General features: G+C 41.5%; 2 protein-coding genes across 12 annotated transcripts in view; both read right to left on the reverse strand.

Moving 5' to 3' along the window:
* The window catches only part of LOC112267294 (potassium voltage-gated channel subfamily KQT member 2-like), a 149,415-nt gene extending 128,978 nt beyond the window's left edge, over nt 1-20,437 (reverse strand). For 3 of the 4 annotated variants that reach the window (XM_042300700.1, XM_024445576.2, XM_024445585.2), the window contains exon 1: nt 19,958-20,437. In XM_042300700.1, coding sequence (XP_042156634.1) covers nt 19,958-20,259 — 302 coding nt within the window. In that variant the 5' untranslated portion in view covers nt 20,260-20,437. The remainder of the gene's footprint in view (nt 1-19,957) is intronic. The other variant, XM_024445567.2, reaches the window with a different exon arrangement.
* Nucleotides 20,438-45,671: 25,234 nt separating this feature from the next.
* On the reverse strand, nt 45,672-114,926 carry LOC112267286 (ral GTPase-activating protein subunit beta-like). 8 transcript variants are annotated; one of them, XM_024445554.2, is made up of 30 exons: nt 114,770-114,926; nt 111,227-111,440; nt 106,284-106,486; nt 92,620-92,789; nt 92,190-92,376; nt 90,257-90,388; nt 89,656-89,837; nt 85,470-85,615; nt 84,988-85,204; nt 78,892-79,093; nt 74,759-74,926; nt 72,405-72,519; nt 71,931-72,078; nt 71,675-71,739; nt 71,141-71,279; nt 69,538-69,659; nt 68,836-69,018; nt 68,263-68,414; nt 63,402-63,589; nt 62,946-63,052; nt 62,325-62,477; nt 61,142-61,351; nt 60,424-60,582; nt 58,151-58,319; nt 57,092-57,214; nt 55,806-55,942; nt 50,064-50,169; nt 49,741-49,819; nt 48,385-48,533; nt 45,672-47,422 (listed from the first exon to the last, which is right to left on the reverse strand). In XM_024445554.2, the coding sequence occupies exons 2-30, from the start codon at nt 111,401-111,403 to the stop codon at nt 47,208-47,210; spliced, it is 4,503 nt and encodes a 1,500-aa protein (XP_024301322.2). In that variant the 5' UTR covers nt 111,404-111,440; nt 114,770-114,926; the 3' UTR covers nt 45,672-47,207. The 8 variants fall into 8 exon arrangements, 6 of the variants coding, with proteins under 6 accessions (XP_024301322.2, XP_042156640.1, XP_042156639.1 ...); XM_042300706.1 differs by having other exon boundaries at nt 62,325-62,480; XM_042300705.1 differs by having other exon boundaries at nt 62,946-63,049; nt 69,538-69,671.
* Between the last annotated feature and the right edge of the window lie 29,253 nt (nt 114,927-144,179).

Genomic DNA, 144,179 nt, shown 5'->3' on the forward strand with positions numbered 1-144,179 from the left:
TTGGGTTCCAAGGCGCTAATATGTCTTTAACTGACAATGAATGGGCGACATAAACCAAATAGAAACTGATATGTGTTCCCGACTTCAAAATTTAATTTCAATTCACTGAAGAAGGTGATTGAATTTAGAACAATAGTGTAAGAATTGCTATCTGTCCTGCACACGCACACCCTGAAAAATACACTTGTTTTTTTGTTACTACTCGTCAGTATTACTTACTAAAACTGTTGTTACACTAAGGTTTTTATTCTAAGAGAAACAAAAATGTTCAATAATATTCAATTATGTGTTGACTGAATATAATTAAGTGATGTCTGCTAAATAATCAAGTCGATGGCGCAGTCATATAGCCTCGGCACCTACATAAAGCTGAGTGACTCACTCATTCACTCTTTGGATCAAAATAAATAAGTACCAACATTCTTTCTGATAGTCTTTAAAAAATAAATGTTTTGGTTATCCTGACCTGGACACCATGTATTATAATATCCCATTATGGGCTATTAGCAGGACAATAGACTCTTGCACAAAGTATCAAAATACAGAGAGGTGTTGGCAAGGCAATTGATCAGCATTAAAAACTTTGTGCACTTTGTGCCTCCTGAGTGGTGCAGTGGTCCAAGACACTTTCGCTCACTTTAGGTCATTTGTAAACAAAATAATCTCCAAAATATAATTATTTTTTAAACAAGCCATAGAAAGTTGGTTGCAATTTCAGTTTAATCCTCAAACTCAAATATACTAATTGATTTAAAAAAAACTTTATTGGCTGTACTAGATTTTCCGTTCCTCCTGAAAGCACTAATCTACTCACTTAAATTGAGATCCTGGCCATGGTGCATGGTGTTGTTACAGCATAATCAAAGTGAGGACAATAGGTGATCTTCTGTATACTTATGGCCTATAGTTAGCTGAAAGTCACACCTTTCCAGTACTCCTCACCCTGCCCCTAACTCCACCCTTAACACAGTTACCATTCAAAAAAGAGCTGTTTATCCAAATAAAAATGACATTGTGACCAAAGAGAACAGACAAAATGGACATTACTTTCATCAACCAGCTTCTTTCTATGCTGCCACCCATTCCAGGGTTAGGACAGTAACCACCAGAGGACTTGAAAATGAGCCGGAGCTGAGAGGATCATCAAAACTAGAGGTATTTTGGTTTCAGTGCATTTTCTTAAACAAATATGTATATACCCTATCAATGTGTAGTCATACTGTGTAATAAAATTAATAATTTAAATAAAGGTGAAAAAAAAAAATCAAAATAATTGTGTACAAAAAACAGGAATGTGTTTTTGCAGAGCGTACAACCATGCCGACAACCATGTGTGGAGATCAGTGGACAAAGGGCTGGATAACGGGCCGCACCAAAAAAAACGCATGGTTGCCAAGAAAGGTGTTCGTTTTGCTAGATTCTTAAAATGTGTACACAGGTTTTGTGTGTTGGAGTCACTTTTAATTCTTAATTGATCTACCGTTTCTATCATAGGCCACTGTAATCGATGGGGGCTCAGGGCTGTACCATTCTGCTCATCTGATGAAGGTGCACATGGATCAGATTCAAACTTTGAAGACTGAGACGAGACTGAATCGAGTCATTGAAGGCAGACCAGCAGAAAGAGAAACATTATCTGAGGGTAGAGATACAGGCGGCAGCTGATGCATTGGTCCAGAGCCAGGCGGTATTGGCAGAGAGTCACTCGTCATTGGCAGAGAATCAGGCGGCATTGGCGGAGAGTCAGGCGGAGAATAATGTTTTGAAGAGGGTGAGGAATGAGATGGAGTCACAATCCATGCCAGGCACACCTGTGAGCTCTGGAACTCCACCTCCAACAGGCAGAGTCAACATACCTGGAGGGTTCGTCAGGTCGTCGGTTCACACTGACATTTCCATTCCTCTTCTGACAAAATAACTTGACAAACTGCTTACCAGGCACAGCAAGGTCTGTCTGTACCGTTATGCTGTTCTGCTATTCCAAGGATGTGTAACCGAAGCGAGATACCACGAGTGGACACAGAATACCAACGGGGATGGATCCCGAGGCAAATGTGGCTTACCAGTGAACGTCCAGGTGTTCATCATTAATACTGTGTCTCAGAAGTTTCTGCCCAAGACTGGTGCAACCCGAAAAAGCATTAAAGACAGAGTTAATGAGTACTTGAGGTCACCGAGAAAGTCTGGACATGGCTTTCTTATGTAAGAAATTAGGCACTATACCATGTTTACTACAGTATGTACTGTAGGCTGTTTACTTGTCAGACTGCACAGTAGCCTAATAAACAAATGCAAAAACTATCTTCAATATGCCTTAAATGCTTTATTATCCAAATGTTTAAAGTGTGTGTGTGACCTCATGCAACCGCAAAATGTCGGATAAAGCATATACTGTACAGTACTGTCTCTTCATCAGCATCTGTATTCTTTCGTTAATAAAATAATTATAAAAATACTCATACTTAAGTAATCAAAATGCAGATGTTTATTTTGTTATGGATCCATAATGAATTCCTATGGGAATAAATATCACTGAATGACAGAAATATTGGAACAAAGTAGGCTAATGAAGGTAAACAAATAGTTGCTTACTGGAAAATACTCTTTCTAAATTAATGAAAGAGACAGCATTCAGAGGTCAAGACAGCGCTGCTCTCAGACAAGCATGGGGACTGGTCTTGATAAATCAAGATTTGTATTTTCCCTGAATCTCAGTTAGACTACAATTAGGGTGTGAAAATGTTAGGACTATTTTGCTCTTACTATAGTACTGTAGCCTACTCCCGACCAGACACGTTGTTCAGCGCCATGATTGGCTATTAGCAGGACAATAGACTCTTGCCAAGAAGGAGGATATGGGGAGAATTGTATCGTCAAATGTATTTCTTAGTTAGGTTGGCTGTATCACAACCGGGCTGATTGGGAGTCCATTAGGGCGGCACACAATTGGCGCAGTGTCATCCAGATTTGGCCAGTGTAGGCAGTCATTGTTCGTAACTGATTTGCCTAGTTAAATAAAGGTCATGTTGTACAGCGCCATATTTTTATTTATTTTTAATTTTTATAGAAACACCATAATATTAATCATACTAATAAAGCTAGATTTCTTCAAATGAATCCCATATACTATGTTCTTACAAAAAAAGCTTTTATGAGGTCGCTGACGTAGGATTTTGGTTTCTCTCCCTCTAAAAACAGAAATAAATCATTCTAAATAAACTGGCTTTATTTACAAATTAGTAAGAATGTCTTGAGGGTCATGTGACTTACAAACGCTATGGTCCGAAGACTCTGAAGCTCCGGCCGATAATTCCTCATTCTATATTTTGTTGAGGTTATCTACTTCAAGGTTTTATACTTTCTAGTTTAAATGTTGGTGGAAATGTCTGGGGCCAAGAAACATACGGGTTCACCCACCAAAATGGCAAATAAACGCCAGAAAACTGAGCTTACTAATGATGCTTTAGCAATGCCATCTCATTAGCTGAACAACAAGAGAGGATGAGGTGGTTAAACGTGCTGTTGGTGGAGCAATTCAAGGAGTGAAGGAACAAGTTGCTACCTTGCAAGATAAACTGGACACCCACGTGGGATCAGTTCGAGCACTAATAGAAAAAGTGGATCACATTCAAACTGAGGCAAAGGGCCTAAAAAAGGAGATGAACATCTGCATTTCTGAACTTGAGAAGATGCGTTTCATGGGATTACTACAAAACCGGGAGGGAGGTGATGCAATTGCTTTCCTGCAAGAAATGGATTGCGTCACGTGGTACTACTCCGATTCAAATGGAAAGGTCCCACAGGATCTACAACCAAAATGCAAAGAAGGTCAAGCCCCAGACCATCGTCTTCAAGGTTCTCAGAGACCAAGACCGCAATGCTATTCTACAAGGAGTGCGGGAAGCAAGAAAGAATGCGCCCATCCAAGATGCCGGGAGAACCATACGTTTTATGCAGACTACAGTGCCTTCACAAATGAGCGAAGGAAAGCATTTGAAGATGTCCAGAGGGTGTTGTACACGCAGGGCATACCCTCTTTTCTGATCTATCCCGTTACCCTGCGACTTACTTTCAACAGACAGCAGGTTGATAAGGAGGCGGAGAATGAAACGGGAGCAACTGGGCGCTAAAGATGCAGTTAACCGGGTCGCTAACGTTTAGTTGACTACTCAACTCTTATATACAGTGGGGAGAACAAGTCTTTGATAACCTGCAAAATTGGCAGTGTTTCCTACTTACAAAGCATGTAGAAGTCTGTCATTTTTATCATAGGTACACTTCATCTGTGAGAGACGGAATCAAAAATCCAGAAAATCACATAGTATGATTTTTAAGTAATTAATTAGCATTTTATTGCATGACATAAGTATTTGATACATCAGAAAAGCAGAACTTAATATTTGGTACAGAAAACTGTGTTTGCAATTACAGAGATCATACATTTCCTGTAGTTCTTGACCAGGTTTGCACACGCTGCAGCGGGGATTTTGGCCCACTCCTCCATACAGACCTTCTCCAGATCCTTCAGGTTTCGGGGCTGTCGCAATACGGACTTTCAGCTCCCTCCAAAGATTTTCTATTGGGTTCAGGTCTGGAGACTGGCTAGGCCATTCCAAGACCTTGAGATGCTTCTTACGGAGCCACTCCTTAGTTGCCCTGGCTGTGTGTTTCAGGTCGTTGTCATGCTGGAAGACCCATTCACGACCCATCTTCAATGCTCTTACTGAGGGAAGAGATCTTGTGATACATGGCCCCATCTATCCTCCCCTCAATACGGTGCAGTCATCCTGTCCCCTTTGCAGAAAAGCATCCCTAAAGAATGATGTTTCCACCTCCATGCTTCACAGTTGGGGTGGTGTTCTTGGGGTTGTACTCATCCTTCTTCTTCCTCCAAACACGGCAAGTGGAGTTTAGAACAAAAAGCTCTATTTTTGTCTCATCAGACCACATGACCTTTTCCCATTCCTCCTCTGGATCATCCAGATGGTTATTGGCAAACTTCAGATGGGCCTGGACATGTGCTGGCTTGAGCTGCAGGATTTTAATCCATGACGGCGTAGTGTGTTACTAATGGTTTTCTTTGAGACTGTGGTCCCAGCCCATCTTCAGGTCATTGACCAGGTCCTGCTGTGTAGTTGTGGGCTGATCCCTCACCTTCCTCATGATCATTGATGCCCCACGAGGTGAGATCTTGCATGGAGCCCCAGACTGAGGGTGATTGACCGTCATCTTGAACCTCTTCCATTTTCTAATAATTGCGCCAAAACTTGTTGCCTTCTCACCAAGCTGCTTGCCTATTGTCCTGTAGCCCATCCCAGCCTTGTGCAGGTCTACAATTGTATCCCTGATGTCCTTACACAGCTGTCTGGTCTTGGCCATTGTGGAGAGGTTGGAGTCTGTTTGATTGAGTGTGTGGACAGGTGTCTTTTATACAGGTAATGAGTTCAAACAGGTGCAGTTAATACTTCTTAAAGAAAAACTAACAGGTCTGTGAGAGCCGGAATTCTTACAGGTTGGTAGGTGATCAAATACTTAAGCCAGGTTTTGTTTTCATGTTTGGCTACACAGATTCACAAGTGTCATTTCATTTGGTTATATCACCCTGAACTATTTTTTTGATATTTTGGATAAACTGATTGGAATATATTTTATTTAGGAGGAATAGGCCAGAGTTCTAGAGAACTACATATTGCAGAGGATACACCGTGCACCTGGCAACCTTGGTTGGCACGCACTGTGCCCGGCTGCCACAGGAGTCACTGGTGCGCGATGAGACATGGACATCCCTACCGACCAAGCCCTCCCTAACCCAGACGACGCTAGGCCAATTGTGCGTCGCCCCACGGACCTCCCGGTCGCGGCCAGTTACGACAGAGCCTGGGCGCGAACCCAGGGACTCTGGTGGCACAGCTGGCGCTGCAGTACAGCACCCTTAACCACTGCGCCACCCGGGAGGCCCTCATCCAGGAATCTCATTTGCTTACAGGATAAGGTGTATAAAGTTGCTGCTTCGACTAGTGGAGCCTCTAAGTCCAAAGGCGTGGTTATTTTGATGAAAAGGAATTTAAACTTTAGTTATCGAAAAGACTAGCAAAGATACTTCAGGCTGCTTAGCTTACATTTTACAACTCTATATATGGCAAGAAAGTAGCATTTGTGTCTATCTATGCACCCGCTGTTTTTGAGGACAGCATTTTCCCTGGGCTTACATGAGAATTGTTATCACTTTCAGAGTACGAATTGGTCATAGGGGCAGATGTGAATGCAGTTTTCAATCTCAAGCTTGATAGATCCACGCAAACGTTTTCACATGCCCAACAATCAGCATCATTAGCGATGAACGCAATGACGGAACACCTCAATAATCTCTGATGTGTGGCGAGTTCAGAATCCGGGCATCAAAGATTATACCTGCTTTTCTGCACATCACAAATCATACTCTAGAATTTATTGTTTTCTATTCTCGCGTACTCTAAGTATGTGCGTCGCGCCAATACAAATAGTGCCTGTGACGCTTTCAGATCATAATCCCAAGGTTACTCAAGTGGATGTGAGCTTTAAGGTAAATAAAACATACGACCCTTCTTCAAAACGAATTGTTCGTGGCTGAATTTCCAGCCAAAGTAGTTGAATTCTTAGCAAAAGAATTCTGCCCTTGAACAAGGCAGTTAAGCCACTGTTCCTAGGCCGTCATTGAAAATAAGAATTTGTTCTTAACTGACTTGCCTAGTTAAATAAAGGTAAAATTAAAAAATGTTTTTTAAAAAGGACTCTGTAGAGGACCCAAGGTTTACATGGATGGCTACTGAAGGGTTTATCAGAGACTTTACATCTTCTTGTGCATCTCACCTCAATAAAGCCAGGAATCACAGAATCAAGTTGTTGGAAAAAAAAATTGAATCACTTGAACAGAACCTGAAACGGAATTACTCAAATCATGTCAGCAATGATTTTAGGGTGGTTAAACTGGAACTGAATGATTTAATAAGGAGGAGAGCTGAGTTCATCATGCGTAGAGTGAGGCAGAACTATTATTTTAATGGGAGAAAACCAAGCAGGCTTCTAGCCTTAAAATTGAAACAAAGTGAATCTTGTACTTCTCGAAAATCTATTCAATCACCAATTAAAAGGTTTACTTTCTCATCCACAGGAAATGAATGCAACATTTCAGTCTTTTTACCAGGAGTTATATAAACCTTCTATCCAGTTTGAACCAGACAACTGCAAGCAGTTTTTAGATAATCTTGATTTGCCCGTATTGGAGGAGATGCCATCTGCGGATCGGGGCCGACCCATCTCATTAGAGGAACTGGAGTCAGCACTGAAAGGTGCTAAAAGGGTAAATCACCTGGCCCGGATGGCATTCCACCTGAGCTGTTACAACATTTTTGGGACATTTTAGGACCAGTATTTTTGGAGTTAATTCATTCGGCCATCGACAAGGGTTAAAAAAAAAAAAAATATATATATATATATATATATATATATATATATATATATATATATATATATATATATATATATATATATATATATATATATATATATATATATATATATATATATAAACCTCTCTACTGCCAAAGAAAGGGAAAGATAACACAGACTGTGCAAATTATTGTCCGATATCTTTAATTCATTCGGACCAAAAATGTTGTTTAAAAGTATTGGGGTTACGGATAGAAAAGTATTTGGATCAAAGTCGATTCGCATGGACCAGTCAGGTTTTATGAAAGGTCGCCTTGCAGCTGACAATTAATGCACGATTAATGCATGTAATACATGAACCACAACAGCTGGACACCGTGTGCTATGTTGTCTCTAGATGCTGAGAAGGCTTTTGACAGGCTTGAATGGCAGTACTTGTGAGCTGTTTTGGAAAAATTTGGTTTGGGAAATAATTTTATCGATATGGTTCGTGTGTTATATGCTAACCCTGTTGCTATGGTTTCTACTAATGGCATACACTCAAGTTCATCCCCTATTTTTCGGGGATGTAGACAAGGAGATGTCCTATTCCCAACGTTATTCATTTTGTCGCTAGAGCCTTTAGCAAAACATTTAAGGCAGAATGTAGTTACTACTCCTATTCTGATTAAATACTCCTCTCATACCATTTCACTATATATTCTATCTTCATTATCCACATTTCCCTGCGGTGAACAGAGGCAATGGGATTCCGGTCGGACCTCCTTTACTAGACAGAACACAGCGGCATACATGCTGCAGGCATGGTGCCGGTAACTCTGCTGAAACACAGAGGTAAACAAGACATAACATAGAACTCTGTTTGTTTGAGAATAATAATGGTTAAATTATAAAGTTAGATGCGTTAAATTACACCAGTGACTGTTACCACGTAAACTATGAAGCATACACTCAACATAGAGAAACAATGATAACAAATGTCATGACTTGTCATGCTGCAATAAAGTTATGTATGGGGAAAGCGTTATAAGAAACAAAAACGGGACCATACAGATAATTGTATGCATTCATATATGTGTTTTATATGTTATGTGTATCGCCATGTGTATAGTGCAAAGTGAGTGTTAACGTGCATGAAATTAAAATGGCCTGGGTTTTACCACGCGGTCCAAATTGTGGCCATCACACACATGAACACACACATTAACACACGAATGTCAGTATGTTTGCACACTCAGAGGTATAGCCTCGCACATAGACTGTACATGCTCTCAAACATACACACAAACACACAACTACGTATAGTAAAACTACCACTAACACTTACTTAAAGCCTTCAGCTATCATTGTTTAGAACTTGTTATAATAAAGCTTATACTGTATGGTTTGGTCTGTGTATGTATCAGCACTTCAACTGATTCAAGATGTCCGACATTTAGTTATTATGAGAAGACACTATGTCATTATAAAACGGTCATGCATGTTAACAACAAGTCCACCAATGAAAGTGGTCCTCTGTAGCTCAGTTGGTAGAGCATGGTGCTTGTAACACCAGGGTAGTGGATTTGATTCCCGGGACAACCCATTTGTAAAATGTATGACTGTAAATCACTTTGGATAAAATCGTCTGCTAAATTATTCAAAATGACCGGCATTTAGTCATTATGAAAAGATACTAAGTCATTATAAAAGGGTCATATATGCTAAGGACAAGTCTTACAATACATAACCACATCATAATGCATTATAACCTACCTGTTGGCTTTAAGTAAAGTGTTGTCACACTACAAAACCTTGTCCCCAGGCTATTGGGGAAAGCATTTGGCAGAAGTGTCTGGGAACGGGATTGCCACACTACCACCTGCAACATACTGCACACATCTTCCTTGTTAGCAGTGAGAGTGCCTGGAGTCTGGGCTCGGCAAGCACACCAGTCCAACTGGGAGACTGGAGCTGGTAGCACCCTTACCCAATGGCAGTCACTGTTTTTCAGCCTCATTAGGCACTTGGCCCATAGCCTTTTGCCAGACAGATGTTGCCTCTCAGCTGCTATTACGCCTTCTCAATGCTACATCCTGGTTCCCAGGAAGATTTTTGTTGTACATTTTGGTAATTTAGTTGAAATGACTCACACTTCGGCTACATTATAATGAGACTTCCCAATGGTACTAAATCAAAGTAAGACCAATGTGGGCCCGTCCAATACTTTTCTTTGGCCCCAGCCTCCGTCATGGAAACACAAAAGGCTGAATCTTTAGGCCAAGCACCGATGTAAATCCCAAAGGTGGAAAAAGGACATGAAACCTGAATGTTCTTTTGAGCTCCTTTTTTTTTTTTTAGCTTAAGACAGAATGGGGCAAAATGTTTATTTTGGGATGAGTGAGTGTGCATTAAAACGTTTTAAAATACTTATCAGTATTGGGTGATTAGGAAACAAAAACAGAAATACATCTAATCTGATCGAGTGCCTGGACTAATTTGACAGGAGTACCTGGACACAGAGATTTATATCACTCAAAGCTTTAATTGTGGATGCAGTCCCCCTCTAGATACAATCTGTTGCATGCTGGCAATAGTCTCCTGTATCGAGACTGCTGTGAAACTCTCCTCTCATCCCTCAACAATCTTGTCAGACAATTGCTTATCTCTCTCTTTCTCCTCTTGCTTTATCACTGCAAACGCCAATCAGGCTTTCAGGCACGGTTCTCATGTTGAAGGGGGAATCAATGTGTCCCGTCGTTATCTCCTAGGCGGTGTGTTAGTGTTCCAGGCAGCCAGATGTAATAGTCAGGCTGGCAGGCAGTGCCTTGGTCTTATCAGTTCTACTCAGGTGAGCTCACTCCCGAATGACTCATTAATCAGTAGAGTGCTGAGGCGCCACTAGCTCAGACCCAGCACAGCCCAGGATAGACCTCAAGGCCCCATGGGACCATAACTGTGCCAGCACTGTAAAATAAACCATGCCGCGACATTGGGTTGGTCACAGCAAGCACCCAATACAAATTCATGCATGTACAGTATGCGCACACGCCTAGCTATACATAGGTGTTTGTTTGGTCAATGCAAAGGGTCCATGTTGCCGCTTGTACATGAGTGTAAGCGGCAACACAGAGTTCTAGCACAAAAAAACTAAAACAAAACAGCATTCACAGTTATGTTATTGTCAGCTTGGAATCGATAGCAGTTTTATGCTAGATAAAGGAATGTTGTTTGTTTTTTATTTATTTAACTAGGCAAGTCAGTTAAGAACAAATTCTTATTTACAATGACGGCCTACACATGCCAAACCCAGCCGACGCTGGGCCAATTGAGTGCCGCCCAATGGGACTCCCAAACGCGGGCGGTTGTGATACAGCCTGTAATCTTGTCATTAGATTTTCTGTTTGATAAGCATTTCCACATGGACCATTTCACCCCTGGGCAGATTAACCTGGGTTCAAAGCGAAAATGCCAAGGAGTCTGAACCAATGACATATATAAACCATGGATTGCTGATGCCATGTATTGGACATTGAGAGGCCACATTGGCACTCTCAAGTAGAAGCAGTCCTGCATAGGATTGAATGGAATTCTACCAGTTGAGGCTGCTAAGGGGAGAACAGCTCTTAATAATGGCTGGAAAGGAGCGAATGGAATGGCATCAAAACACATGGAATCCATGTGTTTGAGGTTGTTGATACCTTTCCACTTATTCCACTCGAGCCATTACCACATGCCTGTCTTCCCCAATTAAGGTGCCACCAACCAACAAATTTTATAGTATTTCAATGAAATTCTTCAATGACAAAATGACATGTTTTTAAGCATTTTCCTGTTGTAGTGGGGACAATAACATTAGCAATCTCTGAAAATTATACTTTAAGGAAAATGTTATGTATATATTTTTTATCTATGTTTAGCTGACATAATATAATTTAAAAGTATGAATTAAGCTGTCTGCAATATAATACATGTGGCAAAAACAAATATAGACATTAATAAATGCATTTCTAGAGCTTCCAAAATGTTTTTTTATAATGGTGGGCGAGTGCCAAGATGGAGGCACGGTGGCTTTAACACAGCGTCAGTCTAGTGCAGTGGTTCTCAAACCTCTCCTCGGGGACCCCCAGCCATTCCATGTCTTTGAACTATTCCAGAGGTAGCACACCTGATTAAACTTGTCTACAAATCATTATAAGCCCTTGATTAGTGAATCAGGTGTGCTAGTTCAGGGCTACACTAGAACCACGGATCGAGTGTATATATAAATCATTGGTCTGAACTTACTAGCCTGTTCACCACAGGGTGAACTCTGTGCCAGTGTGAAAACGCCCATATCATTTGCAAGACTTTTAATTTGTCTCTAATCAATGTTTTATTCATCCCCAGACTGACTCTAATGCATTGGCTGTACACTCCATTTGCTAGGACCAAGATTGCAAATGAGTAGACGTAGTGCTTTTGCAGGAAATAATGTTGATAAAAGCCTGTTACTGTGATTGTCTATGGGAAGGAGGAAGAGAGAGACTAACTGCATATGACTTGATAAAAGTATACTATGTTCAATCTATAGGAAAGAGGAAGAGAGATAAACAGCATAGGTGTATTATTGGATATCAGTACTTGACAAAAGCCTACTGTATTCATTGTTAAAGAGAAAGAGAAAAACTGCCTAAGGATGTGAATCTCATGTTTCTGACTTAGGCCACAACAGTATTTATAGAGGAAATAGGATGTGAGCGATGGCAAGACAGAGAGACAAAATGTATAAATGCTCATTGATCAGAAGCTCTACTCTGTTACAAAAAATATCCACACTGCATTGAAAAACAAATGAAAACAGCCAGACAGAAAAAAAGCCTCATATCATGATTCAATCATTTGGTTCCTAACATAGGAACCATTTGCCTCTAGGCGCAAATGCAATAGTGTTCGAGCCATGTGCTTTGCTTTACAGGAACACAAAGTAGGGGCTAGTGGAGCTGTCCAGTTGCTTTTGGTGCTGAATTAGGAAAAGCCCTGGAAGGGTTACAGCAGTACACTCAATTAGCTCAGTTAGAATCACATTAAATCAACAGGCTATTAACTATAGTTGGAGGGGAAATTCTGGCGTGACTGCCACTGGTAAAGCGTTGACAATTCAACATATCTGTGTAATTTAAGGAATTCACACTGACACAGCAGTAGTGTCACACCCTGACCATAATTTGCTTTGTATGTTTCTATGTTTTGTTTGGTCAGGGTGTGATCTGAGTGGGCATTCTGTTACATGTCTAGTTTGTCTATTTCTATGTTTGGCCTGATATGGTTCTCAATCAGAGGCAGGTGTTAGTCATTGTCTCTGATTGGGAACCATATTTAGGTAGCCTGTTTGGTGTTGGGTTTTGTGGGTGATTGTTCCTGTCTTTGTATTTGCACCAGATAGGGCAGTTTTTAAAAAATATATATATTTCTTGGTTTTGTTAGTCTATTCATGTGTAGTTTCTTTATTAAAGAACCATGAGTAATAACCATGCTGTGTTTTGGTCCGCCTCTCCTTCAACTCAAGAAAACCGTTACAAGTAGCCTATGATCTGATGTAAAAATGCATAATCCACGTTCCTAAAAGCATAATCACATGGATCACCTAGATTGCCATTTAAATGGATAAAGTACTATCAAGAGGCTGTGTCAACAACATTAACAAAAATGTAAAGGAATGACAGATTTCAAAGTGATGCCAAGTAGCCCAGATTAGATTGTGATAACAAACTAATAACAATGTAGCCCATACCACCATTTACACCCGTATAAAGGATATGTATGGAATAGGCTACATACATGCCTAATTAAAGTATGATGATATTGAAATGATTTCGTGCCAACCCACTGGGCACAAACTGGTTGGATCAATGTTGTTTCAATGTCATTTGTCAATGTATTGTGACGTGGAATCTAAGTGGAAAATACATTTGATTTGAAAAAAAGTAATCCAAAGTCAAATCCGTTGTTTTGAGTGTGACATTTTAACCACAGGATTATGTCATCATTGTAACTACATTTCAACAGAGACAATCCTTGTATAAAATATGTTGAATTTGTACCTTTGAAACAACGTCAGATCTTCAACGTTATATCCAGTATATATATTTTTTAAACTATAACTTGGGCAGTACCTCCTACTGGATCTATAGCTACCCTTTGGTCTCCCATCCAGGGTCATTGTCTCATGGCCATCTGCACTGATCTGTCTGATAACTCGCAAATACTCACGGGGTAGCGCATAAGGAGGGTGGCTACAATGTGCTGTTCTAACACTAAAAAATATCACCAAGGCAACATCATCCTCTGAAACCCTTTCATCATCAAAAAAGTCAGAGTTAATCTTCCCCAAAAAATGTTTTTGCCATGAGCAAATTCACTACTTAATCCTACATTTTGCTAAGGTGTTTGGTGGTTGTAGAATCAGTATTTATGTGCTACCTAGCTAACGTTAGCATCTGTTGGGTAGGTTACTTTCTAAATGTAAACTATACTAGTTCGTTACCTGTCCAAAATTGTAATCATTAAGGTAATTTTTGGATTACCCAAATTCAGTAATGTAATCAGATTAGTTTGTTACTTTTTGATTACTTTCCCCTTAAGGTGCATTAGAAGAAGACAAAAAGGATTTACTCAGGTGGAACAAACTTAAACTTGCACCTTTTTTCAAAGCTGAATTCAAAGTCATTGAGAAAACAGAAAGGTGTGATAATGTATGTTTTTTTCACAAACATTTAAAAGTGATCCAAGAAGTAATCATCTAGTTTTTCAAAAGTATCTGTAATTTGATTGCAATATTTTTGCTGGTAACGTAACTGATTACAGTTTTTTTTTTGTAATCAGATTACATGTAAACAGTTACTCCCCAACCCTGCATCTGCTTGCTGGCTGAACCAGTCTCATATCAATCCATAATAAAAAAATTAAAGGGATGCTAAACAAATGCCAGTTCACACACAATGCTGAATACTCCCTCTAGCTAGCTAGTGTAGTGACATGCTAGCTAATAGCACAAATGAGTTTTCATGATCAGGCAGTTTCTGTTCTGCCGTGATAAGTGTGCCGAGTGCTGCATCACACAACTAGCTACTGTACGCGCACTGTCTGTGACGTTATCGCGTTGGCCAAATGTTATAAAGAAGTGAGGCACAGTGCCAGCTGTCAGAGTCAGATACATGCTGATTTTTGAGAACATTCCCATAACTTGGGTACCATACAAACTTCATCAGCAAGCAGACAAATTAACTACCGTAAAGGATATTAAAACAAGCTCACACTAGGCTGCTTGATGGTGAAAGTTTTCTCAGGTGATCGAGCATGATTTGCCATAGTAGCCATTAGCCATAGCTACAGAGAGCGGAGTGATTTTCAGAATAAGGAACTAGTGTTAGGCTGAGCTAAATCTAGATTTTTGGGGGATGGGTTACACATTAATACTTGACATGTTGAATCTCAACCAAAAATCGAAGTCATAAAGAACAGGACTAAATCAAATCTAACTTTATTTAAATGTTAAATGTTTGATTTGGTCCTACTCTTCAGCTTAGATTTTTGGTTGAGATGAAGGCGTGAATTCAACATATCAATGATGCATTTGTAGATAAAGTGGAAATAAAGCCAGACCAAGTTCCACAGATGGAAATATCCAAGCAGAAGATGAATCGCCTTTAAATGTTGATATTTGGTTGCACTGACAACCAAACAGAATTCAATATCACATTTCAAATACAATGAGTAGCCTATTAACTTGTTGACAAGTTAACAAATGATATGTTGGATTCACGTCTCCAACTCAACCAAAAATACAATTAATATTAAGCCGGTGGCCCAGATGGAACTATCCAAGCAGTAGATTCAGTGCATTCGGGAAAGTATTCAGACCCCTTGACTTTTTCCACATTTTGTTACGTTACAGCTTTATTTTAAAATGGATGAAATAGTTTTTTCCCCCCTCAATCTACACACAACACCTCATAATGACAAAGCATTTTAGAAATGTTTGCAAATGTATAAAAAAAATATTTAAAAAAATGAAATAAGACATTTTCATAAGTATTCAGACCCTTTACTCAGTACTTTGTTGAAGCACCTTTGGCAGTCTTCTTGGGTATGACTCTACATGCTTGGCACACCTGTATTTGGGGAGTTTCTCCCATTCTTCTCTGCAACTCTTCTCAAGCTCTGTCAGGTTGGATGGGGAGCGTTGCTGCCAAGCTAGTTTTAGGTCTCTCCAAAGATGTTCGATCAGGCTCAAGTCCGGACTCTGGCTGGGTCACTCAAGGACACTAAGAGACTTGTCCTAAAGCCACTCGTGCATTGTATTGGCTGTGTGCTTAGGGTCGTTGTCCTGTTGGAAGGTGAACCTTTTCACCCAGACCTGAGGTCCTGAGTGCTCTGCAGCAGATTTTCATCAAGGATCTCTCTGTACTTTTCTCTGTTCATATTTCCCTGGATCCTGACTAGTCTCACAGTCCCTGCTGCTGAAAAACATCTCCACCGCATGATCCTGCCACTACCATGCTTCATCGTAGGGATAATGCCAGGTTTCATCCAGACATGGCGCTTGGCATTCAGGCCAAAGAGTTTTTGATTTCATCAGACCAGAGAATCTTGTTTCTCATGGTCTGAGAGTCCTTTAGGTGCCTCCAAGCAGGATTTCATGTGCCTTTTACTGAGGAGTGGCTTCCGTCTGGCCACTACCATAAAGGCCTGATTGGCGGAGTGCTACAGAGATAGTTGTCCTTCTGGAAGGTTCTCCCATCTCCACAGAGGAACTCTGGAGCTCTGTCAGAGTGACCATCGGGTTCTTGGTCCCCACCCTGACCAAGGCTCTTCTCCCCTGATTGCTCAGTTCCACTCGGCAGCCAGCTCTAGGAAGAGTCTTGGTGGTTCCAAACATCTTTCATTTAACCTTTTCATATGTGAGTTCCAAATATTTCTAACGGTTGCCCCAGCATGAGTTGTTTTAAGCATGTGATGTGAGAACGCACTCACTATTCCAAAACGTGATTGTTACGCAACATGTTAGTTAACAAGCGCTACATGCTCATTATCTATAGGCTATGTTTCAACTTGTTCATTTCTAATTATTTTCTAACAAGTTGTATTTTCTAACAACAGTTTGAATTGAGGTGTGTTCCGCCTCCTCATTAATTCACATAGAAGTAGCCCATTTCAGTGTTCACGGACAATTTATGTTTGAGGCTTTACTGAGCCGGACAAACTTCCCTTTTTGAGGAGGGCTCTTCCCCATTTCTTCCGCACATCAAGTATGCAGACATTTGCGCAGTCTTTCATGAACTGGCACATTTTCTTGCTGGTGCTCACATTGATCCATTGAAGTTTTCCTTACAAATAATAACTTTGGACATCTGTGCGTTGCTATCAAAGTAAGTGCCTTATTTCCTGTATATCGTGTTTTCGTTTCAACTGTAGTACACAGTGTCTGTATGTATGTATGTATGTATGTATGTATGTATGTATGTATGTATGTATGTATGTATGTATGTATGTATGTATGTATGTATGTATGTATGTATGTATGTATGTATGGAGCATAATTGTCACGCCCTGGTCTTAGTATTTTGTGTTTATATATTTATTTGGTCAGGCCAGGGTGTGACATGGGGTTATTTTGTGTTGTGTTGTGGTATTGGGGGTTTTAGTAGGTATTGGGATTGTGGCTGAGTAGGGGTGTCTAGCATAGTCTATGGCTGCCTGAGGTTCTCAATCAAAGTCAGGTGATTCTTGTTGTCTCTGATTGGGAACCATATTTAGGTAGCCTGGGTTTCACTGTGTCCTATGTGTCGTTGTTCCTGTCTCAGTGTTAGTTTACACAAGTATAGGCTGTTTCAGTTTTCGTTAAGTTCTTTGTTTTGTAGTGTTTGTTATTGATTCGTGTTTTACGTTCGTTCATTAAACATGGATCGCAATCTACACGCTGCATTTTGGTCCGACTCTCCTTCACACCTAGAAAACCGTAACAATAATGCACAGTACCAGTCAAAAGTTTGGACACACCTACTCATTCAAGGTTTTTTTTAAATGTAAAAAAATATTATCTGTAGACTGTAGAATAATATTGAAGACATTAAAACTGTGAAATAACACATTTGGAATCATGTAGTATCCAAGAAATTGTTAAACAAATCAACATATATTTTCTATTTAAGATTCTTCAAAGTAGCCACCCTTTGCCTTGATGACAGTTTTGCACACTCTTGGCATTATTTCAATCAGCTTCATGATTTCAATCAACAGGTGTGCTTTGTTAAAAGTTAATTTGTGGAATTTCTTTCTTTCCTTGAGCCAATCAATTGTGTTGTGACAAGGTAGGGGTGTTATACAGAAGATAGTCCTATTTGGTAAAATACCAGGTCCATATTATGGCAAGAACAGCTCAAATAAGCAAAGAGATACGACAGTTCATCATTACTTGAAGACACGAAGGTCAGTCAATCGGGTACATTTCTAGAATTTTGAAAGTTTCTTCAAGTGCAGTCGCAAAAACCATCAAACGCTATGATGAAACTGGCTCTCATGAGGACCGCCACAGAGGATTGCAAAGGATAAGTTCATTAGAATTACCAGCCTCAGAAATTGGAACCAAAATAAATGCTTCAAAGAGTTCAAGTAACAGACACGTCTCAACATCAACTTCAGAGGAGACTGCGTGAATCAGGCATTCATGGTCGAATTGCTGCAAAAAAACACATGACTGAAGTACACCAATAATAAGAAGAGACTTGCTTGGGCCAAGAAACACGAGTAATGGACATTAGACCAGTGGAAATCTGTCTCTGCATGTGTGGTTCCCACCGTGAAGCATGGTGGAGGTGGTGTGATTATTGAATCAATTTTAGAATAAGGCTGTAATGTAAAACAATGTGGAAAAGGTCAAGGGGTCTGAATACTTTCCGAATGCACTGAATCTACTGCTTCTCCTTTAAAATGTTGATATTTGGTTGCGTTGTCAACCAAACACAATTTCAATATTACTTTTGTAATACTGTGAATTAGTCTTACAAACTAATGTAACATTCAACCTTAAAATGAGTAACACATTCATGGCCACATTTAGGTTACTGTAACTACACATTTCTTCTGTAATCATATTCAAGATAAGTTCAAGATCGCATGCATAGGTCGTCGCAGGTCTGTGGGGACCTTCAGAATTGCTGCAATAATAATAATGTGCAGAATCTTAAACGGCATTGATCCCTTGCACCCAGGGAACCTCAACTACAATCCAGGTAATTGGATCTGCTATTAGATGCAGCACTGTTATAACATCTGTTGTATAAATAAACAAACTATCTGACTTTGTATTCCCATTTAAACTTTGCTGTGCTTTTAAATGGTTGAAAGTGCAGTGAGACTAAACCTAAAATCAGACATTGTTTTTCCATTGGAATTTGGTTGAGCTTTTAGATGGTTGAAAACATAGTGATAACTCATTGGCAATTCAACTAACTTTTAGCTGTCTTTTTGATTGGGTGAATATACAAATAACTGCTAAAATAAAGGAAACACAAACAAAGTGTCTTAATAGGACATTTGGCCACTATGAGCTACCAGAACAGCTTCAATGCTCCTTGGCATAGATTCTACAAGTGTCTGGAACTCTACTGGGGGGATGCGACACCATTCTTCCACAAGAAATTCTATAATTTGGTGTTTTGTTTATGGTGGTGGAAAACACCATCTCAGTTGCTGCACCAGAAATCTCCCATAGGTGTTCAGTTGGGTTGAGATCTGGTGGCACACACACACACACACACACACACACACAACACACACACACACACCCGTTAAACCCCCTAAATCATCTGGCCTTTGCCCGGAAGGCCACTCAGCCTCTGGAAGAGAGTGATTAAATGTAAAAGGTTGATATAAATTATATTGGTTGAAAAAAAAGGTTTAGTACTGTACACACACACACACACACACACACACACACACACACACACACACACACACACACACACACACACACACACACACACACCCACACACACAACACCCTTTAAACCCCCTAAATTTCCTTAAGACCCCCCTTTCAATGTCACTGAGATCTCTTCTTCTAGCCATGGTAACACAAATAATGGGCAATTGGACATTTTTATACACGACCCTATTCACGAAGGGATGTTAATTGCTTAATTAACTCAGGAAGCACCTGCTTTCAAAATACTTTGTGTCCCTCATTAACTGGAATGTTTCCTTTATTTTGGCAGTTACCTGTAAATTGTAATCTCATTGCTCAATGTCTTAACCAGATATTACCCAAAATACACGTAGAAATGACCGTGGTATGCCCAGTTGGGAAACTATACATGAATGACTGCACGCCTAACAACCCTCACGCTACACTTCCCGGTGAGTCCGTCGTTTGAATGTCTTCACCGCCTATATAAAGAAGACAATAATGAAACAATGTTTCAGACGCCTCCCGAGACCGTGTTGGTGGCTGGGGGCTTTTTTTTAATCACCCTGGTCTTGCTTTTAACCCATTTAAACAAATACTTACACGTATGCGTGGTAAATGAATGCCCATCCTCTTGGTCTCTCCAAAACATTGTAAAGAAAATTCTGCAGTCTTCTGTAGAATACAGTTCTCTTTGGAGGCTTGGGTTTGCCGGAGAGGCTGGATCTCGGTTTGCTAAGGATGCTGCCCCGTGTTGTTGCCTTGGCGTCCGCACCTGCTATGAGCAGCGCCGCATCTTTGTTTGAGTCCGTAGCCCCAGGTTCTATCCCGACAAAGCCTACTTTGAGTTTTTTCTCCGCAGCTGGACCCGGGTAAACACCGCCGTTGCCGGATTTCTTGACCATTCTGCCGAAATACTGTCATGTGGAGCTTGGAGATTTTTTCCGCCCTTTACCAGGTAACATCATCGCAGTGCTGGGCGTATATAATGATTCGTAGAGCGCCGGAGACCCTGACTGTGCACGTTGCTGAGGCTACCCTGCCTCTCTGAGAAGCCAATTGAAATGCAGAGAAGAATCTGCAATGAACACAATTCTCCTACCTCAGCGTCTTCCGGCCACCTGACAACAAAAAGGAAATTAGGTGAAAACAAATGTTTTTCTTATAGCCTATATATAAACAATGTAAACACTGATTTGATTTGCAGTGTAGCCTAAAGGCTATAAACAAAACGTGTACATATGATTTCCTCCACGTTTGGCAATCAATCTTTAAAAATTATATTACCGAATGAAATAGTCTTTTTCAAGCAATAATAGCAAAGTACTTCATAAGTTAGTGTTCATGTGGTAGGTTACTGTCCCAATTTGCCTAAAGCTCCAAACTAATGCCATAAGCAAATAATACAACTATTCTATAGTGCTTGAATTACATCCTAGATAAGCACTTTTAGTCAGACGCTTTATGAGATGCATTGGATTGCTACAGTATTCAGATTCTTCATGTGTTTGATCCAAAATCCCCCCCCATCTTCCCTGAGGGACACAGACCTAATTACACCTAATGACAGGCCCTTAAAGAGATGTTTGGGAACTTTGGCTACTATGTAAGTATACTTTTTTTTTAACACCAGAAGAAATCCAATTTTTTTCGAGCTGAAAGACGATGTCCAGAGCTTACCCATGATGTTGCACAATGATTTGTCAATAAGTCATCGGTTTAGTCAAAGTACCAGGTATTTGGGCTTGAAGTGACAAATTCGAACTGCCCACTTCGTGCAAATCCATGTCAATGTTGTGTCTTTTCCAATGAGATGATGTGGAAATTATTTTTAGCCTATGTTTTCTTTCAGGGCTGGGTTTTATTTGAATGTTATCACCCACCAGCATGGTATTGTTTATTTATCAGAAACACCTGCAAAGTTGTTGATCTTCGCGAGTCGCAAATGAGCCTAAGGCGATGGTCAAGTCATGCATCATCCAAAACATGATCCACCAAACCGCACTTCTTAACACCCGCCCGCTTAACCCGGAAGCCAGCTGCACCAATGTGTCAGAGGAAACACCGTTCAACTGACAACTGAGGTCAGCCTGCAGGCGCCCGACCCGCCACAAGAAGTCGATAGAGCGCAATGAGCCAAGTAAAGCCCCCCGGCCAAACCCTCCTCCTACCTGGACGACTCTGGGCCAATTGTGCGCCGCCCTATGGGATTCCCGATCACGGCCGGTTGTGATACAGCCAGGAATCAAACCCGGGTTTATAGTGACACCTCTAACACTGCAATGCAGTGCCTTAGACCGCTGCAACACTCAGGAGGCCCACACCTCCACTTTTTTACCTAAAAATGAACAATCCATTTTAAAATGTGTAAATGTTCACAAAATGACAATTTTACAAAAGGTATAATTGCATGATATTATTGTATTGTGCAACCCTGACCAGGCACCCACTAAAGAATATTCAAGGAACATGTTTATTTATTTTGTTGTACTATTGTTACATTTGCAATGGTGTTTTGTGTCCAATGCGCTCAAGATGTTGTCACATGTCATTAGTAAAAATAGTCTAAATAAAGAAAAACCCTGGAATGAGTAGAGTTTGTCCAAACTTTTGACTGGTACTGTATAAGGAGCCTGGAGGTGAAACCTAAACAAGTATTTACACTCTAGGGCAGGAAATGCTTCAAAATAGGGGCGGCATTACAGTTTCATCTAGCAACAAAATCCCTAGTTTGAAAGCGACTGTTTACTGGAAGCTGTGCAGCGCCATTTTGAGTACTGCAAGCGTAGCCCACGTGGTCCAGACCCCTATCAATTCAAGTTCCAGCCAATGAGCTTCAGTCACTTGCCATTTGAGTGACAGCTAGCATGATGCACATTGACAGTTGCACAGTGAAAGAAGGCTGGCCCAGGCCTACCCCGCATTATCCAATGATGTTCCAGGTCGGGCCCAACGGCTCAGTAACACAGCAGAGAGAAAGAGAGACAGAAAAATGTCATACTGCTCATATGTAATATTTGCAGATATGTATGCAATTTTCGGGGACCCGTTTCAGCTCGAGCGCTACTTTCAGAACTACTGGCTAAAAGTTTGCAAACCTTCTGGAAAGTCTCTTTAAGAACCCATTCCCCCAGAGGTATAAGCTGGAGTAGGGTGATCTTGGATTCATTTAGCATTTTCACCAATTATGGTTAAAGCTGAGATCCCCAAAAGGTGAAACAGCAACACAGTTCGCCCAAGACTAAAAAAGAAATAATCATATACAGTGGGGCAAAAAAGTATTTAGTCAGCCACAAATTGTGCAAGTTCTCCCACTTAAAAAGATGAGAGAGGCATGTACTTTTCATCATAGGTACACTTCAACTATGACAGACAAAAGGAGAAAAATATTCCAGAAAATCACATTGTAGGATTTTTAATGAATTTATTAGCAAATTATGGTGGAAAATAAGTATTTGGTCACCTACAAACAAGCAAGATTTCTGGCTCTGACAGAACTGTAACTTCTTCTTTAGGAGGCTCCTCTGTCCTCCACTCGTTACCTGTATTAATGGCACCTGTTTGAACTTGTTATCAGTATAAAAGACACCTGTCCACAACCTCAAACAGTCACACTCCAAACTCCACTATGGCCAAGACCAAAGACCTGTCAAAGGACACCAGAAACAAAATTGTAGACCTGCACCAGGCTGGGAAGACTGAATCTGCAATAGGTAAGCAGCTTGGTTTGAAGAAATCAACTGTGGGAGCAATTATTAGGAAATGGAAGACATACAAGACCACTGATAATCTCCGTCGATCTGGGGCTCCACGCACGGTCTCACCCCGTGGGGTCAAAATGATCACAAGAACGGTGAGCAGAAATCCCAGAACCACACGGGGAACCTAGTGAATGACCTGCAGAGAGCTGGGACCAAAGTAACAAAGCCTACCACCGGTAACACACTACGCCGCCAGGGACTCAAATCCTGCAGTGCCAGACGTGTCCCCCTGCTTAAGCCAGTACATGTCCAGGCCCGTCTGAAGTTTGCTAAAGAGCATTTGGATGATCCAGAAGAAGATTGGGAGAATGTCAGATGAAACCAAAATATAACTTTTTGGTAAAAACTCAACTCGTTGTGTTTGGAGGACAAAGAATGCTGAGTTGCATCCAAAGAACACCATAACTACTGTGAAGCATGGGGGTGGAAACATCATGCTTTGGGGCTGTTTTTCTGCAAAGGGACCAGGACAACTGAGCCGTGTAAAGGAAAGAATGAATGGGGCCATGTATCATGAGATTTTGAGTGAAAACCTCCTTCCATCAGCAAGGGCATTGAAGACGAAACGTGGCCGGGTCTTTCAGCATGACAATGATCTCAAACACACCGCCCGGGCAACGAAGGAGTGGCTTTGTAAAAAGCATTTCAAGGTCCTGGAGTGACCTAGCCAGTCTCCAGATCTCAACCCCATAGAAAATATTTGGAGGGAGTTGAAAGTCCGTGTTGCTCAGCAACAGCCCCAAAACATCACTGCTCTAGAGGAGATCTGCATGGAGGAATGGGCCAAAATACCAGCAACAATGTGTGAACCTTGTGAAGACTTACAGAAAACGTTTGACCTCTGTCATTGCCAACAAAGGGTATGTAACAAAGTATTGAGATAAACTTTTGTTATTGACCAAATACTTTTTTTCCACCATAATTTGCAAATAAATTCATTAAAAATCCTACAATGTGATTTTCTGGATTTTTTTTTCTCATTTTGTCTGTCATAGTTGAAGTGTACCTATGATGAAAATTACAGGCCTCTCTCAACTTTTTAAGTGGGAGAACTTGCACAATTGGTGGCTGACTAAATACTTTTTTGCCCCACTGTAGTACATACTCTCATGTTGTGTCGCGCCTGCAATGATGTCCAATAATGTCAGAGGAATTAAAATTGTTTTAGTAACATCTTTGTTGTTGTCATGTCACAAAAACGGCAGTGGCAGGGGGGTTGATGGCTTTGAATTTAAACACCAGGCTCTAGGACAGCCAAAAACAGTGTTCATCTAGGAATCTCCTCCACGCACTCATAATTTGTTAACACTAATACACTGTAGAATGGAGGTTAAAGCTAAGAGTAAGCTAGTTGAAGCATTTTATTCAATTTATTCTACCGAGTCTTCTACTATAGGTTGATACAGTGTCTCTCAGGGGTGTAATTCACAGGTGTGTGTGTGTGTGTGTACAGTACTAAACCTTTTTTGTCAACCAATATAATTTATATCAACCTTTTACATTTAATCACTCTCTTCCAGAGGCTGAGTGGCCTTCCAGGCAAAGGCCAGATGAGCATAATGATATTTGGCTAATGATGGAGGCCTGGAGGAAAAAAGTAAGACCAGTATATTAAAAATGCCTGTGCCAATTTCTGGTCCCAGTCCGTCCCTGACCTCTTCTCTAAAAGAAACCACAACCAAAGACCCAGGGCTTCAATCTATATTCATTATGTTTGTTTTGTGGTGGGCACATAAACCGAGGACTGAAAACCAACAATTGAACAAGACTTTTACATGCATATATTCTGCATAAATATGGATTTATGGTCTCTGTGGCCAAACTTTACAACTTGAAATGGAATAAGTATAGTTATAGATATATTGGAATACTGTACTTCCAACCATGTCATATGGCAATAATACCACAATAAAAAGGGAAGTTAGTTATAAAAAATATTTGCTAGTAATAACATTTTTTTTTTTACATTGAGCCATTTATTTAACTAGGCAAGTCAGTTAAGAACTTTTTTTTTTTCAATGACAGCAAACCGGGAGTGGGTTAACTGCCTTGATCAGGGGCAGAATGACATATTTTTACCTTGTCAGCTCAGGGATTTGATCCAGCTACCTTTCAGTTACTGGCCTAAATCGCTAACCACTAGGCTACCTGCCACCCCAACATTGTTGTTTATCTTTAAGACCTTAAAGAGGCAATCTGTGATTGGTACATATATATGCATTTTTAATTAATGATATAGTCCTTATTGTTTTGTTGAACCAAATGTTTTTAAATCATTTGTGATTATCTCCAAAGGGTAAAGGACGGAATCAGCTCACATGCGGTAAATACTGACTTATGATTTGGTAATCCTTTAGTAAAACTATATGGAGCATGATATATCGTAACATACATAAAACCTGTCTTACAGAAATATGAATATTTATTACAAGCAAATGTAGATCATATTTGGAGTAAAGTCATTCAGAACTTTGAATATACACTACCGGTCAGAAGTTTTAGAACCCGTATTCATTAAAGGGTTTTTCTTTATTTTTACTATTTTCTACAGTGTAGAATAATAGTGAAGACATCAAAACTATGAAATAACACATGGAATCATGTAGTAACCAAAAAAGTTTTAAACAAAATATAAATTTGAAGTCAGAAGTTTACATACACCTTAGCCAAATACATTTAAACTCCGTTTTTCACAATTCCTGACATTTAATCCTAGTAAGAATGCCCTGTCTTAGGTCAGGATCACCACTTTATTTTAAGAATGTGAAATGTCAGAATAATAGTAGAGAGAATTATTTATTTCAGCTTTTATTTCATTCATCACATTCCCAGTGGGTCAGAAGTTTACATACACTCAATTAGTATTTGGTAGCAGTGCCTATAAATTGTTTAACTTGGGTCAAACATTTTGGATAGCCTTCCACAAGTTTCCCACAATAAGTTTGGTGAATTGTGGCCCATTCCTCCTGACAAAGCTGGTGTAACAGGCAGGTTTGTAGGCTTCCTTGCTGGCACATGCTTTTTCAGTTCTGAGCACAAATGTTCTATATGATTGAGGTCAGGGCTTCGTGATGGCCACTCCAATACCTTGACTTTGTTGTCCTTAAGCCATTTTGCCACAACAATTCTCTTGGGGTCATTGTCCATTTGGAAGACCCATTTGCGACCATGCTTTAACTTCCTTACTGATGTCTTAAGATGTTGCTTCAATATATCCACATAATTTTTCTGCCTCATGATGCCATCTATTTTGTGAAGTGCACCAGTACCTCCTGCAGCAAAGCACCCCCACAACATGATGTCGCCACCCCCATGCTTCACGGTTGGGATGGTGTTCTTCGGCTTGCAAGCCTCCCCCTTTTCCTCCAAACATAACGATGGTCATTATGGCCAAACAGTCTTATTTGTATTTCATCAAACCAGAGGACATTTCTCCAAAAAGTATGATCTTTGTCCACATGTGCAGTTGCAAACTGTAGTCTGGCTTTTTTTATGGCGGTTTTGGAGCAGTGGCTTCTTCCTTGCTGAACGGCCTTTCAGGTTATGTCGATATAGGACTTATTTTACTGTAGATATAGATACTTTTGTACCTGTTTCCTCCAGCATCTTCACAAGGTCCTTTGCTGTTGTTCTGGGATTGATTTGCACATTTCACACCAAGTACGTCTCTAGGAGAGACGAGCGTGTCTCCTTCCTGAGTGGTATGACGGCTGCATGGTCCCATGGTGTTTATAGTTGCGTACTATTGTTTGTACAAACTCCTTCGGGAGGATGGAAATTTCTCCAAAGGATGAAATTTAGAGGTCTACATTTTTTTCTGAGGTCTTGGCTGATTTCTTTTTATTTTCCCATGATGTCAAGCACAGAGGCCCTGAGATTGAAGGTAGGCCTTGAAATACATCCACATGTACACCTCCAATTGACTCAAATTATGTAAATTAGCTTATCAGAGGTTTCTAAAGCCATGACAACATTTTATGGTATTTTCCAAGCTGTTTAAAAGCATAGCCAACTTCGTGTATGGAAACTTCTGACCCACTGGAATTGTGATAGTGAATTACAATTGTTGGAAAAATTACTTGTCATGCACAAAGTAGATGTCCTAACCAACTTGCCAAAACTATAGTTTGTTAACAAGAAATTTGTTGAGTGGCTGAAAAATGAGTTTTAATGACTCCAACCTAAGTATATGTAAACTTCCGACTTCAACTGTATTTTATATTTGAGGTTCTTCAAACAGCCACCATTTGCCTTTTGACAGCTTTGCACACTCTTCGCATTCTCTCAAACATCTTTACCTGAAATGCTTTTCCAACAGCCTTGAAGGAGTTCCCACATATGCTGAGCACTTCGTTGGCTGCTTTTCTTTCACTCTGCGATCCGACTCATCCCAAACCATCTCAATTTGATTGAGGTCGGGGGATTGTGGAGGCCAGGTCATCTGATGCAGCACTCCATCGCTCTCCTTCTTAGTAAAATAGCCCTAACACAGCCTGGAGCTGTGTTTGGTCATTGTCCATCCTAAATCAGATGAGATGGCATATCGTTGCAGAATGCTGTCTTAGCCATGCTGGTGAAGTGTGCCTTGAATTCTAAATAAATCACAGTGTCACCAGCAAAGCATCACCACACCATAACACCTCCTCCTCCATGCTTTACAGTGGGAAATACACATGCGGAGATCATCCGTTCACCCACACCTCTCACAAAGATACGCCGGTTGGAACCAAAAATCTCCAATTTGGACTCCAGACCAAAGGACAAATTTCCTCCGGTCTAATGTCCATTGCTAGTGTTTCTTGGCCCAAGCAAGTCTCTTCTTATTATTGATGTTCTTTAGTAGTGGTTTGTTTGCGGCAATTTGACCATGAAGGCCTGATTCACGCAGTCTCCTCTGAACAGTTGATGTTGAGATGTGACTGTTACATGAACTCTGTGAGGCATTTATTTAGGCTGCAATTTCTGAGGCTTGGAACTCTCCAGTTTCATCATAGCGCTTGATGGTTTTTGCGACTGGTTTTGAAAGTTCTTGACATTTTCCGGATTGACTGACAATTATGTCTTAATGTAATGATGTACTTTAATTTCTCTTTGCTTATTTGAGCCGTTCTTGCCAATATATTTAACTTGGTCTTTTACCAAATAGGGCTATCTTCTGTATACCCCCCTACCTTGTCACAACACAGCTGATTGGCTCAAACACATTAAGGAAAGTAATTCCACAAATGAACTTTTAACACGGCACACCTGTTAATTGAAATGCATTCCAGGTGACTGCCTCATGAAGCTGGTTGAGAGAATGCCAAGAATGTGCAAAGCTGTCATCAAGCCAAAGGGTGGCTATTTGAAGAATCTCAAATCTAACATTTTATAACACCTTTTTAGTTACTACATGACTCCATTTGGGTTAATTAATAGTTTTGATGTCTTCACTATTATTCTACAATGTAGAAAATAGTACAAAAAAAGAAAAGCCCTTGATTGAGTAGGTGTTCTAAAATTTTTGACCGGTAGTGTATGCAAATGTAGATGCAGTACTAATGCATTATTCAGCAATTAATGGTAGTAGTAGGCCTCCTACTGTAGCTACACACATGTATCTTATCACATAGAGAGAGCGAAAGAGAGAGAGACCGAGTAGGAGAAAGAAAAGACAAGACCAGGTTTCCATCCAACTTTATTCTGCGAGTAAAGTACGTTGGATAAAAAGGATGGAAACAGCTAATTAGTCAGTAAACTTTCCAAATGTCGACAAAACAAAATGCAATAGACAAGGTGTGATTTTTTAAAAATTTTATTTTATTTTTCTGTAAAATGTATTTTGCGAAAAATGGCAGTGGAAACGCCTTTATGCACAAATGTTGATATAATAACCATCATATCGAAGTGAATTTGAAGTCCCGTGATGACATGCTGTGTGGTCCTCCCACTTCGACTCGGGGAAAGCATGCAGTTTATTAGGCTACAGATTAAATAAATGATGATGAACTTCACAGGGTGGTGAAAGTGCACAGTGATGTGCTTGATGCTTCTTTCCAATAAATATAGAGGGTCTTATTCTGGTGACATGATGATCGATCTCATCATGTAAGCTATATCTGCAGTGTATCTGCGAGCTGTTAGAGTGCACCTGCCAAGACCAGAGTGGGCACATTCGCTATATAACACATTTGTACCGACAAAACCATCAGTAGAGTTGAAAATGCGATGCAAAACCATTTTTTATTCATTACATGGAAATTTAAATGTTTACGTGCACTACGTCATCACTCACAGGCTTTTATCTGCAACAAGTCAGTTTGATGGAAACACCCCTCTGGTGGGAAAATGCGCATATTACTTTTATGCAGATTTTAGAATATTCACAATCTGTCGCCTATTAGATAAAAATTTAACTAGTGAAGAGAAAGAAAAGGAAAGAAAGATGGCGATTTGAGATATTTGAGCCACCCTGGTTTTAAGGTGCTGGGTTTGGTTTTCATCTAGTAAGGCTGTGTTTCCATGACAACTAACCCAGTGAACAATAAGGCCTCTTCCTCTCTGTGCCTCTTGTCCCTGACAGCCAGATGTGACGAGGTGAGACTCCACTCCAACCCACACTGGTGTCCATCTTGTCAATACACAGGCCACAGATGCACCACCTGCTTTCCACAGACTGTCTTTCTAACAGGACTGACAATAACGTCTATACCTGTAATAGTCAATTACGCTGTTCCCAGAAACATTTTTAAATTATATAACTACTAAGTAGACACCTCTTTTCACAGCCTGGTGAAAAGAGGTGTCTGCTCACATAGTCTCTTTTGCGAGAGAACGTTGGTTGTGATGATTCACAGTCGAGTTGAGAAGAGCCTCTGTATGTACTGAGCCACTGATAGAGAATGATCGAATAGAATATGATGTTCGTTTTTTTCTTCCAGATTGGATACAAAGCTGGTTGGGGATGGTAACCATGGAAACTATGTATGCCTCATTCGCCATCACCACTTCAGCTTCAGGTAATGATTAAACTATATTGAAAAAAGTATAAACACAACATGGAACAATTTCAATGATTTTACTGAGTTATACAGTTCAAATAAGGAAATCAGTCAATTGAAATGAATTCATTAGGCCCTAATCGATGGCTTTCACATGACTGGGCAGGGGCATAGCCATGGCTGGGCATAGGCCCACCCACTGGGGAGCCAGGCACAGCCAATCAGAATTTGTTTTTCCCCACAAAAGGGCTTTACAACAGACAGAAATACTCCTCAGTTTCATAAGCTGTTTGGGTGGCTGGTCTCAGACAATCCTGCAGGTGAAGAAGCCGAATGTGGAGGTCCTGGGCTGGTGTGGGTACATGTGGTCTGCGGTTGTGAGGCCAGTTGGACGTACTGCCAAATGATCTAAAATGACGTTGGAGGTGGCTTATGGGAGATAAATGAACATAATATTCTCTGGCAACTGTTCTGATGGATATTCCTGCAGTCAGCATGCCAATTGAACTCTCTCTCAAAACTTGAGACATCTGTGACAAAACTGCAGTATGGCCTTTTATTTTCCCCAGCACAAGGTGCACCTTTGTAATGATCATGCTGTTTAATCGGCTTCTTGATATGCCACACCTGTCAGGTGGATGGATTATCTTCGCAAAGAGAAATGCTCACTAACAGGGATGTAAACAAATTTGTGCACAAAATTGGAGAAATAAGCTTTTTGTGCGTATGAACACCAAAGTCGGGAAGAAGAAACAACCAAACCTATTCCCCCTCAGGAGACTGAAAATATTTGTCATGGGTCCTCAGATCCTCAAAAGGTTTTACAGCTGCACCATCGAGAGCATCCTGACAGGTTGCATTACTGCCTGGTATGGCAACTGCTCGGCCTCCAACAGCATGGCCAAGTACATCACCGGGGGCAAGCTTCCTGCCATCCAGAACCTCTATACCAGGCGGTGTCAGAGGAAGGCCCTAAATATTGTCAAAGACTCCTGCCACCCTAGTCATAGACTGTTTTCTCTACCACAGTACTGCATGGCAAGATACCGGAGCGCCAAGTCTAGGTCCAAGAGGCTTCCAAACAGCTTCTACCCCCAAGCCTAGTGGTTAGTGTTGGGCCAGTAACCGAAAGGTTGCTGGATCAAATCCCAGAGCTGACAAGGTAAAAATCTGTCATTCTGCCCCTGAGAAAGGCAGTTAACCCACTGTTCCCCAGGCTCTGAAGACATGGATGTTGATTATGGCAGCCCCCTGCACCTCTCTAATTCATACGGGTTGGGTTAAATGACACATTTCAGTTGAATGCATTCAGTTGTACAACTGACTAGGGATCCCCCATAAGACTACTGAACATCTAAACATCTAATACCCAGACTAATTGCATTGCTCCCCCCTTCTACAATGCTGCTACTCTGTTATTATTTATACGTAGTCACTTTAAAAACTCTACCTACATGTACATATTACCTCGACACCGGTGCCCCCGCACATTGACTCTGTACCAGTACCCCCTAGATATAGCCTTGCTATTGTTAATTTACTGCTGCTCTTTAATTATTTGTTACTTTTGTCTCTCTTTTTTGTATTTTCTTAACTGCATTGTTGGTTAAGGGCTTAAGCATTTCACTGTAACCTGTTGTATTCAGCGCCTGTGACAAATAAAATTTGATTTGAACATTTCTGGGATCTTTTATTTCAGCTCATGAAATATGGGACTAACACTTTAAAATGTTGGGGATACATTTTTGTTCAGTATAGATTTGTGACCTTGGAGCTCGCACAGGTCTCTGAAAAATTGTTCAATCATTATATGTGGATTAATCGCATTTCTCAATAGACCCTCTATATGTCAAGTGTTCCCGAACAGTCCAAGTAGGCCTATATATACATGCATCATTTACGTATTTTGTGATTGCGATGATATTGAGTGGATAGTCTGTCATATTATTACAGAGATAACGGAGTACCAGGGTTCAATCTGATTGTCAGGATATTGTACAGTAGGAAAACATGTTTGAATGTATGTAGCTGTATGTCACACAATAAGCATGATTTTGTTGCGTAGGCAACATGGATCCAAACAATCATTTTTGCAGCTCAAGAGGAATATTGTTGTTGACTTCTCCCTGAAACCCAGTACTGTAAATGTATTTATTGTAGATGGGTTTCAGAGTGTTTGATTGAATAGGGGCCTTAGGAAATAACGTCCATAAGACATATGAATAATACCAATGTTCACATTGTATACTTTTGTTTCAGTGGCAGGCTGGGTCTGGCTGGTGCCTCTGACCTTCCTGCTTTCCCAGAATCCTTTGCCAGGATACTGTTCTGCTCCGCAGGAACGTAGCCAGAGTGCACATAAAGGAGGAGAATAGACAGGCTGTTTACAGGGTGTAAAAAACAAAATGTTCTCACATTTGGAATGGAAGCCATGATGGGGAAGAGTGGTCATATTTGGGCTTACAGTAGGTGAGACTGGACTTGTGGATGTGTGTGTGTAGTTAGAATAAATAGTACAACATGCATGCATTCAATGGCTTTGTTTTGAACAGGCCTAAAACACTCAGGCCTAGATTCAATCAGTTCAGCTTTAACCCGCGATAACCAATACCTGCAGATCATTGCTTTTATTTAGGCGAGATGACCGAGGTGTAACTACGTTGGAGCTGTCAAATCAGTGAGCGGCTGCTCTATGGTCATTGTCACGAAGCCACAGCCGTCTACCAGAAGTTCAGAATGAGAAAGTGTGGGCTTCTACTAAATAATGACACTCACATTGAAAATTATTGAACTAAATAACGAGGTATTTCTATCAGCCTAGTAGAGGTTTAGATTACACCAGACATTCCAGTGTTCATGCGAGTCCATGCAGCCAATTGTCTGTGACGCGTATAACGCCGGGAGCCGTGCGAATATGAATGAATCTAGACCTCACATATGTTATTTACTCAAATGTTGTTAGATATTGTAAACTTCTAGTAATGGTGCAAGAATTGCTCTAATGAACACATTGGGAAGCATATATTGCAGTAATGAATCCAAATAAGTAATTCAATAAAATATCAGTGGACCTCTTTCAGTGTCAGAAAAATACTAGGTCAGGCAAAAAAAATCCATAGAACTTCTGTTTTCAAATGTAATAAAATAGAGATGTATGAAGAAAATAGGAGGGTTTGGCCTCACGAATAGAAGCTGCGCTTTAATTAACCATACTGGCACAAAAATAGAAAGTGAACGGTAACACTTCACTCATATGGCCCCTTTAATGTAGGCAGGTGTACTGCGTTATAATGCATTACGAGACTTGTCATAAGCACCTATGACCCACCTTTGAGCCCATATACTGTCTTATCTATAAAAAAAATGCAAAAAGTTAAAGTGAAACTGACAGCGGTTTAACTACTTTGCAGATATGAAACAAACACTCAAAAAACAATCAAAAATATCAAATTCCCAGTTTATGCTACAAAACCAACTACATAAGAGGTTTTAAAAAATAAGTTCTATTTGACTCAACATTCCATGACGTACACCAAGGCATTGTTGGAAGAATAGATGGATGCAGTTCAATGCATGATTTAATATAATTCACCAATACATTTCTTGGTAGTCCAAAAAATATTGCTATCAGGTTGTAAATCACAGCTGGCCTGAAATTGTTTGCTGCCTCCATTCGGGATGCACTGTTTCATTTTCAATGACTCAATATTTTGGACAAAAACAGACAAATGTAACTAAGACTGGGAATGTCAATATAATCAAACTAGTAAGGGCATTGATCACAAGTCCATCATAATGTGGCTAATAGACTAGAGTATCTATTTATGTAGCAAGCTAAAAACACAGAGCCTAACGTTAGCTAGCTAGCTGCTAGGAGGATGTCATGTCATTGGAGGAGTGGGTGAGTGACTTTTTTCCTCCCAATATCTCTTTTTGGTGGGTATACACAGCTAGAGATGCAGGTGTCATTTGGTTAATAACTAGCACGAACTTGAAAGACTGTTATCCAGTTAGCATATCTCCTGCATTCGTAAATTCACTCTGGCTATCTACTCCGATTTCAGAGAACTCGTCTGAGTGGCTGCTTATAACATGTAATATTGCAGTCCTTTCCCTCCATCCTCTCTGTCCTCCTGGTTTTATCAACACTGTGGTCCCAGGGACCGTAGCGTACCTCCACTTTTCAGCTATGCCCATAAAACTGAAAAGAGGGCATTTTTCCACCCCCTTCTTAATTTTAAAATCCGCTAAAACATTGCTGACATTGCGAAGAAAAGGGGTGATTTGGGGGTAGAAAAGTGTAGCATAACGGGTTGCAGCAGTGCTTCGGAGGGCTAAGATGATGTGGCATGGAACTGGCCCAGGCCTTTGCAGACCTTGCCAAGATGCTGACCCATCCCCACACTAGGAGAGAGAAAGCAAGGCACCGCCACTGCAGCTATACCACTGCTGTGGTTGCCAGGTATTGTGGGAGTCAACTGCGGGTTGCCAGTTAATATGGGGTTTTGACATTGACGAAGGGGCCGCATCAAGCCACAGAGGTTGACCGGGTCAGGAAAGACTAAGGGGGGTCGTGGACGGGGTGAGGGGTGTGCACATTCAGCAGGAGCGTACAGTGGGTGGTAGGGAGGTGGAGGACGAACGTAAATAACGATAAACTACTCCCCAAGAGGCAGACCATGACTCAGCAGCTTTGCCTGAATGTCCCTTGGGATAGATACTGTAGGTAGGTGTACTGTACACAGCCTAATAAGGAGTATAACAGACACATTCTGGATTTCAATCTGGATTTGGAGGTAAAGACTACTGTGGAATAGTGAAGTCCCCAGGTGGATTGTTGAATACCTAAATTGAAAAAGCAAATGATACAGCATCTTCTTACCCAATTAGGGGGAGTTGTTGTCTCTGACAATGTTTACCTTGGTTACCAGTATTCATGTAGAATATGTGAATAAAAATTCCTCCGGCATCAGTTTTGCTGGAGATTGACTGTGCAAAAAAAACAGTCAGTTATTTAGCTAACTATTCCCTGTATAGTGCACTTGCTCTGGTCAAAAGTAGTGCACTATATAGGGGATAGAGACGGTATATTTGAGACACAGACTGTATATCTTCTAGTATTTCTCGCCAAACTCCGCTACAGAAAGCATTGCCATGCTTTTAAGTACAGCTAGAGAGTATGTTATGCATTATAAACTGGGTGGTTCGGTCCCTGCTGATTGGCTGAAAGCTGTGGTATATCAGACCATGTACCATGTGACAAAACATTTGGTAACCAGTTTATAATAGCAATAAGGCACCTTGGGGGTTTGTGATATATGGCTAATATTCCATGGCTAAGGGCTGTGTCCTAGCACTCTGTGTTGCATCGTGCCTAAGAACAGCCATTAGACTTGGTATATTGGCCATTTACCAGACCCCCTCGGGCCTTATTGCTTAAATATAAGCCACTAAAATTGCAGCTAAAGATGAAAATATTTAAATCATACCAATTTAGCTTTGTTCAAATCTTACCTTTGACAGTACCTGCTCAATGTCATTTTGTGCAGCCTCTCTGTCTCTCATCATCTATATTAATCTACAAACACTGTCACATTCTGTCTGTCACATTCCTACCAGCTATGTTGTATGGCCTTAATGGTAACACTTTACTTTGAGCATACAGTATTAATGCATTGAGCACGAGGCCTTATAATGCTTTATAAATAACTGTGTGGTAAAATATGCTACGTCTTTCTATTTGGCGATATTCCAACTGGCTCAGAATTAATGATAAAAAAAGGAATGTAGTTATTTGAAGGTTACCTGCATAGTTAGCCACCCCCCGCTCACACCAATTCTAGGCGTTATGAGCTGCTGTGAGTGTGAATTAACACTCTTGAGCTGCATAGGGCTGTGTGTGAAGGCCGCGGGGACCACTTAAAAACCATAGAGAAGAGAAACATGCGTTAGGGGCGTTGTTTGGAGGACAAAGTCGTGTTGTTTAGATACATTGCAGTTATGGTGTCAGCTCACATTTCACTTTACATTATGGTCCTAAAGACAAGGTAAAGTGCCATCAGAAAATATTCACACAAGGGTTGAATGGAGGGAACCCGGTTTCCGAGATCCCCCGGGATTTACCGCTCAAAAACAAACCCTTTTAGCCGGATAAATAACTGTGAAAAACTGGTTAATTATAATAAATTATTTATATGAACAGCATTGCGTGAAATGTAACTGTTAAATTACATGCAATGTCTAAATCTGGCTTCTCTACGGCCTATGCATGATGAATCAATGTGCAAGGGTGGGGACATCCATCTCTGTATGGAGCACTGTTCACAATGCATGTAGACCTACAGTATCATCTCATCATGTTAACTTTTTTTCTTGTGATAGCCTATGCTACAGTAATATAAAGACCACATTTGAGTGTAATTTATCCATCTCCATCTGGCTTTCAGGGGTCACCTTGTTTTTTTAATTGCAAAGATTATATATATTTTTTATAATAGCTGCAGAGTTTTAAAACAGCCTATCGTTGCTTTAAATCAGTAAATCTGTCAACTCCATTCAAATTGCATCCAAAATAGATACTCCTGTTCAAGATTGATTATATATAGATGTTCTAGCCTACCTACATTCAATGCAGTATTAGCCTTATATTTGTCTAATTCATGATGGGTTTATGCATAATAGGCTTCTAACTTATTGCCTTTGACTCTCCGCTGGCCTAACCTTAAAAAATGCTCCTTAGCTCTTGGAGTTCCAGGCAGAAAAAGATAGACTAGAATAACTTGCTGGACATAATTGTTTTAAGCATGTCTTATACCAATAGACCAGTGGTTCCCTAACTTTGTATAATCTGCGTACCCCCCTCTAGCACCAGGGTCCGTGCACTCTCAAATGTTGTTTTTTGTCATCATTGTAAGCCTGCCAAACACACACTATACGATATATTTATTAAACTTAAGAATGAGTGTGAGTTTTTGTCACAACCCGGCTCGTGGGAAGTGACAAAGAGGTCTTATAGGACCAGGGCACAAATAATTATTTAACCATCTTACATATAACACCTTATTTGTTCATCTAAAATTGTGAATAACTCACCACAGGTTAATGAGAAGGGTGTTTTGGAAAGGATGCACATATCTCTGCAATGTTGGGTTGTATTGGAGTGAGTCTTAAATCATTTTCCACACACAGTCTGTGCCTGTATTTAGTTTTCATGCTAGTGAGGGCCGAGACTCCACTCTCACATAAACTCAGCCAAAAAATAAATTGACCTTTTTTCAGGACCCTGTCTTTCAAAGATCATTCATAAAAACTTCACAGATCTTCAATTAATGAACATGCACCTGTGGAATGGTCATTAAGACACTAACAGCTTACAGACGGGTGGCAATTAAGGTCACAGTTATGAAAACGTAGGACACTAAAGAGGCCTTTCTACTGATTCTGATAAACACCCCCAAAAAAAGATGGAGATTTGCGTGAACGTGCCTTAGGCATGCTGCAAGGAGGCATGAGAACTGCAGATGTGGCCAGGGCAATAAATTGCAATGTCCATACTGTGAGACACCTAAGACAGTGCTACAGGGAGACAGGACAGACAGCTGATCATCCTCACAGTGGCAGACCACGTGTAACACCACCTGCACAGGATCGGTACATCCGAACCTCACACCTGCGTGACATCAGTGCTCATCAGTGCTCAGAATGTCCGCAATAGGCAGAGAGGGGCAGGACTGAGGGCCTTTAGGCCTGTTGTAAGGCTGGTCCTCACCAGACATCACCGGCAACAACGTCGCCTATGGGCACAAACTCACCGTCACTGGGCCAGACAGGAATGGCAAAAAGTGCTCTTCACTGACGAGTCGCGGGTTTTGTCTCACCAGGGGTGATGGTTGGATTTGCATTTATTGTCGAAGGAATGAGCGTTACACCGAGGCCTGTACTCTGGAGCAGGATCGATTGGAGGTGGAGGGTCAGTCATGGTCTGGGGAAGTGTGTCACAGCATCATTGGACTGAGCTTGTTGTCATTGCAGGCAATCTCAATGATGTGCGTTACAGGGAAGACATCCTCCTCCCTCATTGTGGTACCCTTCCTGCAGGCTCATCCTGACATGACCCTCCAGCATGACAATGCCACCAGCCATAATGCTCGTTCTGTGTGTGATTTCCTGAAAGGCAGGAATGTCAGTGTTCTGCCATGGCCGCGAAGAGCCCGGATCTCAATCCCATTGAGCACGTCTGGGACATGTTGGATCGGCGAGTGAGGGCTAGGGCCATTCACCCCTGGAAATGTCCAATAACTTGCAGGTGCCTTGGTGGAAGAGTGGGGTAACATCTCACAGGAAGACCTGGCAAAGCTGGTGCAGTCCATGAGGAGGAGATGCACTGCAGTACTTAATCCAGTTGATGGCCACACCAGATACTGACTTTTACTTTTGACCCCGCCCCCCCCTTTGTTCGGGGACACATTATTCAATTTCTGTGAGTCACATGTCTGTGGAACTTGTTCAGTTTGTCTCAGTTGACAAATCTTGTTATGTTCATACAAATGTTTACACGTGAAGTTTTCTGAAAATAAACGCAGTTGACAGTGTGAGGACGTTTCTTTTTTTGCTTAGTTTAGGTACGTGGTTGCAAAGGGCTTCAGTGTCTTAACACCCCGATTTGCCAAGGCAAGAAACTCTGAGCACAGCCCTGTCCAAAATCTGCAGTGGCTTCTGATTAAATACAATTTTCACCGAACCACAGGTTGCAATTTTGATGAGGCTCTCTTGTTCAGATATCGGTAAGTGGACTGAAGGCAGGGCATGAAACGGATAGCGAATCCAGTTGTTCGTGTCGTCCCTTTTTGGAAAGTACCTGTGTAATTGCGCACCCAGCTCACTCAGTTGCTTCGCTATATCACATTTGACATTGTCCATAAGCTTGAGTTCATTTGCGCACAAAAAAATCATGCAATGATGTAACGACCTGTGGGTTGTCCTTGTTAATACAGACAGAAAAGTGCTCCAACTTCTTAATCATAGCCTCAATTTTGTCCCGCACATTGGATATAGTTGCAGAGAGTCCCTGTAATCCTAGATTCAGATCATTCAGGCGAGAAAAAACATCACCCAGATAGGCCAGTCGTGTGAGAAACTTGTCATCATGCAAGCGGTCAGATAAGTGAAAATTATGGTCAGTAAAAAAAACTTTAAGCTTGTCTCTCATTTCAAAAAGCGTGTCAATACCTTGCCCCTTGATAACTAGCGCACTTCTGTATGTTGTAAAAGCGATACGTGGTCACTGCCCATATCATTGCATAATGCAGAAAATACACAAGAGTTCAGGGGCCTTGCTTTAACAAAGTTAACCATTTTCGCTGTCGTGTCCAAAACATGTTTCAAGCTGTCAGGCATTCCCTTGGCAGCAAGAGCCTCTCGGTGGATGTTGCAGCATACCCAATTGGCGTCGGGAGCAACTGCTTGCACGCGCGTTACCACTCCACTACGTCTCCCTGTCATGGCTTTTGCGCCATCAGTACAGATACCAACACATCTTGACCACCAAAGTCCATTTTCCTGTTGTCCTGGTTTCCAGTGGTTTGCAGAAGAGGATGTCTTCCTTAATTGACCCCCCCATAAATGTAACGGACATATACCAGGAGCTGTGCCAGGCCCGCCACGTCTGTTGACTCATCCAGCTGAAGCAGTAATTGTTTCAAAACATCTCCTGTCATGTGGGGCGGCAGGGTAGCCTAGTGGTTAGAGCGTTGGACTCGTAACCGGAAGGTTGCAAGTTCAAACCCCCAAGCTGACAAGGTACAAATCTGTCGTTCTGCCCCTGAAGAGGCAGTTAACCCACTGTTCCTAGGCTGTCATTGAAAATAAGAATTTGTTCTTAACTGACTTGCCTGGTTAAATAAAAAAAAATGTCACTGATGTGTAGTGAAAGTGTTTGATGAAGATATTGTCTGTGTAGTTTTTTTTTGGCCATTTCCCAGCCATATCTGCGGCAGCAGGAAGAATTAAGTCCTTCACAATGTATGGGGCTTGCGTGTCCAAGCCACTCGGTAGCTCACCATATAAGACGCTTCTAGCCCCTTCTTATTAATGGAATCTGTTGCTTTTATACATGTCTATTGAATAGACTTTTCAAATAACATTTTATTTGTCACATTGACCGAATACAACAGCTGTAGACCTCACCGTGAAATGCTTACTTACAAGCCTGTAACCAACAATGCAGATCAAGAAATGGAGTTAAGAAAATATTTTGTAAATAAACTAAAGTAAAAAATAATAAAAAGTAAACACAATAAAAAAAACAAAATTGAGGCTTTATACAGGGGGTACCGGTACATGTGCGGGGGTACAGGTTAGTAAAGGTCATTTGTACATGTAGGTAGGGGTAAAGTGATAATAAACAGCGAGTAGTTGGGGAGCGGGGTCAATGTAAATGGTCCTGATGGCCATTTGATTAATTGTACGCATTACCCTCTGTAGCGCCTTACGGTCGGATGCCGGTGATGCAACCGGATGCTCTCGATGGTGCAGCAGTATAACTTTTTGAGGATCTGGGGAACCATTTAAAATATTTTCAGTCTCCTGAGGGGAAAAGAGGTTGTGGTGTCCTCTTCACGACTCTCTTGGTGTGTTTGGACCATGATAGTTTGTTGGTGATGTGGACACTAAGGAACTTGAAACTCTCACTCTTTTTGGAACCCTTCCCCAGATCTGTGCCTCGACACAATCCTGTCTCGGAGCTCGACAGACAATTCCTTCGACCTTATGGCTTAGTTTTTTTCTGACATGTACTGTCAACTGTGGGACCTTATATAGACAGGTGTGTTTACCACAGAATGACTCCAATCAAGTTGTAGAAACATCTGAATGATAATCAATGGAAACAGGATACACCCTCATAGCAAAATGTCTGAATACTTATGTAAATAAAGTTTCTGTTTTGAATTTTCAATACATTTGCAAAAATGTCTAAAAACCTGTTTTCATTTTGTCACGATAGGGTAGTGTGTAGATTGATGAGGAAAAAACATCATTTAATCAATTTTAGAATAAGACTGCTCCTGAGTGGCGCGGCGGTCTAAGGAACTGCATCTCAGTGCTAGACGTCACTACAGACCCTGGTTCGATTCCGGACTGTATCACAACCAGCTGTGATCGGAAGTCCCATAGGGCGGCGCACAATTGGCCCAGCGTTGTCCGGGTTAGGGGAAGGTTTGGCCGTCATTGTAAAAAAAACAATGTTCTTAACTGACTTGCCTAGTTAAATAAAGGTTAAATAAAAAATGTTTGAAGTAACAAACTGTTAGTCAAGGGGTCTGAATACTTTCCGAAAGCACTTTAGCCATGTTATTTTTACTCGTTTTTATTAATTGTGTATTTATTCCTCATCTCACTATTTCTAATTTGTATTTCTAACTTGAAGTGTTGTAAAAGGACCAAAAGTAAGCATTTCAATGTTGTTTACAAAGCATGACCAATACAACTTGATTCTCTGCTGCCCCCCACTGGCTCCAGTCACACAAAGATAGATTGTTGCCTCAGGGGTAACGTTTCCCCTAGGATCAGCTTTTCTCTTGCATTACTAACCTTAATCCTTAGTGGGAAAATGCAAAACTGACCCAGGATCAAGATCAGGACACTCTCACCCTAGTTTTTGCATACGGTTTTATAATTCCTATCTTTATTTGGAATGGGAGATTAACATAAATTCCAACTGGCCTACGCTTTTATTGGCCTATTCATATGAGAACATATAGCCCCATGTGACTATGTATAACAATTACTATAATTCTACTGTAATTACATTTTTTATGGGCGTGACTACCACTAAGTCTGAATAGGGCAGTTCAGGTGAAACACAATTATTCGTTTTGGAAAGGTAAAAAATGTGTTTAAGCTTGGTCGGTCAACTCTCAGGCTGAGGCCACACAGAAAGGTATGAAATAACATGAGTTCATCATTGTCTGTTTTCTGCTCATCTAAAGTTTGATCATACATAAAAAGTGATAGAAACAGACTACTTTGACTACAACTGTGTAAGAAGAGAACCACACAGCATAAAAAGTTAATTAAAATCTTTATTCGTTACATTGTGTTACATTCAATATCCAATGTGTTTCTTATGGACACATAATAAAACGGCATAAATACAAACAAGCCGTTTTTGTGCCTTTCGTAATGGAGGGACAGACGACTGAAATGTACTTCACACGCTCAGTATGTACATATCTTCCAACTTTATTCAAGTTGATACCTTCAATATTTACAGAACAAATTAGACGTTTACGAAGAACGGGACAAAATCTAGTTCCGTTCCATGTGGCTCCATCGAGTTGGTAGAATATTTGCAGAGCACAATAGCTGGCTAGAGTATCGATTAATTTGATAATTTATATTAATTGAAGCCATTTGATCAGCAATAGAGTGGACATTCCAGATTTTAAAAACTTGACACTAGGAAATTGACACCAGAATTTATGCCTTATGGGACATTTTACTAGCCTTGTCGCAGATCTGTTTGTGCTGGAAAGCACAAATTCTTATGTTGGAATTAATACAGCACAAACAGATCTGGGACTGGGCTAACATTTTACTGAATTTACATTTTTGTATTTTTTCCCCCTCTTGATCCTCATAAAAACACAGGACAAAAAGCAAATAACCTAAAAAAATGACTAATATTATTCTGGGGGAAAAACATAACTCAGTAAGTCTTTAAATTGGTCAGTCTGTAGTACAATTGAGCTTTTCCTTTAACAGTAAAGAACATGTAAATCTTTTCAAATTAAATGTAACACAATCAGTGATCTATGGAACGAAAGTGGAGGAAATCTTATTTTCAGAAGATCCAAATGTCACAGTGGATCACCACAAATATCATGCAAAAGACTAGTTATTTTACATATAATAAAAAAAGATTTATACTGAACAAAAATCTAAACGCAACATGTAAAGTTGCAGGAATGTCCACCAGAACTTTTACCAGAGAATTGAATGTTAATTTCTCTACCATAAGCCGCTTCCAACCTTGTTTTAGAGAATTATTACGTCCAACCGGCCTCACAACCACAGACCACGTGTAACCACACCAGACCAGGATCTGGGCTGCACAAACTCTCAGATACCATCTCAGGGAAGCTGAACTGCATTGCGTGCTCGTTGTCCTCACCAGGGTCTTGACCCGACTTTAATTCGGCATCGTAAACGACTTCAGTGGGCAAATGCTCACCTTCGATGGCCACTGGCACGCTGGAGAAGTGTACTTTTCACAGATTAATCCCGGTTACTTTACCGGGCAGATGGCAAACAGCATGTATGGCGTTGTGTGGGAGAGTGGTTTGCTGATGTCAACGTTGTGAACAGAGTGACCCCTGGCGGCGGTGGGGTCATGGTATGGGCAGGGATAAGCTACAGACAATGAACACAATGCATTTTATCAATGGCAATTTGAATGCACAGAGGTACTACTGTGAAGAGATACTGAGGCCCATTGTTGTGCCATTCATATTTCAGAATGATGATGCACGGCCCCATGTCGCAAGGATCTGTACACAATCTAAAAACATTTCCAGTTCGTCCATGGCCTGCACTCACCCGACATATCACCCATTGAGCATGTTTGGGATGCCCTGGATCAACGTGTATGACAGCGTGTTCCAGTTCCCACCAATATCCAGCAACTTCCATTGAAGAGTAGAACAACATTCCACAGGCCACAATCAACAGCCTGATCAAATCTATGCAAAGGAGTTGTGTTGCACGATGCAAATGGTGGTCACACCAGATATTGACTGGTTTTCTGATCCATACCCTATTTACTTAGGTATTCAGACCCTTTGCTATGAGACTCAATTGAGCTCCGGTGCATCCTGTTTCCATTGATCATCCTTGATGTTTCTACAATTTGATTGGAGTCCACATGTGGTTAATTCAATTGATTGACCTTGATTTGGAAAAGGCACACACCTGTCTATATAAGGTCCTACAGTTGACAGTGCATGTCAGAGCAAAAACTAAGTCATGAGGTCGAAGGAATTGTTGGTAGAGCTCCAAGACAGGATTGTGTCGAGGCACAGATCTGGAGAAGAGTACCAAAACATTTCTGCTGCATTGAAGGTCCCCAAGAACACAGTGGCCTTCATCTTTCTTCAATGGAAGACGTTTGTTACCACCAAGACTCTTCCTAGAGCTGGCCGCACGGTCAAACTGAGCAATCGGGGGAGAAGGGCCTTGGTCAGGGAGGTGACCAATGGTCACTCTGACAGAGCTCCAGAGTTCCTCTGTGGAGATGGTAGAACCATCAGACGGAAGCCACTCCTCAGAAAAAGGAACATGACAGCCCGCTTGGAGTTTGCCAAAAGGTACCTAACAAGATTCTCTGGTCTGATAAAACCACGATTGCACTCTTTGGCCGGAATGAGGCCTGGCACCATCCCTACGGTGAAGCATGGTGGTGACAGCATCATGCTGTGGGCTGTTTTTCAATGGCAGGGACTGGGAGACTAGTCTGGATTGAGGGAAGGATGAACGGAGCAAAGTACAGAGATCCTTGATGAAAACCTGCTCCAGAGCACTCAGGACCTCAAACTGGGGTGAACGTTCACCTTCAAACAGGACAAGAACCCTAAGCCCACAGCCAAGACAACACAGGAGTGGCTTCGGGACAAGTCTCTGAATGTACTTGAGTGGCCCAGCCAGAGCCCAGACTTGAACCCGATCGAACATCTCTGGAGAGACCTGAAAATAGCTGTGAAGCAATGCTCCCCATTCAACCTGAAAGAGCTTGAGAGGAGTTGCAGAGAAGAATGGGAGAAACTCCCCCAAAACAGGTGTGCCAAGCTTGTAGAGTCATACCCAAGAAGACTCATGGCTACAAAAACACTGTTATTGCTTTGTCAATATGGGGTATTGTGTGTAGATTAATGAGGGAAAAACGATTTAATCCATTGTAGGAGAAGGCTGTAACGTAACAAAATATGGAAAAAGTCAAGGGGTCTGAATGCACTGTATATGTGACCAACAGCTGCATATCTGTATTCCCAGTCATGTGAAATCCATAGATTAGGGCCTAATGAATGTATTTCAATTAACTGATTTTCTTATATGAACTGTAACTAAGTAATATCTTAAAATTGTTGCATGTTGAGTTTATATTTTTGTTCAATGTATAAAATCTGTGTCTAAGACAGATCCAGTGGCATACACAGTAGTGAACAGGGCCGTCAGTTGCATCCGTCCAACCCTTAACAGAACATTGCAAAAATAACTTGATAAAACTGATGTTTCAGCCCTTAATAGCGATAAGTTATGTTGTCTCGAAGTCGAACACAAATAAAGACACTAAAAAAGATGAGTACAACCTCTGCAGCTACACATTAGTGACTTAATGCTCTGAATTTGGTTCTAGGCTGGACATATTGGCATGGAAATATTATAGACATAAAATGGCGGCATGTATCAGCTTCTGAAGTATCACATCTGGAATGGGATGTTAAACACAGTGCTCATGACAAATCATTTTTTTCAATCAACCAAGATCATCATATTTCCAACTGTAAATAACAAACAATCAACTGAAACTCACCTTTTATATCACCAATCAAAATGTATTTTATATGTATACATATTTTGCATTTTTATCTGACACGGGAAGAAACAAACCTATAAAGGATTTCATTTTCAAATCCATACCAAAAAAAAGTATAATCCATCAGTGATTTTGACTTCCTGAAGTTCCATATCGAGACTACCATCAGCTTCAGTGAATGTGTAATGCCACACGTTTTAGAGTGCACTAAAAGCCCAAAACAAGGTCAGTTTGTTAGTCTCGAAAACCCGACCCGTGGCGACACAGTGACTAGGGTCTGTTTTTAAATTACGGAATATTTTGGGATAGAATAACTACTGTACGTCACTGCTTACGTCGATAAGTAAAATAAACCATATCTGGGGACTCTCCCAAAAAATGACGAGACAGACATGCCAGAACATTGCAATTCAAAACCAGTTGGCAGGCAACACCTTTGCAGGGGTTTCAATTAAGGTAGTTGATGCAAACTAGCCACTTGCGAAATGCACTCATTAAAAATGACCTCTGTGATCTTCATCTTGCTAGCTACTATTTTGTATTTTATTCAAGCAGATAAAGTAGTGGCGTAGGCAGTGGTGTATTTTCTCTATGCCAAAAAAAGTCCATTATTGAAACCAGACTCTAGTCACAGTTGGTTGGGAGTGCATTGAGTACATTACCATGGTCGCATTCATTAGGGCACAGTAGCAAAATGGTTTGCAATGGAAAAACATACAAGTTCCGCTAGTCTCTCCCTATTTTAGTATATATATTTTTTTCATTTTCGTGCCTAAAGAAAACAACCCAGATACCGATGAATATAAAAGGCTCAAACTACCTGAGATTTAAAGTAAAAGCAGAACTATACATTTTAGCTAACTGGTACAATTATGTTTGTGGGAAGAGAGAACCAAAAGTTAAAAATGACAATTTACTGAAGTGAGATTTGAGTTTTGTAAATATTAGTTTTTGTAGTGTCGTTGTTTCGTCAATGAAAAAGTTGGATGTTTTGACCTCTCTTTTCCATTCCATACCAACATAATAAACAAAAAAACTGTTAAATATGGGAAATGGACAGACTGATGCATTTCATAGAAAAGCAAACAGAAGAATCGGACTTGAAAAACCACAGTGAGAAGGCTGTGGGAACTAGTCACAGCCACAGAGTGGAAGCCATTTTGAATTGAGCGCCGACAGCAATCACTTTGCCACGTGCCGTGTCACAAGTTTATAGTCAGTTGTTTAAGCATATACCCTCTCCTCACAGCTAAAGGTGCTTCCTTTGCCCAAGCCTGACGCCTCGCAGCCAGGTGATGTTAGTACCACAACCAGACCCCATCAAAGAGTCCTACAAGGCTTGGGTAGAACTAGAGTAAGTTGCAGATGAGCAGTGTTGCAGCGCGGGGTGGGGAAAAACTAAATTGTCGACTTGGAACGTGGCCACCAAGTGCTGATAATATAAATAACAAAGTAAAGAAGAAGATAAACATTTTATAAATATAAAGAATCTTTGCAGTCCTTGTGGGGAGGGAGGTGAAAGTTCAAAGTTCATCGGGGGTGGGGTCACGGTCGAGGCTGCTCACGCTGACCTCCTGGAAGAGCGCGGTATAGAACTCGGGCTCCAGCTGCTTGTTGCGGTAGCGGTTCACCACCTCGGCGATCTTCTGTTTCCGACGCACGTGTGGAGGGTTGTACGAGTCACTCTCCAGCCGCTTCCGCCGGCACGCGTTGATCACCGTCTGCCTTACCAGGAACCCTGAGACAGAGGTGGGAGGGAGGGATGAGAGTGAGAGGTGGGAGGGGGGGGAGGGATGAGAGTGAGAGGTGGGAGGGAGGAAAAGAGTGAGAGGAGGGAGGAGGGAGGGAGGGAGGGAGGGAGGGAGGGGGGGGCAGAGAGGAGGGAGGGAGGGAGGGGGTGAGGGGAGGGAGAGTTAGTGAGAGGGGTGAGGGAGAGAGTGAGTGAGGGGGAGGGAGAGTTAGTGAGAGGGGTGAGTGAGAGAGTGAGTGAGTGAGTGAGAGGGGGAGGGAGAGAGTGAGTGAGTGAGAGGGGGAGGGAGAGAGTGAGTGAGTGAGAGGGGGAGGGAGAGAGTGAGAAGCAAGGGAGAGAGTGGGAGGGAGAGAGTGGGAGAAAGGTACACACACCGTTGATTGTGGCGCTTGCAGAGCCAGGATAGTGGGTTGGTTTCCCGGGACTACCCATATATATGCACACATGACTAAGTCACTTTGGATAAAAGCGTCTGCTAAACAGCATATATTATTACAGTCTGCCTCACCAGGAACTCAGAGCGAGAGAAAAGAGGTAATAGAAGAGAGGGAGAGAGATGACCGATGGCTCAGCACCGACTTGGAGAGAGACGTGGTGGAGCTAGGCCTGATGCTAGGCATCTGCATCTGGGATGACTCACACCCACATTTGGCATGTGTGAAGAAGAGAAGCGGGACTGGGGTCTCTAAGATCACCGCCTGGTAGCAATCTCACTCTCTCTGGCATAACTCATGTATATTCTTCAACAGTGATACTGTATGTCAGACATCATAGTTGAAGAGTGCAGCATCTCTTGCAGACACTGGCAATTTGTTCTCGCACGCACACACACAGTTGTACTAGTCAAAAGTCACCGTGATAGCTCACACACACCTTTCACCCTTCCCCTACCCGTACCTTTACACACACCCCCTGCCCCAAAACAACTCCTCACCCCCAACCTCTCTCACCTAGTGACCTCCTGCTGACTACCATGCCGTCCACCAGGGGGACGACCATGCTGAACTTTCCCAGGGCCCCATGCAGGCGGATCCGGAACAGGCCCGTCTTCAGAGGGTGGATGAAGATCACCTGCACATCCTGACCGGACGTCGTGAGTCTGAGGAAGGGGGGGTGAAGGAGGAAGAGGGTTGGACAGGCATAGTGAGGTAGAAATTAATTTGCCTCTCTTGTAACGCCTCTATGCACACTCAATGGACGCCACTTACACATATTACACTGACACTCCAATACACACACTTTCACATACACTGCTGCTACTATGTTTATTATCGATCCTGATTGGCTAGTCACTTTTATACCAACATACATGTACATATCACCTCAATTACCTCGTACCCCTTCACCTTGACTCAGTACCGGTAGGTACTCCTAGTATATAGTCTCGTTATTGTTATTTTATTGTGTTACTATTTCCATTTTTGCTAAAGTGTCTTACTTTTTAACTCTGCATTGTTGGGAAAGTGCTCATAAGCAAGCATTTCACAGTAAAGTCTACCCCTGTTGTATTCGACACATATGACATAAAATTAATTTGAGAAATAGGGAGAGGCAGATAGGAAGACGAGGGAGAGAAGAAAGGTGGAGCAGAGCAGATATGAGACACTGTCCCCGCCGCAGAGGCGCTATGAGCACCTCTTACCATCCTGCCTTCTGTGGTCAGCCACCATCCACATTAGCTAGGCTTTGGTTCTGTACGGCCTCTAGTTCGACCCCTTGCGCATGTCTCCTGTTCTATATGCTGACCTGGCAAGGTCCCCTGACCTACACTGCCCTGTCTCTGCAACATAAACACTAGTACTCGTCTGACCCCGTTGGTCCCCCCGCCACCATGCTGAGCCCACATCACGACACCTTGCACTGACTGGTCTTGGTGGTGGTATATACTTGGCATCTACCTAGCATGTCAGAAGAGGATACGTATATTTCTAGGTGTTTTGTCCTTATCATTGTCACCCTCGCTTGCTAAAAATAAATTCTGAACACTTCGTGAATATGAATAAGTAAAAGACAATTTTGTTTGACTGATTGATTGAGAATCCCTCAAATCTGCAATGTTCCATAATTGTTGTAGCAACTGCTTTCTCAGTTCAATTCTCTATCGACTCAACTCTTAAGTATGTCTGAAAAAGTTTCTAGCTGTCAAATCCTTGACGATCCAATGGTCCCTCCCTTGACCTTCTTTTCCAATGAGATTTGAGAGGGAGGCGAGGAACAGAAGGAGGAGGAAGCAAGGACTTCACAGCTGGAAAAAATGTCAGACATAGTCTCTGTGTTGAGTAGTGATGGATGGGAGCCTGTAGTACCTTGTTGAGGTGCTACTGTTGGCCGTGGTTTCCACTCCAGTGCTCGTCTCTACCAGCAGGTCAGCCAGGGGAAAGTTCTCTACAATACAAGAATTCAACATACACTGCGGTTAAAACTTATTAGGTGCACAAAATCTATTAAGATGAACTGAAGTCAGTAATTACCAGAAATAAGTACATTCTTCTATCAAATACTTCTCAATAAAATATCTAAAATAGTTCTATAGAATAGACTCATCAACTGTAATCCAATAATTTTTATAAAGAACCAAAATGGCTGCCAATAGAGGTCAGTTTCAGCGGGACGCAGGAGGTTAGCCTACCGATATCATCGTAGCGCTCCACCCAGACCACCAGTACTTTGGTCTCTGGTCCCATTGGAGGGATGGTCCTGCCGGGAGGCATCTTCTTAGACTTCACCGTAGGACTCTGAGGGACAGACGAGCCCTTGTTAGAAAAAAATAGCAAAACGCACACCCCTAATTGACTTAAAAAATTTGAGGGGAAAAAAAAAATATCCCAAATATATTTAAGCAATAAGGGGGTGTTATGTTCTTATGCACAACGCAATGCGGAGTGCCTGGATACAGCCCTTAGCCGTGGTATATTGGCCATATACCACAAACCCTCAAGGTGCCTTATTACTATTATAAATTAATTTGAATTGTAAAATTAAATGTTCTCACACACCTGTGGTATACGGTGTGATATACCACAGCTTTCAGCCAATCAGCATTTAGGGCTCTAAATACGCAGTTTATAATAACCGATCTATAACTACGCTTTAATCAGCGATGCTTTAGGCTAGAAACAAGCAAATAAAATCACATTTTATTTGTCACATACACATGGTTAGCAGATGTTATTGCGAGTGTAGCGAAATGCTTGTGCATCTAGTTACGCCAGTGCAGCAATTTTTTATATTGGATAAAAGTAGAGACTCAGAGCTACAAAATGGTATATCATACACAGCATTTTTGAGGAACAATGGGAAAGTAAGTATACTTTGAAAGGTGATACACTTGTAAAGTCACTTTTGAGAAGAGGACCTTTGAATGTTTTGGTACCTACTAGAGAGCTCTCCTTTGTCTACACCCATTGTTCACACCCTCTTAAGCCAGCCCCACCCATCTCTTTAAGATTTCACATGAGGTCATGTGCAAAACAGTGAGTAATGTAGTAAAAATGAAGACAGTGGTAGTAGCCTACAATAAGGAAAAATTCCAAGTAAAACAGAAAGTGTCCAGATAAAAATATTTTATAAATATTAGATGACAGTTACCCAGATACACTTGTCTAAATTGATGAGTCATGTAAAAGAAATGCTACAACCCCCAGCCAGATCCAGTGGTGGAAAAAGTACAAAATTGCTTGAGTAAAAGTGAGCCATTTAAAATTCCTTAGATTAAAACAGATGGCACAATTATATTTTTTTTACTATATATTTTTTTTTATTGACGGATAGCCAGGAGCACAATGTACTTAAGTATCAAAAGTAAAAAATATAAACCATTTCAAGTTCCTTAAATTAAGCAAACCAGACGGCACAATTATTTTTTTGATGGATAGCCAGGGGCACACTCCAACACTCAGACAAAATTTACAAGCAAAGCATTTGTGTTTAATGAGTCCGCCAGATCAGAGGCAGTAGTGATGACCAGGGATGTTCTCTTGATAAGTTTGAATTGGACCATTTTCCTGTCAAAATGCAACAAGTAGTTTTGGGAGTCAAGGAAAATGTATGGAGTTAAAAGTAAATTTTTTTCTTTACGAATATAGTAAATATAAATAAAGTATATAATATAGTAAATATAAAAGTATATAATATAGTAAATATAAATAAAGTAATGAACAGATACCACAAAAATTACTTAAATAAAAATACTTCAAAGTACTACTTAAGTACTTTACACCACTGCCCAAATGCCTTCACACCAGAACATTTGCATATACTGTTACACGTGCACTTATCACAGTATTGCACATATGTTTATTTATTTTGCACATGTACAGTACATAAACAGATGCATGCGCCATGTATTTATGTGCTGGACACTTGATACGGTCACATGATATTGTTGTGGTATGTCACAAAATCATGTTACGACCACACATAAATATTAATTTTATATGTATCAATATTTTGCTAAGTCTTGCTAAGTGGATGGTCTCTACTGCAGCTGTAAATGGTACAGCCAAATAGTTACTTGCATAGTAGCAATATCAGAAAGTGTCAATATATATCAAATATACAGAATGTGCAAGAACATTATCAATAATGATATCAATGATAGACGAGGTAGTTATATGCATACAATCGGGGGTAAAGTGGCTGAGCAGCAGGATAAACCCCCAAAATTGTTGCAGCAATGTATGCCGTGTGTGTTAGGAGAGTCATTTGAATAGAGGCACTGCAGATAGTGCTGATGACTGGTCCGTCGCAAAACACCCTGATCTTCTCAAAAATATATGTTTGTCTAGCTGTGTCCAGTCCAGGTGGTGCTTGTATAGGCATGCCATCTATGGGATGTCAGAGTTGCTCAGCAGCTAAAACCTGGTCCCAACTGAGTGCGAACGCTCCTTGGCGTGAACAACACCAAGGCTCCAGAGCATCAAAGCTGTAACAACAAATCAAAGACATTACAACCTTGCACAACATCAATTCACCTCCCAAGTTTATATAAGAAGAATAACCTCATACAATGCAATGAAAATATTTTCACCTGAAGTGCTGGTACTGCTTGATCTGTGGCAGTACGGAGTCAGCCATAGCTTTCCACCAGCACCGTATAATCCTCCAGTCCAACCAGCTGTGGGATGTTGACCCCTGTCACAGTGCTGTCCTTCACAACAGCAGCAATCTCAGACAAAGTGTTCACTCTGGTCTTTCTGAATCACTGCTTGATGAGGCCGAAGCACCTGTCGTGTGGCCTGTGATGAGGAAGTGAAGGTCCAGATTGTGGTGGAGCTTGTGCATGGTCCACCAGGCACAATACCAGATCACAAACTTGTTCTTGTTTTGGCCACTGCAGTTATCACAATTCAGGTCCACATTTGTTTTTTCATCTATGTAGTTAGTGAAGAAATGGTGCATGTAGTTGATGACTGCGCTGCCGTCTTTGCTTGCCTGGGCCAGCTCTCTTTTTGATGACTGGCTGGCGGATTAGAGTCAGGCCGGTTCTACTGATTGATGCTGAAAGACAAATTCCAGATACAAATATTTTAGCATAATTATACAATAGATGCGAAATGGCATTCTGCGATAACATCACTACACACAGTTCATACAGGTAATGTTAGCTACTGTAGCTAGCCTGCCATCTAACGTCAGCTGGCTAGCTAACAGCAAGCTTTAACTGGCAATACAAACAGATTGTCATAGTTAGCTAAAGTTAACCAATAGGTTCAATGTTAGATAGTTAGCTAGCTAACATTAGGCCATAACTAGCCATGCGAAATGGCATTCTGAGAAATCACTAACGTTACACACACCTCATACACATAAGCTAATGTTAGATAGCAATCCAGCCACCTAACCTCTGCTAACATTAGCTAGCTAATAACAAGCGGGGGTCATCAAAATCAAATCAAATTTTGTTGGTCACATGCAGATGTTAATGCGAGTGTGGCGAAATACTTGTGCTTCTAGCTCCGACTATGCAGTAAAATCTAACAAGTAATCTAACAAATACACACAAACAAATTGACGCAAATATAACAGGGATGAATAAGAATATGTACATATAAATATATGGATGAGCGATGGCGTTAGCAAGCAAAACAATTAACTATAATACCAATCCATAGAGTAACGTTACTAGCAATACAAACTGATTGCAAGCCAAAGTTAACCAAATAACGTTAGGTTCAATGTTAGTTAACAAGCCAGCCATCGAACTCTAGCTGGCTAGCTAACAGCAAGCTTTAGCTTGCAATGAAAACAACTTTCTGAAAAAAATTGAAATGTATAATCTCTGAAGCTATAGCTAGATTCTTACCTGTATACATGGATGAAAGGTTCAAGGCAGACTGTAACCCCTTTTAAAAGACACCCGGTGTTGTTCCCGTTTAGTTTGACAGCTGGTTTGGCCCATTGTGTTCCGCTGATTTCAAAACATCAAATTGAAGTGGGTCTAGGGTGATAGGTAAGGTGGAGGTGATATGATCCTTGACTAGCCTCTCAAAGCACTTCATGATGCCAGAAGTGAGTGCTACGGGGCGATAGTCATTTAGTTCAATTACCTTTGCCTTCTTGGGTACAGGAACAATGGTGGCCATCTTGACGTATGTGGGGACAGCAGACTGGGATAGGGAGAGATTGAATATGTCCGTAAACACACCAGCCAGCTGGTCTGAGCTTGCTCTGTGGACGTGGATAGGGATGCCGTCTGGGCTGGCAGCCATGCGAGAGTTAACATGTTTAAATCTCTTACTCACGTCGATCATGGAGAAGGAGAGCCCACAGTCCTTGGTAGCGGGCCGTGTCGGTGGCACTGTATTATCCTCAAAGTGGGCAAATAAGGTGGTGTTTAGTTTGTCTGGAAGCAAGACGTCGTTGTCCGTTATGTGGCTGTTTTTTTGTTGTTGTCCGTGATTGTCTGTAGACCCTGCCACATACATCTTGTGTCTGAGCCGTTGAATTGTGATTCCACCTTGTCCCTGTACTGGCATTTCACTGGTTTGATTTCCTTGCGGAGGGAATAACTACACTGTTTGTATTCGGCCATAATCCCAGTTACCTTTCCATGGATAAATGCGGTGGTTCGCGCGGTCACTTTTGCGCAAATGCCGCCATCTATCCACGGTTTCTGGTTAGGGTAGGTTTTAATAGTCATAGTGGGTACATCTCTTATGCACTTCTTTATAAACTAATTTACCGAATCAGTGTACAAGTCGATATTATTCTGAGTCTACCCGGGAACATGTCCCAGTCCGCGTGATCAAAACAATCTTGAAGCGTGGATCCCGATTGGTCAGACCAGCGTTGAATAGTTCTTAACACGGGTACATCCTGTTTGAGTTTCTGCCTATAGGAGGGGAGGAGAAAAATGGAGTCGTGGTCAGATTTGCCAAAAGGAGGGCGGGGGATGGCCTTGGATGATTCGCGGAAGTTAGAATAGCAGTGATGCAGAGTTTTGCCAGCACGAGTACTACAGTCAATATGCTGATAGAATTTAGGTAGCCTTGTTCTCAAATTTGCTTTGTTAAAATACCCAGCTACAATAAATGCAGCCTCAGGATATATGGTTTCCAGTTTGCATAAAGTCCAGTGAAGTTCCTCGAGGGCCATCGTGGTATTGGTTGAGGGGGGATATACACGGCTGTGACAATAACTGAGAAGAATTCTCTTGGGAGATAATAAGGTCGCATTTGATTGAGGAATTCTAGGTCAGGTGAACAAAAGGACTTGAGTTCCTTTATGTTGTTACAATTACACTATGAGACGTTAATCATGAAACATACACCCCCTCCCTCCTTCTTCCTGGAGAGATGTTTATTCCTGTCGGTGCGACGTACAAAAAATCCAGGTGGCTGTTTCAAATCTGACAGCATATCCCGAGAGAGCCATGTTTCCATGAAACAGAGCATGTTTGTTGTTTACCATTCCTGCGAACTCATGGCTTGGTTTTTGCTCTGACATGCATAGTCAACTGTGGGACTTATATAGACAGGTTGTTTGCCATTCCAAATCATGTCCAACCAATTGAATTTACCACAGGTGGATGCCAATCAAGTTGTAGAAACATCTCAAGGATGATAAATGGAAACAAAATGCACCTCAGCTCAATTTTGAGTCTCATAGCAAAGGTTCTGAATACTTACGTAAATAAGGTAAAAAATAATCAGTTTTTGCTTTTTAATTATGGGGTATTGTGTGTAGATCGATGAGGGAAAAAATGCATTTATTCCATTTAAGAATAAGGCTAACGTAACAAAATGTGTAAAAAGTCAAGGGCTCCGAATACACTGCATGTAGACACTGGTATGGTTGGAGATCATGATAATAATGTAAAAAAAAAATGAACAAGTAAGTGTCCCTTATAATGGTTTGTAGTGCGTCTTACCCTCTGTGCGGGTGCCACGTTGTCAGAGTGGTTGGGGAAGAGCTCCAGTGTGAGGTTGGACTGTTTCAGCAGGTTGGGTAGCAGTTCCATCTGAGAGTCAGAATCCATTGTGGGGAAACTGCTTTCCGATGACTCAGCTATAGGAACAAAACAAGTGAGAACACAGTATGCACCCCAAACAGCACCCTATTCCCTAGATAGTGCACTACTTTTGACCAGGGCCCCTATATAACATTAGTGCACTACTTTTAACCAAGGTTTTGGTCAAAAGTAGTGCACTATATAGGGAATAGGGTGACATTTGAGACACACACACATAGATGAACCCACGCACATAGATGAACCCACGCAACTTCATCAGTCACGGCATAATGTGGCTAAATGTTTTACAACAGAAAAAAGAAAAAGAGTCAATTTTCTTCTGTTTAGTGCCTAATGAATACACCCGTGCTCAATGACTTACTAATACAATTATAAAGCTCTAAAAGAACAATTGTTGATCAAATTAGAGAAAATCAAATTAATTTCAATTTATGTAAAATTCTCCCCACAAAAATAACACTCAAAACATGGGGGATTAAACAGTCAGCCCTGTGCAGACTCTGCAAAGAAGAAACAGAATCAATAGATCATCTCTTTTGGTACTGTCCTTCAGTAGCTCGCTTTGGGAGTCAGGTCCAGAGTGGCTGTTGAGTCATAATGTCTGTGTTCAGATGGACCTACAAACAGTACTGTTAGGAGATCTGAAAAACCACAATCAATCAATGTGAAATATGATTATATTCATCGGTAAATTATTTATTTTTAGGGCAAACTCAATAGAAATAGTACAAATGAAGAGGTTCAAGACCCTCGTAAGACACCACAGTAATATAGAAGGATGTATTGCAAAAGGAAATAGTGAAATGGCAATACTGGGAAAGATGGGTCTGTGGACATCTGAGGGACGGAATTAAGATTAGAGGGATTGGTTGATTTGGCGATGCACTTGGGAGTTCAGTAGAAATAGAAGGCTACATGTGTATATATATTGAATTGGAATGTTTTCCACCAGGTCCTCCAACCAGGGGAAGGGGTGGTAGGGGTAAAAAATAAAAAAGGGGATAAGAAATTATGCAAGTAATGTTATTTTATAGACTAATCTGTCTGCTAGTTTCATAGCTGATCTCCCCCCAAACAACAAAATCCAGATGAAGAGTGGAGGAGAGAAAATAAGATGTGATGATGGATGAGGAGTCCAGGAGGGAAAGTAATAGAGGAAGATAGGAGAAAGGGATGAGGCCCACCGGAGGAGTCTGTGAGCGAGGGAACGACAAAGGCGATCTCGGTCAGGGCGTCGGCGTAGTACAGCACCCGCTTCTCTCCATTGAACACGCCCCCGCCCGTGTCTCCCAGGGTGATAGTATCATCTGTGGGGACAGAAAGGAACTCCCTTACTACTAGGTTTGGGCATTTTAAATATTTTCACTATTCAAATAATATCATTAAATTTTTCCGGATATCCCGACAGTCGAAATACACGTGTGCGAAAAAGAAATATTGTTTGCTGCGCGACACGGCAGAGAGGGTGCTGCTCAGCTTGAGCAGCAAGGCGCCATACTTGCGCTAGTTAGGCAAACTGGTTGCGGCCATAACATCTGGTTGTGCCCGTCTTGAATGCATCAAGAATGTCAAGAAGCTGGTTGAGAAAATGCCAAGAGTGTGCAAAGCTGTCATCAAGGCATAGGGTGGCGACTTTGAAGAATCTCAAATATAAAATAGAATTTTGATTTGTTTACCACTTTTTTGGTTATTACATGGATTCTGTGTTATGTGTTATTTCATAGTTTTGATGTCTTCACTATTATTCTACAATGTAGAGAAAAAAGTGTCCAAACATTTGACCGGTACTGTATAAGGAGCCTGGAGGTGGAACCTAAACAAGTATTTATGCTCTAAGGCAGGAAATGCGTCGGAATAGGGGTGGCATTACTGACTTACTTCAATTAGCAACAAAATCCATAGTTTGCAAGCGACTGTTCACTGGAAGATGTGCAGCGCCATTTTGAGTACTGCAAGCTTGCCCCGTAACAACTCGAGTTCCAGGCAAGGAGCTTCAGTCCCTTGCCATTTGAGTGAAAACTAGCATGATGCACATTGACGAGTTTGATTTTGATTTGTTTAACACTTTTTCAGTTACTACATGATTCCGTATGTGTTATTTCATAGTTTTGATGTCTCACTATTATATATATTTTTGAAAATAGTAAATATAAAGAAAAACCCTTGAATGAGTAAGTGTCCAAACCTTTGACTGGTACTGTATATTCTCAGGTTGGCATGATAACGCCCCCTCCCTCCCTCACCTGGTTGGATGCTGTCTCCATTGTTTTTGTGGTTGTTGATGGACCAGCTAGTGTAGACGCTGCCTGTCCAGCCCGGGTGCTGCCCCACCTCCACGGGCCAGCCCAGCGACATCAGGAACTCCAGAAAGTGATGCTGCACGTTGGCGCTCGACTCCACATTTCTCAGGATCTGGCATTGGACCATAGAGTTAGTTAGAGGCCTCATCATGGATATAACCCATTTTTGCATGGACATTGCCATTGAGAGGATCAACAGGGCAGATTTTCCTATGGATTGGGAGTGATCAGCCAATGATTAGAGCATTGTCTTATACAAATTGGTTGCTATGGTTTGTAAATGTGACCCGTTTCAGGAAACTAGGCGTAGGTCGCAAGTCACGACTTCACATGAGCGCCATTTGAACGTTTAATTTTTTTAAATCAAAATGCGTTTTTTTTCTTTCAGAAATGCCTCAAACATGTGAACTTTCATGTCCCTCAATAACAAAATTGTATGCTGTAAATATCTGTAAATATGAAAACAATTGTTAAATTACGAGCCTTGCTGGTAAACCACAGAAAAAGTCACCAACCTTCCCATTAGCCATGATTGGCTGAGATAATGAGTGGGCTGGACATGCCGAGAGAGGAGTCTATTTGAGCTCAGTTTGTGTTGGTAATCCTGTCAAATGTGGATTTTTTTTAAATGTAGCTGCATGAGTGTTGCTCTCCACTTTCTGGAGGATCGAGTTTTGGAATTAGAGTATGATAGCTAAAGAAAACACCTGTTTCTGGATTACGTCCTCAAACAAAGGGCATTTTTGGCATGGATTCGTGACCATCATGCGTGATGATGTAAGATAGTCTAGCTAGCTACATTTTCAGATATTACACGTTTCTAATTTTTACAAAGTATTTTGTTTAATATGCTTATGTTGTTATTATTCATTGTTGTTTAACTAGCTAACGTTAGCTTGCCGGCTCGTGATGTGTGATATTACACGTTGTTTACCTAGCTAGGTTCATTGTTTACCTAGCTACATGTCTTGAGCTAACGTGTACTGTTAGCTAGCGTTAGCTGGCTGGCTCCCTAGCTAACTTTAAGTGGCTGGCTCATTAGCTAACGTGATGTAATGTGTGTGATCTTACATGTTGTTTACCTAGCTTGGTTAATAATAATTTACCTAGGTAGCTAGCTAGCTACATGTCTTAAGCTAAAGTGTACAACACCCGTTGAATACGGCCGGTGTCAGTAAAGTCGGCAGAAAAGCATAATGAAATTGTTGCCAACAGAGCTGGTTAGGCTGTTTTCATGTTATCCAGAGGTAAACAAATCATCGGCCAGAGCTTCAAGTGTGCGCTCTGAGCGCTTCGAGAACAAAGCGAGATGGGTGGGGCAAAAGCTTAAGAGGGTGTGAACGATACTGAATGGGTGGAGACAAAGAAGAGCTCTCTCACCAAAACACTAAAATACAATTTTCTTAAAAGTGAGTTTACAAGTTTAGAAACTTTCAAAGCAGAATCACTTCCCCATTGTTCCTAAAATATAGTGTATGATATACCATTTTGTAGTTCTGAGTCTCGGCTTTTATCCAATGTAAAAAACAGAAATTCAATGGCTTGAAACTATATCACCGCCATCTAGTGGCCATAATGAATGAATTACAAGATTTTTGTTCAGGACTATTAGCACAAATATTAGCTTTACAACTTTTTTCAAACAAAAAAAGAATAAGAAAATGTACTACTTTAAAATGGAGATAAGACTCAATGGCGCGGCCTGTGCTCTCACAGAAGCCATAATGAGACAGGTACAAAGATGAGTCCTCTAACTAATTCTATGCATGGGACACAGGGACAGACAGTCCATTAACAGAGACGTGAACATGAAATATTTCATTGTCTGTAAATGGTTTTAGATTGTAAAAGTTTTTGGTCAAAATTACAGTTGTATTTTGCTAGTTTTATTAACAAATAGGTTCGAAATGAGAGAGGGAGTCTGCAGATCCACCAATAGACCAGACTCTGGCAACTGTTTTTTTATCCAACCATTTTAGAATAGTTTAGCGTGACCGTCTAGAAGGATTTTCAGAGAAAGTAGACTAATATCAGGGCATGAAAATAGTTCAATCGAGACTTTTGCACTGGTCCGTAACTCTTGGGCCGTGTTCATTAGGGCACACGGTAGCAAAAAGTTAAAAAGTTTTAACAATGGAAAACCAGTTTGACCTTTTTCCTTCTGTTCGTTCCTACTTAACACAACCCTGTTGACACCCTCCTCTTTAACCTCTCACCTCCTGGCTGCTCTTTTGGCCGGCCTTCATGTAGAAGAGGAAGACTGTGTCGCAGGGCCGGCAGGGCAGCAGGTCCAGGTAGCTCATGTCGTCAAAGAAGCCCGGCAACCCAGAGTCCAGTGCAATCAGGTGGGGAGGTAGGCGACTGTTGCCGGGCTCCTGGAAGGCAGGAAACGTCAAGTTAAATGTCATTGGCTGGTTCATCAAGCTATACAATAGGCTTTTCTTGGCTGCTTAATATTGCTGCTGTAACATTGCTGCCACCAGATATGTGTACCATTTTTGGCTAGCCCTCCACCTGTTTGGTGATAATCTGTAATTAATTTAGACGTTTTTACAGAGGATGTTTCAGTTACGCAAATGTTCATCTAACTAAGGTGTTTGGTGCAGTATTGCGCGACGTGTTGTATTATGTAAACAGTTGGCGCTCCTAAGCAGGTCTGTCACACTGTCTATGCTATTGGATAGAGAGCAATCACCGCAGCTGTTCACCCCATGCTAGTGGGCAGATGGACATCGTCAAATCAAAACCCAACCTTCGTTTACCTGTTGTGGAGCATGGACTTTCCAAAATCAGTTTTAGATGAGACTGACTTTATGACCAGAATGATCATATTTACACATTGCAGTCAATTTTGCCACTAGAATAACTGTTTGACTCATATCGATGCCACATAGGCTGTTTTCAAACCTCTCCTCTCATCTCTTTCCCCAGTACCTTGAGTGCCTCCAGTGACAGGAAGCCAAAGTGCGACAGGAAGAGGCGGGCCGTCTGGAACTCCTGCGAGGGAGTCGGGGGCTTGCAGTCCGTTAGCACGTCTGGGAAGCTCTTGCTGCTCCAGCGCTCCTCGCTGCCGTGCTCCAGCATCGTCTCGTACTCGATCTGCTTGGCCATCACACCTCGCAGCTTGTCGTGCTGCATCTCCAGCTGAGAGTGAGGAATGGATGATGGTATCGCCCCTTGACACTTATCAAAGGTCAGTTTGACATTTTTCACCCTCAAAAATGGTTATGATTAGAAGTGGCTGGTCCTAGATCTGTGCCAAAGGTCAATGGGAGAGGATCCTATGGCTGTTGCTCATTCTGATCTTCATCTTATAGTAGTAATGACAAATAGTAGTCATTATTGTAGATACCCCCCCAAAAAAGAGTACTGTGTCATTGCATACATCCACCGAAATGCACCCATACACAGACAATCCCCTCCTCAAAGCACCTCACAAAACATCAAACACCCACAACCACTCACCTGACATGAATGAACCATCAATGCAGACAAACCTCCTTAAAACACCCAATAAACTCACAAAATCAATACAGTGCGCACCCAATCCCAACACCTTTTCGCTCCCACGGTCATAGTCAAACTGGAAAATACTGAGGAGTAACCAATATCAGCTGGCTCTGATAAAGAGCAAAAGGTTTGGTGGTAGGTGATGTTAGTGAATCATGTCACGTTTTGTGTGTGAGGACAACTCGCGTCCGGATCACTGTACATCAGTGTAGTAGCTATGTGTCATGAAGTGTTTGGCTTGTCAGTTGAGAATATATTTTTTTATTTCTTTCAGGCAGACACTTGTTCATTGAAGTGGACAAGTTCACAGAGAATGATAGCCTACATTTTGTTGAACATTAAATGAGCTAGTTGTCCTAGTTGTGCAAAGTGGATTCAGGTGTCCCATCACTCCTATGGGGCCAAAGCGGTGCTGATCTTAGATCTGTTTTTAGTAAATAATACATAACAGGGGGGACCTTGATTCTAGATAAGCACTCCTATTTTGAGTCACTTTGTAAATACAGGAAATGGCTGATGCAAACACCACCTCCACGCTACAATACAATTCTCATTAGGGCAATGGAGACATTATTCTAATAAGGATGGACAAACAATGCCAGCCTACCTCCTTGTCTACAATATCGTGTAGGTCCGGAATGCTCAGGTCTGCTTTCACAAATGGAATTTTGTCCACTTCTTCTGGGAAGGGTCTGTGTTTGACGTTCAACCGGATCCCCACATTATTTTTGGGAGTGGGCCGACTCTCTGGGATAAACACCTGCTACAGAGAGGAGCGAGAGAGACAGAGAAGGGGGGGATACTTCTGATGAGATACAGACCCCTGGGAAAGGAACTGGAAAAACTCAGCAAGAAACATGGACTGACATGTGATCATTTAGCATTGTTAAAGGTCTACGATAAGCATCTGATGAATATCAATTCCCTGATGCAGACATTTTTCCCCAAATAGATCTGGAACCAGCAATCATAGTTAACATTGAATGAGATTAGAGATCATTTGTTCATTACAGCAATGTGAAAACCTGGTTCCTAACAATGGGGTTGCTAGTTAATAAGACATCAATGTGAACCTTGACACTAATAGAAATGTGCTAAAACATACTAACATAATTCATATAAAGGGTTAACTACGGTGTGTGTTACCTTGTGACTGGCGAGTAATAGAAATGTACGGAAACATATCAAGACAACAAATCTAAAGGGTTAACTAAAGTGTGCGTGTTACCTTCTGGCTGGCACGGGCCCCCCTGGGTTGGTGGAAGAGCTGCATGGTCCAGGCGTGTCTCCCAGACATCCCCCTTATCAACATGGTCACGGATGGACAGGGATCTGCTGAGACACACACACACACACACACACACACACACACACACACACACACACACACACACACACACACACACACACAGCAACCAGGTCAACAAGGTTGTGTTCATTAGGCACAAAACAGAAGACATTGGACATGTCCAATGAGAAACTCCAATTTTCCTTTTATAGTGCAAAACCACTTTTAAACGTTTAAAATTTTAATAAACATGAGGATGATGACTGAAAACATGTGGTTGATGACTGATAACATGCGGATGACGACTGTCAAAATGGTTCTGGGATAACACGTGAAGGATTGCCAATAATATGTCAAAAATATTTGTTGAAGTGGATTTGGGATAACATAACTGACTCTGTTCGTTGCCCAGCGGCTGCTCCAGCATGGCCAGGATGACAGAGTTGTCCAGGACAAAGTAGCGGAAGTTCTTGCGGCTGGTAGAGGTCAGCCTGGAGTACTTGATCAGGGTGTCCTCGTTCAGCAGGCTGCAGGGGGAGGCGGGGCCACTGGGCGACGGGAACGCCCCCAGGACCTGCATTATGCTGACAGGGACAGAGATGCTGTGCATTCAAAATATATACGAGGCAGGAATCGCCGCTATAAAACATTCCAAAAGCAGAATTGTATGAGTATGAATAAAAATAGCAACCCTGAACTAAGGGGATAAGAATACAGGTTTGGTCAAATGAAAAAATATGAATGGTTGAAAAGAACTTAAAGCTACAGTATGCATTTGGTACATACATTTTTTAAAACTTTTAAATTAATAATATATAGCCATAGATTCTTGAAAAAATATAACTTATAATTGCCTCATGAGCTTAGTTCAACTGTCTTACCCAAACAGAACCCAAAATACACTGCTCAAAAAAATAAAGGGAACACTTAAACAACACAATGTAACTCCAAGTCAATCACACTTCTGTGAAATCAAACTGTCCATTTAGGAAGCAACACTGATTGACAATACATTTCACATGCTGTTGTGCAAATGGAATAGACAACAGGTGGAAATTATAGGAAATTAGCAAGACACCCCCAATAAAGGAGTGGTTCTGCAGGTGGTGACCACAGACCACTTCTCAGTTCCTATGCTTCCTGGCTGATGTTTTGGTCACTTTTGAATGCTGGCGGTGCTTTCACTCTAGTGGTAATATGAGTCTACAACCCACACAAGTGGCTCAGGTAGTGCAGCTCATCCAGGATGGCACATCAATGCGAGCTGTGGCAAGAAGGTTTGCTGTGTCTGTCAGCATAGTGTCCAGAGCATGGAGGAGGAGGCCGTAGGAGGGCAACAACCCAGCACCAGGACCGCTACATCCGCCTTTGTGCAAGGAGGAGCAGGAGTAGCACTGCCAGAGCCCTGCAAAATGACCTCCAGCAGGCCACAAATGTGCATGTGTCTGCTCAAACGGTCAGAAACAGACTCCATGAGGGTGGTATGAGGGCCCGACGTCCACAGGTGGGGGTTGTGCTTACAGCCCAACACCGTGCAGGACGTTTGGCATTTGCCAGAGAACACCAAGATTGACAAATTCGCCACTGCAGCCCTGTGCTCTTCACAGATGAAAGCAGGTTCACACTGAGCAAATGTGACAGACGTGACAGAGTCTGGAGACGCCGTGGAGAACGTTCTGCTGCCTACAACATCCTCCAGCATGACCAGTTTGGCGGTGGGTCAGTCATGGTGTGGGGTGGCATTTCTTTAGGGAGCCGCACAGCCCTCCATGTGCTCTGCCAGAGGTAGCCTGACTGCCATTAGGTACCGAGATGAGATCCTCAGACCCCTTGTGAGACCATATGCTGGTGCGGTTGGCCCAGGGTTCCTCCTAATGAAAGACAATGCTAGACCTCATGTGGCTGGAGAGTGTCAGCAGTTCCTGCAAGAGGAAGGCATTGATGCTATGGACTGGCCCGCCCGTTCCCCAGACCTGAATCCAATTGAGCACATCTGGGACATCATGTCTCGCTCCATCCACCAACGTTGCACCACAGACTGTCCAGGAGATGGCCCAGGCGTTGTAGGGAGGTCATACAGGCACGTGGAGGCCACACACACTACTGAGCCTCATTTTGACTTGTTTTAAGGACATTACATCAAAGTTGGATCAGCCTGTAGTGTGGTTTTCCACTAATTTTGAGTGTGACTCCAAACCCAGACCTCCATGGGTTGATAAATTTGATTTCCATTGATAATTTTTGTGTGATTTTGTTGTCAGCACATTCAACTATGTAAAGAAAAAAGTATTTAATAAGAATATTTCATTCATTCAGATCTAGGATGTGTTATTTTAGTGTTCCCTTTATGTTTTTGAGCAGTGTATAAAGAAACATATCACATTTACATACGTTTTCAGACACTTTACTCAGTACTTCGTTGAAGCACCTTTGGCAGTGATTACAGCCTCGAGTCTTCTTGGATTTGACCGTACAAGCTTGGCACACCTGTATATGGGGAGTTTCTCCCATTCTTCATCTGCAGATCCTCTCAAGCTCTGTAACTCACTGCCTGTAGCAGCAAACCATTTTCATTAACTGGTAGGTGTACCTAATGAACTCAACACTGTATATATTACATGCGTTTTATGATAAGGAAATGTGAAGTGCACATCAAAGTTGTATTTATTATTATCCATTAACGTCTCATCTTTCAAAATACATAGTCCTCTTAATTTACAGCATTTCCCTCAAAAACAATTTAAGAAGTTGGCCAATTAGCAGGAGGGATGGGGGCAACTTCTTGTCCCGTGCGGTGCTCAAGTTCCCGAACGGCTGTCAGTCAAAACCTATACAGCGCTGTGAAGCAGAGACAGCAAGCTCTGACGTCATAGCATGTTACTGTGCAGCCACTGCGTTCCAATTTAGGCGCTTATCAGTGTCCAAATCTGCTATTTTCAACCCATATACGGGAACAAGTGTAAAGGGCTACGGGGCAATCAGCAACAATTGGGCTGGAGAAATGTAACCTCAAATTCATGGAGCTATGGATGCAAAGAGTGGTGAACAATGAGATCAAAAGTATAGTTTAAAAGATGTTTTGGGCTATACATGCTGTAAAGATGTAGTGTCCCCAAGACACATCTTCGTACTATTTGGGACTGAGCCTTCTGTTCCCTTGCCTATGGAATGCTCTATCTGACCACCAATCTGAACTTCAAAACACATTTCTATAGACTCCCTTTCTTATAGTCCTAATATGGACAGTCCTTTTAGCACATAGCCTACAAATATTTTAAATACAAGTGCATCGGTCCGCAGATCCCGAACCGATCCGAATGTATCATTCATCGGCCAGAAAATCGATTCAAACATTATGAATCACCGGTTCACTAAAAGGTTTTGTTCATATTACATTCTACCTTCTGAAATGACCTTATTTTGTGACAACTGATACGTCCTGTCGAACTGCATGTAACGGTGTTGACAGTCATTGATCTACAAGTCATTTTGCATGCCGAACGACCCCACGCACGATCAGTAACTTCGTCAAACTATGCACTGTGCCCAGTCTTACGCGCTGACCAACCCGAGATAGGCGGCTTGCTTCTAATCTTGCACATCTGTGCGGCAGCTTCAGCATTCAAATGCTAAAATGGCTTGCATGATATTAGGCTTTATTAGTTGAGTGACAACCTATGTAATTTGCTAGGTTATTATCTATGCGCTGTTGAAAACAGTGTTTTACCGGAATAAAAGTAAGCTAAAAGAGACAACTCTCACCTGGCTATACCTGCTGAACGGGGCAGGTAAACATTTCATTTTGATCAGGTTCACCATCAGCAATAGTTTTAGTAGTTTCTCTTTAAACAATCAGTGTACACTGAGTATATAAAACATTAATAACACCTTCTCTTTCCATGACAGACTGAGCAGGTGAATCCAGGTGAAAGCTATGATCCCTTACTGATGTCACTTGTTAAATCCATTTCAAAATCAGTGTAGATGAAGGGGAGGAGACAGGTTAAAGAAGGATTTTTAAGCCTTGAAACAAGGATTGTGTATGTGTGCCATTCAGAGGGTGAATGGGCAAGACAAAATATTCAAGTGCCCTTAAAATGGGGTATGGTAGTAAGTGCCAGGCTCATCAGTCTGTATCGAGAACTGCAACGCTGCTGGGTAAAAAAAGAAAAAAAAAAGAAGAAGGTTTTGCATCACATCGATTCTTTCTCTAATCAAACCGAATCGTTTCAAACTAAAACTTATTGTTTCTGTATTGGAGCCCATGTATCTAGATGTGTATCAAATCTTCTTGAAAGGAGAAGATGCACATCACTACTAGTAGGGCCCTATAAAATCCATCACATTTTTCCCAATTGCTGTTTTCCGCTCTCTCTCTCAAAAATGTGTTTTATAGAGAATTGTAACTAGTTGTTTTTCAAAACAATGCTTGAGCCCACTTTTGAGGTCTGGGAGAAATAAAATTAAAATACTATCATTCTTGGGTGTAGTAACCTTTTAATTCCAGTGTGCACCAACAAGAGTGTTTTTTAGCAGTGTTTTGCATACATGTGAGGGTAGAGTTTGCAAAACAAATACCCACTGGATTGATATGTAACTTTCAAAATACAGAATATGGGGTTGATTTCTGTATTTTGAGAAAACCTTTCCATCTACCAGAAGACTTTTCATTAGCATCATCGCTAATGACAACACAGTGGTAGATCCGCACATACACAGACAAGGAATTCTCATTGTCTCTTCAGATATTTGCAGGAAATACGAATCACTGATGCATTCTGTTCATGTCTTATGATAAACTGTGTTACTAAATTCAATCCCCTGCTAAGTTCAATGGGTATGTGAAATCCGTTTTAATATCTGGGTTCAGTGATTCCGTCCACGTTCTCCATATTGTAGAATTTATAGGGCAATATACTAGCTTAAAGGACAACTTCTAAATGTTATGCAATGAAATCAGCTAAATATATCCACATTTGCACTTTAGTAACCACATTGTGGGCCTGTAATTACAATACATAAATCATGATGGATTATTACGAATATCAACTTGTTGAATGTGTGCCAATGAAAGCATCCTGCGTTCCATGGATAAGTTATATTCTTCAAGAATCAATGGCTTTAAATCATTAAAAGTAAAAACAAAATTGGATATACCAACCACAGATTGCCCCTTTAAGAGAGAGCAAAAGACAATGAATCTTTCCCTAAGAAACGTAACTGTATATTCCCATTACTCCTGTCAGGTGGCACTCACCATGACAGGGTGGCCTCGGCAGCATCCTTCACCCTCATGGAGGCCGGATTGTGCTCCTTGTCCCCTTTGTACCGCACTTCCTGGTCACTGGTCTTAGACTTGCTGCCCGATATTCCCAGCTCCACGATCTCCAGCACCTCTATCAAACAGTCCTGCAACAAAACACTATGTAATTGCATGGCACAAAAGTCAGAAGGTGAGTTTAGTCTTTAGAGAGCTCAGCTCATAAGGCAGAGAATAATGATGATAAAATAGTAAATCATGACATTATGTCAATGGAGGATATTTGACCATTTGAATGATGAATGATTCAAAGGGAAGATTTGACCCACACCTCAAAGGTCGATATTTGCATCCATAGTATTTAGTAGCAGCAGCGTAGTCCAAGGGGTGAATCTTAACTTCCCTTTAAGTCTAATTTCCACCGTCATACATTGAAATCAATGAGAGACTAAGTGAAAAATCGACATAAATGGAAGTTAAGATTCACCACCACATGCTTAGATGGACAGAACAGTAAGACTAGCAGGCAGTTCTGTAGGTAGAAAGCAGGTGGTGTTGTTGTTCCCCTACCTTTTCATTGAGCATGTCGGGGTGCTCTGTCAGCCACACACACAGGCACTGGAAGGCCGCCACGATCATAGAGTGCAGGTCTCGGGAGTGGAGGGGGGCCGGTCGGCTGCACTGATACACGATATAACTGCACACCGAGCTGACTGCACGTTTACGGTCCGCAGACTCCACACTCGCCCTCACCTGAGGAAGAGGGAGATACAGCAGGGATCAGTGAACTACGACTGGTTCTTTTTCGCTTTATTGCCTACTCCTTCATATTCATTGCAGCACTTGTGTTCATTTTCGTAGCCTTTCCATATGTCCCACCACCCTATAGGAAGTAGAAATTCCTTTGGTCTCTACCGAGTTAGATAAATCAGCTTTTAGTTTTTTTGCATCTTATTTGTGGAACAATCTTCAAAATGTTCTTAAATTTGACATTTTGGTGCCTCGAGGGAAATTCAGAAAGCAGATTGAGGACCTTACTACTGAATGTCTTAATTTTTTGACTGCTTTTCTTTCTGCTTGAAATTTGTAATTATATTGATGTGTGTATTTCCTGTAATTTATGTAATTCTGTAAAAGAGACCTTGGTTCAAATGTTGCAAACCCTAAAGGAAATATGCATGTCCACCTACCTGAAACACTCATTCTTGATCCTGTGGCAAGACGTTTTAAAATGTTGCGTGCCTTAATGAACAAGACCCTGGGGGCTCTTACCTTGGCTAGGCCGGCCAGCAGCTCCAGGGCGGCCAGGGAGATGCTCATGTCGGGCCTCCACTGGGAGTTGAGCCTCTGGGTGACCAGGTGGATGCTGCGGATCAGTAGACCGGCGGCTGTATCTGTGTGGAGAGCTAGGGATATGACACCCCCAGATGACGACACCATACCACGTCACGCCACAAGCAGAGAAGGAGAGCTGGGGTTAGTAACTACCGGACCAGGCAGAACACGTCTAATAAGCATCAGATACACAGCAATCGGCATGTCGAGCAGTACTGTATGAGGACAAACAGGTACACTCAAAACATTGGAAATTGAAGTAATGGCTTTTTTTGTTCGGTATGAGGTTAGATATTGTGGTTGGATAAACAGGATTGGGGGTCAAATTCAGTTTTCAACTCATTGAAATCTAAAAATCCTCATTAGAAATGTTAAATTCGTGAATTCACACCAACACTGGTATAAACCATGTCCAACCGTGCATGTTGCCAATAAAGTGGTAGCCAAAACTTGGGACAATTTTATCGACCAAGAACATGCATCTTTACAAAAAAATAAATAATAATAATCAAAGAATCAACAAATAGTGTTGCATGTAAGTGTTTCAATTGTCTTTCAGACGCGTCAGTGTTAAAATGAAGATGGACAAACACTTAACATTTCAACAAAGTTTGTAGAAGATTCTGTTTGAAATGAACTTGTCAGAGAACACAAGAAATTGCAGTACAACTGCTGCACACAAGAGAGAGCCTGCATTTAGTGGATTGTCAGCATTTTTGCCCATTATCTACTTATTTTATAATATATTTGCAGCCAGTCAGTGGGAATAACATGGGATGAATCTCAATTGTATATGTGCTTGATTCCTCGTGTCCTCACCACCTACTCAAAATGCATTGGAGGAGAAGATCCTAGGGATGGAACCTCAGATCTTCTGCTCCAATGTGCTTTGAGAAGGAGACAAGCAAGGATTATGTGAGGAATCAAAGAAATACTTAAACATTCAACTCCAGGTCTTGGTTCATAGTCCAACTCCCATAAAACGACATGCATATGCTGAATACCATAACGCATGCAGTTAAAGATGACGTTAATGAACAAGTTGCACACACTGTATAGGGAGGAAATCTAGCAAGTGACAATACACGCAACTGTCTCCATTCTGATAACAGTAGTATAGTATCATTCAAATGACACGGCATCACTGCAAATATGAGAATAATAATGCATTTTTGGTTCATCATGGAATCACCTTTAGTCAACGTCATACATGTCCACTATACAATTAAAGCATGGCTGACCGGAATGAAAAAGGTGAAAACACAGTGTCAACATTCAAAACTCCAAAAATATTTCTGACTTTACATTGCGCACGTCTAGCTTGTTACACTAGTCAAGAAAGGCCTCATCTTCAGAGCTACTAACAAGGAAGGGCTGACAGTTGGTTGATTTTTGGCACACCTAGGTCCAAATATAATTTGTTAACCTTTTAAGATTATTCAGGTGCGCATGATTGAACTTCCCTGGGACAATTTTGCCAATTAACCCAGGTCAGGATTTTGGAAAAAGGGCTCATGAGTGCATCCTCGAAGGGGCTCACCGTAGTCTCTGAGGAGGGCCTGGGCGGGCCTCTCGCTGTCGGGGGTGGTGGCCTCAGAGCTGCCCCCGCTGGCGTTGCTGATGCCACTGTTGTTCCTGCTGTGGCTTTTAGCCAGAACATGGCTGCCATCCACACTGCCCTATTGGGGTGGCATTAGAATGTTCAGGGGTCATAGTCTGCTCAGATGATTAAAAGGGATATTTGCATCAAAAAGCATTTTGTTCATAAGTCCACTATTAATATGGTCCCCTAAACCTTTTTGGGGATAAACAGTGGACTAATGAACAAAATAAATGTAAAAAGATGTTTGAGTAAAATATCCTTTAAATACTGATTTATTGATGACCTCTTGCCAGGTTGCCCCCATAAGAGGTTTCTAACCTCAAGGGTCTTCCATTGTTCAATAAAGGTCACATCTCTTTTTTTAACGATCTCTCTTAGCTACACGTGTAGTTAAGTTTACTGTATTTACACATTTCTTTCTAGTTGAGTGAGCGCTTCTACAGCGTGGAGTACAAAATTATTAGTTCTTACCACCTCCGCTTGGGCACCGATGGACTCCAGGAGAGCAGAGTCTTGGACAATGTTGAGCATGGCACCTGTACAGAAAAAAGGCCTTTAGTCATTCCATTGTAGTTATGTAATAGTTATTACAATTCATTGATTCTGTATTACTTAAAAGAGAAAGATGCCAAAAGACAAAATAATACATTTCATGTATAACACAGTTTTCAGTGTAAACAATCAAAGTAAAAGAAATTGCTGCAGATAAAATTGAGATCAACTTAACCCAGGATCATCTGCGTATTGGTGGGGTCCGTCTCCGTCTGTAGCGCTCCTATTAGGATGTTGACCAATCGCAGCTTGAAGGAGAGGAAGGTGACGGCCTTGTCGTGCAGCGAGTTGTCATCATTGCTAAACTTGCCCTCCATGAGCACCTGGAACATACAAATAATACACAAGGGTCCGTCTTGTGACCTTTGCATTTAGGCGACCTCAGAACTACAGGGCATTGCAAATGATCAACTAAAACAGAGTCAGAACAAAACACTAACGTTGTGATAAGTCCAAGTCCATCTATACGCCTCAATCGAAATTGAATGTTAAATATAAAAGCTATATAATTTCCTCATTTCATGCTAATATTTTCCATGTATTTAGGGTTGATATGAAGCATATTAGAGGTCTCTACACAACCGATGGTGTGATTCTAATTTCAATTTTGAAGTGTGATGTCCCTTTAAACTCTCTTTAACAGGTTTACCTCTGACTTGACCTTGCCAAAGTGGTGTGGCAGAGGCAGCATGGACAACAGGATGTTAATGGAGGCTCTCCTCAGGTCAGTGGGGTTCACGTATGTCTTAAACTTTGACAGCTCTCTGGGGGGAGGAAAGAACAAGTTAACTTAACTCAAATGTCAAACATTCAAAAGATACAGCAGTCAGATACCATGTTTAACCAACACCAAGCGTACACTGATAAAACTCCTCAAGCAAATGCTTACATTTACATTTGAGCTTGTTTTAAGCATATACCGTTTTTTAATGTTAATTTCTGGGCATTTCGATTGCGTGACAGTAAGAGACAAACATACAAAAGGCGGCATACTTCACCCTAAGGGCTAAAAAAAGTCCATTCTGGTCAAAACCGCATTCCTTATGCATGCAGATGTCCTTAACACAGAAATAGAAAGACCATTTGACTTGAACTGTCTTTCAAACATCATAAGACTAATTAGACAAGGTACATTTCTGTGTGCTTGCGTCAGCTGTACAAGCAGCAGTGATGTCACGATACCAGAATTGTGCTTCAATACTGATACCAGGTTAAGTATCATGATACTCGATAACAAAACTACACCACAGCAAAAATAAATGCTTATTAGCCAAAGGTTGGCATGCTGTCTCTCTATATGTAGCTATTAATTGGCTACATTTGGTCATTATGGTGTGTATTAAACATCTGTATAATATTCAGCATTACTATATTCTTTAGAATTGTATTAATTCCATACATTTTTGTGTCAAATTACATTGCCCTTTAATAAGATATATATTTTTTTAAATGTCAACTTTATATTCATCATCTCCAGCACCACCCTAACATCAACATATGTGAAAATAGAATATTTATGTTTTGTAATAAAGATTGTGGATAAGTGATTCCAATGACATCAACCAATTAGTAGGCAATGCCTACTCAAAATTGGTTAAAATCACATGCACACCAATGATGTCAACGGAAACATTTTGCTCTGTCAAAATAGGGCTCCAGAATTATCTGAATATTTTGTTCAATAGAGATGAATTTGCTTATATCTTTATGGGCACCGATATCATAGGCTAATTTATTTGGGGCCAATTCACCACATGAGTAAGTGGAAACTAAAAACACATTAACTGTATCGCTAACGCTAAACATAATACCCACTGCTGGTAGCCATGTATTGATCTAACAGAAAATGAAAGGTCTTAAAACTTTTCAGTTGTAGCCTACTACCCAATGAGTCCTATGGACTTGCAAAGGCTGCTGCATATTTCGAAGCCATATCAAATATCTTGGTTGTAAAATAGTCCCTATAGAGCTAAATACAGTGACAACAGTAGTTGCTTCCAAAGCTGTATTTTTTTCCTCCAAAAGGATTTTGAACTGTCATAGCCTACAAATGCAGTGGGGGGAGAGGAAGAGAGTGGCACTCATCACAGCAGCAGGCCTGAGTGAAACAGCCGCAGGGCAGAGACTTTCATTACAGGAATCATAAGGATAACGCACATTACTGTTTGACCAAATCATGGTTTTAGCCTCCTAAAATAATAGAACGTTTGAAGTGAGGTGACCATGTAGAATGTGCAGCTCGCGCCGATGCGACCAATTATAAAACATTTAACTCGCACAGCCAAGTTAAACGGTCGCAAAATACAACTTTATTGTCACTGTCTGGAGCCCAGCCTCCTGATGACCTGGATGGAATCATGTGATCCTTCCTTAACCCATACGGGTTTCAGCCCATTCTAAAAATGTATTTTGGGAACTAGAGTCCTCTGTCCATCTCTATGATCTGGCTACAGTAGCCAAGACGAATGCTAAGCGTCTTTCTGGAGCCTATTCCTAAGTTGCTAATATATTAATAATTGAAAGTGTTGCTAGTCTGGACAGATCCTGTGTGCTGTGTTGAATGCATCAACTCATGTACTGCTTATTAAATTGTGACTCGCGTGATGGCGTTTGAATGAATGGCCAATCATATTGCTCAATTATAGCTTTTTCCAAGTGTAATCTAAACAATGCAGTGCTGACCAGGAAGCGACACTAGCAGTTTTCTATGGCAGATTGTGACAGAGCACATAAATGTCTAACTAGAACACCAAATGTGCTGAAACATTACTGGCCTGGTCGACAAATTACTAGACAGACTTTATCCTGTCATTCAGTGTATGGCGTTTGACATTTAATAGAAGAACCGAAAGTAACAAATCTTGTACCGAGCCGTTTGTTGTAATATCGTTTCTTACAAGCAGTACAAGTGGTGTCAGCGCAGGAGAGTGCAGAATAATGAGAAGTATGGGGAATAAGTGTTCTTTCAGCAAGCACACCAAATATAGACGGTGCATTCCTCACCGGTCAGGGAGGACGTTCTCCAGGGCTGAGATGAAGTAGGGGACCACCACATTGATGCCCTTAATATCGGAGCAGAAGAGGGCTGAGGAGTTGAGGATGATGCTGGCCAGCACCGGTCGGCAGATGTAGTCGGAGATCTGGAGGCCCTGGATCAGAACCATGTAGAACCTGGGGGAGGAAAGAGACTGGAGGAGTCAGTCTGAAGCTAGAACACGTGCATGGAAAAGCTGTGGAAAAGGGGAACACAGATTTAGAAACGTCATAGTAGTCTGGTTAGCCATTTGCAAGTAGTCTGGGTAGCCATTTGATTAGATGTTCAGTAGTCTTATGGCTTGGGGGTAGAAGCCGTTTAGAAGCCTCTTGGACTTAGACTTGGCTCGCCGGTACCACCTCCCGTGCGGGAGCAGAGAGAACGGTTTATGACTAAGGTGGCTGGAGTCTGACATTTTTAGGGCCTTCCTCTGACACCGCCTAATATAGAGGTCCTGGAAGGCAGGAAGCTTGGCCCCAGTGATGTACTGAGCTGTACGCACAACCCTTTGTAGTGCTTTGCAGTCAGAGGCTGAACAGTTGCCATACCCAGGCAGTGATACAATCAGTCAGGATGCTCTCGATGGTGCAGCTGTAGAACCTTTTGAGGATCTGAGGACCCATGACAAATCTTTTCAGTCTCCTGGAGGGGAAATAGGTTTTGTTGTGCCCTCTTCACGACTGTCTTGGTGTGCTTGGACCATGTTAGTTTGTTGGTGATGTGGACACCAAGGAACTTGAAGCTCTCAACCTGCTCCACTACAGCCCCGTCGATGAGAATGGGTCATGCTCGGTCCTCATTTTCCTGTAGTCCACAATCCTCCTTAGTCTTGATTAATTTGAGGGAGAGGTTGTTGACCTGTCACCACACGGCCAGGTCTCTGACCTCCTCCGTATATGCTGTCTCGTCGTTGGTGATCAGACCTACCACTGTTGTGTCATCGGAAAACTTAATGATGGTGTTGGAGTCATGCCTGGCCTTGCAGTCATGAGTGAACAGGGAGTACAGGAGGGGACTGAGCACGCACCCCTTAGTGGCCCTCATGCTAAGGATCAGCTTGGCGGATGTGTTGTTACCAACCCTTACCACTTGGGGGCGGCCCGACAGGAAGTCCAGGCTCCAGTTGCAGAGGGAGGTGTTTAGTCCCAGGGTCCTTAGCTTTGTGATGAGCTTTCAGGACACTATGGTGTTGAATGCTGAGCTGTAGTCAATGAATAGCATTCTCACAAAGGTGTTCCTTTTGTCCAGGTGTGAAAGGGCAGTGTGGAGTGCAATAGAGATTTCATAATATGTGGATCTGTTGGGGCGGAATGCAAATTGGAGTGGGTCTAGCGTTTCTGGGATAATGATAATGGATAGAGACGTGAGTGCCACGAGTCGGTAGTCATTTAGGGTCGGTTACCTTCTTACCTTCTTGGGCACATGGAATATGGTGGTCTGCTTGAAACATGTTAGTATTGCAGACTCAGACAGGGAGAGTCTGTACTGTCTTCACTGAAAATGTCAGTGAAGACATTTGCCAGTTGGTCAGCGCATGCTTGGAGTACACGTCCTGGTAATCTGTTTGGCCCTGCGGCCTTGTGAATGTTAACCTGTTTAAAGGTCTTACTCACATCGGCTGCGGAGAGCGTGATCACACGGTCGTCCAGAAGAGCTGATGCTCTCATGCATGTTCCAGTGTTACTTGCCTCGAAGCGAACATAGAAGTAATTTAGCTCGTCTGGTAGGCTTGTGTCAATGGGAAGCTCTCGGCTGTGCTTCCCTTTGTGGTCTAATAGTTTGCAAGCCCTGCCACATACTACACCGGATCCGACGCTCATCCGATGATTCGATCTTAGTCCTGTATTGATGTTTTGCCAGAGGGCATAGCGGGATATCTTAAAGCTACTTGAAAGCGGCAGCTCTACCCCTTAGCTTAGTGGTGTACTCCTCAATGCCATCGGAAGAATCCCAGAACATATTCCAGTCTGTGCTAGCAAAACAGTCCTGTAGCTTAGCATCTGCTTCTTCTGACCACTTTTTTATTGACCAAGTCACTAGTGCTTCCTGCTTTAATTTTTACTTGTAAGCAGGAATCAGGAGGATATAATTATGGTCAGATTTGCCAAATGGCGGGCGAGGGAGAGCTTTGTACACATCTCTGTGTGTGGAGTAAAGGTGGTCTAGAGTTTTTTCCCCCTCTGGTTGCACATTTAACTTGCTGATAGAAATTAGGTTAAACAGACTTAAGTTTCCCTGCATTAAAATCCCCGGCCACTAGAAGCGCCGCCTCTAGATGAGTGTTTTCCTGTTTGCTTATGGCGGTTTACAGCTCATTGAGTGCTGTCTTAGTGCCAGCATCGGTCTGTGGTGGTGTGTTGACAGCTACGAAAAACACAGATAAATTCTGTAGATTGAGTATCTCATGATAAGCTGTAGACCACACTACCTCAGGCAAGCAAAATCTTGAGACTTCCTTAGATATCGTGCACCAGCAAATATACATAGGCTGCCAACCCATTGCCTTACCAGAGGCTGCTGTTCTATCCTGCCGATGCAGTGTGTAACCCACCTGCTTTATGCTAATAATGTCGTCGTTCAGCCACGACTCAGTGAAACATAAGATATTACCATTTTTAATGTCCCGTTGGTAGGATATACGTGCTTTTAACATTTTAGCATGTTAACTACGTTACTACACTGAACTAAAATATAAACGCAACATGCAACAATTTCACAGATTTTACTGAGTTACAGTTCATTGTAAGGAAATTGAAATAAATAAATGAATCTATGGATTTCACATGACTGGGAATACAGATATGCATATGTTGGATGAATGGCACGACAATGGGCCTCAGGGTCTCGTCACGGTACCTACGTGCATTCAAGTGGGGCTCCCGAGTGGCGCAGCGATCTAAGATAAGACACTGCATCTCAGCGCTAGAGGCATCACTACAGACACCCTGGTTCGAATCCAGGCTGTATCACAACCGGCCATGATTGGGAGTCCCATAGGGCGGCGCACAATTGACCCAGCGTAGTCCGGGATTGGTCGGTGTAGACCGTCATTGTAAATAAGAATTTGTTCTTAACTGACTTGCTTAGTTAAATAAATGGTTAAACAAAATAAAAATTGCCTTCGATAAAATGCAATTGTGTTAGTTGTCAGTAGCTTATGCCTGCCTATACCATAAACCTTCCACAGGACACTCTGGTCACAATGTTGATGTCAGCAAACCGCTTGCCCATACGACACCATACTGCCCGGTACAGTTGAAACCGGGATTCATCCGTGAAGAGCACACTTCTCCAGTGTGCCAGTGGCCATCGAAGGTGAGCATTTGCCCACTAAAGTCAGTTACAACGCCAAACTGCAGTCAGGTCAAGACCCTGGTGAGGATGATAAGCACGCAGATGAGCTTCCCTGAGACGGTTTCTGAGAGTTTGTGCAGAAATTCCTCAGTTATGCAAACCCAGTTTCATCAGCTGTCCGGGTGGCTGGTCTCAGACCATCCCGCAGGTGAAGAAGCTCGATATGGAGATCCTGGGCTGGCGTGGTTAGTTGTGAGGCCAGTTGGCCGTACTGCCAAATTCTCTAAAACAACATAGGAGGCGGCTTATGGTAGCGATATTAACATAGAATTATCTGGCAACAGCTCTGGTGGCTATTCCTGCAGTCAACATGCCAATTGAACGCTCCCTCAACTTGAGACATCTGTGGCATTGTGTTGTGTGACAAATCTGCACATTTTAGAGTGGCTTTTTATTGTCCCCAGCACAAGGTGTACCTGAGTAATGATCATGCTATTTAATCAGTTTCTGATTATGCCACACCTGTCAGGTGGATGGATTATCTTGCAAAGGAGAAATACTAACAGGGAAGTAAACAAATTTGTTCACAAAATTTGAGAGAAATAGGCTTTTCTGGGATCTTTTATTTCAGCTCATGAAACATGGTACCAACACGTTCCATGTTGCTTTTATATTTTTGTTCAGTATACTTACAAAACTAAAACATGTAATCTGTGGAGATTTGGGCACTCATTTAAAAATAATATTTATATAATACTACTATATTGCCTTTCTGCTTTTACTGTATCACGGTAAAACATGTAGGTACCTGGACAGATAAACGGGCAGTATCTCCTCGCCAGTTTTCTTGCTGCAGAAGATCCTACAGAGGGTTCCACAGGCCTCGGCCCGGCCCGACTCGTAGTTGTCGGGGAACTCATTGGCGTCGAACATGGGATTGGACACCATGGTATCTGTGGACATCTGGGAGCCCTTCCTCCTCAGCTCCACACCTGTCTGAGTGGCCAGGGCTGGCAAGAGAGAGAGAGCGAGAGTGAGAAGGGGGTTCATAGGAAGAGGGGCGAGTAGAAATAAGGGAGAGAGAGAACACGAATGGAGGGAGTGAAGGAGGGTGGGGGTAGAAAAGAGAGAGGACAGAGAGAGCCCCAGTCAAAAATAGTGCACTTAATAAGGAACAGGGTGCCATTTGGAATGCACCCCACACGATTTGAAAGGGAGCATTTACAATACTTCTGCCTGGGCATTTTGCTCTGCCGACAACAACCGATTTGGATTACGTAAAGTTTCATTATGTTTTCTGAACCAAAAAGAGATGTAAAACACACAGCAGCCTCTTTGTGAGCTCTGTGTAGCATCCCACAAAGAGCTGATACAGGTGAATATATTTTCTCATCAATGGCAAAATTCAGTTTGCAATGTCTACTTATTAGCTCCTTGGAAGTTCACACGAGGCACGATATATAGCACAAATATATGGAACAGACATCCACCACATACATGTGTAACATACAGTACACAGAAATTCAAGGTCATCAACTGAGGAGCAAAGAAAGCTACGGCAGAAAAACGGAACGTTTGTTGGTTTCTTTGGAAAATAAGTATTAGTGTGCGTGATCCTTTGGGGAGGAGATTACATGGGTATGATCCAGGTGTAGCAGGTCAGTTTGATTCCAGGCAGAATGGGGGGTGGTTTGGGACTGGCAAGTTCAGGGTCGTATTCATTAGAGCATAGAAAATGTTTTGCTACGGAATACGAGAACAAGTGTTTCTTATCGGACCGGTTCTGGTATTCCCTCTCCTTGTTTCCATCGATTTTCTTCTTGCCTAATGAATACATCCCCTGGCAACCTAATAACGACTCAGTGGCGATGACAATGGGCACAAACAAAAAATGCCAATCAAGTACAGGAAAACTGCAAGTTTAAAAAAAAAAAGTATTGTATTCCTACTTACAAGAAAGAAGAATTTGGACAAATGTAGCTGCAAAATAGAAATGTAAAAAATGGGAAACAAATCAAAGAACAGCAGTGATATGATGAAGTCTTATTCGTGGTTCAATTTCTTAAATGGTTCTTTGTTTTGTTTTCAAGACTTTCATAGTGATATTTCTAAGTGCTCTAAACATCAGTGTCAACAAAGATAGATAGTCGAAACAACCATCATGACAAATAACCAACATGCAAAAAGCGAAATTTAAAACTAAACCAGAAGATAATGAAATAAAACGAAAAATGCAACAGCCTAGATTAGGGGTCGGCAACTTTTATGACTGGAAAAGCCAAGTGTTCAGGGAGCCGCACAACACATTCAAGCCCTTTTCATGTGCAAAGGAGGCAATCGCATCACAGACACCAGTCAGATCAAATTACCACTAAATCTGACATTCAAGGTCACAGAGCAGAGCACAGCGGCTGTCTGGTGAAGTTGGAGAGAATCGAATCTTGTGAACATACAATAACATAGTGATAAGACTTTTTTTAAATTTAAAAACCTACCAACAAAAGGAATTAATTGAAATACCCACATCAAGCCCAGCAAGAAATGTAATAATCAAACACAGATACACAAGTATTATAAAGAAAAAATAATGTTTGATGGTAATCAATATACAGTACCAGTCAAGTTTGGACACAAATCAAAATCGAATTTTGTGTTTAACAGATATTATTGCGGGTGTAGTGAAATTCAAGGTTTTTTATTTATTTTCTACATTGTTGAATAATAGTGAAGACATTAAAACTATGAAATTACACATACAGTGCCTTGCAAAAGTATTTGGCATTTTTCCTATTTTGTTGCCTTACAACCTGGAATTAAAATGTATTTTTATTTGGATTTCATGTAATGGACATACACAAAATATCCCAAATTGGTGAAGTGAAATGAAAAAAATAACTTGTTTCAAAAAACTGTAGACCATTTTCAGCACCTATGGTCTCGACAGTGACCATACTGTTTTGGAGAAAGAAATCTCTCGTGGAGCTGCCTATTTTGATTACAATGATTTGTTAATCATATTTTTTCTTTACATGGGCTATAATAAAACATTAAATAAAAAAATGTTGTTCTTTTTACCCCTTTTTTCTGATATCCAATTGGTAGTTACAGTCTTGTCCCATCGCTGCAACTCCCATACGGTCTCGGGAGAGGCGAAAGTTGAGAGCCATGCACCTCCCCCGAAACACGACCCCGCCAAGCCGCACTGCTTTTTGACACACTGCTCGCTTAACCCGGAAGCAAGCCGCATCAAAGTGTCAGAGGAAACACTGTACAGCTGGTGACCGAAGTCAACGTGCATGCACCCGGCCACCACAAGGAGTAGCTAGAGTGCGATGGGACAAGAACATCCCAGCCGGCCAAACCCTCCCTTAACCTGGACGATGCTGTGCTGACTGTGTGCCGTCTCATGGGTCTCCCGGTTTCGGGCCGGCAGCGACATAGTCCGGGATCGAACCCAGATCTGTAGTGACACTTCTAGCAATGCGATGCAGTGCCTCAGACCGCTGCGCCACTCAGGAGGCCCTATAATAACAAATAAATATGGTTTTCTAAGATGGGTCCGCCTTTTTTCTTTGCTCCCCTCTGAGTGCCAGCTGTGAGCCTATAAAACAAATGATTGTGTCGGCTAGATTACAAATATTCTATTAATTCACATCTAAACAACTGGTATTTCTAACAGTATTATGGAAAAAAATTCTTACAAATGAAATGAATTAATAAATAGCAGAATTTACTGGTTCGGTGCGCTTTCTGGCACGGGTTTGTTTTCAGGCCTTTGAATTGACACCCATATGTCCTTGCCCTTCCTGTATGTTGGCGAGACTGGACACTGTGTAATTGCTGCCTTTTGCAGCTTGGCGTGAGAATATATCTAATAGCCTCACACCAGTAGGTGCAGGTGCCTGGCTGCATTCCCTAACGAAATGAAGTCATTTTTTTATTAACCTTATTTTGGGGGGAGGTTACTAACTTTTCCAATTTGAAAAATGTCATAAAAATAATAATAATCTACACACAATACCTGATAATGACAAAGGGAAAATGTTTTTCAGAAATGTTTGCAAATTTATTAAAAAATAAATACCTAATCTACATAAGTATTCATACTCTTTCCTATGAGACTCGAAATTGAACTCTGGATCAACCTGTTTCCATTGATCATCCTTGAGATGTTTCTACAACTTGATTGGAGCCCCCTGTGGTAAATTCAATTGATTGGACATGATTTGGAAAGTCACACATCTGTCTATATAAGGTCCCACAGTTGACAGTGCATGTCAGAGCAAAAACCAAGCCATGAGGTCAAAGGAATTGTCCAAAGAGCTCCGAGACAGGATTGTGTCGAGGCACAGGTCTGGGGAAGGGTACCAAAACATTTCTGCAGCATTGAATGTCCCCAACAACACAGTGGCCTCCATCGTTCTTAAATGGAAGAAGTTTGGAACCACCAAGACTCTTTCTAGAGCTGACCGCCCTGCCAAACTGAGCAATCGGGGGACAAGGGCCCTGGTCAGGGAGGTGACCAAGAACCCGATGGTCACTCTGACAAAGCTCCAGAGTTCCTCTGTGGAGATGGGAGAACCTTCTAGAACAGGGGTGGGCAACTCCAGTCCTCAAGGGCCTGATTGGTGTCACACTTTCTCCATCCCTAGCAAACACAGCTGATTAATCAAATGATTCTAAACTGAAGATCATAATTAGGTGATTATTGGAGATAGGTGTATTAGCTCTGGCTGGGGAAAAACTGTGACACCAAATCAGACCCCCCTGTTCTAGAAGGACAACCATCTCTGCAGCACTCCACCAATCAGGCCTTTATGGTGGCCTGGCGGAAGCCACTATGGTAGAGCGGCCAGACGGAACACTCTGACCATGAAACAAGATTTTCTGGTCTGATGAAACCAATATTGAACTCTCTGGCCTGAATGCCAAGCGTCACGTCTGGAGGAAACCAGGCACTGTTCATCACTTTGCCAATACCATCCCTACGGTGAAGCATGGTGGTGGCAGCATCATGCTGTGGGGATGATTGTCAGCGGCAGAGACTGGGAAATCAAGGGAAAGATAATCGGAGCAAAGTGCAGAGAGATCCTTGATGAAAACCGGCTTCAGAGTGCTCAGGACCCCAGACTGGGGACGAAGGTTCACCTTCCAACAGGACAACGACCCGAAGCACACAGCCAAGACAACGCAGGAGTGGCTTCAGGACAAGTCTCTGAATGTCCTTGAGTGCCACAGCCAGAGCCCGGACTTGAACATCTCTAGAGACCCCTGAAAATAGCTGTGTAGCGACACTCCCCATCCAACCTGACAGAGCTTGAGAGGATCGGCATAGGAGAAACTCCCCAAATACAGGTGTGTCAAGCTTATAGAGTCATACCAAAGAAGACTTGAGGTTGTAATCACTGCCAAAGGTGCTTCAACAAAGTACTGAGGAAAGGGTCTGAATAGTTATGTAAATATAATTTTAAATCAGTTCATTTTTTATTTTTATAAATTTGCAACAAAAAAAGCAACCTATATTTTCTTCTTATTATGGGGTATGGTGTAGAGATTGATGAGGGGAAAAAACTATTGAATCAATTTTAGAATACGGCTGTAATGTAACAAAATGTGCAAAAATTGAAGGGGTCTGAATACTTTCTAAATGCACTGTAATCTATAAATAACCAGGGAGCCGCAAGAGAAGGGTTGAAGAGCTGCATGTGGCTTAAGAGACGTGGGTTGCCGACCCCTGGCCTAGATCAGCTGAAAAACCACAGTCCATCAAAATGGAGGATAGAACTACACATTTCTCACAATTGAAGATGAATACTAATATTAGCATAATCTGCAATGGGTGGTGGAAAGGTCTCACAACTGCAGATCACGTGCAACTACGCCAGCCCAGGACCTCCACATCCAGCATCGTCTGAGGGGGGTTATTCTAAAATTACAGCCTAATTCTAAAAATGATTAAATTGTCCCCCCCCCTCAAACTACACACAATACGCCATAATGACAAAGCAAAATCTGGTTTTTAAATTTTTTAAAAATGTACTCAAAATAAAAAACTGAAATATTTTATTTACGTAAAGTATTTAGACCCTTTAATCCGTACTTGGTTGAAGCACCTATGGGAGTTTTTACAGCCTTGAGCTCTGTAAGGTTGGATGGGAGGCGTTGCTGCACAGCCTCTTAATGAAGAAGTTACAGGTCTGTGAGAGCCAGAATTCTTGCTTGTTTGTAGGTGACCAAATACTTGTTTTCCACCATAATTTGCAAATAAATAAATTAAAAATCCTACAATGTGATTTTCTGGATTTTTTTTCTCTCATTCTGTCAGTCATAGTTGAAGTGTACCTATGATAAATTATAGGCCTCTCATCTTTTTAAGTGGGAGAACTTGCACAATTGGTGGCTGACTAAATACTTTTTTGCCCCACTGTATGTAAATAAGGTATGTGTTTTTAATTTTTTGCAAAAATGTCTAAAAACCAGTTTTTGCTTTGTCATAATGGGGTATCGTGTGCAGATTGTTGAGGATTGTTAGTTTTTAATCCATTTTAGAATAAGGATGTAACGTAACAAAATGTGGAAAAAGTCAAGGGGTCTGAGTACTTTACGAAGGCACAGGGTAGCCTAGTGGTTAGAGCGTTGGACTAGTAACCTGAAGGTTGCAAGTTCAAATCCTCGAGCTGACAAGGTACAAATCTGTCATTTTGCCCCTGAACAGGCAGTTAACCCACTGTTCCTAGGCCGTCATTGAAAATAAGGCCGTCATTGAAAATAAGAATTTGTTCGATGCTGAACACATTTGTCAAAGCTAAAGAAGAGGCTACAATAAAGGAGAGGAAGACTCTTTAGACTAGTCAAACCCGTTTTTGACCAATTGTTGAGCCTTAACCTCTGACCCTTGCCTTACCAGTCATGCTGTTGTCCCGGCTCAGGCCTGCGTGGAGCTTGCAGTGCACCAGCGCGGCGTCAAAAAGCCACTGGCCAAAAAGGTTGAGGACACTGTTGACCTTGGGCCTGGTGGGGGCAGGCAGCGGCCGGGGCTCCGAGCTGGTCTGGTTGGGGCTGGACAGGGGGGAGGTGGAGGACGGCTGGTGGGACACTTTGGGTTGGTGTGTTATGCTTGCCTGGGTGGGTAGGGGAGTGGTAGATAACCAGGAATTTATTAAATGAACTATCAAACTGACACAGTAAAAATAGGAATATTCAGTCACATTAACATTTGCTAATTTTTTTAAACATCAGAAAAAACATTATTTGCAAAGGTATGAAGTCTTTTTCCCATTTTACTTCCGTTCTCCATTTTAAATCTGATACAAATGGGCCAAATTAGGAAAGACTAATAAACAGCACCTCAAAAGAAGTACAACAAACTCTGGGGTAGGAACCTACCGTTGAGGTTTTACTGGCCGTCTTTGTCACCCCTGTGGGTTTGTGGCGACGGCTGTGAGGGGGCGTGGTGTTGGTGGTGGGCGGCGGCATGCTCAGTCTGTTGACAGGGGTGGGCGGGGCACTGTCCGACCGGGGACGGGAGACACCTGAGGGAGAGAGAAGGAACGAGGCAGAGGACATTCAAGTGTTTGAAGTGAAAACAGCAACATCCAATCACAGCCGGTTTCCCGACGTCAACGTCGGCAGTGCGTAATTTTTGTGTTTCTCCTTTCCTCCACAGACAGAAAAAAAACAGCCTAAAATGCACAAGCCATCTCACATGGATGGATGTCTTCTTTGTTACAAGATACTCACCACAGATAAACAAACGTTAAAAATAAAAATCTACAGAGAAAAAGATTCACATTTACACTTCATTGCCTTGACGACCAATTTTGATTGACAACAGTTCACTTATTCAGAAGCTTGGCATAGCCTATCAAACATATACAGTTGAAGTCGGAAGTTTACATACACTTAGGTTGGAGTCATTAAAACAATTTTTTCAACCACTCCACAAATTTCTTGTTAACGAACTATAGTTTTGGCAAGTCGGTTAGGACATCTACTTTGTGCATGACAAGTCATTTTTCCAACAATTGTTTACAGACAGACTATTTCACTTATAATTCACTGTGTCACAAATCCAGTTGGTCAGAAGTTTCCATACGCTAAGTTGACTGTGCCTTTAAACAGCTTGGAAAATTCCAGAAAATGATATCACGGTGTTAGAAGCTTCTGATAGGCTAATTGACATCATTTGAGTCAATTGGAGGTGTACCCGTGGATGCATTTCAAGGCCTACCTTCAAACTCAGTGCCTCTTTGCATGACATCATGGGGAAATCAAAAGAAATCAGCCTCAGAATTGTAGACCTCCACAAGTCTGGTTCATCCTTGGGAGCAATTTCCAAACACCTGAAGGTACCACGTTCATCTGTATAAACAATAGTACGCAAGTATAAACACCATGGGACCACGCAGCCTTCATACCGCTAAGGAAGGAGACGAGTTCTGTCTCCTAGAGATGAACGTACTTTTGGTGCGAAAAGTGCAAAGTAAAACGAGAAAAGTAAAATGAGTCCTATATTGACATAACCTGAAATGCCGCTCAGCAAGGAAGAAGGCATTGCTCCAAAACCGCCATAAAAAAGCCAGACTACGGTTTTCAACTGCACAAAGATTGTACTTTTTGGAGAAATGTCCTCTAGTCTGATGAAACAAAAATAGAACTGTTTGGCCAATGACCATCGTTATGTTTGGAGGAAAAAGGGGGATTCTTGCAAGCCGAAGAACACCATCCCAACCGTGAAGCACAGAGGTGGCAGTATCATGTTGTGGGGTGCTTTGCTGCAGGAGGGACTGGTGCACTTCACAAAATAGATGATGCAGGAAAATGTGGATATATTGAAAGCAACATCTCAAGGCATCAGTCAGGAAGTTAAAGCTTGGTCGCAAATGGGTCTTCCAAATAGAGAATGACCCCAAGCATACTTCCAAAGTTGTGTCAGAATGGCTTAAGGACAACAAAGTTAAGGTATTGGAGTGGCCATCACAAAGCCTTGAGCTCAATCCCATAGAAAATTTGTGGGCAGAACTGAAAAGCGTGTGCGAGCAAGGAGGCCTACAAACCTGACTCAGTTACACCAGCTCTGGCAGGAAGAATGGGCCAACATTCACCCAACTTATTGTGGGAAGCTTGTGGAAGGCTACCCGAAACGTTTGACCCAAGTTAAACAATTGAAAGGCAATGCTACCTAACAGTAATTTAATGTATGTAAACTTATGACCCACTGGGAATGTGATGAAAGAAATAAAAGCTGAAATAATTCTCTACTATTATTCTGACATTTCACATTCTTAAAATAAAGTGGTGATCCTAACTGACCTAAGACAGGGAATTTTTATTAGGATTCAATGTCAGGAATTGTGAAAAACTTTGTTTAAAAGTATTTGACTAAGGTGTATGTAAACTTCCGACTTCAACTGTTCTTACTGTTCCCTTACTGTCCACACTGATAACACATTACCGAGTACCACTCCATATTTTCAAGCATGGCGGTGGCTGCATCATGTTATGGGTATGCTTGTTCTCGTTAAGGACCGTGGAGTTTCAGGATAAAAAATGCCGGAATGCCGCTAAGCATAGGCAAAATCCTAGAGGCAAACCAGGTTCAGTCTGCTTTCCACCAGACACTGGGAGATGACTTCACCTTTCAGTAGGACAATAACCTAAAACAAGGCCGAATCTACACACAAGTTGCTTACAAGACAGCGAATCTTCTTGAGTGGCCAAGTTAGTTTTGACTTAAATTTGCTTGAAAATATATGCAAGACATGAAAATGGTTGTACGGCAATGATCAACAACCAATTTGACAGAGCTTTAAGAATAAATGGGCAAATGTTGCACAATTCAGGTGTGGAAAGTGTTTAGAGATTTCCCCAGAAAGATTCACAACTGTAATTGCTGCCAAAAGATGATTCTAACATGTATTGGAGGTTGAATACGATAGTTTTTTTTCATACATTTGAGACGTTTTTTTCCAATTCGACATTTGTACTGTGTAGATCGTTGACTAGAAATGACAATTAAATCCATTTTTATCCAACATTTTAACACAACAAATGTGGAAAAAGTTGAGTGGTGTGAATACTTTCTGAAGGCACTTGTATGTAAAAATAACAAGAAATACAGGGGTAGAGAAGAGAGGTTTTCAGGATTGAGACCATTTATCACTGCTGTCCTGATAGTGATTATGGATTCAATTGATTTGGACACAGCCACTAAGTGCATGCACCAGCTAGCTTCACCACAGTCAGATTTTTGTGAGCCCCAGCAAATCCAACAAAATGCTTCAGCTCCCTTTATGATTGGTTGGGAGCACACTACTATGGAGTACAATAGGAGCGCATGGAGGGAAGCCTTTCTCTGAAGTTGTTCCAAGACACAGCGAAACCTGAAGGAAAGACATTGGTCAAAGCACAGCCTGGAAAATCACAACACAGACCGACCAACCAACCAAGACAAAATGGACCAATTATTTTGGCAGCTGACACGGCCATCGATCAACAATTTTCCTAGATGTGTATGAATAGGTTATTTTTGTGACTGTAGAAGTGTGGCACCACACTATAGGGAATCTTGTTTGGTATATACATAATGTCAGTGATTGGATTTCATTGGGTTAGATATGGTTTAATAGTGTAACTAGAGGGGGAAGTTTGTCACGTATATTGGTCCTAGGAGACACCACTAGTGGTGTTTCTGGGAAAGAAGAAAGAAAAATAACAAAAGCTGAAGCAGAAACACAAAATGGAGGGTTAGTTATTGGGCTAAATGACTGTTCAACAACTCAAGCCATGTTAGGTATTTATTAGAGACATTCTGTGTGTTTGGGCACTGTAGAACATAATTGGCCACATAGCTAATACTAGTTTGTGATTTTCAAAATGAAAACCGATACATTAACCAAAAGAAAAATCTAAGTGGCATTGCGCTGCCGTTTCACATGGGGATGTCAAGAGATTTAGGGAGGTATATAGCCTTCACTGTGACAGTGCTTAGATAAAGTATAGGGCAAAAATGCAGGGAGGTCTGCTTGATGTTTTTTATTTTCTTCACATTATCAATGTCCACAAAATCTAAACCCTTTTGACTCCTGAATTGAATGCTGAAGTTTGAGTACCATAAGGCAGTTTCTCTCAAATCTCTCTCTTTGCGAGTCTGAAACCTAGCCAGAAGGAAACATATACGTGGCCTCTTAGTCAGATGTGATCCAGCAAAACATGAGGATATGAAAGTATTGGATAGGCTCAAGCAACAGGGCAAAATCACCAGCCTCTTAGCGGAGAAGGAACCACTACCATACCTATCCAATTTTTTCAGGGCCCATATTCAAAAAGCGTCTCATAGTAGGAGTGCTGATCTACGATCACCCTGTCCATGTAATCTTATTCATTACAATCTATGAGGCTAAACTGATCCTAGATCAGCACTCCTACTCTGAACGGTTTCTTGAATACAGGACTAGATCTACATGAAGTGCCTAGGGGAAAGTGCTGGAGGTTGTCTCTGGACAGGGCCAAAGTCAAATTTAACGTTATATGCAATGGAGAGAAAAAAAATGATAAAGTGAGATAGTCTTACCCAGGAAGGCATCCACCAGGCAGCTGACCCCCCGCATGGCCCTGAAGAAGATCTGGGGCAGCTGATTGAGACAGGGATGCTGCTGGATCACCTCCTGGGGCACGCCGCTCACCCCCAGCAGCTGCTCCTGGAACTTTGGCGTAGAGCTGACCGTCAGCGGGTTGCTAAGGTCCACCGGGTTACTGCAAGAGGAAGAGAGGTAGAGGGGACTGTTAGCATAGGGGTGCAAAAACGTTGGTCCTGGGCTGGATTTCCCAAAGTCTTTAGGTAAAGTAATATGTTCTTTCTCTCCACTACCTAGCCAAAAACAACTGCTAGAGAGTAACAGTTAAATTGATGTAGCCTAAGATCTTTAGGTTACAATTTTGGAGGTCCATTAAGAGTCTAGAATCATTTTCAGATCAATTTCTTTAATTTTATGTATGTTCTTCATCAAAAAGACCCAATAAGTTACTTCCAGGATAAGTTTCTTAAATGATGATTGAAGAAAGTTATACTATTTCATCGGGGAGCAATTACACAGAATACAGTATAGATTTGAACAGCAATACCTCCTATAATGTGCCACACATATACATATAGCTAGCTCTGTGGGACTCACCTCAGCATGTGAAGAAAACGGAACCAGGTCTGAGCCACACAGTCGTTGTCCATCTCAGTAGGGATCATGTTGGCGTCCTCATCTGGGACTTTGAACGGAGGGAAGGATGGACCGTAGGTGAACCGCAACAGTCTGTGCCAAAACAGAACATTTAATGAATCTTATGAATACATTTACATAATTAATGCTTAATATTAATTTGTGCTTATAATCAGCTAATAATCCATTATCAAATACTTTAGTTTATAAATATTCCTGCATGTACGTGTACAGTGCCTTCAGAAACTATTCATAGCCCTCGACTTATTCCACATTTTGTTGTGTTACAAGCCTGAATTCAAAAGGGATTAAAACCATTTTTTCCCTACACAAAATACGCCATGACAAAGTGAAAACATGATTTTAGAAATGTTTACAAATGTCTTGAAAGTGAAACACAGAAATATCTCATTTATTTAAGTCAATACTTTGTAGAAGCACCTTTGGCGGCGATTACAGCTTTGAGTCGTGTTGGGTGTATATCAGTTTTGCACATCTGGATTTGGGGATTTTCTCCAATTCTTCCTTGCAGATTTTCTCAAGTTATTGTCCTGTTGGAACGTAAATCTTCGCCCCAGTCAGAGGTCATTTGCACTCTGAAGAAGGTTATCAAGGATTTGCCTGTATTTGGCTCCATTCATTGTTCCCTCTATCCTTACCAGTCTCCCAGTGCCTGCCACTGAAAATCATCCCCATAGTATGATGTGCCACCACCATGCTTTACGGTAGGAAAGGCATTCGATGGGTGATTAATTGTTCCTGGTTTTCTCCAGACAACACTTTGCATTTAGGCCAAATAGTTCAATTTTTATCTCATCAGACCACAGAATCTTTTCCATTGTGCTCGAAGTCATTCACATGCCTTTTTGCAAACTCCAGGTATGCTGGCATGTGCCTTTTTCTCAAGAGTTGCTTCTGTCTGGCCACTCTCCCAAAAAGGCCAGATTGGGTTAGTGCTGTAGAGGCGGTTGTACTTGAATGAACTCTGTGGTTCTGTCAGAGTGGTCATTGGGGTCTTGGTCACCTCCCTGACCAAGGTCCTTTTTGCTCAGTTTGGTCGGACGGCCAGCTCTAGGCAGTCTGTGTAGTTTCATATTTTTTCCATTTCCTAATTATGGAGAACACTGTACTCTTGAAAACATACAACACTCTAGAAATTGTTTTATACCCTTTCCCAGATAGAATTGTGATGAGCCATCTGTCTCCGAGATCTACGGACAGTTCCTTAGACTTATATAGACAGGTGCGTTTCCTTCGAAATCACGTCCAAACAATTTAATTGGCCACATGTGGACTCCAATCAAGTTTTAGTTACATCTCAAGGATGATCAAAGGAAATTGGATGCACCTGATCTCAATTTGGTGTGTCATAGCATAGGGTTTTGACTACTTAGTGTGTAAATTAGATCATTCTAATCAAGAGAAAACAGGTTAAAGGTAAAACATAAAAAAACATCCAGAAAATTTTTCTGATCATACAGTATAGGCCTAAACAATATCCAAAACAACAAACAATACACTGAATTCATACAACTAATTTTTCTAATCTGGGAGGTAAAACCAGTAAACCCAATTCAATCATTTCACTGTGTATTTCGTATGGAATTAAGGCATTAGAATGTACCAGCGGCTTGTCTTAACCACCTGAGGGGATTCTGGCTGGCTGATTTTCTATTTGGCTGGATACTCCATGTGCTTGTAGAAAACACAGGTTAGTGGTTGACAGGAAAAAATCCTACAGCCTGTTATCCAATTAATTTGGTCTTACCTGAAGGTGTCCAATAAGCCCACTCACATTGTTTAAAAAAGCTAATCATATGTTTAGCGACTGAGCTTAAACAAAAGCCTGCAATCACAGGGTTGGCAACCACTGTTCTTGTTGTGGTGTGGCTACCTGGAGGTGAGGGCGGCGATGACCTTGCTCCACTGCTCCACCACGGGGGGGTGGTGCCTCCAGTTGGCCAGCATCTCCCTGGCAGTCTTCCAGTAGGGCGGTGTGGGGAAGCAGCGCATGCAGGCCAGGAACCACACCTCAAACAGCACGCTGATCAGCTTCTCAGCCAGCTTCTCCGCTATCCCACCTGAGCGAGTTGGGGGATGGGGGACAGGGTGGAGTAAGGATGAATATGCATCATCCAAAATGTATAGGTGGGGAAAAATGTTCCCACACTACATCGTCATTTGCATCTAAAAAGATTATGCGGCCACATATTTGTCATGGTATGATATCAATGGAAGACTAAAATGTCACCGAAATGGATGTGAGGAATTGCCCCACAACACTACAAAAAGTACTCTAATTGTGTCTGTTCCGGTTGGCTGACCTCCAACTGTGGGAGGGGCCAGCAGGGTGTCGTTGATTCGCAGCAGGAAGAGCAGCAGCACCTCCCAGGTCTCCCGGGCCATGACGCCGCCCGATTCCCTGGCCAGCTTTTGCACCGCCGTCAGCACCTGTTGGCACAGCCGGAAGTGCATGGGGCTGTAATGCTCCGGCCTGAGAGAGGGAGGTAAAGAAAGAGACAGTAATGGACCACATTTGTAAAAGGAAGCGGAAATATACACTCCATTGACCATTCCCTCTTCAATTCTCCGTTCCCCTAAGCCTTGTGATTTAGTTTGATGAACTAATGGAGGGTCTGTCCCTATTTAGAATTACCATGTTATTTAAGCAATATAGGTTCAAATCAAATATTATTAGTCGCATACACATTTTTAGCAGATATTGTTGGTAAGGCTTTAAAACAGATAATTCTACCTTACAAAATAAACAACAAAATAACAGATTGTTTAGCTAAAAAAAAAAAAGTCTGATTTGTTTATGATGTGCGAAATATGCTAATTTAAGTACAATGACTTGCATGGGATTTGTGCAACAAATGCAAAGAGCCTGACACTGTTGCCCGAGCTCTCCTACAATCCAATTAGATGCGAACCGCACATACTGGACAACGACGACATTCAAGGGAAGGCAACAGGCTCCATGGTGCGACAATGGGAAAAAGTCGGCCTGAGCCAAAGACAGGGTTAGGTAAATAAACCTGAACACCCCCTGGGAAGACTGCAGGTGAAAACAGTAGCTGATAGGGCACATTCCACATGTGACCCGTTTCAAGAAACTATGTCGCAAGTCACGACTTCACAGGAGAGCCTTTTTTTTATGTAAAAAAAAAATTCCATTCATGTTGTAGCTGGGACCCTTGGGATTGCAAACAGAGGAAGATCTTCAAAAGTAAGTGATTTATTTAATCGCCATGTGTGATTTTTGAAGCCTGTGCTGGCTGAAAAATGTTGACCGTCCTCAGACAATCGCATGATATGCTTTCGCCATAAAGCCTTTTAGAAATCGGACAACGCAGTTCGATTAACAAGAATTTAAGCTGTTAAATTACATATGATACTTGTATGTTCATGAATGTTTAATATTACGATTATTTATTTGAATTGTGCGCCCTCCAATTTCACTGGATGTTGTAGGCTGGTGTCCCGCTAGCGGGACGGCTATCCCTAATAAGCTTGCTGTTAGCTAGCTAACATGACGTGTATGAACTGTGTGTAGTGGTTCTCTCTCAGAATGCCATTTCGCATCTATTGTATCAGTAGAACATGCTTAACTGCCCTCCACCAGTCATACAAAGAAAATGGTCTAATGCCTCTCATCAAAAAGAGAGCTGGCTCAAGCAAGCACAGGTTACACCTGAAGCATGAGGACTTGCAGCGAGTGGTGAACTTCAACAACTACGCAGAGGATAATGCAATAGTATTACCAGGACACCACCCAGGACACAAACACTTTGGTGGAAAGCTGCTGCCATCCCATGTGACAAAAGCAGCAGTGTGGCGTCTCTACAAGGAATCGATGACAACACTTGGTATGTAAAGCTAACACATTTTGATTATTTAATTGACCTCCAACATGATTGGCACTAATTTTATTGATCTCACATTACTTCTGTATTTTCCAGAAGCTGTTAAGTCAGCCAAAGACATCAGGATGCATTACAGCTTTGATTTTGCTCAACAAGTAAGCAACATTTCATATATATATGGGAGGGAGGCAAATACCTTTCACTGAACTGTGTGAAAATAGACTGACAGGGGTGAGACAGTTCATTGTAATTTCTCTTATGGTTCTTTTGTTGTTTTCACATGCACTATTGTTTCCAGGTCCCATCTACTTTTTAACTCGTCGCAAGTGTGGCTTGTTGTGACGGAATACAACAAGTCAACTACTTAATTGATGAAGGCATGTCATCCAGCAAAGGCAACAGCGCAGTCAAACTACATGCACCATTTCTTCACCAACTACGGAGTTGGGGAAACACGTGTGGACCTGAATTGTGATAACTGCAACGCCATGCACAATCTCCAGCACAGTCTGGACCTTCACTTCCTGATCACAGGCCACACCAAGTTTGCCCCCGACTGGTGTGTCGGCCTCATCAAGCAACGCTTCCGAAAGACCAGAGTGAACACTTTGTCTGAGATTGCTGGTGTTGTGAAGGGGTCAACTGTGACAGGGGTCAACATCCCACAGCTGGTTGGACTGGAGGATAATACAGTGCTGGTGGAAAGCTATGGCTGACTCCGTACTTCAGGCCGCTGGCACAGATCAAGCAGTACCAGCACTTCAGGTGAAAAATCATTTTTCATTGAATTGTATGAGGTTATTCTTCTGATATAAACTTGGGAGATGAATTGATGCTGTGCAAGGTTGTAATGTCTTCAGACTTTTTGTTATTATTCCCTGTTTCACAGTTTCGATTCTCTGGAGCCTGGTGCTGTCACCAAGGAGCGTTCGAACTCAGTCAGGACCAGATTTCAGCTGCTGCGCAACGCTGACATCCTTCCTCCCATAGATGGTCTGTCTATACAAGCACCACCTGGATTGGACACAACGTATCTTTTTGAGAAGATCAGGTAGTTTTGTGACGGACCAGTCATCAGCACTATCGGCAGTGCCTCTATTCAAATGACTCTCTCCTAACACACAAGCCATAGGTTCCTGCTACTATTTTTTTGTTAATCCTGCTGCTCAGCCACTTTACCCCTGATTGTATGCATAACTACCTTGTCTATCACTGATATTGATACTTTTCTTCTACATTCTGTATATTTATATTGACAGGATCTATTTCTGATATTGCTACTATGCAAGTAACTATTTGGCTGTACTGTTAACACCTTCTGTAGAGAAACATCCACTTAGAAAAATATTGATATATACAATTAAATAATTGATACATGTGGTCATAACATGATTTTGTGACATACCATAACAATATCATGTGACCGTATCAAGTGTCCACCACATAAATATATGGCACATGCATCTGTTTATGTACTTTACATGTGCACCTCACTCAGGTTTCATCTCAGATTGCATGGCCTTAACTTATATATGGAATACTATGTGATAAGTGCATTTGTAACAGTATATACTGTATGCTAATGTACTTGTGTGAAGGCATTTGGGCAGTGGTGTAAAGTACTTTAGTAAAAATATTTGAGGGGGGCAATCTGTATTTTACTCATTTATATTTTTGGCAACTTTTACTTCACTACATTCTGAAATAAAATGTACTTTTTACTCCATACAATTTCCCTGACACCCAAAAGTACATGTTTGTACATTTTGACTGGAAAATTGTCCAATTCACACACTTATCAAGTGAACATCCCTGGTCATCCCTACTGCATTTGATCTGGCAGACTCAATTTACAAACAAAGCATTTGTGTTTAGTATATCTGAGTGTGCCCCTGGCTATCCGTCAATAACAGAAAGAAAAATTGGTCAGTCTGGTTTAACAACGAATTTGAAATTATTTATACATTTAAGTTTCTCAAAAGTGAGTATACAAGTTTATCAACGTTGAAAGCAGAATTACTTTCCCATGGTTCCTAAAAAATGCAGTGTATGATATACCATTTTGTATCTCAGTCTACGTTTTAGCAACATTAAAAAAACTATTTCAAATTTTGCTACATAAGACCGGATCCAGGTGGTGAGTCACATATGTGACCGACCAGCTCGATCTTAAGTAGCAAAATTTGAAATTGTGTTTTTTACATTGGATAAAAGTAGAGACTCAGAGCTAGAAAATGGTATATCATACTTTCCAATTGTTCATCAACTGTAATGTAAGTCTGCTTTGAAAGTTGATAAACTTGTAACCTCACTTGAGAAAATGGCCCTTGAATGTTTTGGTACCTTCTGGAGGGCTCTTCTTTGTCTACACCCATTTAGCATCGTTCACATCCTTTTAAGCTTTAGGATTCACGTGAGGCTAAGATTTCAAGACTAAAGGCTGGCTTATACTACAGGTGTGTTTGTAAATTTAATCTGGAGTGCCAGAGTGTGCTCTGGGCATTCGTAAACTGAAGAGGGTTGTCAGATTGTCTGTTTGTAAATTCAGAGTGTTCCGCTCTCGGAGCAGCGTTGATCCAAGCGTTCTGACCTAACAGCAGCAGTCAAGCACCCAGGCTAACTGGCTAACTTGCTAACTACTTCCAGACACAAATGAGAGAACAGCTCACTCTTACCATTTTACTTACCCTAGCAGAACTAGTTAGGCTGTTATGTTATCCAGACCGTTGGGCACTGCAACTGTGCTGCTGGCAAAAATATAACTACACTTTTTTGCCAACGTTTACTGACACCGGCCATATTCAACGGGTGTTGAGCGTTCGTAAATTGGTCAGTTGTTCTGCACACTAGCCTAATCAGACAAGAGTGCTCTGAAATCGGGAGTAGATAGCCAGAGCGAATTTACCAGCTAGGTCTATTGACAGTTGTCGCAGTGACATCATAAACATTCTACTGAAATAGTTACTTGCATTGTAGTCTTTTGTTAACTTCATATGGCTGCAGGGGCAGTATTGAGTAGCTTGGATGAAAAGATGCCCATTGTAAACGGCCAGCTCCTCAGTCTCAGTTGCTAATATATGCATAGTATTATTAGTATTGGATAGAAAACACTAAAGGTTCCAAAACTGTCAAAATATTGTCTGTGAGTATAAAATAACTGATATTGCAGGCGAAACCCTGAGGAAAATCAAAACAGGAAGTGGCTTATATTTTGAAAACTCCATGTTCCATAGCCTCCCTTTGCTGGATATGAACCAGATTCCTTTTCCCATTGCTTCCTCAAGGTGTCAACAGTCTTCAGACATAGTTTCAGGCTTTTATTTTGAAAAATGAGCCAGAACGATAACATTGCGTCAAGTGGTCACATGAGTTTTGCTCGCGCAACAGAGTTTGGATAGGTATTGACTTTCCCTCTCCTACTGTGAAAGACATTTGCGGTTGATATATTATCGATTATATATTTTAAAAACAACCTGATTGATTATAAAAAAATGTTGGACATGTTTCTGTGGACATTATGGAAACTATTTGGAATTTTCGCCTGCGTTGTCATGACCGCTCTTTCCTGTGGATTTCTGAACATAACACGCCAAACAAACGGAGGTATTTTGGATATAAAAATAATCTTTATGGAACAGAAGGAACATTTGTTGTGTAACTGGGAGTCTCTTGAGTGAAAACATCTGAAGATCATCAAAGGTAAACGATTAATTTGATTGCTTTTCTGATTTTCATGACCAAGCTTCCTGATGCTAAGTGTACTTAATGTTTTGTCGTGTGATCGATAAACGTACACAAACGCTTGGATTGCTTTCGCTGTAAAGCATAGTTTCAAAATCTGACACAACAGGTGGATTAACAAAAGGCTAAACTGTGTTTTCCTATATTGCACTTGTGATTTCATGAATATAAATATTTGTAGTAATATTTATTGAATGTAGCACTATGCTATTCAGCGGTTGTTGATGACACTTATCCCAATAGGGGGATTGCAGCCATAACAAGTTAAGGCATGTAACGAGCTAGCTAAACAACGAATCATAATCCCAACTCATAACGTTACTACCCTGTATGAATCAGTAGGTAGCTAACCAACCAGGTTCAATGTTAGCTAGCTAAGATTAGGATAACTAGCAATGCAAATGGATCTGAGATATGAGTATTGCTACACAGATTATACACGAAACGCTAGCCAGGCAGATAATATTAGCTAGCTAACAGTACACTAACTTGAAATGAAAATGACTGACAAAATTGGTCATATCTGAAAATGTAGCTAGCTAGACTCTTACCCTTATACATGGAAGGACGCTTCTCCCTCTCTGTCACGGATGCCATGGCTGCCTTAGTTGGAAGATGTAATCCAGATACAGGTGTTTCATAAAATCACCAGCCTTCTGTATGTTTTCTTTTAGACTCAGTCTGCATATTTGCAATCTAATGCCATAATTTTCTCCATCTCCTTATCTATCATACTCTAATTCCACTGATTTCAAAACTCGGTCCTCCAGAAAGTGGAAAGCAACACTTATGCAGTTCTACTACATAATATCTTTTTTTTAAAAAAGTTAGAAAGGATTACCAACACATACTGACCAGCTCATATTATTGAGAGAAGCGTGCTACATGGCAGACTGATCCGAACGCATATCATCTCTCGGCATGTCCAGCCCACTCATTATCTCAGCCAACCATGGCTAACAGGAAGGTTGCTGACTTTTTCTATGGCTAAACCAACTAGGCTCATAATTTAACAATTGTATTGGTATTTACAGATGGCATACAAGTTTGTTATTAAGGCACATGAAGGTTCACATGTTCAAAAAGCCATTTCTGCCAATAAAGACATTTTGATTAAAAAAACAAAAGTTTAGGTTCAAATGGCGCTCCTGTGAAGTAATGACAGGCGACATACGCCTAGTTTCCTGAAATGAGTCACATACAAATCAGGGATGCCAAGGACAGTAGTAAAGCAAAAGACAGAGGCATATTACATTACACACTTTTCAGCAGATAAAAGCTGCTATGAAAATGATTCTTAAGCACAATAGACAGGTACCAGAATGAGCTAAAAGAGACTGTGCGTAAGTGACGTCCTCCCCCTTAGAGATGGCATAACAGTCATGGTAAACTGTATAAATGTAGCGGCCTAGGCAGGCCGAGAAAGCGGCAAGAGGACCTAACAATTAAATCGGACTGGCCGATTAATTGGGGCCGATTTCAAGTTTTCATAACAATCGGAAATCGGAATTTTTGGACAACGATTTTGCCGATTTTTAAAAATATATATATTTTTCTTCACCTTTATTTAATCTTTATTTAACTAGGCAAGTCAGTTAAGAACACATTCTTATTTTCAATGATGGCCTAGGAACGGTGGGTTAACTGCCTCGTTCAGGGACAGAGTTTTACCTTATCAGCTCGGGGGACACAATCTTGCAACCTTACAGTTAACTAGTCCTTGTGCACTCCACAAGGAGACTGCCTGTTACACGAATGCAGTAAGCCATGGTAAGTTGCTAGCTAGCATTAAACTTATCTTAGAAAACACAATCATAATCACTAGTTAACTACACATGGTTTATGATATTACTAGATATTATCTAGCGTTGCATATAATCTGACTGAGCATACAAGCATCTGACTGAGCAGTGGTAGGCAAAAGGAGGCGCGTAAACATTCATTCAAACAACACTTTCGTACGTTTTGCCAGCAGCTCTTCGTTGTGCGTCAAGCATTGCGCTGTTAATGACTTCAAGCCTATCAACTCCCGAGATGAGGCTGGTGTAACCGAAGTGAAATGGCTAGCTAGTTAGCGCTTGCTAATAGCGTTTCAAACATCACTCGCTCTGAGCCTTGGGGTGGTTGTTCCCCTTGCTCTGCATGGGTAACGCTGCTTCGAGGGTGGCTGTTGTCGTTGTGTTCCTGGTTCGAGCCCAGGGAAGAGCGAGGAGAGGGAAGGAAGCTATACTGTTACACTGGCAATACTAAAGTGCCTATAAGAACATCCAATAGTCAAAGATTAATGAAATTCAAATGGTATAGAGGGAAATAGTCCTATAATAACTACAACCTAAAACTTCTTACCTGGGAATATTGAAGACTCATGTTAAAAGGAACCACCAGCTTTCATATGTTCTCATGTTCTGAGCAAGGAACTTAAATGTTAGCTTTCTTACATGGCACATACTGCACTTTTACTTTCTTCTCCAACACTTTGTTTTTGCATTATTTAAACCAAATGGAACACGTTTCATTATTTATTTGAGGCTAAATTGATTTTATTGATGTATTATATTAAGTTAAAATAAGTGTTCATTCAGTATTGTTGTAATTGTCATTATTACAAATAAATAAATAAAAATTGTCCGATTAACCGGTATCGGCTTTTTCGGTCCTCCAATAATCGGTATCGGTGTTGAAAAATCATAATCGGTCAACCTCTAATTATGACCCTTTCTCTTCATCCAAAAGATCCTACAAGGAGCATAGGACCATGGAAAACAGAATGTAGGAAGGAACAATCTGTATAGTCACACCATTTCGCCACAACAACAAAAAAACTGGCCAAATATAAAACAGAGAGCGTGCACAAGGGGCCGGTACTCTTTTCCAAGAGTCATGGGTTTGTCTCTTTCCTTGCTTCGTTCACTAGGGTATGACGATAGCTGCAAGGATTGTAATGGCCAACCGGAAAAACAATGTTGTTTTGGGGTGGAAACTAGGAGAGGGGTAGGAGTAGCAACCAATAAACCCAAATAGAGAGGGTAGGGAAGAGGCCCTGCACACCATTCTCCTCAACCGCAAGGGATCCACCCTGAGTTGGCCAACCCCTCTTACCTCCCCTTAAGAGTGTTAGAGGGGCAGATCCTAGCTGTGGCGCAAAACTGCTTCCCTACAGGTTTGGCCTGGTTCAAGGGCTTAACCTGAGTCTTGGTAGACAACTGCATCGCCGGGGACCTCAGTGCCCCAAGGCCAGTCTGTTGCCCCCTCCCAGCTGTGAGGCTGGGGCGAGATGCAGGAACCAACAGAATGCCACAGGGCCCAGGGGATTCTGCAGGGCTGGCAGTAGTTGAAAGCTTCGCCTTCTTTCTTGCGCATGTTGGTGACTTTTGTCAAGTCGCCGTTGGCTATTGAACTGGTTTCTGTGTCACTGCAACCCTACTATCTGCCCCGTGAGATTATTTCTTACCCGTCACAGAAACTGGAATCCATCTCCCTGACACACCCCAAAAACATTAGGGGATTTTAACAACTGTACTTTGGTCCTGAGCATGTACCACCAGTATGTGAAATGTCACACTAGGAAAAATAAGACTCTTGATTTGTGTTATGGGGCAATACCAAATGCTTTCTCTGACACCACCAGACCTCCCCTGGGGACATCAGACCACAATATTGTCTACCTCCGGCCAACCTATTGTCAGCTCCTGGAGAGGGAGAAACCTACAGTTAAAACTGTCCAGATCTGGAACGACAATAGTATCACTCGTCTCCAAGGGTGTTTTGACTGTACTATGGTGGGAGGTATTCGAGGACAGCAGCTCTGATCACAGATGTTTTTTCAGACTATGTAAACTTGTGTTGTGTCAGTTGTGCCTACTAAAATCTGTAAAATCTTCCCTAACAATAACCCTTGGGTATCAGAAAAATCTAAAATCACTACTTAATAGGAAGAAGGCAGTTTCTGTTGAGGGTAATAGACAGGCTTTAAGAGATGTACAACATGAGATCAAAAGACAGATACTGGTTGACAAAGAGGCATACAAGAGAGGAAACTTAAGGGTGGCCTGGCAAGGCATTAAATCAATTGGGGGGGGTCAAATGCTGACCTTGGGAGACACGAGGGCCAGAACATGGCTAATGAACTGACTTTTCGTCTCAAGATTTGAATCTGATGACTTTGTGTCAGAGGTAAAACAAATAGAAGCATCATTACAAAATGTTTGAGAGGGTTGTTGTTAAACAGGCTGATGTGTTAAAGGCTCAGACAAAATAAGTGGACATGTGTTAAAGCACTGTGCTGAACAATTGGCTGGTGTTTTTACCGACATTTTCCACTCCTCTCTCGACCAACAACGTGCCAGTTTTGTGGAAAAACTCAATAGTCACACCCATTCCTAAAGCATCTAATCCATCTGTGGTGAATGACTACCGCCCTGTCACTTTGACATCTTTAGTTTTTTAATTTAATTTATTTTACCTTTATTTAACCAGGTAGGCAAGTTGAGAACAAGTTCTCATTTACAATTGCGACCTGGCCAAGATAAAGCAAAGCAGTTTGACAGATACAACGACACAGAGTTACACACTTAGTAATGAAATGCTTTGGGAAAATTGCGCCACCCGTTTCAGTTTGCCCATCAGAAGACTTGATGATGCCATTCTTACTCTCCTCGACATGGTCTATAAACATCTAGAGGGTCAGGTTTCTGTTTGTTGACTTTTCTTCTGCATTGAACACAATCCAGCCTTACATTCTGACACAGAGAATCATACGAGACTTCTCCTTAGATAGGGGGCTGGTTTTGTGGGTGATGGACTTTATGAGCCAGAGGTCACAGTGGGTCAAAGTAGGTCCCCACGTGCCAGACATACGCACAATCAACACAGGCTCTCCTCAGGGATGTGTTTTGTCCCCACTCCTGTACACTAATAGTTGTACTAGTTCCCATCCTGACAAACACCTCGTTACGTTTGCTGATAAAACTGCTTTGATCAGCCTGTTGCATCATAATGAGGAAAACTATGGCCTGGTCCTAAATTACGACTTTGTAGAGTGGTGTGATGAATCACACTTGGTTCTCAATAACAACAAGACAAAAAGATGTGCATAGGAAGTGTAAAGCACCTACCTCTGATAGATGTTGCAGGTCAGAACATCGAGATTGTAAAGAAATAGAAATATCTGGGTGTCCTCTTGGACAATAAGCTTCAGTGCAGTAAATGTACAGACCTGATCTTCAAAAAGAGTCAGAGACTCTACTTTCTCAAAAAGCTGGGATCTTTTAATGTTGACTGTACTATACTGACTCTGTTTAACAAATCTTTCATTGAGAGTATTAACTTTTTGTATCGTTTGTTGGTTTGGCAAAGCCACTGTCAGCCTGAGAAATATGCTGAGAAGGATTATCACCACAGCAAGCAAGGTACATAGAGTCAAACAGACTGGCAGGCCTGGACGAGATCTTTAAGGTCAGGGCCCTCCGCAAGGCTCACTAAATAATTTTAGACCCAAGCAACCCCCTGTACCTAGAATTTGAAATACTCCCCTCTGGGTGCAGAATATAGGGCACCCCTCGGCAGGAAAAACAGAACTAGACAATAATTTGTGCCATGTGTCACATCCCTCCTGAATTGCTCAGGCTATATGTTCCTATCAACCCAGTAAGGCCAGCAGGCTAGTCTCATTTTATTGGTATGTAACTGTTATGAAAGTTGTATTGTCAATTTGTTTTGTATTTAAAACGCCACTTTAATCATGTACATGACACTGCAACAAAATTTCCCCATGGGGACAATAAAGTCAGTAAATTACGAAATTAAATAGAACCCAATAGAAAATGGGTAATTTCATAGCGAACTGAAGCTTGTATCCCTTCGTAATAGTAGACAGCCCTTAGGGAGTAACTGTGCTTGCGTGTCAATTCTCCGCTATGAGAAAGAACTGTCCACAAGCCTGATGACTCGCACTCAACCGATGTAGTGGGGTGGCACCCCCTATTGGCGTCAAAGAGAGACACTTTGATCGAAATATCATGGCCCTGTGCCCTTGCATTTCTGGAGACACAGTGCTGTTAGGCATGGGGTGGGGACATGCTTGTTGGCTTATCACAAGCCGGTACTCTGTAAAACTTAACACTCGCGGGGCTTGTTGGAGACCTGCATGAGCAAGTTAGATTCCCATTGCAGGGCCATAATAACTCAGAGGGACAAGCATTGCTTAACCGAGTTATGAGTGTGCTTGTCGACACTTAGCTGTGAGGCATTTGGTGTTAGTCTTCACTAGGGATGCAACGGTACAGTGGGCCCACGGTAAGAGTACAGTATCTTTAATTTAAGAAAAGTGTGCGGTTGTATGACTGTCATCACCAACTACTTTGCAGACAGAGTTCAGTGTGTCAAATGGGAGTTCCTGTTGTCCGGACCTCTGGCAGTCTCTATGGGGGTACCACCGGGTTCAATTCTCAGGCCGACTCTTTTCTCTGTATATATATCAATGATGTCGCTCTTGCTGCGGGTGATTACCTGATTCACCTCTACGCAGACGACACTATTCTGTATACATCTGGCCCTTCTTAGGACACTGTGTTAACTAACTTCCAAACAAGCTTCAATGCCATACAACACTCCTTCCGTGGCCTCCAACTGCTCTTAAACGCTAGTAAAACCAAACGCATGCTTTTCAACCATGCGCTGCCGGCACCTGCCCGCCCGACTAGCATCACTTCCCTGGATGGTTCTGACCTCTAACATGTGGACAACTACAAATACCTACCTCTCCTTCCAGACTCATATTAAACATCTCCAATCCAAAATCAAATCTAGAATCGGCTTTCTATTTCTCGACAAAGCCTCCTTCCCTCACGCCGCCAAAAACGTACCCTAGTAAAACTGACTATCCTACCGATCCTCGACTTCGGCAATGTCATCAACAAAATAGCTTTCAATACTCAACTCAGCAACTGGATGCAGTATATTACAGTGCCATCCATTTTGTTACCAAAGCCCCTTATATCACCCACCACTGCGACCTGTATGCTCTAGTCGGCTGGCCCTCGCTACATATTCGTCGCCAGACCCACTGGCTCCAGGTCATCTATAAATCTATGCTAGGTAAAGCTCTGCCTTATCTCAGCTCACTGGTCACAATAACACCCACCCGCAGCACGCGCTCCAGCAGGTATATCTCACTTGTCATCCCCAAAGCCAACACCCCCTTTGGCCGCCTTTCCTTCCAGTTATCTGCTGCCAGTGACTGGAACGAATTGCAAAAATCGCTAAAGCTGGAGACTTAAATTTCCCTCACCAACTTTAAATATCAGCTATCTGAGCAGCTAACCGATCGCTGCAGCTGTACATCTGTAAATAGTCCACCCAATCTACCTACCTCATCCCCATATTGTTTTTATTTACTTTTCTGCTCTTTTGCACACCAGTATCTCTACTTGCACATCATCATCTGCTCATTTATCACTCCAGTGTTAATCTGCTAAATTGTAATCACCTCGCTACTATGGCCTATTTATTGCCTACCTCCTCACACCATTTGCACACACTGTATATAGACTTTTTTTCTATTGTGTTATTGACTGTACGCTTGTTTATTCCATGTGTAACTCTGCGCTGTTGTTTGTGTCACACTACTTTGCTTTATCTTGGCCAGGTCGCAGTTGCAAATGAGAACTTGTTCTCAACTAGACTACCTGTTTAAATAAAGGTGAAATAAAAATTGAAAAAATAAAAAATAAAATAAAACGAGAGAATCAAGCTGGCCAGATATAGCTGGCTTTTCAGCATTGCTACGAATTACCAATGACAGGCGTGAGCTTGCTCATTAGATGCCTTGCGGCTAATGGCTAGCTGAACTGAGCACTGTGTATGAATGTTATAGCTGTGCGGCTAGGGAAGGCGTTAGCTAGCTAGAAACGACCTCGAGGCTAAGGGTAAGCTATAGCTAGCACAGTGCTCGCCGAAGGGAACAGCATGGGTGCCTTGTTGGAATTCATGATGAAAATCTCCCAACGACCATAATGCCAAACCGTTAAGTCTTGTCAACACAAACGAGTGAACCGAAGTTGCACTAAACAAGAGAAGGGAGCTAGCAATACTACAGTCTGGGCAGGCAGGGAACGTGTTTCCGAGTTACCTATCCCTGCTAATGCGACCATATGTGCAGGTAGGAATGCTAGTGAGGTTAGCTTGCGTTCCAGAACGCTAGCCACTGTAAGCTAGCTAGTAGAAGCCTTACGGCTAATGCTAGCTAGGATGAGCATAGTCATGTGTAAGCTTGGTATCCAGTCTAAATGAGGAGAGCTAGAATAGCGATACTCTTTGTGAGGAAGATGCACACAATTACAATTAGCGGCTAGCCAGAGCGTAGGCACACAGTTAGCTTGTACCTGGGCAGGAATAGGTTATGGAGGTGTTTGAGGATGGTCTGCACGTAGAGGTTGGGCTCCTTGGCGATTGGCTGGGGGATGGAGTCACGCGGAGCGACCAGCGCCATGATCCAGTCCGTGTAGACGTCCACGCACAGCTTAACCGTGTCCCCGTCCAAAGGCAGGGTCAGGCCGTAGCACAGCACCTCCATTGTCCACTTCACCTGTCAATCACACCACACCAAGAACTCTGCCGTTAGAAAGAGACATTACGCACTGGACTGCTGTAAGCTAGACAGTCAGATATCAGTCATTGTCAGAATACTTGGGGAAAGGGTGAATGACTTAACACTTGGAAGATAAGCACAATATGATGAACTATTGCTGCATTGAGGTAAACCATTTTCTTTAGGCTGAATTATGCTGATTGTAGTGAAATTAACTTAATTTCAAACACAGTGATGGTTCATCCACATGAATGACTGTGACTATATGTAGTATTCTAAACCTAGAGTGTGGATCAAGGCTACTTTCAAAAATGAATTCAAATCATTCAGAAATGTAGGTGAACTAGGCCTATTGCCTGGTGGAACCAGCCTGATTGCGGTGTTCACCATTCTGTCATGTCATGTCTCAAAACACAGCAATCAGGGTGGTTCCACCAAGCTAGGTGACCTACCCCTTTATAAACTACAGTGTTCTACACTAACTTTTTCAGTTGGTGGCACCAGCAGATGATTTGGTCACACTAAAAATTGATAATGACCTGGCATGTGTCCCATAATGGGCCTGCATTCCATACAGAACCAGGCGAATAATGACTAGCCATTTTTTAAATTAGCATGTCCTTGTGTTCTTACATTGATTTGGAAAGATTTACTGTAACAGCAAAAGAAGAGACATAAATAAAGTGTGAAATGCAAAATCCTCTAGAGTGCAGAATCTAAACGATACTAAATCAAAGCAAAAAAAAAAAGAGTTTTTAGGTTTTCACGTTTAAAAACATACTAATAGAAAAACAACAAAATTGGATGTTCTAAGTTCACAACAATGCTTAAAACCACACAAAGGGGACCATCAAAGGGGACCATTTTACATTTTTACCAACTACAGTGAATGATGCGTGCATAATTTCAATAGCAGGTGATTTTCATCTTTCATTGACAGGCCAGGCAAGTAGCCTATGCGGGGTTCATACTGACTTAACTGTAATTTTCAAGGACCTACATCCTATATTTAAATTGTTGTAATAGCCTATGGAAGACAATTTTAAAATTTTAAAAATAATTTTTAAATATTTATTTTTTTAAATCGCAGAAAATCTACAGTTGTTCCTCCTTTAAAAGTTGTGTCATACTGCAGCACACCTTGCGGGCTGCAACAGCATTCTGTGGCACGTTATTTACTTGTCAGCCATTTTTTCTGTTAGTGCTAGTTTGACCACTAGAGGGCATCTTTGAGAAGCATTTGTCTTCCATATTGGCATTACCAGAGAATTTAAAACCTTTTTTGTAATAACATAGTAAGTGGGATGGATTTTATGAAATTTGTCTTAATTCATTTGATTAATATATTATGGTGTTTCTATTCCGAGAAAAACTCAAAATGGAAAATACGGCGCTGTACAACGTGACGGTCGGGGGTAGAATACAGCATAAGAGGATTGGAAGATTCTAAATTAATATCTAAGGGGCATTACATTTCCAAACCCTAATTGTAGTGTAGCTGAACTTTCAGTTGATGCTGTTGCTATGCAACCTCTTGCTAGCATAACACATTTCTATTGGGTGTGTTCTTAAATTCAAATCGGGAGTGCCTGCGCTCACAAACTCAGAGCGTTTTCAGATTATAAATTCAGACTGTCTCACTCTCGGAGCACACACACCGGACAATCGGGCAGAGGAGTAGGGTTGATTTGAGCGTTCTGGCCTTACAACGGCAGTCAAACACCAAAGCTAACGTTGGCTAGCTTGCTAGCTACTTCCAGACATAAATGAGACCACTCGCCCTAGCAGAGCTGGTTAGGCAGTTTGTGTTAACTAGAGCGTAGGTGACTAATTGTGCTGCTGGAAACAATTTAATTCGTTTTTTTGCAGGACGTTTACTGACACCAGCCATATTCAACCGGTGTCGAGCGCTCATAAATTCATTTTTCTGCGCTCTGGTACACTCAGACGAGAGTAGTCTGAAATCGGTGTAGATAGCCAGAGCGAACTTACGAAAGCATCCGAATGTCCATTGAGAACGCACAACGACTATACCATTTACAGTTGAAGTCAGAAGTTTACATACCACTTAGGTTGGAGTCACTTCAATATGTGATTTTCTGGATTTTTTTTCTCATTTTGTCTGTCATAGTTGAAGTGTACCTATGATGAAAATTACAGACCTCTCTCATCTTTTTAAGTGGGAGAACTTGCACAATTGGTGGCTGACTAAATACTTTTTTGCCCCACTGTATATATCTGGTCAAGTTTTAGAACACCTACTCATTCAAGGGTTTTTCTTTATTTTTATTATTTCTTACATTGTGGAATAATCGTGAAGACATCAAAACTATTAAATAACACATATGGAATTCTGTAGTAACAAAGTGTTTAACAAATCAAAATATATTTTCTATTCTTCAAAATAGCCACCCTTTGCCTTGATGACAGCTTTGTACACTCTTGGCAACCAGCTTCAACCACTACTCATGAGGAGGTCACCTGGAATGCATTTCAATTAACAGGTGTGCCTTGTTAAGTTCATTTGTGGAATTTCTTTCCTTCTTAATTGTGTTTAAGCCAATTGGGTTGTGTCAAGGTAGGGGTGGTATACAGAAGATAGGGCTATTTGGTAAAAGACCAATTCCATATTATGCAGGAACAGCTCAAATAAGCAAAGAGAAACAACTGTCAATCATTACTTTAAGACATGAAGGTCAGTCAATACAGAACATTAAGAACTTTTAAAGTTTCTTCAAGTGCAGTCACAAAAACCATCAAGCGCTATGATGAAACTGGCTCTCATGAGGACCACAACAGGAAAGGAAGACCCAGAGTTACCTCTGCTGCAGAGGAGAAGTTTATTAGAGTTACCTCAGAAATTGCAGCCTAAATAAATGCTTCAGAGTTCAAGTAACAGACATCTCAATATCAACTATTCAGAGGAAACTGGGTGAATCAGGCCTTCATGGTCAAATTGCTGCAAGAAACCACTACTAAAAAGGACACCAATAAGAAGTGACTTGATTGGCCAAGAAACATGAGCAATGGACATTAGGCCGGTGAAAATCTGTCCTTTGGTCTGATGAGTCCAAATTTGAGATTTTTGGTTCCAACCGCCGTGTCTTTGTGAGACGCAGAGTAGGTGAACGGAGGATCTCCGCATGTGTGGTTCCCACCGTAAAGCATGAAGGAGGTGTGATGGTGACACCGTCTGACATATTTTGAATTCAAGATACACTTAACCAGCATGGCTACCACAGCATTCTGTAGGGATACACCATCCCATCTGGTTTTCGCTACGGGGATTATCATTTGTTTTTCACCAGGACAATGACCCAAAACACACCTCCAGGCTGTATAAGGGCTATTTGACCAAGGGAAGTAATGGAGTGCTGCATCAGATGACCTGGACTCCACAATCACCAGACCTCAACCCAATTAAGATTGTTTGAGATGAGTTGGACCACAGAGTAAAGGAAAACCAGCAAACAAATGCTCAGCATGTGGGAACTCTTTCAAGACTTTTGGAAAAGCATTCCAGGTAAAGCTGATTGAGAGAATGCAAAGAATGTGCAAAGCTGTCATCAAGGCAAAGGGTGGCTATATATTTTTGATTTGTTTAACAATTTTTTGGTATCTACATTCCATGTGTTATTTCATAGTTGATGCCTTCACTATTATTGTACAATGTAGAAAATTGTCAAAATAAAGAAAAACCCTTGAATGAGAGTCAACTTTTGAATGGTACTATATAAATAAGTGCATGACAAGAGACTTATCTGGCAAACTAAAATTAGCAGGAAAGAGAAAGAGAAGGGAATTAAGGCCATGCGTACATTCTTTGGCAGATGGCTTACATTTTCCTTTGCTTATTACAAACAGGCCTGATCTGGCTGCTGAGACTGGACAGGGGGTGAGCTCAAAGAGACGTTTTCCACTGGGGTGGAGAAACACTGTCACTATAAAGAAGCAGGGGTCAAATGCCCCGGGGATATACTCAGGAAATCCTGTTATGTTATCAAGCAAGCCCAGAGGCCTGGGGGTATCCGAGCTACAAGGCAAACATGATGGGGAAGTGAGCAGCACATTTTCCACAGACAAAAGGGGGTGGGAAATGTTCTTTTTCACCCAGCAGCAATCAGAGAGAAGAGATTTGAAAACACAACATAATTTAGAGAGGGAGGTGGTGGTGTGTTTTTCAATCAAGCACAGTAGAAAAAATATATAATAATATTTCAATTTCCAGGATGTAGCCTTAGTCCAAATGTGAAGGTGACCATTCAGCATCCTTGGTTTTCTAAAAATAAGGGACTGACAAAGCCTAGTCTATGAAAGGTGTGTTGGATGTATCATGTAGCCTATGTTTTTCAGGAAATAGGCAGAACAATGTCAGAAGAACTTGGAGCTAAAGAGGGAAGAAACTTGTACTTCTCAATTCTAATGAGTGGCAATGAAGTGGAGCTTGACATTAGTATACCGTCCCCATACCTACAGCAAAGAATCAAGTAGGCCTAGTTGGGGAACTACCCTAGAAATCCAACATTCCAACTTCACTTTCAACCGACAGCTGTAGCTAGCTTATTCCCCTTGAACGTAAAATGAGAGTTGGAATGTTGGATTTCTAGGGTAGTTCCCCCTACATGGGCAAAGTCAAAAAAAAGTATTCACCCCGTATGGCTTACACATGCATCTACATACACATCTGATTCAGCCATGCAAAAGAATCTGGGTTGTTTTCAGCACAGGCTTGCCTACCTCTTTGTCGGTCTTGAGCAGGCTGTCGGTGGACGGGGTGCCCAGGGTCACCCCCAGAGGTCTAACCACTGCATTGGCCACGTCACGCCCCACCACCGGAGGGTACGAGTGAAGGACACTCAGGTGGCCTAGGTCGCTCTGCACCACCAGGTGCAGAGACCTCCATTCCGAATACATGGCAGTGGCTTTTGCTTCTACTGGGTCCAATTGTTACCTGTGTGTACAGAGGAGTGGAGTCAGCATGCGTAAACAGAGTAGACTCATAGAGCCAGCCTGAAGTAGACTTATTCAAGCAACAACAAATGCCCATTACATATAAGGTGGACCCCGATGCTTGATATTCTCATAAGTTCATATTCAGTTTGACCTTTTCATGTAGCTTCAAAAGGCAAAATGTGAGAAAAGGCACATTTGAAGTAGACCCACGCTGTGAATACGACATTGACCAGAGAGAGAGCCTTGTCGTGTTATCGCCAGAATTATCTAAAAGGAATGCTAATATTAACAAAAAGGGCTTCACTGAGAGTGCCAAATGTACATTGCAAGTGCCAAATAATGGACTGGAGACAGATACTGTTCAGGTGTACAACCGTAAAAGGTCATCTTGAAAAGCATAGAAGACGTGCACATCAACAACTTAGTGCACAGTTCTTTCTAGAGATAAGTTAGGCTCAGCTAGCTGAGCCTAACAACAAAATACAAGTAACATATTAGCTAGCCAGCCAAGTTGACTAAAGATGTTTTGACTCAAGGTTAGGCAAAACCAAATTATTGCTGGGTAACGTTAAATAAAAAAGGCAACCCTAAACCCATTGACAACTGCATGATAAACAGACAACAGGCCCAGATTGCATGAGCAACATACACTTTCTGTTTTGCTATACTAGCTACACTAAAAAGAAATAAAAATGCAACAATTTCTAAGATATTACTGAGTTGCAGTTCATAAAAGGAAATCAGTCAATTTAAATAAATTCATTAGGCCCTAATCTAAGATTTCACATGACTGGGCAGGGAGACAGCCCCCCCGCTTGCGGATGTGAGGCCGGTTGGACATACTGACAAATTCCCTAAAACAACATTGGCTTATGGTAGAGAAATGAACATTCAATTCTCTGGCAACAGCTCTGTTGGTTATTCCTGCATTCAGCATGCCAATTGCGCAGTACCTCAAAATTAGAGACATCTGTGGCATCTGTGTGGGTGGACCAATTCAGTTTGTCTGTGATGTGTATGCCGAGGAACTTAAAACTTGCTACCCTCTCCACTACTGTTCCATCGATGTGGATAGGGGGGTGTTCCCTCTGCTGTTTCCTGAAGTCCACAATCATTTCCTTAGTTTTGTTGACGTTGAGTGTGAGGTTATTTTCCTGACACCACACTCCGAGGGCCCTCAACAACCACCCGAGCCACTGCCTGTTCACCCTGCTATCATCCAGAAGGCGAGGTCAGTACAGGTGCATCAAAGCGGGGACCGAGAGACTGAAAAACAGCTTCTATCTCAAGGCCATCACTGTTAAACAGCCATCACTGGGTCCCCCGTGTGGCGCAGTGGTCTTGGCCACTGCATCACAGCGCGACCGGGCGCAGTGCGCGCTAACCAAAGTAGCACGGTGTTTCCTCTGTTGGAGTCGAGCTGTGTTAAGAAGCAGTGCGGCTTGGTTGGGTTGTGTTTCGGAGAACGCATGGCTTTCGACCTTCCACGAAATTGGGGCGAAAAAGGGGCTCAATTATTTTTCTTTTTTTGAATAAATAAAAAACAGCCATCACTAACATTGAGTGGCTACTGACTCATCTCTAGCCACTTTAATAATGAAAAAAATGATTAAATAAATGTATCACTAGCCACTTTAAACAATGCCACTTTATATCGTGTTTACATACCCTACATTACTCATCTCATATGTATATACTGTACTCTATACCATCTACTGCATCTTGCCTATGCCGTTCGGCCATCGCTCATTCATATTTTTTTAATGTACATATTCTTATTCATTCCTTTACACTTGTGTGTTTAAGGTAGTTGTTGTGAAATTGTTAGGTTAGATTACTTGTTAGATATTACTGCATGGTCGGAAATAGAAGCACAAGAATTTCACTACACTCGCATTAACATCTGCTAACCATGTGTATGTGACAAATAAAATGTCATTTGATTTGAAGAATAAATGCAAATTAAATAATGCTGTCATTGAAAATTCTACACCCAATGTAGGCTACTGCCCATTTAAGAGCTAGAATTCATTTGGTACCCCATGTTGTGATTTTCACCAATTATGTTTTTGTCCTCTCACACTATTCATACTCCACAATCTAATAAACAGTTTAGGAAGCTCTCTTAGCCTATAGGTGATCCTGTGTAGCTCCGTTGGTAGACCATGGTGCTTGTGACACCAGGGTTATAGGTTCATTTCCCACTGGGATCAGTTCGAAACTGTATGCACTCACTACTGTAATTCGCACTGGATTAGTCTGCTTAATTACTCATATATTTTTTTAAACATATAGATTACATATTGCAAACAAATAATCAGAACTAAAAACTCCACACGTTGACAATCGCTAATCAATATCCAAAAACAGCAGACATTTTTTTATACGAACCCGCACATCATCTTCTGTCTTGTGGCACCATCTAGTGCAGGGTTTCTCAAACTCAGTCCCCCCCTGGATACAAGTTGATTGTTGCCCTAGCACTACACAGTTGATTTCAAATAATCAAAGCTTGATGATGAGTTGGTTATTTTGAATCAGCTGTGTAGTGCTAGAGCAAAAACTAAAACGTGTACCCAGGGGGGGGGGGCCTAGGACCGAGTTTGGGAAAATCCTGGTCTGGTGTGTGGTGCGGGATTAATGACAAGCGAACCTGGGGGGCTTTGTGTTCACAATGCCCAAAAATGGGAACCGGACCGCGGAATTGAAGCGAACCGAACTCAGACCAACTTTCGGAATGGTCTCAGTTCGGTTCGCTTCGGGTGCTCTTAATGGGTCTGAGTTCCGTTGCAGTGTTCATACTGAACAAAACATTAAGAGAACCACACAGAGTTCACCAAATTTGTCTGAAAGGAATCAAATGTGAAAACACCCTTAACCCGAACTAAGGGGAGGGACCTACCTGAATGTGTCTAATAGAAACTCGTTCTCTCTGCAAAACCCACATGTTTGGACTAATGATTAACGTTAGTTACACCCAAGTTAGCTAGCTGATGATATCTTCAACAGACGCGAGCTAGCTATGTCTTCAATGGTACCAATGCATTTGGACATTTAGCTAAGTAGCAAAATTAGCGTTAATGCAGGTAAATAACAGTCGAAAATGAACATAATGCATGGCTAGCTATAGGCAAGTTACGCTGTCACAACCTGTACAACCAGCAAAGCGGGCTAGCAAGCAAGTTTCAGCCAGCGTTGTGTGAAGCAGTGTCTCACTGTTATTGAAGGCCGCACGGGCTAGCTGGAGCTAACGGTAGCTAGTTGGCTAAGCTAATGAAAACAATAACACAACAGATCAACCGCAGCTGGCTGTGTGTTGCTATTTACCTGTGTCGGAAAGAAATACTGTCATATCAACCGTCCGTTTCTCAGCAAACTGTACACTAACGAGGATATTACAGAACCATCTTTGAAAAAAATTCATATCCAATGACAAGCATACATTCGACGTCAATCGTCGAATCGTCATCCGGTTGACGGCTAGCCTCAGTAGCTACTGGCAACTGAACATAGAGATAGATAGATAGAGGAATCATCCTTGGATAAAACACATTTTAGCCTGAAAATTCCCATTACGGGGTTCAATCATTTTAAAGTAGTCAACTGGGTGGGGATTCCTTTGAGTTGGGAGCAGAGATAGTCTCAATGGCACTGCTCGTGCTGTCACAGACGCTATAATGCCACAGATACAAAGATACGTCCTCTATCTATTTCTATGCAACTGAACCAGAGATACAATAAAAAGCGAGACATTTCACTGGCTCCTTTTTTCTGGTTCATATAGACAGGTTATATGATTCCATGTGTTTTGACTTATGTCATGTCTATGCTAATATGGCAAAAAAAAATCCCTAGCTAGCTAACCAACAACGGTTACGATGTATTTGAGCGACAACAAGTGCTCATTGTACAAATGTATTTATGTTTTCAATAAACATTTGGAAGTAAAATATAGTTTACATGTTGTCAACAATCTAAGTCAACCCTGTATGTTTGAAGTACCCCTGACTGCAGTGGGCAGTTCGGGGCGGGGCTCAATGTGGGTGGAATCATCAGTGTTTATTTGTCCATCTGAGGTTTGTCTGTCACACACTGAATACAAAGACACACGTTCGTGCAAGGCCCACGTTGAATACAAACGTATTTCATTTTTGAAGATCTAAGAAATATTATATGAAGTGGTACCAGCACACGTTTTGCTTTATGCTATATTTGAGACAAGCTACTGATATTGTTGCAGTGAACAACATACTTGTTATGTATGTCATGTACTGTTAAAATTGTGTTGATAAATGTTATAACTTTGTAATTATATTATTTCATGGAGCATATATATACACACAGTTACTACCTATCATGATTTAAAATGCTGTTTTAATCTCCTCATGAGAATGGAGACAGACTATACCTTATAGCCATACTGACAAGCTGAATGTGCTTTATACATTAACTGCTTCTGTTCTAGTTTTCATGAGAAATATTACTGTGATGAAAATGCCAGATTGTCTGTATAATCAAATAACATTCAGCTTAGACACCCATGCCTACCCCACAAGACATGTGGGGTAAACACAGCCTAAAATACACAGCCTAAAAGATACATGTGGTTCTAAGAGATTAACTATGTAGTGTTTTTTTGGTTTAGGACCTGTACAGGGTGCAATTTAGGAAATGTTGTATTTTTGCAATGTTGGGACCCACATGGTTAAATGTCTGCATGCTTTTCTCCTTCGAGAAAAAAAAGCTGATTCAAAGAGGGTGTGATGGGTATTAAAACACTTATGTTCTTACCTTCGCAAAGATGCTCATGTGCTTCCTCTACCGAAATAGGTAATTGAGGAGGGGAGCAGACTCCTTCATTCGTCTACAAACGAATTGACACTCTCCTCGACCCCTCAACCACTTATCGGTTTCTGGGTCACGGATGAGAGAGGCAGGAGGAGTCAAGGAGAGAACTGACTTTTTTCCAAATGAAAGTCTCCCTGTGATAGTCATCCTAAATCAACCCCTATGCACTTGTGGAGATTTGACTGGTGCAATCAATATGGTAATATTTACAACTTACCGTCTGATAGGCTGGGTGGAAGTTTCACCATATTGCGCAGACCCATCAAATCATCTCAGATCTCCAGAAGTGTATATAGGGCAAGGCGTAGGGTCTAGATGTTGATTTGGGATTGGACCTTAGATACTCGTTTACTACTTCCCACAAATCTAAAAGCATTGCATTGGAGGAGACATTGGCTAGAGTGCTCAAATTGAGTCTTCTCTTTTCAGCAAGAGCCATTTGCTTTCCAACCTGTGCTTTTCCTGTGATTGTATTTGAAGCATTGCAAAAGGCCTGTTTTGGATGCTGTTCAGACAACTGCAAATCAACATCAACTGATTTTATAGCCTATTCACTGTGCATTCCTGACTGTAGGCTGTACTTTGTGATTGGGCTACACTGTAGGATCTTAATTTGGTCACACTTTTGTTTCAAATTAGCATCTCGATTTCCTATAGATGGATTCAGTGGAAACCCACAGTTCTCTCTCTCTCCATGTGGGGGCAGTCTGGCCATTTCGGGACCAGGGCCTGCTATCAAAATCCTCCATTAATTGTATTAATAAATGTCCTATTGCTACTGTAGACCTAGGTCATATTACTGCAAAATTCAAATGTACAAACATGTATCTGAAATGCATCCATACACATCAACAACTGTTGTTTTATATAGCTTAAAGTGTCACTCCAGTCTCCCTTTCACCTCATTTAACACTTGATTTACTTAGCAAAAGGAACATCTCAATAGGTGGTCATGACACAAGTTCTCTATTGCTCCTCTATTGTTACGCAAGTAAGGGGGAGGCCGATGGAATCACGGTCCTGGGAGTTTGGGAAACCCTGGTCTAAAAATCACTTTTTATCTCAAAATATGTTTTTTTTTACCCTTTAGGTGTGTACTTTACTGGGGCTGGAGAAATGTAACCACTCTCAAACCAACTATGGATGCAAGGACCATTCATGATATCAAAATGATAGTTTTAACCATGTTTTGAGGCTATATACTTCTTGTGGACATTTACTATGTTTACAAACAGTGGGTTCATTTAATTAATTCAGAAGTCCAAAAATAGATAAAGCAACTGCTGATTGCCCCTTAAAAGTTGCACTTCAGTCTCCTTTTCCGCTCATTTAACACCTGATTTACTTAACAAAAGGCACGTCTCAGTAGGTGGTCCAGGTAAGTCATGACATAGCACAAGTGGGGGGGAGGGGCTTTCTTCTTTTGTTCTCTATTGCTAGACGGGTTAACTGGCATGTCACGTTCTGACCTTAGTTCTTTTGTTATGTCTTTGTTTAGTACGGTCAGGGCGTGAGTTGGGTGGGTTGTCTATGTTCTTTTTTCTATGATTTGGGATTTCTGTATATGGTTCTCAATTAGAGGCAGCTGTCAATCGTTGTCCCTGATTGAGAACCATACTTAGGTAGCCTGGTTTCACTTTTGAGTTGTGGGTGCTTATTTCCTGTTTAGTGTTTTTGTCTTTCACCTTACAGGACTGTTCGTTTGTTATTTATTGTTAACAATGACAAGAAGCTGCCATGTGGCTCGTTTCAGCTAGTGTTTGTCTTGTGCTTGATGCCATGTCTTGTTTTGAGGTGTTTTGACTGATGTTACATCTATAATAATATATCAAAAATTTGCTAGCTAGCTAACCAACAAGTTTAACAATGTACAGTTCATTCGGAAAGTATTCAGACCCCTTGACTTTTTCCACATTTTGTTACTGTCACGTCCTGACCATAGAGAGTCCTTATTTTCTATGGTGGAGTAGGTCAGGGCGTGACTGGGGGGTTAGTCTAGTTTATTATTTCTATGTGCGTGTTCTATGTGTGTGTTTTTGCTAAGTTTCACCATAAATAAATTATGTGGAACTCAACATTCGCTGCGTCTTGGTCCGTTTCTACAAACGAACGTGACAGAATATCCCACCACAACAGGACCAAGCAGCGTGCCCGGGAGGAAATGGCATCCTGGTCTTTGGAGGAGATCAGGGAGAAAATAAGTTGGACCTGGGAGGAAATAATGGAAGGACAGGAGATCCTTCCTTGGCAGGAGTCACAGCAGACGCAAGGAGAGAAGGGAGAACAGTGATGACTCCGGGGTTCGCGGCCACAAGGAAAGCCCAAAATACAGCCCAAATCTTTTTGGGGTGGGGCACACGGCGTGGTCGACAGAGCGGAGGTGTGAACCAGTGACAACATGGGAGGAGGTAGAGAGGTGGTCGGTCAACCCAGGGAGAGTGCCAGAGCCCGCCTGGGAGTCAATGGAACAGTGCGAGGAGGGATACCGGAGAATGGGTTTGGCGAGGAGTATGCGGCAACGCAGGCGTTTGGAGGAGCGTGTTACCAGTCCGGTGCAATCTGTGCCGGTCTCATGCATCAGGCCTCCAGTGCGCCTCCCCAGTCCGGTATGTCCTGTGCTAGATCCTCAAACCCGCCATACGAAGTGTGTCAACGTTCAGTACAATTTGTGCCGGCTCTACGTGCCAGGTCTCCAGTGCGCCTCCACAGCCCAGTGCGTCCTGTGCTAGCTCCTCGCACGGCAAGTGTGTCATCGAACCGGTACCATTGATGCAGGCTATACACACCAGGTCTCCGGTGCGCCTTCACAGCCCAGTACGTCCTGTTCCTCCTCCCCGCACTCATCCTGAAGTGCGTGCCACCAGTTCGGTGCCACCTGTACCGGCCCCGCGCATCAGGCCTCCAGTGCGTCTCCCCAGTCCGGTACGTCCTGTGCTTGATCCTCGCACTCGCCACACGAAGTGTGTTATCGTTCAGTAAAATTTGTGCCGGCTCTACGCGCCAGGTCTCCAGTGCGCCTCCCCAGTCTGGTACGTCCTGTTCCTGCTCCTCGCGCTCGCCCTGAGGTGTGTGTCACCAGTCCGGTATCACCAGTGCCGGCCCCACATCCCCAGTCCAGAGCTTCCGGCGACAATTCCCAGTCCAGAGCCTCTGGCGACGGTTCCCTAGTCCAGAGCTTCCGGCGACGGTTCCCAGTCCAGAGCTTCCGGCGACAGTTCCCAGTCCGGAACCTCCTGAGATGGTCCACAGTCCGGAACCTTCTGAGACGGTCCACAGTCCGGAAACTCCTGAGACAGTCCACAGTGCATGGCTGGATCCGAGGGATGAGAGGGTTCTTCGTCCTGCATCAGAGCCGCCACCGACACTATATACCCCCCCTAACTCTCTGTTTGGGGAGGGGGGGGGGTACTGTCACATCCTGACCATAGAGAGTCCTTATTTTTTATGGTGGAGTAGGTCAGGGCGACTGGGGGGTTAGTCTAGTTTATTATTTCTATGTGCGTGTTCTAGTTTTCATGTTTCTATGTTGGTGATTTGTATGATTCCCAATTAGAGGCAGCTGGTAATCGTTGTCTCTAATTGGGGATCATATTTAAGTAGTGTTTGTTCCCACCTGTGTTTGTGGGATATTGTATTTTGTATTTTGAGAATGTGTATGTAGCACCTCTGTAGTCACGGTTTGTTGTTAGTTTATTATTTTTGCTAAGTTTCACTATAAATAAATTATGTGGAACTCAACTTTCGCCTTGGTCCATTTCTACAAACGAACGTGACAGTTACATTACAGCCCTATTTTAAAATTAATAAAATTGTTTTTTGCCCCTTAATCTGCACACAATACCCCTTAATGACAAAACAAAAACTGAAATATCACATAAGTACTGTATTCAGACCCTTTACTCAGTACTTTGTTGAAGCACTTTTAGCAGAGATTACAGCCTCGAGTCTTCTTGGGTATGACACAAGCTTGGCATACCTGTATTTGGGGAGTTTCTCCCATTATTCTCTGCAAATCCTCTCAATATCTGTCAGATTTGATGGGAACCGTCACTGCACAGCTATTTTCAGGTCGGGTTCAAGTCCGGCTGGGCCACTCAAGGACATTCAAAGACCACTCCTGCGTTGTATTGGCTTTGTGCTTAGGATCATTGTCTTTAGGATCATTGATCATTGATGGAAGCTGAACCTTCGCTCTGGAGCAGGTTTTCATCGAGGCTCTCTCTGCACTTTGCTCTGTTCATCTTTCTCTTGATCATGACTAGTCTCCAAGTGCCTGTTGCTGAAAAACATCCCCACAGCATGATGCTCCCACCACCATGCGTCACCGAAGGGATGGTGCCAGGTTTCCTACTGACGTGACACTTGGCAATCAGGGCAAATAGTTTAATCTTGGTTTCCTCAGACCAGAAAATCTTGCTTCTCATGGTCTGAGAGTAATTTAGGTACCTTTTGGCAAACTCCAAGCGGGCTGTCATGTGCCTTTTACTGAGGAGTGGCTTCCGTCTGGCCACTCTACTATAAAGGCATGATTGATGCTAATTAGCGTCAAAGTAGACATCATGCAAGACTACAAATCCCTGCAAGCTCCTGCACATCATCTCTAGCTGACAGCTTTACTAACAAGTATTGTGTCAATCTAAAACTTGCACAACAAAGTTCACAGAATTGTCAATTTAAAGAAATGTTGCCAATTTATTGGTTCTATCAGACGAGAGAAACTTGTTTCTCATGGTCTGAGAGTCCTTTAGGTGCCTTTTGGCAAACTCCAAGTAGGCTGTCATGTGCCTTTTACTCAGGAGTGGTTTCCGTCTGGCCGCTCTAGCATAAAGGTCTGATTGGTGGAGTGCTGTAGAGATGGTTGTCCTTCTGGAAAGTTCTCCCATCTCCACAGAGGAACTCTGGAGCTCTATCAGAGGGACCATCAGGTTCTTGGTCACCTCCCTGACCAAGGCCCTTATCCCCCGATTGCTCAGTTTGGCCGGACGGCCAGCTCTAGGAAGAGACTTGGTGGTAACAAACTTCTTCCATTTAAGAATGATGGAGGCCATTGCTTCAGACATGTTTTGGTACCCTTCCCCAGATGTGTGCCTCGACACAATCCTGTCTCGGACCTCTACAGACAATTCCTTCGACCTCATGGCTTGGTTTTTGCTCTAACATGCACTGTGGGACCTTATATAGACAGGTGTGTGCCTTTCCAAATCATGTCCAATCAATTGAATTTACGACAGGTGGACTCCAATCAAGTTGTAGAAACAGCTCAAGGATGATCAATGGAAACAGGATGCACCTGAGCTCAGTTTCGAGTCTCATAGTAAAGGGTATGAATACTTAGAAAAACAAGGTATTTCTGCTTTTTAATAAATTTGATACAATTTCTAGAAACCTTGTTTTCGCTTTGTCTTAATGGGCTATTGTGTGTAGATTGATTAGGATATTTTTTTTATTTAATCCATTTAATAATAAGGCTGTAATGTAAGAAAATGTGGAAAAAGGGAAGGGGTCTGAATACTTTGCACTAATAAAAGTCACCTTGTCCTAGAGAGAATTAAACGGTTATCAAAATGTCACATCAGGGTAAGCTTACAGAAAACACAGCCCTTATTTGAAGTGTTTCTAAAATCCCTTATGGGAAAAATGAATGGTGGAAAAAACATTGGAATCATTTCCTTGTTTGACTGCTAGGTTTTATAGGTATTATGACTCATAGTGTGGTACTCTGTTGCAGTAAAAGTCAAAAATCGCTGGAGGACATCTTTAATAACACAAGATAGCCTATTGGTCTCCACTATAACATACAAGTGTCAAGTGTGTCCGAAATGCAGTTGTAGGTTACACCTAAACTATGGCCTACTGTAGACTATCAAAACTAATAACACACATAGGCCTATAATATTACATGTAAAGACAATATAAAAATGAGAATAGTGAGGTGGCCTACTGAATGCAGCTGAATGACGCATGAAGAAAGATTTTAACCCCCCCAAAGAAACATGCAAAAAACGTAGCCACCGATTTTTTTTTAGATCTATATATTATCAAAAAAGATAACATCTTAAGGTGTCTAGAGAACCTAAGGTTGCCAACTAACTGTCTAAAAAAATTGCTCAATCCAGTTAATGAACAACAGAGACAAAATGCAATATTAACGTTTTGGGATGGCCTCCTCTCTGAGGGAAGAATTGATGGCAGGTAGCTATGTCACATTAATGGATGGTGTGAAAACCGATAATGTTTGTGTTTCCCTGGCTGAGTTGATTAGCTGATTTGAGCTGATGGCCCATCATTGACAGCTGACTGAACAGCTTCTTGAACTGTTGATTTCACCATCCCCACTCCTGGAATTTGCGCTAACCCTGTCTCTTTAATCATATGACAATGATTTGGTCATTATCATTCAAGAATGTGATCACAGTGATTGGATGAAGATACATTTGGATAAAATCCAAACAACTTCACAACAATTGTACATTTTAAAATCACTTCATTACATGTACAGTTTAGCATTCTTTTCCGTTGTGTCTGCAGCACTATGTCAATAAACATAGCCTACCCTGATAGCAGTGGAGGCTGCTGAGGGGAGGACGGCACATAATAATGGCCGGAACAAAGTAAATGGAATGGCATCATCCATAATTAAGGTGCCACCACCCTTCTGTGCCTGATAGCACTATTGTGTGTTACCACCTTATTAATAGGCATATAGCCTACAGCGTGCAGTAGAATGCATTGATCAGTTGTTTGACAGGTGTAGGCCTAGGCTACTGTAGAATTATAAACCATCCTCCAGTGTAGATGTTCACCCACATTTTATAGTTAGTCTATGTATGATTTGTCAATATATGCACGGTCGTTGGTGTGGATGCCCCTTAGGTGAGACTTCCCATTGCAAAGCTGTTATGCGCCAGCTACACTTTCAGTTTGATTCCCGGTATTTGAAGTCCTCCTTGTTCTGCATTGAAAGCCTGTATTGTGTGGCTTTAATATGTATATTTTCATCTTGTAAACTGTCAATATGTTTATGCATTTGAGCCTATGGAGACTATTCATTTTACTTCTTGAAAACTTTGAAATAAATGCAATTAACTTATTAGGTTTAAATATCTAAATAAAGAAGAAGAAAAAATGACGATCAAATGGTGGAACTCCATTCAAGTTTTGAGAGAGCATGCAATTGGCATGCTGACTGCATTAATGTCCATCAGAGCTGTTGCCAGATAACTTAATGTTAATTTTTCTGTCATAAGTCGCCTCCACGTGTAACCACGCCTGCCCAGGACCTCCACATCTGGCTTCTTCACCTGTGGGATCGTCTGAGACCAGCTACCCGGACAGCTGATGAAATTGAGGAGTATTTCTGTCTGTAATAAAGCCCTTCTGTGGGGAAAATCTCATTCTGATTGGCTGGGCCTGGCTCCCCAGTGGGTGGGCTTGCTGCCAAGTGTCACGCCCTGGCCTTAGTTATCTTTGTTTTCTTTATTATTTTTGGTTAGGTCAGGGTGTGACATGGGGAATTTATGTGTTTTTGCTGGTCTAGGGGTTTTGTATGTTTATGGGGCTGTTTCCTTTCTAGGTAGTTTTGTATGTCTATGGTTGCCTAGATTGGTTCTCAATTAGAGGCAGCTGTCTGTCGTTGTCTCTGATTGGGAACCATATTTAGGCAGCCATGTTCTTTGGGTATTTTGTGGGTGATTGTCTTCGTTTTCACATTTGTTATTTTGTAGTGTTCTCGTTATTAAAGATGTTGAACACTAACCACGCTGATTTTTTTGGTCCTCCTCTCCCTCAGCAGAAGAAAGCCGTTACACCAAGTGGGTGGGCCAGTGCCCTGCCCAGTCAAGTGAAATCCATAGATTAAGGCCAAATACATTTATTTCAATTGACTGATTTCCTTCTAGGAACTATAACTCAGTAAGATCATTAAAAAATGTTCATGTTGCGTTTACATTTTTGTTCATTATAGTTCTGTGAGAAATACAGGTGTGCTTCTCACCACAGCAACGGCCACAGAAAACCAAATGATGTCGCTCAAACAGGAGGGGGAACCAACAACGAGTCACTGACAACAACCAAAATGAAACGGGGGGTTTTAGGAGGGGTTCTAAAAGACACTCATGGTGGTGTCCACTGAAAGTTGACTTGCAACAGGAACCCAAAAGACACCCACCATGAGCGCCCACTAAATTTGCCCAAGAAGAGGCAAACAAAAGAAAAACTCACACCAAACATAAAGACAGGAAGCAAACCAAAAAGGTGGCGCAAAACAAAATCAGGGAAATCAGATAAAGGATTGTTTCCATTCAAATCTAAATAGGGAGAGCCAACTAAAGGTGTTAACCCTCTGCATCTATCAAGACAACACGAACATTGGGACAGCCACTATTAAATAGCACCTGGGCCAGCACAGGTGAAACACCTTCCCACTAATGAGATGACAACCAGCACAGGTGTAACACATACTGACTAATGAGGTGACACTAATCGGTTCATGCTAAAGTCAAACCTCAAAACATAAATAGAAAAGTCAAAGCCTGTAACAATATGAACGATCACTAGGCACAAACACAATGTTGTACAAACCTAAGCCCTGGCTGGCCCAACCCAAATTAAATCTCAGAATATCAGGCGAGGGCTGAAAATTGATGTTTTCACATTACGTTTGGGCAGGAGGATTAACGAGGAGGCAACTTAATTAACTGATCGCTTTTATTCATATTTTTACATTGCAAAATGAGAAATGTATTTGTTATGCCATGAGAGGTACCGGATCCTGCAACATCGGGTCCGACACGCAACAGTCCAAAACTGAGAGGTGCTGGATACTGTTCCGGGCAGGATCCAGCTCAAATAAAGCACTGTATGTATGTCCTGGACAATGTTGATTGTAATTCCTATAAAAAGAGAAAAGGCTAATATAGAAATGCCCCTTGCCTCAAGTATCTTGTTTTGTTCTGTCAGTGCTTAAAGTCGTCAAGTTTTCAATGTTCGTTCAATGTTCAAAGCATACTGAATACACCTGACTTGTGATATTTATTGATTTATTCCATCCTGGTCATAGGCCTAAGCCTCCCAGGAGTCCTCAGAATTTACCAATTAACAGCTGCTTTGACAAAAGACACCAAAAACATCTCCCGGGGGAACATACCCCCGGTCCCCCCTATAGCTCGAGGTTTAAATAATTCAACCCCTGGCTAGAGGGAATATCCAGCATATTACTTATAACAGTAATTTCCTTTCAAATTAGTGAACACTTTTTTATAAGGAAGGAGAGATAATTGGAACATAGCCTGTATTTGACCTGAAAACAATAGCGTAACAGCGTACGAACTATAGTTTTAGTTAATGTTTCCTGTGTCACCGTAATAAGTGGGTTTACCCCTGTTCATACGTGTTCAGATGAAAACATGTCCCAGAGCTCATGTGTAGTCTGTGCTGTGTTGTTAATGTGCCAATTCCTGGTCGTATTCCCCTGCTCAGACATTGCACGCATCAACAAATGATTGCGTGACGCCACAGTCGGGCACCAGATTGCTATAACATATGATGTGGTTAGCTGAGACTTAAAATACCTAACCAGGCGTTAGATCTGTAATGCGTCGGCAAAATCGGAGCAGGGAAACCAACTTTTGCAACCAGTTTGGGACCACACTATTTATAAAATGTTTGTGGAGTGGTCCAGTGTTCTGAGAGGGGGAATTTGTTTAGCTGTATCAGACTATCACTGTTTGTTTATTAGAATGTTACAATTAAATGGATTCTTTAAATGTATGCCACTGCAGTAATGTCCTTTGTTTTACATGTATTCCATGTATTTGGAGCGTGTCAGAAACAACATAACCAAGCAGGCTCAAACCTCATAGCTAAGCTAGCTTGTGCTGAAGGTCGATCCGATGTGCTATTGGCAGCACCGTAAACTCATGTTCAACCAACCTTTACTTGGCTATACATCCTTCATTCTCAATGTAGATGGCACCAGTGTCTTGTAAACAAACACATGTTTCCCGTTGCAGGTGGAACTCCAACAACCAGAGAATATACAGGAAAATACTAAATCCACTCTTTGCACGGAGCGAGAAGCTCTGAAATACAGTAAATGCATCTTAACTCTGATGGACAGTCAAGTTCTATTCTATTTTACAATAAAATAGAACTACAGTTAAAATAATAACAAGATAATTAAGTATGTTGGTTTGAACACATAAACAGGCCCCATGCAGTTTCCCCCAATTTCATAGTCCTGGTACAGTTTGCATGGCATTCTGATCTATGCAATAAAAGTCAGATGTTGTGATTTGATTCAACCTTTGTGGGGAATACATCAAAATGCTCTTTGCTAATCAGCCATCTCAGTTAGATTTGCATGGTGATGTAGTCCTCCTTATATAAACATTCTAATGGACATGCTTCTCTCTTTATAATACCCTCCACTTTTTTAACCAAATATAATGTAAAATACATATTTCTAAGACGACTTTGTCCTATTATGTAGCTGGTTTGAACGTCAGTAGAAATCAACCAGTAACATCATTTGTAACCAGCAGATGGCGCCATGCACACGCAAACCAATAGTCAAAAGGAGACGAGCGCTCACTGCAGGTGGAGACTTCGTTATGGTTTGTCCACATCATACCACAAGACCACACAGGGCAGTGTTATAGTAAGATGGAATGCTACAGAAAAGCGTAGACTATCTTTTAAGAATATAGAAAAAGACAACAGATCATGTCAACTATCTGCAATATGCAAGATCAAAAATGTTATCATGCATTATGTTTTGGTTAACATGTTGAGTTGCATTATTTTCTTCAGAATAAAATGAATACCTCTGTTAAAAAATAGGTTAGTTATTTTGTTGGACACATAAACCAGGGGTTGGTAAAGTTGTCTTGATGTGGCCATTTGATGTAATAGATAGCCGATCAATTGATAGGCTAATTTCCAAATATTGAATTTCAGTTACCTAATGGATGGCGTAGCTCATGCAATAAGCATGTCTAGATCTTGTCTACATGGACGATACAACAGAACGCAATATCCCATACAACCCTTTTGACCTTTGGTTATTGGTCCTTGTCCCCAAACAGGGACATAACTGCATTTGATTTGTGGGAGCACATTCTAGTTGAAGCTGTCAAAGACAGAGAATCAGATTTGGTCCTTTATGTCCTTGGGCATGTTCTGGTGAGGGGCAGGCACATACAGGGTTAAAGGCTTGTCATATAAATCAGGTGGAATCACTTCAGAGGTGAAAACATGCATGATTCTGACTTCTCTGGGAGGCACAGTTTAAAACACAGGAGCCCACGTCCATTGTTCTAAAGAAATACTCAAATGTTCCAATGTCACATCTCTCACTGAAACAATACTGTGCTCCGTATTACATTGCATCGGGGTCATAATCAGACAGTCAGCATAGAATGGAGGATTACTTTCCACATCAGTGAGCTGGAAATTGTCTCCCTGAGTAAGATTAATAATAAATTGATCAATTATGACTGTGACACAATATACTGTAGATGCATCATCATGGAGGCATTGTTGGGACGGACTCCAACACACACAAACCCGCTGCAGAATCACTTGTGTTCCTGTTTCATTCCATTGTTTCAGTTGCATTCAGCATCACGATGAGAGAGAGACCTGTCCTCTTCTAGATTGTACTCAGAACGACGGTTATCGGAGTGGGTGTGGAGATCAAAGGTTGACAAATACCAAAATAGATCAAAATGAATTATTTGTCAAAAAAATTATACATTTTAAGGACATATTAGTGTCCTTGATAAGCACAAAAGAGCCATGTCTCTCATAAAACCATGGTATGACCTATACATACTGTTGATGTTTTGATGAATAGTGATGTACACAAGATGTATCATATTGGTTCGTTCACCTGTTCAAAATGGGGTTTTATGTCAAATGTAATTTTCTGTGTTTATCCAACGACTGCACTTCATGTTCTCTTTATTTATCGAGCCATTTGAATCACCCCCATAAAGCTTTTAAAAGCTTTTCTAATCATCCATAATTTATCAGTGTTTTCACTTATGCACTACTTTTCTCACTCTCATTATTACTTAAAGGGTTGGCTGTTAAGGCTTGAATATGTCCAGCCCCATTTTTCCATTTCATTGTACTGTAAAAAAGAAAGATCTGTCTGCTGCACTGTAAAAATATGAATGACTATGTTCAACGGCCATGAGAAAAAGGTCATTCCTTGGTATATTGTTTTTTCATGTTGAAGGCTCTTACAGTATTTTTCTATTTTCTCCTCATTGGTGATTTAGCAGGTAATCCAAAGTGATGTACAATGAGTCATTTAGCCTAGTTATGCAGTTGCCGAACCTCAATTAGTTGGTACAATTTAAAATAAAGAAAAAATCAAATTCTATACTTTGAAATAAATAACTACCAATGTATCAACCAACATTCTGTGGAACGCATTGACTGACATGGCTAGAAGTAATGTAATGTCAATGTACTTTTATACCCCAACCTTGACAGGTACAATGTTCAGACATGAGCATGCAGCCATGCATTTAGTGGTCTTTCATTGCTAATGGAAACGGCAAACTTTCTGAAACTGGTTCTTGTCTCCCACACTATAGCTCTCTGTGTGAGTTTATATTAATTGTCTCTTTGAGGGGACTCTCCCTCCCGAACCCATTTCTCTCAAAACACCTTTTTTTCCCTCAGTATGAGCTCTTAGACCACATCGGAAACCTATGGTGGTATAGAGAAATGATTTCCTCCATGACAGACTAAGAGACAGCAAGCCCTCTCTCTCTCTCTCTCAGCATATGCATGTATAAGTGGACAGGTTCTTGCATGTTTATTTTCTCTGGAAATTAAAACAAATTAATGCTGCCTACTCACATTCATTTTTTTGTTTGATATGCACTGAGTTGGTAAGAAATGGCACGACTTTGGTCGACTTTTTACAATATATACTACACTGATTTGTCGTGCCAAATGATATGGCTTAGTTACGGTATGCCTGTACTTATATTTATGCTTATACAGTACTTACACTTACACAACCATCACGTTAGCTACTAGATAAAATTAACCGCATTGTGAGAAATAATCACATCACTTAATGAATTCAAAGCTTTTGTTCACTTACAAGGGCAAAACCACGTTTACAAACCAAGTTTTATTAAGGCCTAAAAGCATGTGAAACAACATGATCAACATGAACACTTTGGTCTGTGGTTTCAGCCCCAATCCCATTTAATGGTCTTCAATGGCAATTACTGCTCTTTGGAGTCAGGTAACCTCTACAAGATGATTTCACAAAATGACTCATCACTATCTAATTTTAGAACCCATTTGGCTCTTGATTGGCCTTGAAATAAACAATTAAATAAAATCTAACACAAAACGTCAAGGCCGGAGGACAGAGGCAGGCCGCTCTGCCACAAATTGCCCCTTTCATACGTGGCATAGTTACGAAACGCAGGGAAAACATACTCAGTAGAACTGGCGTATTAACTTTGTCATGGCTAGTGTTGTCATGGCTAGTATTGTCATGGCTAGTATTGTCATGGCTAGTATTGTCATGGCTAGTGTTGTCATGACTAGTGTTGTCATGGCTAGTATTGTCATGGCTAGTGTTGTCATGACTAGTGTTGTCATGGCTAGTATTGTCATGGCTAGTGTTGTCATGACTAGTGTTGTCATGGCTAGTATTGTCATGGCTAGTGTTGTCATGACTAGTGTTGTCATGGCTAGTATTGTCATGGCTAGTGTTGTCATGGCTAGTGTTGTCATGGCTTGTATTGTCATGGCTAGTAATTGTCATGGCTAGTGTTTACAACATGAGGAAATGCCAGGTAGACACAAACTTCACGAGTTTCCTGAAGACCTATTTCTTGAAAGTCGCAAAAGTTTGATCTTCAAGCTAGAGATGCCATGGTCTGGTTTTCCGGACACTGATTAAACCTTCCTAACTCTTCCATTGAATTTGTGTCTGGAAACCAGCCTCATAACATTTAGTTACTAATGCATGTGGCAGTGAAACTGATTCAAATATACAAAGCTCTACCCCTTAATTTCTCATCATTGGAAAGAGGTGGATTGTTGTCTGTTGCAAGAAATTGAAACCAGCTAGCTAGTTTCGCAACAGCTTGTTTGACCTTTACCAGTAGAATGGGATGGGTTTGTGTCAGACAGGGAACTCAGAACAGATTAACACAGCATTTCCCAGAGCCCTGCCTTCACAATCAATGAATGTTACCTAGCCGATGATATTTGTGGCTGGCCGCAAATTCAGACATTACGAGCTTCTTGACTTTCCATGACAACAGGGAGGTTATACCAACTGTCATGTTTCATAATGATTTCAATAGAGGAATCGGGACGATGGCAATGCCTCTTATAATCGAAAACAAAATCACTGTTGTAGAGTTCAAGATTGAGTCAAACTTCTTTCTTTACCAAAATGTCATTATAGTGACATTATACAGTGCCTTCGGGAAAGTAATTCAGACCCCTTGACTTTTTCCACATTTTGTTACGTTACAGGCTTATTCTAAAATTGATTTAAAAAAATAAGAAATCCTCAGCAATTTACACACAATGCCCCATAATGACAAAGCAAAAACTGGTTTTTAGAAATGTTTGCAAATTTATTTTAAAAAACATAAATACCTATTTAAATAAGTATTCAGACCATTTGCTATGAGACTCGAAATTGAGCTCAGGTGATCTCCATCATTCTTAAATGGAACTAGTTTGGAACCACCAAGACTCTTCCTAGAGCTGGCCGCCCGGCCAAACTGAGCAATCGGGGAGAAGGGCCTTGGTCAGAGAGGTGACCAAGAACCCGACAGTCAATCTGACAGAGCTCTAGAGTTCCTCTGTGGAGATGGGAGTAACTTCCAGAAGGACAACCATCTCTCTAGCACCACCAATCAGGCCTTTATGGTAGAGTGGCCAGACGGAAGCAACTCCTCAGTAAAAGGCACAAGACAGCCCTCTTGGAGTTTGCCAAAAGGCACCTAGAGGACTCTCAGACCATGATTAACAAGATTCTCTGGTCTGATGAAACCAAGATTGAACTCTTTGGCCTGAATGCGTCTGGAGGAAACATGGCATCATCCCTTCGGTGAAGCATGGTGGTGGCAGCATCATGCTGTGGGGATGTTTTTCAGTGGTAGGGACTGGGACACTAGTCAGGATCGAGGGAAAGATAAATGGAGCAAAGTACAGAGAGATCCTTGATGAAAACCTTCCCCAGAGTGCCCAAGACCTCAGACTGGGGCTAAGGTTCACCTTTCAACAGGACAACGACCCTAAGCACACAGCCAAGACAAAGCAGGAGTGGCTTTGGGACAAGTCTCTGAATGTCCCTTAGTGGCCCGGCCAGAACCCGAACTTGAACCCGATATAACATCTCTGGAAAGACCTGAAAATAGCTGTGCAGTGATGCTCCCCATCGAACCTGACAGAGCTTGAGAGGATCTGCAGAGAAGAATGGGAGAAACTCCCCAAATACAGGTGTGCCAAGTTTGTAGCGTCATACCCAAGAAGACTTGAGGCTGTAATCGCTGTAATTGCTGCCAAAGGTGCTTCAAGAAAGTACTGAGTAAAGGGTCTGAATACTTATGTAAATGTCACATTTCAGTTTAAAATATATATATTTTTTAATGATAAATTAGCTAAAATTTCAAAAATCCTGTTTTTGCTTTGTCATTAAGGGGTATTGTGTGTAGATTGATGGGGGGGGGTTGAATTCATCTTAGAAGAAGGCTGTAACGTAACAGAATGTGGAAAAAGCCAAGTAGTCTGAATACTTTCCGAAGGCACTGTTTGTCACTGTTCCAATGACACCATGTTCTAAACGTTGTGCTTTGGGGAGTGGGTCAGTATTCTTAGCATGATTAATGTTGCTAATCAGTGGAATCCACGAACAAATCTTAACCAATGACCGCAACTGTTCTACTGCATTCTGCACATGCCATATGTTGACAAGCAACCTCAAAGTGTGTGCCTCTTGTAATTCTGCTTTCAGACCATTCGATTGGTTGATTTTTAAATATACTATATGCCATTATCTAAACACTTTTATCCAAAGTGTCTTACAGTAGTGCATGCACAGCCTACATTTTCATACTGGTGACCCCAACGGAAATCTAACCCACAACCCTGGTGTCGCAAGTGCCATGCTCTGCCAACTGAGCCACAACGCACTACATTTTTTCCAAAGACTATATAAATACAGTATAAGCTTGGTTTTTTGAAAGCTTCTTTCAATGTCTTCATATGCAAGTTTTCACAAATCACCTAAAGAAGAAAAGGAGGTTGATAGAATTGTCATGTGGCCTACATATATAATTACCCTCAGGTATGAGGCTGGATGACAGGATTGAGAGAGAAATCAACCATGAACGACATGCACCAACTAATTAGACAAGGATGTGAAAATAACTCCTCCTAGTTAGCAGGTCACTGGTTGGAGTTGCACTGGAAGGGCATGACTTATAAACTACACAGCAGTTCATAAGCAAATCATCGACATTTACGTATGTAAATAGATGTTTGTCTCCAAAGGGAAATGACTGTACAACACAGTAAGGGAAAGGGGATACCTAGTCAGTTACACAACTGGATGCATTCAAACTAAATGTGTCTTTCGCATTTAACCCAATCCTCTGAATCAGAGGAGACATACACAAAAGGTTTAATAAAAACATCCACACAGCAAATATACAGTGAGGCGGAAGATTAAAAAACATGAACAAGCATACTACTGTACATATGTTACATTATGTAATATAATACATGTAGCATTATGTCAGGTAAACCAGTAGATTGCACATCTCTAATGGTGTGTTGATGTAGCTAGTGTCTTTTATAAAGAGTGTGTTTGTGTCTCTCTATGTCACTTATTTCTATGACTTCTAGAATGAGCTAACAATGTCAGAGATCAGGATTGTCCTTTTAATTAACAACCGATTAGGAGTGGCCTGGAACGACTTCTTGACCTCGAATCAAAGAACAGATTATGAATGATTTCTAGAACTATCTTCAGTATCTAAAAATAGAGATGATAAATTACACAGAATTACTTCAAGAACTAGCCAACTCTTCTAACAACATTGGGGAGATTATGTTACAGCATTGGGTTCTCCTCTATAGCTAACTTTTAGCTGCTAGCGGTGCTAACCCTGATAAAAACAGGAAATGGGAACCACAGAAACTGGTAGACACATTCTCCTTCATTTTTCGGGGGGAGATGCAGTCTTTGAAGTGTTTTGTCCTGTGCACATTTTATGATTCTCTGTAGCAGTGTTTTCAAATTCCTCGCCATCTGTGCGAACGTGATATCTCTCTTTAGTACAATGAACTGGAAAAGCAGGCTGTGTTTGATATAATCCCCAAATCCATCCAACTCTCACATCCTATCATGCAAATGGGGTACAGTTTGAAGAGAATCCGACTCCAACCATATGCCTGAGCCATGTAAGATACAACAATTTATTATGCATGCATTGCACCAAGCTTATGGTAATAAGGTATTAAATTAGTGCTGGACGTTATTGGTTCCTCTACATAATTTCTGCTCATGATATTTTCATACAAGTCACATAAGGCAAAAGCAAGCAGATTGTAACTCAGATGAGTTGTGCTGCAATGCTTCTCTGGTAATATTTGATAATTTAGATGACTGTTTGGGAGTTTATGATAGAATATCTCCTAGACGCAAACTCTGAAGTGGACACACATTCAATTACTCTACTGTTGGCTCGGATAAATTGATCCCCCAATGTAGCAACCACTCAATTTACCCAAATAAAATGAGTGTTCTTGTATTAAAACTCCTCTGTTCAAGAAAGGAAATCACTTTAGCTCCAGGTACATTAACTTTATTCCACAACATAGGACTGATTCACAAATATGAATTGAGGAAAACATATTGGGGTGAATATAATAACAGAGGTTGTCCGGAACATAAGGACATATTTCAAATTCAATTTAAACCACACTATACAGTTCCATACAACATGATAAGCATACAGATAGATATCCATCTTTCAAAATGTATGTAATAAATCTAGCAATAGATTTACAATGCAAATGCTTGGCTGTGAAGCTAGTTTCATTGAAAGCCTGCATGGGACTCGTGCTCCATGCTAGTTTGATTGAAAGCCTGCATGGGACTCGTGCTCCATGCTAGTTTCATTGAAAGCCTGCATGGGACTCGTGCTCCATGCTAGTTTGATTGAAAGCCTGCATGGGACTCGTGCTCCATGCTAGTTTCATTGAAAGCCGGCATGGGACTCATGCTCCATGCTAGTTTGATTGAAAGCCTGCATGGGACTCATGCTCCAATCTAGTTTGATTGAAAGCCGGCATTGGACTTGTGCTCCATGCTAGTTTAATTGAAAGCTTGCATAAGACTCATGCGCCATGGCCCATTTTCTTCAATATTTCAATGACAAAGTCACAATGACAACACCCGGAAATCCTCTAATCCACCTATTGTGATCATAGCCAAGCAAACATGCTCAATATAAAACTAACTTCCTGAGCAGATTGTGTTTATGATGTGGAAATATTTTTTTATTTTATGTTTTCCTCGCTCTCACTTTACCCATTGGTGTGGGTCCCTTGGGCAGAGTGAAAGCTTGTAATCGCAGAGGTCTTCTGTACATTTTGCCCCGAGGGGAGGGGGAGAGTGGGTGGAGGAGCGAGAGAGTTGGAAATAGAGCGAGGGAGGAAAGGAGAGAGAGACAGACAGAGAAAGAATAAGATGGAGAGAGAAAGAGAGAGGGAGAGGAAAGCAAAGAGAGAGTTTCAAAGCAATCAGAGGCCTCAACAACAAGACCCTGTACCTTGCAATCAGTGAGCTCCAAAACATACACATATCAAACTGACAAAGCAATCCCATACTTACTCTGGACAAGCATCAGATCATCCATACAGCTGTAGGTCCAATAATAAATGCATAGGGATTCATTTAGGTATTTCAGCTAGAACTCAATCTCAGACAGTAGCTTACAGTATCCACCAAGCTTGATTTGAAGTGTCACTGCATTACACGGGTGTGAACAATGTGAAAGAACAGCTACAGTGTCTTCCACTGATTGTGCGCCACCCAAATGGCAACCTATTCCCTATATAGTGCAAAACGTTTTGACTAGGGCCATTAGGGAAGTAGTGCACTACGTAGGGAATAGGGTGCCGTTTGGATTTGGGACGCGGCCATTGTCTCTCCCGTGTTGTGTATAAGGCTCTTTCAGCCACCACATCAAGCATCCTATTACCACCATTATGAACATACAACACAGTGCACCACAGATAGGAACAGTAGTGTAATGCTATTACACACATATACTCCCACTACAAGTCCTATTAGCCAGACTGCCATTAACTGCACTGCTGTTGCTATTGTTGTTTATCCTCTGATGTCGCAACCGTGCACTGTATGCTCACACACAGCCATAAATCCTTTACAGGATTAGCGTGTATAAATCATATAATCTGTGTAGACTAGAGTCATCAATCAGGAGGGGAATGTTTGTTGCAACTGACGCTTTTTGGGGTGACAGACGAGGCAGGGGTTTCTTAAAGGGTGACTGTGTTGCTGGAAATGGGGAGGTGGGGCTGTATGTGTGTGCGTGTGCCTGTGTGTGTTTGTGTGTGTGTGTGTACTGTATGTGTGTCTGTCTTCAGGGAGCGGGGCATTGCGCGGGTGATGTAGCACAGTGACACTCATTATTTCCATGGCTGCCCAGGATGATTGAACACGCCACATATTAACTGTCTTTTCTTCCTAATCCCATTGTATTTGGGAAGGGAGGGATTAAATCCTAACATTAATAAATGTTTTTTTCATGACTAATTAATGTTTTCACCTTGCCAAGAATCATTTTCTTCCTCCGCTAATTCTAATTGGTCCAATTAATCATGCAAAATGTAATTAGCATAGTCCGTTGTGAAGTAAAGCCACTTATAGCCCTCGGGATTCGAGGGCTTTGTTTCCAGATACAATTTTTTTTTTGTCAAGGGTGGTAGTTGCTTGATGCCGAGGCGCATCGCGCATAATACTAATGACTCTGTTCTATTGTGACGGTTTGTGGGGGAATGACAGCTGCATTCACAATTCACACACTACCATAGGCAGATGTACACTGAAGTCTCAATGAAGAGGATGGGCTGCTTAGCACAATCCACACACTGGAAGCCTTCAGAGAGTATAGTGTAGGAGAGCGAGACACAGGGAAAAATGAAAAAGATTGCGCCCCAGTTCACATGGATTTCCTATGGCTCCAATGGCAATCTCTATGCATAGCCCCTAACTTCCGGTAAATAATATCATTGTCTGAGGCCTAGTTGTAATGGCTAGTTAGCTAGTGAATTTGGCAGTGGAGCATGTCATATGGCCCGAACCCATTTCACGGGCCATCTATGGGGTTCTGATAGCAGTGACTGAGTTCACGGCGCCTTTGGCACCTCTGTTGTTGTGCGTTCATGAACATTTCACAGGTTTTCATGTGCCAATGCAGCGATGCCAAAACGGGCTGCAGGGAGGAAGTGATGGAACCACAATGCCATGTGAGCTAACGCTGACACCAAATGTCGGAGGAAGTCTCAGACATTTAGGTACTTGTAAAGGAAAAGAAAGAAAGAAAATGAAGTTACCCAGGTGGTCACAGGGGCTAAATGTCAAAGTGCAGAAGCAACAGTTAAGATAGTTGAATGTCAAACATATCACATTTTCCAGGTTTGGACGGTTTGGTTAGCTTAGCATTGAATATATATTGTTTTTGCAAGCACCATCAATTCTCACAGTCAAGTGTAAACACCAGTTTAACATGTTAAGGTCAAAATAACCATTTGACCTCTTAAATGATTTAGGACATAGGCAGTGCCATGACAAACAAATAAATCACGTTCTAAAAACATTGACATTGTAAAAGAATGCATTTAGATACCGGCCCATAGAAGGTCATTGCATTGCATTAAAACATACAGTGCCTTCAGAAAGTATTCACACCCTACAACTTTTTCCACATTTTGTTGTGTTACAGCCTGAATTTTAAAAATGTATGAAATGTAGATTTTTTTTTTGTCACTGGCCTACACACAATACCCTATAATGTCAAAGCAGAATTAGGTTATTTAAAAAAAAAAAGAAGGGTTTGTTAAAAATGAAAAGCTCAAATGTCTTGAGGCAAAGTATTCAACCCCTTTCTTATGACAAGGCTAAATAAAGTCAGGAGTAAAAATGTGCTTAACAAGTCACGTGAGAGTTCAGGTAGGCCTCGGCGCTCCAGCAAACAAAGGAAAGGAGGGGTACTCAACAACAAAGACAAAAATCAAGAGAACGGCTTACCAAGAAAAACTTCCAAAAGGACTAATTCGAAGTTTAAAAAAATGAGTTGGAGCACTCAAAAAAAAAAAAGGAATTTCATTTTGCTCACTTTAATCCATTGTACAGGTGACTGACATCTTCCTCAGAGTGACCTGAGCATTGCACTTAGCTCATATTTATAGCCAAATTACAATGTTTCAAGGTCAATGGCAAGTGATATCACAAAATAATACGATAAATAGTGTGTCTCGTTAATCAATAGGCCATGTCAAAATATACATGTGACTGTCTATGAATCCGGAGACAGAGACCCAAAACATCAAGCTAGCAATCCTTAGGATCCACAGTGTCTAAGGAGTACTGCCAGGATGCTTCTCTTTGTTTAAGTTTACGTAAGGTGACACCTCCTCTTGATGAAATGTGGACATGTTCTATGGCTACAAAGTGTACGGAGGAAGGTCATGCATGGTTGACTACGATGCAGTGGCGCGCAATAGCATAGTCCGTATTTTTATTACGACTAGCAGCCTTATGTTCAGCGATGCTAAGTTTCAATGCATTTGAGCATGTATATTACATGTGTGATGCTACAATTAATGAAGCGTTGGATTTTCTATTCTTTACCTGTTCTCAGGTGGTAAAAAAAACTTTTGTATTGGTCGTATTGCCACAATGTACACTGTGGCCAGCCAAAAGAAGTGTCTTCTTGGGCATGCTGCGCGCAACTGAATAGGCAGATTTCGCTCACGGTGAAAACAACTGCGAGGGGCAATGTTCTAAACGTTCGTATATTTGCATCACTTTTGAAGATGTTCCAGTGTTTCAATACAATGGATTTGAAGCGACCGGCACATACGTTGTATTCCGTGGAAAAACACAAACGCGAGGGAGTTTTGTCCTGGTTTCTATTAGTGCCAGTGAGTAGGCTTTAACGTTCAGTCTCTCTAGCATGGGTATAGGTGCGCACATCATTAGCTTTGCGCTCGAAATCTATGTCTGTACTACAGTTACGTTTGAGTCTTAGGAATGTTCCGCTTATAGTGTACGGAGTGGTTACTGAATGCGCATAAAAGTATATTTTTCTACTCTGCGGCTTCCGGAAAATAGTAGACTCCAACTTGTTTTCTTTATTTTTGTGGATTGTAAGATCCAAGACGTCTATTTTGTCCCGACTATGTATCTTTTCCAAAGAGCGACATTCTGGAAATATGTTTTTATTCTGGACATCATGAAGGTGTCCTCCCAGTGTCCCACACATACATTCGCATAGTTAGGAGCGAATGCAGCTCCCAACGCGTCACCCCAAATCTATTGGTAGGAACTGTATTGGAAGTCGTTTGATGTGAGGGCTTTGACAGTGAGAGACAGAATAAAGTTAGACGGAGGTAAGATACCCTCCCGTCTAGTGTTGAGAGAGCGAGAGAACGCCCGTAGGCCTGCCTCATTCGGGATATAGAGAGACTGAACCGCAAGTGTAACCAATATTCTTTCAGTGTCGCATTAATAGTTATTGATGATCTTAAGCACATCCCTGGTATCTCCTAAAAAAGGCTGGCAATGCTAGAACACATTTTGAGATAAAGAAATCAACATACTGAGATAGGGGTTTAATAGGGCTACTGTTACCTGACACTATGGGACGTAGTGTGCTTTGTAGCCATATAACATATCCAGAGAGGCATTCTGGCACTACTCCTCAGACACTGTGGATCCGAAAGGGTTAAACAATGTTATAATATTGATTTTTTGGGGGGTCTCTGTGTCTCCGGATTCACAGACACCAAAATATCACCTGCACTCGTTGAAAAAAAAGGTGCTAAGTAGAACTAAAAAGCGTTAATAGGCTGTTCCCATAGGATAACCATTTGAAGAACTCCTTTAGGTTCCAGGTAGAACCCTTTTGGTTCCAGGTAAAACCATTTTGGGTTCCATGTAGAACCCTTTCCACAGAGGGTTCTACCCGGAACCAAAAATTGTTATCCTATGGGGACAGCCAGAGAACCCTTTTGGAACCCATTTTTCTAGGAGTGTATGCATATTTTGACAGAGCCTATTGATTAATGAGAACACTATTTCTCATATGTGCTATAATTTGCCATTGACCTTGAAACATATTATCATTATTATTTGTTTACATTGTTTTGTCTCAATCGGCCACTAGGCTATAAATAGGAGCTAAGCGCAATGATCAGGAAAACATCCGTTTGACTTCGAAACGACCTGTTCGCATTCCTGTACAATGGATTAAAGTGATCAAAAATAAATCAATCTCTGTCTTTTTTGTTGTTGAGTGCTCCAACTCCTTTTTATCTTGAATTACACATACAATTATCTGTAAGGTCTCTTAGTCGAGCGATGAATTTCAAACATAGATTTCATCACAAAGACCAGGAGGTTTTCTCCTCGCAAAGAAGTGCACCTATTGGTAGATGGATCAAAATAAAAAAGCAGACATTGAATATCCCTCTGAGCATTGTGAAGTTATTAATTACACTTTGGATGGTGTATCAATACACCTAGTCACTATAAAGATACAGGCGTCCTTCCTAACTTCACCATGAGGCCAATGGTGACTTTAAAACAGTTACAGAGTTTAAAATAGCTGTGATATGGTAAAACTGAGGATGTATCAACAAAATTGTAGTTACTCCACAATCCTAACCGTAATTGACAGAGTGAAAAGAAGGAAAATCTATGGCAAGACCTGAAAATGGTTGTCTAGTAATGATCAACAACCAATTTCACAGAGTTTGAAGGATTTTGAAATAAAAAATGGGCTAATGTTGCATAATCCAGTTGCGGAAAGCTCTTGGAGATTTATCCAGAAAGACTGACAGCTGTAATCATTGCCAAAGGTAATTCTAACATGTATTATTGGCTCAGGGGGTTGAATACTTATCCAATCAAGATATAGTACTGTTTTATTTTTCATAGAATTCCAACATTTGTATTTTTTTAAATTCACCCCATGCTGCCACATTACACAACTTTTAGACAATACATTACACAACTTTTAGACAATACATTACACAACTTTTAGACAATACATTACACAACTTTTAGACAATACATTACACAACTTTTAGACAATACATTACACAACTTTTAGACAATACATTACACACATTATGCTATCCAACAATGACTATAATGACTATAGGACACTATAGTCAGAATAATGCCAACAATAATGCCGATTGTCACCTGACAAGACATATAGGGATTGTTTCCCAGACACAGATTAAGCCTAGTCCTGGACTAAAAACACATTTTGAAAGATATTCCCCATTGAGCATGCTTTTCAGTCTAAGACTAGGCTTAATCTGTGTCTGGGAAACCGCCCCATATTGTTGACATATGGTTAGTTTATAACTGTTTTACAAACTTTCAAAGAGCTCTGATGAAGGCCAAGAGGCAGACACGTAAGCCTGAATAAAAATAAGTGAAACTAGCAAGAGTATTGTGCAGGTTTCTCTTTTCTTGACAAATTGTTACTTAAAATCTACTACTTTCAGAAAGGTATAATCAACTTGAGACTAGATGAGCGAAGCTGGTAAAAATATCTATATCTACATGTAGGATTGCAGAAAAATCATGTTTATAGGATTCTGAATTTTCGGCTTATTCCCTTCTTGATTCCATAAATCTTCCAACCAGGATTTCTGGAAAACCTGGGAACTTAGTGAAAGTTACTGGAAACTTGCAGCCATAACATGACATCTAATATTGTGTCTCAAGAGACAATCATGGTATAAGATGACCCTGTGAGTGTAAGTGAGTAAATGCTATATAAATCACATGTTCATTTTTTCACGTGTTGTTAAATTCGAATTCATAATCTAACTACAGATAATTGGCGTCCTTTCACAATTTCCCATGACACCGGCGCGTCGAACAAAAATGACCTTAACAAAGCAACAGCATTGATGCCTCTCTCTGCCACAACGCAACAATTGGAGAGAAAAAAAAAGACACTTCTATTTTTAAACTGTAACATTGTCAATTTAATTGCAGGCAAACTAAATATTTGATATTAAGCAAATTAGATCTGTGGCTAAAAACATTAATGTAAAAGGAATGTTATCTGCAAGTCAATGCCATTAGCAGCTCCAGTCAGAGTTTCCTCAGGGGCTGTAATTAACTCCAGTCAAGCGCAGCTAAACATTTCTGACATTTTTCCTAGTCCAGAATTAACTGTCACAGCAGAGAGAGAAAGTAACCATCTTGTCACATTGAGTTTATTTAAGGATTGTGGAACGCTCTGTCTGCTCTGTTTCTCCCATCCACGGATCTCATTGCAGTAATGTTTCATGATGAGCGAGATGATGGAAAATGTGAAAATGAGAGAGTCGACCTGCTGGCGTGTTGTAAAGGGAGGCAAGGCTAGGGAGTTCATTTGTGGAGCTATACATTGCTGTGTTGATGTAAGGCAGTAATGAATATACACTAAAGGTATTGCACTTAATGTGGTTCCATTTCAAAATGGGCCAGATATATCTGCTTAGAAATATGTCAACATGTCCTTTTTAGCAATAGTAGGTAGTTATGTCACTTTAGGTGACATATTAGTTATATCATATAACTTATGTCACTATAATGACATACTATAAGGTATTGCACTTTATGTGGTTAAATTCCAACATAGCCACCTTTATGTCTAGTGTTGAAGGTCATATCAACAACTGCATGCTCTCCAACATAGGCCTACTGTACAGTACATGCATTAAACATACAAGCTGGTGTAAAGCCAATCCAGTGGCATGAATTCATACGTCAGACACACAGATGTCTTCCCTGGACCATCTGGGTGAAGCAGGAGGCTCACCTTTGATTGGTTTAGCCGAGCGCGAGAGGAATGAGCTGGCATATATGAATGGAAAGGCCCAAGTGGCATAAATGTCTGGTGACAACAACATGGAACTAGGAGCTCCGTTTTCCACTAAAGAAACATGGGTTCGTAACTACACAGATGGAGTTAATGTTGACATACAATATTTCAGGAAACAGAGAAACATGACAGGTTACTTCATGGAGCAGGTGATCAGCAAAATGTCAATTGTTATATACTGTACTGTATAGCATTTTGCAAAAACATTTTTTTAATAAACAAATCTGAGAACAGTAATAATATAGGCAATCATTTCTGGTGAAATAACACAGATATGTAAAATTGGTGGGAAAAAATAGTGTTCAATTACAGTAATTACAAGTGCTGTACTTATAGAGAAGCTACTATGGTATGAGTGAGTAACTCAATGGCTAGTGTTGCCGATTATCACATTATAATGTCAATCAAAAATCTTTCTGAAAAACACTATAAGCAAACCGGGAACCAAAGAATACACTTACACACCTGAATTCCCATGCACTCCAACTGCCTTTTTAATTGTAGCAGAAAGAAGACCTTTCATGGCAAATCCCTCCTACGCATAATTTAAACAAATGACTCAAATCAATGCCCCAGAATAATTTCCGTTTGGTTTCATTTATTCAGAAATACAACTTTACACTTCTTCAATCATCTTGAAAAATGTTTTGAGAACATTTTGGGCGATCGTGCAAGTCAAGCCACAAGGTCCGACTCATGCTTTTGACGTAAGGTTTGACTAGCACCGAAATAGCCAAAATGGACTAGACAGGATGTACCTCCAGTTGACATTAAACACAGGACGTTAGGCATTTCCAATCTGCTGCCGACTATTATCTAGTCTGTAATTATGGAACATATATTATTCCCTGTATTAACGGCAGAATGAAAGAACGACAATTATGGTCCTTTTACTCCGGCTCTAACTACTTACACTGTGGCACTGATGATTCCATAAAAGTGCGGGATTAAATTACCCAGGGAAAGCACTCACTTTTTATTTGACAGCCCCTGACGCATCCCTCAGTGCTGAATTGCCCCACCACCAGCAAATCTTTCTGAGATGTCTGTAGTGTGGATAGTAAAGACACTTGGTCCAGATGAGGGCCTGCTGGTCTTTTAGCCCTCGATGATTTTAGGGCCCTGGACTGTTACTTTAGTGGTCGTTTGCTGTCCAACCATCTTGGCTCATTTTGATATAGGTTCAATGACATGTGGATGTCGGTTTCTGTTGCTTTTCGATGGTACAATGCCGTTTGAGAGAATCAAAGGATTCTAGCCTTAAAAAAAAAATGTAACCTTTCATTGTGTTCATTGCTTTTATTCAGTCACAGCACATGGAAATACATGTTTACATAAGTCATATGTCAGCCCAGATGGCATAACTACAGTGGTTAAATGTCAATATTTGACATATTTTAATGAGACTACTGTATATGTTGGCACAATATACAGGAATACAGTATCAGAATTGACAAGCAAATTCAATCCTGCATCCTATGCTATTTTGTATGAGATGTTGGTACAACTTGTTTTACATACTCATACATAATCTCACAACTTGTTTGAACATTGGACTTCTTCTCTGAACCACGTTGCTTTGCTGTAAAATCCCGCTAGTAACTTCTTAACTCAAATCTTCTCAACTTACTGCTTGCTTAATAAAGGCCTACATGAATAACCATGGTCCTCCCACACATTCA

Source organism: Oncorhynchus tshawytscha, linkage group LG02, assembly GCF_018296145.1.
Source record: "Oncorhynchus tshawytscha isolate Ot180627B linkage group LG02, Otsh_v2.0, whole genome shotgun sequence".
Lineage (NCBI taxonomy): Eukaryota > Metazoa > Chordata > Actinopteri > Salmoniformes > Salmonidae > Oncorhynchus > Oncorhynchus tshawytscha.

Excerpts from the sequence above, each read along its gene's own strand:
- LOC112267286 (XM_042300701.1), bottom strand. The coding sequence starts at position 111,403 with ATGTATTCGGAATGGAGGTCTCTGCACCTGGTGGTGCAGAGCGACCTA. Across the intron at positions 92,790-106,283 it reads CATAACCTATTCCTGCCCAG|GCCGGAGCATTACAGCCCCA; the intron begins GTACAAGCTAAC and ends TCCCTCTCTCAG. Across the intron at positions 74,927-78,891 it reads CTGCCCGTTTATCTGTCCAG|GTTCTACATGGTTCTGATCC; the intron begins GTACCTACATGT and ends TTCCTCCCCCAG.